General features: G+C 43.1%; 4 protein-coding genes across 4 annotated transcripts in view; all 4 read left to right on the top strand.

Annotated features, from left to right (window-relative positions):
• The first annotated feature begins 29911 nt into the window (after positions 1-29911).
• Positions 29912-50995, top strand: mogat3a (monoacylglycerol O-acyltransferase 3a). Its single transcript, XM_075451287.1, has 9 exons — positions 29912-30178; positions 35237-35415; positions 35503-35563; positions 35636-35779; positions 44458-44588; positions 47972-48015; positions 48100-48190; positions 48619-48727; positions 49496-50995. Exons 1-9 carry the CDS (start codon positions 30085-30087, stop codon positions 49648-49650), a joined length of 1008 nt encoding a protein of 335 aa, XP_075307402.1. The 5' UTR covers positions 29912-30084; the 3' UTR covers positions 49651-50995.
• A 4293-nt stretch (positions 50996-55288) lies between these two features.
• On the top strand, positions 55289-74413 carry tsc22d4 (TSC22 domain family member 4). The gene is made up of 5 exons (XM_075451143.1): positions 55289-55621; positions 61345-62022; positions 62807-62940; positions 69928-69979; positions 70122-74413. Exons 2-5 carry the CDS (start codon positions 61369-61371, stop codon positions 70266-70268), a joined length of 987 nt encoding a protein of 328 aa, XP_075307258.1. The 5' UTR covers positions 55289-55621; positions 61345-61368; the 3' UTR covers positions 70269-74413.
• A 4304-nt stretch (positions 74414-78717) lies between these two features.
• On the top strand, positions 78718-126127 carry LOC142368982 (phosphatidylinositol 4,5-bisphosphate 3-kinase catalytic subunit alpha isoform). The gene is made up of 28 exons (XM_075451201.1): positions 78718-78961; positions 84184-84427; positions 85706-85809; positions 85885-86047; positions 87549-87758; positions 89309-89376; positions 89576-89704; positions 91176-91229; positions 91322-91431; positions 92144-92285; positions 93397-93482; positions 95308-95413; positions 95498-95650; positions 95735-95866; positions 97464-97588; positions 100165-100246; positions 101589-101753; positions 102002-102105; positions 102190-102289; positions 103021-103092; positions 103179-103285; positions 117509-117630; positions 117725-117803; positions 118808-118978; positions 119785-119902; positions 120962-121113; positions 122574-122722; positions 124954-126127. Exons 2-28 carry the CDS (start codon positions 84343-84345, stop codon positions 125076-125078), a joined length of 3213 nt encoding a protein of 1070 aa, XP_075307316.1. The 5' UTR covers positions 78718-78961; positions 84184-84342; the 3' UTR covers positions 125079-126127.
• Positions 126128-131581: 5454 nt separating this feature from the next.
• The window catches only part of LOC142369429 (retinal guanylyl cyclase 2-like), a 31890-nt gene continuing 19292 nt past the window's right edge, over positions 131582-144179 (top strand). The window contains exons 1-6 of the mRNA XM_075451790.1: positions 131582-131602; positions 131688-131934; positions 133518-133748; positions 141783-141938; positions 142296-142438; positions 142724-142879. Of these exons, the coding sequence (XP_075307905.1) occupies positions 131582-131602; positions 131688-131934; positions 133518-133748; positions 141783-141938; positions 142296-142438; positions 142724-142879 (954 nt within the window). The remainder of the gene's footprint in view (positions 131603-131687; positions 131935-133517; positions 133749-141782; positions 141939-142295; positions 142439-142723; positions 142880-144179) is intronic.

Here is a 144179-nt window from a genome sequence, read left to right as displayed (position 1 = left end):
AGTCCAGAGTTACTCCTAGGTTAGTCCAGGGTTAGTCCAGAATTACTCCAAGGTTAGTCCAGGGTTAGTCCAGAGTTAGTCCAGAGTTACTCCAAGGTTAGTCCAAGGTTAGTCCAGGGTTAGTCCAGAGTTAGTCCAGGGTTACTCCAATGTTAGTTCAGGGTTAGTCCAGGGTTAGTCCAGAGTTACTCCAAGGTTAGTCAAGAGTTACTCCAAGGTTAGTCCAGAGTTACTCCAAGGTTAGTCCAGAGTTAGTCCAGAGTTACTCCAAGGTTAGTCCAAGGTTAGTCCAGGGTTAGTCCAGAGTTACTCCAATGTTAGTTCAGGGTTAGTCCAGGGTTAGTCCAGAGTTACTCCAAGGTTAGTCAAGAGTTACTCCAAGATTAGTCAAGAGTTACTCCAAGGTTAGTCCAGAGTTAGTCAAGAGTTACTCCAAGGTTAGTCCAAGGATAGTCCAGGGTTAGTCCAGAGTTACTCCCAGGTTAGTCCAGGGTTAGTCCAGAGTTAGTCCAGAGTTACTCCAAGGTTAGTCCAAGGATAGTCCAGGGTTAGTCCAGAGTTACTCCCAGGTTAGTCCAGGGTTAGTCCAGAGTTAGTCCAGAGTTACTCCAAGGTTAGTCCAAGGATAGTCCAGGGTTAGTCCAGAGTTACTCCCAGGTTAGTCCAGGGTTAGTCCAGAGTTAGTCCAGAGTTACTCCAAGGTTAGTCCAGAGTTAGTCCAGAGTTAGTCCAATGTTAGTCCAGAGTTAGTCCTCCTGGTGGGACTCTTCTTCACTTTGCTGTCCTGCAGAAAGAGTTCTTACTACAAATGTAAGGAGCTCCTCCCCCTAAATTCTGTCCACCTGGGACCAGAGCCCCGCCCATCCTGTGACTTACCTGCTGGTCCTTCCCTTCCGTGACCGAAGAGGATCCTAAAGAGGATTTCCCAGTTCATCTCAGCAGTGACGCTGCTCCTGATCCAGTTCCCCCGAGACCTGCAATCCAGGTGCAGGCCAGGTGTGGCCCCACCCTGTTAGAGTCCAGAATTACCCCAAGGTTAGTCCAGGGTTAGTCCAGAGTTAGTCCAGACTTACTCCAAGGTTAGTCCAAGGTTAGTCCAGAGTTAGTCCAGGGTTACTACAATGTTAGTTCAGGGTTAGTCCAGGGTTAGTCCAGAGTTACTCCAAGGTTAGTCCAGGGTTAGTCCGGAGTTAGTCCAATATTAGTCCAGAGTTACTCCAAGGTTAGTCCAGAGTTACTCCAAGGTTATTCCAGGGTTAGTCCAGAGTAAGTCCGGAGTTAGTCCAATGTTAGTCCAGAGTTAGTCCAGAGTAAGTCCAGAGTTAGTCCAGGGTTAGTCTAGAGTTAGTCCAGAGTTAGTCCAAGGTTAGTCCAGGGTTAGTCCAGGGTTAGTCCAGAGTTAGTCCAGAGTTGGTCCAGAGTTAGTCCAAGGTTAGTCCAGGGTTAGTCCAGAGTTAGTCCAGAGTTAGTCCAGAGTTAGTCCAGAGTAAGTCCAGAGTTAGTCCAGGGTTAGTCCAGAGTTAGTCCAGAGTTAGTCCAAGGTTAGTCCAGGGTTACTCCAGGGTTAGTCCAGAGTTACTCCAAGGTTAGTCCAGGGTTAGTCCAGAGTTAGTCCAGAGTAAGTCCAGAGTTAGTCCAGGGTTAGTCCAGAGTTAGTCCAGAGTTAGTCCAAGGTTAGTCCAGGGTTAGTCCAGAGTTACTCCAAGGTTAGTCCAGGGTTAGTCCAGAGTTAGTCCAGAGTTTGTCCAGGGTTAGTCCAGAGTTAGTCCAGAGTTTGTCCAGAGTTAGTTCAATGTTAGTCCAGGGTTAGTGCAGAGTTACTCCAAGGTTAGTGCAGAGTTACTCCAAGGTTAGTCCAGAGTTAGTCCAATGTTAGTCCAGAGTTAGTCCAGAGTTACTCCAAGGTTAGTGCAGAGTTACTCCAAGGTTATTCCAGGGTTAGTCCAGAGTAAGTCCAGAGTTAGTCCAATGTTAGTCCAGAGTTAGTCCAGAGTAAGTCCAGAGTTAGTCCAGGGTTAGTCCAGAGTTAGTCCAGAGTTATTCCAAGGTTAGTCCAGGGTTAGTCCAGAGTTAGTCCAGAGTTTGTCCAGGGTTAGTCCAGAGTTAGTCCAGAGTTTGTCCAGAGTTAGTTCAATGTTAGTCCAGGGTTAGTGCAGAGTTACTCAAAGGTTAGTCCAGGGTTAGTCCAGAGTTAGTCCAGAGTTACTCCAAGGTTAGTCCAGGGTTAGTCCAGAGTTAGTCCAGAGATACTCCAAGGTTAGTCCAGGGTTAATCTAGAGTTAGTGCAGAGTTACTCCAAGGTTAGTCAAGAGTTACTCCAAGGTTAGTGCAGAGTTACTCCAAGGTTAGTCCAATGTTAGTCCAATGTTAGTGCAGAGTTAGTCCAGAGTTAGTCCGGAGTTACTCCAAGGTTAGTGCAGAGTTAGTCCGGAGTCAGTCCAATGTTAGTCCAGAGTTAGTCCAATGTTAGTCCAATGTTAGTCAAGAGTTAGTCCAGAGTTACTCCAAGGTTAGTCCAATGTTAGTCCAGAGTCAGTCCAGGGTTACTCCAATGTTAGTCCAGAGTTAGTCCAGAGTTAGTCCAAGGTTAGTGCAGAATTACTCCAAGGTTAGTCCAGAGTTAGTCCAATGTTAGTCCAATGTAAGTCAAGAGTTAGTCCAGAGTTACTCCAAAGTTAGTGCAGAGTTAGTCATAAGAGCCAGGCCAATAGGAGCCAGACCCATAGGGGCCAGGCCCATATGAGCCAGGCCCATAAGAGCCAGGCCCATAAGACCCAGGCCCATAAGAGCCAGGCCCATAGGAGCCAAGCCCATAGGAGCCAGGCCCATAGGAGCCAGGCCCATAGGGGCCAGACCCATAGGAGCCAGTCCCAGAGGGGCCAGGCCCATAGGAGCCAGGCCCATAGGAGCCAGGCCCATAGGAGCCAGGCCCATAGGAGCCAGGCCCATAGGAGCCAGGCCCATAGGGGCCAGACCCATAGGAGCCAGGCCCATAAGAGCCAGGCCCATAAGAGCCAGGTCCATAAGAGCCAGGCCCATAGGAGCCAGGCCCATAGGGGCCAGGCTCACAGGAGCCAGGCCCATAAGAGCCAGGCCCATAAGAGCCAGGCCCATAGGGTCCAGGCCCATAGGGGCCAGGCTCATAGGAGCCAGGCCCATAGGAGCCAGGCCCATAGGAGCCAGTTAGTACAGAGTTACTCCAAGGTTAGTGCAGAGTTACTCCTAGGTTAATCCAGAGTTAGTCCAATGTTAGTCAAGAGTTAGTCCAGAGTTACTCCAAGGTTAGTGCAGAGTTAGTCCGGAATTAGGCCAATGTTAGTCCAATGTTAGTTTCAGAGTTAGTCCAGGGTTACTCCAATGTTAGTCCAGAGTTAGTCCAGAGTTACTCCAAGGTTAGTGCAGAATTACTCCAAGGTTAGTCCAGAGTTAGTCCAATGTTAGTCCAATGTTAGTCCAGAGTTAGTCCAGGGTTACTCCAATGTTAGTCCAGAGTTACTCCAGAGTTACTCCAAGGTTAGTGCATAGTTAGTCCGGAGTTAGTCCAATGTTAGTCCAGAGTTAGTCCAGAGTTACTCCAAGGTTAGTGCAGAATTACTCCAAGGTTAGTCCAGAGTTAGTCCAATGTTAGTCCAATGTTAGTCCAGAGTTAGTCCAGGGTTACTCCAATGTTAGTCCAGAGTTACTCCAGAGTTACTCCAAGGTTAGTGCATAGTTAGTCCGGAGTTAGTCCAATGTTAGTCCAGAGTTAGTCCAGAGTTACTCCAAGGTTAGTGCAGAGTTACTCCAAGGTTAGTCCAGAGTTAGTCCAGGGTTAGTCCAATGTTAGTCCAGAGTTAGTCCAATGTTAGTCCAGAGTTAGTCCAGAGTTACTCCAAGGTTAGTCCAGGGTTAGTCCAGAGTTACTCCAAGGTTAGTCCAGAGTTAGTCCAGGGTTAGTCCAGGGTTAGTCCAGAGTTACTCCAAGGTTAGTCCAGAGTTAGTCCAGGGTTAGTCCAGGGTTAGTCCAGAGTTACTCCAAGGTTAGTCCTGGGTTAGTCCAGAGTTACTCCAGAGTTGTCTTCAGCTTTCGTAATTACCATTTTAACGGCAAAAGACGAACAGCACAGTGCAAGACATGCGGCATCAACATCTCAGACAGCCAGACGACTTTGAACTTTGTTCGTTATTAGAAGATCCATTCGGACCAGTGAGTGTTTGTCAAATGAGCTAATATTATCCTGTTAGCCTAGTCGGTAGTTCGCTAACGTTAGCTTGATATGATACGGGGTGGACAGGTTGGACACATTGCCCAATGATGTATACTGACAGTTACTTATATCTTTGTGTTTTCGCTTCATTAAGATCAGATTCTGCAGGTAAAATTGTAATAATAAGGTGACTTGACTTGACTTGCCGAAGAAAAAATTACTTGAGACTTGAAAGCTAAGACTTGAGACTTACTTAGAACTTGACAGCTAAGACTTGAGACTTACTTGAGACTTGAAAGCTAAGACTTGGGACTTACTTGAGACTTGAAAGCTAAGACTTGGGACTTACTTGAGACTTGAAAGCTAAGACTTGAGACTTACTTGAGACTTGAAAGCTAAGACTTGGGACTTACTTGGGACTTGAAAGCTAAGACTTGAGACATACTTGGGACTTGAAAGCTAAGACTTGAGACTTACTTGAGACTTGAAAGCTAAGACTTGAGACTTACTTGAGACTTGAAAGCTAAGACTTAGAGTTACTTGAGACTTGAAAGCTAAGACTTGGGACTTACTCGAGACTTGAAAGCTAAGACTTGGGACTTACTTGAGACTTGAAAGCTAAGACTTGGGACTTACTTGAGACTTGAAAGCTAAGACTTGAGACATACTTGGGATTTGAAAGCTAAGACTTGAGACTTACTTGAGACTTGAAAGCTAAGACTTGAGACTTACTTGAGACTTGGTCCCATCTCTGCTACCAGTGCTTTACATAAAAGCGTCCAAATAAAAAAGTTTAAAACTTTGGAAGGAAAGGTAGATGAGGTAGGCAGGAAGGTAGATGAGGTAGGCAGGAAGGTAGATGAGGTAGATGAGGTAGGCAGGAAGGTAGATGAGGTAGGCAGGAAGGTAGATGAGGTAGATGAGGTAGGCAGGAAGGTAGATGAGGTAGATGAGGTAGGCAGGAAGGTAGATGAGGTAGATGAGGTAGGCAGGAAGGTAGATGAGGTAGGCAGGAAGGTAGATGAGGTAGGCAGGAAGGTAGATGAGGTAGGCAGGAAGGTAGATGAGGTAGGCAGGAAGGTAGATGAGGTAGATGAGGTAGGCAGGAAGGTAGATGAGGTAGGCAGGAAGGTAGATTAGATTAGATTAGGTAAAAAGGAAGGTTGGTAGATAGGCAGGTGACATTCATAATCCCTAACCCTTTGGCAGCGTGACTTCAGGCTGAGGAGAAACCCTTCCCTTGAACAGTTTCCTGTGTGTATGTGTTTGAGAGGACTGTAACCATGGTGATGTTCATTAGAATAAACAAGCTTTTTACTTCTTTTTTTTGTCTTCTTCGTTATTATGTCTCGAATGCTGTTTATTTTGGCGTCATCAGTTCCAACCTCATGCTGGTTATCAAACGATGCTTTATAATGTAATACCACTGATGGCTGCTCCAACAAAACAGGATTAAACAGCAAACATTTCATTTAGAACATGAGCTCATCGCACTTTTACATTTTAAACAGGATTAAACAGCAAACATTTAGAACATGAGCTCATCGCACTTTTACATTTTAAACAGGATTAAACAGAAAACATTTAATTTAGAACATGAGCTTATTACACTTTTTCATTTTAAACAGGATTAAACAGCAAACATTTCATTTAGAACATGAGCTCATCACACTTTTACATTTTAAACAGGATTAAACAGAAAACATTTAATTTAGAACATGAGTTTATTACACTTTTACATTTTAAACAGGATTAAACAGCAAACATTTCATTTAGAACATGAGCTCATTACACTTTTACATTTTAAACAGGATTAAACAGAAAACATTTAATTTAGAACATGAGTTTATTACACTTTTACATTTTAAACAGGATTAAACAGAAAACATTTCATTTAGAACATGAGCTCATTACACTTTTACATTGGTTTATTTTTACGCCGATCTGTTGGAACATCATGAGGATCTCATCAGCTGTGAGCACCCTCCGTCAGTCTGAGGGAAAACTTTGCTGTCAGATGCTGAAATAAACAACTTATAATAACTTTATTTCTACAGCTTCTTTTTTTTTCAAAATTTTTTTGGGGGCTTTTTATGCCTTTATTATAGGAGTGAAGAGAGACAGGAAGCAAGTGGCAGAGAGAGGGAAATAACACGCAGCAAAGGGCTGTCCGATGCGGGATTTGAACCGGGGCCAGCTGCACAAGGACTATAGCCTCTGTACATGTGCATGGAGCGTCTGCTCAGCCCACAACCCAACAGACTGCCCCTCTACAGCTTCTTTTAAGGAGCTGACACGGTGGGGAGAGGAAACTGTGAGCCAAACAGTTTCAAGTTAAAGAAGAGGCAAGAAACAAACAGAATGAAAGTTTAAATGATCAAAAACAATATAAATACATAAAGGACAAGGTTACATGAAATCTAATGTATCAAAAGGTGATTTAAAAGAAGTCCCCGACTCTGAGCCTTTTTTCCTCAGGCAAGTCGGTCCAAAGCCTCGGTCGCCCAGCCTCCACTTTGAAACTCCCTGAGGTTCTAAGGCTTGGACGGGGTTCACATGGGGTCAGCATTTCTGAAAAATAGCTGGGGGCCAGGCCCATAGGGGCCAGACCCATAGGAGCCAGGCCCAGAGGGGCCAGGCCCATAGGGGCAAGGCCCATAAGAGCCAGGCCCATAGGAGCCAGGCCCATAGGGGCCAGACCCATAGGAGCCAGGCCCAGAGGGGCCAGGCCCATAGGAGCCAGGCCCATAGGAGCCAGGCCCATAGGTGTCAGGCCCATAGGGGCCAGACCCATAAGAGCCAGGCCCATAGGTGCCAGGCCCATAAGAGCCAGGCCCATAGGTGTCAGGCCCATAGGAGCCAGGCCCAGAGGGGCCAGGCCCATAGGAGCCAGACCCATAAGAGCCAGGCCCATAGGGGCCAGGCCCATAGGAGCCAGGCCCATAAGAGCCAGGCCCATAGGAGCCAGACCCATAAGAGCCAGGCCCATAGGAGCCAGGCCCATAGGAGCCAGGTCCATAGGAGCCAGGTCCAGAGGGGCCAGGCCCATAGGAGCCAGACCCATAAGAGCCAGGCCCATAGGAGTCAGGCCCATAGGAGCCAGGCCCATAAGAGCCAGGCCCATAGGAGTCAGGCCCATAGGAGCCAGGCCCATAAGAGCCAGGCCCATAGGAGTCAGGCCCATAGGAGCCAGGCCCATAGGAGCCAGGCCCATAAGAGCCAGGCCCATAGGAGTCAGGCCCATAGGAGCCAGGCCCATAAGAGCCAGGCCCATAGGGGCCAGGCCCATAGGAGCCAGGCCCATAGGGGCCAGGCCCATAGGAGCCAGGCCCATAAGAGCCAGGCCCATAGGAGCCAGACCCATAAGAGCCAGGCCCATAGGAGCCAGACCCATAGGAGCCAGGCCCATAGGAGCCAGGCCCATAGGAGCCAGGTCCATAGGAGCCAGGTCCATAGGAGCCAGGTCCATAGGAGCCAGAACCATTATCTCTGATCATAACTGATTAATCTGTGATAATCACTTATTGATCTCTGATCATCACTGATTGATCTCTGATCATAACTGATTGATCTCTGATTGATCATCTCTGATTGATCTCTGATCATCTCTGAATGATCTCTGATCATAACTGATTGATCTCTGATCATCTCTGATCATAACTGATCGATCTCTGATCATAACTGATTGATCTCTGATCATAACTGATTGATATCTGATCATCTCTGATCATCTCTGATCATCTCTGATTGATCACTGATCATCACTGATTGATCTCTGATCATCTCTGATTGATCATCTCTGATTGATCATCTCTGATTGATCACTGATCATCACTGATTGATCTCTGATCATCTCTGATTGATCATCTCTGATTGATCATCTCTGATTGATCACTGATCATCACTGATTGATCTCTGATCATCTCTGATTGATCATCTCTGATTGATCATCTCTGATTGATCTCTGAACATAACTGATCATCTCTGATCATCTCTGTTTGATCATCTCTGATTGATCACTGATCATCACAGATTGATCTCTGATCATCTCTGATTGATCATCTCTGATTGATCATCTCTGATTGATCACTGATCATCACTGATTGATCTCTGATCATCTCTGATCATCACTGATTAATCACTGATCATAACTGATTGATCTCTGATTGATCATCTCTGATTGATAACTGATCATAACTGATTTATCTCCGATCATCTCTGATATTTTCTGATTGATAACTTATTGATGTCTGATCATCACTGATTGATCCCTGATCATCTCTGATCTTCTCTGATTGATCACTTATTCATCACTGATTGAGATCTGATTGATCATCTCTGACTGATCATCTCTGATTGATCTCTGATCATAACTGATTGATATCTGATCATCTCTGATTGATCTCTGATCATAACTGATTGATCTCTGATCATAACTGATTGATATCTGATCATCACTGATTGATCTCTGATCATAACTGATTGATCTCTGATTATCACTGATTGGTCTCTGATCATCTCTGATTGATCTCTGATCATAACTGATTGATATCTGATCATCTCTGATTGATCTCTGATCATAACTGATTGATCTCTGATCATAACTGATTGATCACTGATCATAACTGATTGATATCTGATCATCACTGATTGATATCTGATCATCACTGATTGATCTCTGATCATAACTGATTGATAACTGATCATAACTGATTGATATCTGATCATCACTGATTGATCTCTGATCATAACTGATTGATTTCTTATCATAACTGATTGATCTCTGATCATAACTGATTGATATCTGATCATCTCTGATTGATCTCTGATCATAACTGATTGATCTCTGATCATAACTGATTGATATCTGATCATCACTGATTGATCTCTGATCATAACTGATTGATCTCTGATTATCACTGATTGGTCTCTGATCATCTCTGATTGATCTCTGATCATAACTGATTGATCTCTGATCATAACTGATTGATCACTGATCATAACTGATTGATATCTGATCATCACTGATTGATATCTGATCATCACTGATTGATCTCTGATCATAACTGATTGATCACTGATCATAACTGATTGATATCTGATCATCACTGATTGATCTCTGATCATAACTGATTGATTTCTTATCGTAACTGATTGATCTCTGATCATAACTGATTGATATCTGATCATAACTGATTGATCACTGATCATAACTGATTGATCTCTGATCATAACTGATTGATCACTGATCATAACTGATTGATCTCTGATCATAACTGATTGATCACTGATCATCTCTGATTGATCTCTGATCATAACTGATTGATCACTGATCATAACTGATTGATCTCTGATCATAACTGATTGATCACTGATCATAACTGATTGATCTCTGATCATAACTGATTGATCACTGATCATCTCTGATTGATCTCTGATCATAACTGATTGATCTCTGATCATCACTGATTGATCACTGATCATCACTGATTGATCTCTGATCATCACTGATTGATATCTGATCATAACTGATTGATCACTGATCATCTCTGATTGATCTCTGATCATAACTGATCATCTCTGATTAATCTCTGATCATAACTGATCATCTCTGATTGATCTCTGATCATAACTGATCATCTCTGATCATAACTGATTGATCTCTGATCATACCTGATTGATATCTGATCATCTCTGATTGATCTCTGATCATAACTGATCGATCTCTGATCATAACTGATTGATCTCTGATCATAACTGATTGATCTCTGATCATACCTGATTGATATCTGATCATCTCTGATTGATCTCTGATCATAACTGATCATCTCTGATCATCACTGATTGATCTCTGATCATCTCTGATTGATCATCTCTGATTGATCACTGATCATCACTGATTGATCTCTGATCACAACTGATTTATCTCCGATCATCTCTGATATTTTCTGATTGATCACTTATTCATCACTGATTGATCTCTGATTGATCATCTCTGACTGATCTCTGATCATAACTGATTGATCTCTGATCATAACTGATTGATGACTGATCATAACTGATTGATTTCTTATCATAACTGATTGATATCTGATCATAACTGATTGATATCTGATCATAACTGATTGATCTCTGATCATAACTGATTGATATCTGATCATCTCTGATTGATATCTGATCATAACTGATTGATCTCTGATCATCTCTGATTGATCTCTGATTATCACTGATTGATCTCTGATCATAACTGATTGATTTCTGATCATAACTGATTGATCTCTGATCATAACTGATTGATCTCTGATCATAACTGATTGATCTCTGATCATCACTGATTGATATCTGATCATAACTGATTGATATCTGATCATAACTGATTGATATCTGATCATAACTGATTGATCTCTGATCATAACTGATTGATATCTGATCATCTCTGATTGATATCTGATCATAACTGATTGATCTCTGATCATCTCTGATTGATCTCTGATTATCACTGATTGATCTCTGATCATAACTGATTGATTTCTGATCATAACTGATTGATCTCTGATCATAACTGATTGATCTCTGATCATAACTGATTGATCTCTGATCATCACTGATTGATATCTGATCATAACTGATTGATCTCTGATTATCACTGATTGATCTCTGATCATAACTGATTGATCTCTGATTATCACTGATTGATCTCTGATCATAACTGATTGATCTCTGATCATAACTGATTGATATCTGATCATCTCTGATCATCTCTGATCATCTCTGATTGATCACTGATCATCACTGATTGATCTCTGATCATCTCTGATTGATCATCTCTGATTGATCATCTCTGATTGATCACTGATCATCACTGATTGATCTCTGATCATCTCTGATTGATCATCTCTGATTGATCATCTCTGATTGATCTCTGAACATAACTGATCATCTCTGATCATCTCTGTTTGATCATCTCTGATTGATCACTGATCATCACAGATTGATCTCTGATCATCTCTGATTGATCATCTCTGATTGATCATCTCTGATTGATCACTGATCATCACTGATTGATCTCTGATCATCTCTGATCATCACTGATTAATCACTGATCATAACTGATTGATCTCTGATTGATCATCTCTGATTGATAACTGATCATAACTGATTTATCTCCGATCATCTCTGATATTTTCTGATTGATCACTTATTGATGTCTGATCATCACTGATTGATCCCTGATCATCTCTGATCTTCTCTGATTGATCACTTATTCATCACTGATTGAGATCTGATTGATCATCTCTGACTGATCATCTCTGATTGATCTCTGATCATAACTGATTGATCTCTGATTATCACTGATTGGTCTCTGATCATCTCTGATTGATCTCTGATCATAACTGATTGATATCTGATCATCTCTGATTGATCTCTGATCATAACTGATTGATCTCTGATCATAACTGATTGATATCTGATCATCACTGATTGATCTCTGATCATAACTGATTGATCTCTGATTATCACTGATTGGTCTCTGATCATCTCTGATTGATCTCTGATCATAACTGATTGATATCTGATCATCTCTGATTGATCTCTGATCATAACTGATTGATCTCTGATCATAACTGATTGATCACTGATCATAACTGATTGATATCTGATCATCACTGATTGATATCTGATCATCACTGATTGATCTCTGATCATAACTGATTGATCACTGATCATAACTGATTGATATCTGATCATCACTGATTGATCTCTGATCATAACTGATTGATTTCTTATCATAACTGATTGATCTCTGATCATAACTGATTGATTACTGATCATCTCTGATTGATCTCTGATCATAACTGATTGATCACTGATCATAACTGATTGATCTCTGATCATAACTGATTGATCACTGATCATAACTGATTGATCTCTGATCATAACTGATTGATCACTGATCATCTCTGATTGATCTCTGATCATAACTGATTGATATCTGATCATCACTGATTGATCACTGATCATCACTGATTGATCTCTGATCATCACTGATTGATATCTGATCATAACTGATTGATCACTGATCATCTCTGATTGATCTCTGATCATAACTGATCATCTCTGATTGATCTCTGATCATAACTGATCATCTCTGATTGATCTCTGATCATAACTGATCATCTCTGATCATAACTGATTGATCTCTGATCATACCTGATTGATATCTGATCATCTCTGATTGATCTCTGATCATAACTGATCGATCTCTGATCATAACTGATTGATCTCTGATCATAACTGATTGATCTCTGATCATACCTGATTGATATCTGATCATCTCTGATTGATCTCTGATCATAACTGATCATCTCTGATCATCACTGATTGATCTCTGATCATCTCTGATTGATCTCTGATCATAACTGATTGATCTCTGATCATACCTGATTGATATCTGATCATCTCTGATTGATCTCTGATCATAACTGATCATCTCTGATCATCACTGATTGATCTCTGATCATCTCTGATTAATCACTGATCACAACTGATTTATCTCCGATCATCTCTGATATTTTCTGATTGATCACTTATTCATCACTGATTGATCTCTGATTGATCATCTCTGACTGATCTCTGATCATAACTGATTGATCTCTGATCATAACTGATTGATGACTGATCATAACTGATTGATTTCTTATCATAACTGATTGATATCTGATCATAACTGATTGATATCTGATCATCACTGATTGATATCTGATCATAACTGATTGATATCTGATCATAACTGATTGATCTCTGATCATAACTGATTGATCTCTGATCATCACTGATTGATATCTGATCATAACTGATTGATATCTGATCATAACTTATTGATCTCTGATCATAACTGATTGATATCTGATCATCTCTGATTGATATCTGATCATAACTGATTGATTTCTGATCATAACTGATTGATCTCTGATCATAACTGATTGATCTCTGATCATAACTGATTGATCTCTGATCATCACTGATTGATATCTGATCATAACTGATTGATCTCTGATTATCACTGATTGATCTCTGATCATAACTGATTGATCTCTGATTATCACTGATTGATCTCTGATCATAACTGATTGATCTCTGATCATAACTGATTGATATCTGATCATCTCTGATCATCTCTGATCATCTCTGATCATCTCTGATTGATCACTGATCATCACTGATTGATCTCTGATCATCTCTGATTGATCATCTCTGATTGATCATCTCTGATTGATCACTGATCATCACTGATTGATCTCTGATCATCTCTGATTGATCATGTCTGATTGATCATCTCTGATTGATCTCTGAACATAACTGATCATCTCTGATCATCTCTGTTTGATCATCTCTGATTGATCACTGATCATCACAGATTGATCTCTGATCATCTCTGATTGATCATCTCTGATTGATCATCTCTGATTGATCACTGATCATCACTGATTGATCTCTGATCATCTCTGATCATCACTGATTAATCACTGATCATAACTGATTGATCTCTGATTGATCATCTCTGATTGATAACTGATCATAACTGATTTATCTCCGATCATCTCTGATATTTTCTGATTGATCACTTATTGATGTCTGATCATAACTGATTGATCCCTGATCATCTCTGATCTTCTCTGATTGATCACTTATTCATCACTGATTGAGATCTGATTGATCATCTCTGACTGATCATCTCTGATTGATCTCTGATCATAACTGATTGATCTCTGATTATCACTGATTGGTCTCTGATCATCTCTGATTGATCTCTGATCATAACTGATTGATATCTGATCATCTCTGATTGATCTCTGATCATAACTGATTGATCTCTGATCATAACTGATTGATATCTGATCATCACTGATTGATCTCTGATCATAACTGATTGATCTCTGATTATCACTGATTGGTCTCTGATCATCTCTGATTGATCTCTGATCATAACTGATTGATATCTGATCATCTCTGATTGATCTCTGATCATAACTGATTGATCTCTGATCATAACTGATTGATCACTGATCATAACTGATTGATATCTGATCATCACTGATTGATCTCTGATCATAACTGATTGATTTCTTATCATAACTGATTGATCTCTGATCATAACTGATTGATCACTGATCATCTCTGATTGATCTCTGATCATAACTGATTGATCACTGATCATAACTGATTGATCTCTGATCATAACTGATTGATCACTGATCATCTCTGATTGATCTCTGATCATAACTGATTGATATCTGATCATCACTGATTGATCACTGATCATCACTGATTGATCTCTGATCATCACTGATTGATATCTGATCATAACTGATTGATCACTGATCATCTCTGATTGATCTCTGATCATAACTGATCATCTCTGATTGATCTCTGATCATAACTGATCATCTCTGATCATAACTGATTGATCTCTGATCATACCTGATTGATATCTGATCATCTCTGATTGATCTCTGATCATAACTGATCGATCTCTGATCATAACTGATTGATCTCTGATCATAACTGATTGATCTCTGATCATACCTGATTGATATCTGATCATCTCTGATTGATCTCTGATCATAACTGATCATCTCTGATCATCACTGATTGATCTCTGATCATCTCTGATTGATCATCTCTGATTGATCACTGATCATCACTGATTGATCTCTGATCATCTCTGATCATCACTGATTAATCTCTGATCACAACTGATTTATCTCCGATCATCTCTGATATTTTCTGATTGATCACTTATTCATCACTGATTGATCTCTGATTGATCATCTCTGACTGATCTCTGATCATAACTGATTGATCTCTGATCATAACTGATTGATGACTGATCATAACTGATTGATTTCTTATCATAACTGATTGATATCTGATCATAACTGATTGATATCTGATCATAACTGATTGATCTCTGATCATAACTGATTGATATCTGATCATCTCTGATTGATATCTGATCATAACTGATTGATCTCTGATCATCTCTGATTGATCTCTGATTATCACTGATTGATCTCTGATCATAACTGATTGATTTCTGATCATAACTGATTGATCTCTGATCATAACTGATTGATCTCTGATCATAACTGATTGATCTCTGATCATCACTGATTGATATCTGATCATAACTGATTGATCTCTGATTATCACTGATTGATCTCTGATCATAACTGATTGATCTCTGATTATCACTGATTGATCTCTGATCATAACTGATTGATCTCTGATCATAACTGATTGATCACTGATCATCTCTGATTGATCTCTGATCATAACTGATCGATCTCTTATCATCACTAATTGGTCTCTGATCATCTCTGATTGATCTCTGATCATCTCTGATCATAACTGATTGATCACTGATCATAACTGATTGATCTCTGATCATCTCTGATTGATCTCTGATCATCTCTGATCATAACTGATTGATCACTGATCATAACTGATTGATCTCTGATCATCTCTGATCATAACTGATTGATCTCTGATCATCACTGATTGATCTCTGATCATCACTGATTGATCTCTGATCATAACTGATTGATCTCTGATCATCACTGATTGATCTCTGATCATAACTGATTGATCTCTGATCATAACTGATTGATCTCTGATCATCACTGATTGATCTCTGATCATCTCTGATCATAACTGATTGATCTCTGATCATCACTGATTGATCTCTGATCATCTCTGATTGATCTCTGAACATCTCTGATCATAACTGATTTATCACTGATCATAACTGATTGATCTCTGATCATAACTGATTGATCTCTGATCATAACTGATTGATCTCTGATCATAACTGATTGATCACTGATCATAACTGATTGATCTCTGATCATCACTGATTGATCTCTGATCATCTCTGATAATAACTGATTGATCACTGATCATAACTGATTGATCTCTGATCATAACTGATTGATTTCTGATCATAACTGATTGATCACTGATCATAACTGATTGATCACTGATCATAACTGATTGATCTCTGATCATCTCTGATTGATCATCTCTGATTGATCATCTCTGATTGATCACTGATCATCACTGATTGATCTCTGATCATCTCTGATCATCACTGATTAATCACTGATCATAACTGATTGATCTCTGATTGATCATCTCTGATTGATAACTGATCATAACTGATTTATCTCCGATCATCTCTGATATTTTCTGATTGATCACTTATTGATGTCTGATCATCACTGATTGATCCCTGATCATCTCTGATCTTCTCTGATTGATCACTTATTCATCACTGATTGAGATCTGATTGATCATCTCTGACTGATCATCTCTGATTGATCTCTGATCATAACTGATTGATCTCTGATTATCACTGATTGGTCTCTGATCATCTCTGATTGATCTCTGATCATAACTGATTGATATCTGATCATCTCTGATTGATCTCTGATCATAACTGATTGATCTCTGATCATAACTGATTGATATCTGATCATCACTGATTGATCTCTGATCATAACTGATTGATCTCTGATTATCACTGATTGGTCTCTGATCATCTCTGATTGATCTCTGATCATAACTGATTGATATCTGATCATCTCTGATTGATCTCTGATCATAACTGATTGATCTCTGATCATAACTGATTGATCACTGATCATAACTGATTGATATCTGATCATCACTGATTGATATCTGATCATCACTGATTGATCTCTGATCATAACTGATTGATCACTGATCATAACTGATTGATATCTGATCATCACTGATTGATCTCTGATCATAACTGATTGATTTCTTATCATAACTGATTGATCTCTGATCATAACTGATTGATTACTGATCATCTCTGATTGATCTCTGATCATAACTGATTGATCACTGATCATAACTGATTGATCTCTGATCATAACTGATTGATCACTGATCATAACTGATTGATCTCTGATCATAACTGATTGATCACTGATCATCTCTGATTGATCTCTGATCATAACTGATTGATATCTGATCATCACTGATTGATCACTGATCATCACTGATTGATCTCTGATCATCACTGATTGATATCTGATCATAACTGATTGATCACTGATCATCTCTGATTGATCTCTGATCATAACTGATCATCTCTGATTGATCTCTGATCATAACTGATCATCTCTGATTGATCTCTGATCATAACTGATCATCTCTGATCATAACTGATTGATCTCTGATCATACCTGATTGATATCTGATCATCTCTGATTGATCTCTGATCATAACTGATCGATCTCTGATCATAACTGATTGATCTCTGATCATAACTGATTGATCTCTGATCATACCTGATTGATATCTGATCATCTCTGATTGATCTCTGATCATAACTGATCATCTCTGATCATCACTGATTGATCTCTGATCATCTCTGATTGATCTCTGATCATAACTGATTGATCTCTGATCATACCTGATTGATATCTGATCATCTCTGATTGATCTCTGATCATAACTGATCATCTCTGATCATCACTGATTGATCTCTGATCATCTCTGATTAATCACTGATCACAACTGATTTATCTCCGATCATCTCTGATATTTTCTGATTGATCACTTATTCATCACTGATTGATCTCTGATTGATCATCTCTGACTGATCTCTGATCATAACTGATTGATCTCTGATCATAACTGATTGATGACTGATCATAACTGATTGATTTCTTATCATAACTGATTGATATCTGATCATAACTGATTGATATCTGATCATCACTGATTGATATCTGATCATAACTGATTGATATCTGATCATAACTGATTGATCTCTGATCATAACTGATTGATCTCTGATCATCACTGATTGATATCTGATCATAACTGATTGATATCTGATCATAACTTATTGATCTCTGATCATAACTGATTGATATCTGATCATCTCTGATTGATATCTGATCATAACTGATTGATTTCTGATCATAACTGATTGATCTCTGATCATAACTGATTGATCTCTGATCATAACTGATTGATCTCTGATCATCACTGATTGATATCTGATCATAACTGATTGATCTCTGATTATCACTGATTGATCTCTGATCATAACTGATTGATCTCTGATTATCACTGATTGATCTCTGATCATAACTGATTGATCTCTGATCATAACTGATTGATATCTGATCATCTCTGATCATCTCTGATCATCTCTGATCATCTCTGATTGATCACTGATCATCACTGATTGATCTCTGATCATCTCTGATTGATCATCTCTGATTGATCATCTCTGATTGATCACTGATCATCACTGATTGATCTCTGATCATCTCTGATTGATCATGTCTGATTGATCATCTCTGATTGATCTCTGAACATAACTGATCATCTCTGATCATCTCTGTTTGATCATCTCTGATTGATCACTGATCATCACAGATTGATCTCTGATCATCTCTGATTGATCATCTCTGATTGATCATCTCTGATTGATCACTGATCATCACTGATTGATCTCTGATCATCTCTGATCATCACTGATTAATCACTGATCATAACTGATTGATCTCTGATTGATCATCTCTGATTGATAACTGATCATAACTGATTTATCTCCGATCATCTCTGATATTTTCTGATTGATCACTTATTGATGTCTGATCATAACTGATTGATCCCTGATCATCTCTGATCTTCTCTGATTGATCACTTATTCATCACTGATTGAGATCTGATTGATCATCTCTGACTGATCATCTCTGATTGATCTCTGATCATAACTGATTGATCTCTGATTATCACTGATTGGTCTCTGATCATCTCTGATTGATCTCTGATCATAACTGATTGATATCTGATCATCTCTGATTGATCTCTGATCATAACTGATTGATCTCTGATCATAACTGATTGATATCTGATCATCACTGATTGATCTCTGATCATAACTGATTGATCTCTGATTATCACTGATTGGTCTCTGATCATCTCTGATTGATCTCTGATCATAACTGATTGATATCTGATCATCTCTGATTGATCTCTGATCATAACTGATTGATCTCTGATCATAACTGATTGATCACTGATCATAACTGATTGATATCTGATCATCACTGATTGATCTCTGATCATAACTGATTGATTTCTTATCATAACTGATTGATCTCTGATCATAACTGATTGATCACTGATCATCTCTGATTGATCTCTGATCATAACTGATTGATCACTGATCATAACTGATTGATCTCTGATCATAACTGATTGATCACTGATCATCTCTGATTGATCTCTGATCATAACTGATTGATATCTGATCATCACTGATTGATCACTGATCATCACTGATTGATCTCTGATCATCACTGATTGATATCTGATCATAACTGATTGATCACTGATCATCTCTGATTGATCTCTGATCATAACTGATCATCTCTGATTGATCTCTGATCATAACTGATCATCTCTGATCATAACTGATTGATCTCTGATCATACCTGATTGATATCTGATCATCTCTGATTGATCTCTGATCATAACTGATCGATCTCTGATCATAACTGATTGATCTCTGATCATAACTGATTGATCTCTGATCATACCTGATTGATATCTGATCATCTCTGATTGATCTCTGATCATAACTGATCATCTCTGATCATCACTGATTGATCTCTGATCATCTCTGATTGATCATCTCTGATTGATCACTGATCATCACTGATTGATCTCTGATCATCTCTGATCATCACTGATTAATCTCTGATCACAACTGATTTATCTCCGATCATCTCTGATATTTTCTGATTGATCACTTATTCATCACTGATTGATCTCTGATTGATCATCTCTGACTGATCTCTGATCATAACTGATTGATCTCTGATCATAACTGATTGATGACTGATCATAACTGATTGATTTCTTATCATAACTGATTGATATCTGATCATAACTGATTGATATCTGATCATAACTGATTGATCTCTGATCATAACTGATTGATATCTGATCATCTCTGATTGATATCTGATCATAACTGATTGATCTCTGATCATCTCTGATTGATCTCTGATTATCACTGATTGATCTCTGATCATAACTGATTGATTTCTGATCATAACTGATTGATCTCTGATCATAACTGATTGATCTCTGATCATAACTGATTGATCTCTGATCATCACTGATTGATATCTGATCATAACTGATTGATCTCTGATTATCACTGATTGATCTCTGATCATAACTGATTGATCTCTGATTATCACTGATTGATCTCTGATCATAACTGATTGATCTCTGATCATAACTGATTGATCACTGATCATCTCTGATTGATCTCTGATCATAACTGATCGATCTCTTATCATCACTAATTGGTCTCTGATCATCTCTGATTGATCTCTGATCATCTCTGATCATAACTGATTGATCACTGATCATAACTGATTGATCTCTGATCATCTCTGATTGATCTCTGATCATCTCTGATCATAACTGATTGATCACTGATCATAACTGATTGATCTCTGATCATCTCTGATCATAACTGATTGATCTCTGATCATCACTGATTGATCTCTGATCATCACTGATTGATCTCTGATCATAACTGATTGATCTCTGATCATCACTGATTGATCTCTGATCATAACTGATTGATCTCTGATCATAACTGATTGATCTCTGATCATCACTGATTGATCTCTGATCATCTCTGATCATAACTGATTGATCTCTGATCATCACTGATTGATCTCTGATCATCTCTGATTGATCTCTGAACATCTCTGATCATAACTGATTTATCACTGATCATAACTGATTGATCTCTGATCATAACTGATTGATCTCTGATCATAACTGATTGATCTCTGATCATAACTGATTGATCACTGATCATAACTGATTGATCTCTGATCATCACTGATTGATCTCTGATCATCTCTGATAATAACTGATTGATCACTGATCATAACTGATTGATCTCTGATCATAACTGATTGATTTCTGATCATAACTGATTGATCACTGATCATAACTGATTGATCACTGATCATAACTGATTGATATCTGATCATCATTGATTGATCACTGATCATAACTGATTGATCACTGATCATCTCTGATTGATCTCTGATCATAACTGATTGATCTCTGATCATAACTGATTGATATCTGATCATAACTGATTGATATCTGATTATCACTGATTGATATCTGATCATCACTGATTGATCTCTGATCATAACTGATTGATATCTGATCATAACTGATTGATATCTGATCATCACTGATTGATATCTGATCATCACTGATTGATATCTGATCATAACTGATTGATATCTGATCATAACTGATTGATCTCTGATCATCACTGATTGATATCTGATCATCACTGATTGATCACTGATCATAACTGATTGATATCTGATCATAACTGATTGATTTCTGATCATAACTGATTGATCTCTGATCATAACTGATTGATATCTGATCATAACTGATTTATATCTGATCATCACTGATTGATCTCTGATCATAACTGATTGATCACTGATCATAACTGATTGATCTCTGATCATAACTGATTGATCACTGATCATAACTGATTGATATCTGATCATAACTGATTGATCACTGATCATAACTGATTGATCTCTGATCATAACTGATTGATCACTGATCATAACTGATTGATATCTGATTGATCCCTGATCATCTCTGATTGCTCACTGATCATCACTGATTGATCTCTGATCATAACTGATTGATATCTGATCATCACTGATTGATCACTGATCATAACTTATTGATCTCTGATCATAACTGATTGATCTCTGATCATCACTGATTGATATCTGATCATAACTGATTGATCTCTGATCATCACTGATTGATATCTGATCATCATTGATTGATCACTGATCATAACTGATTGATCACTGATCATCTCTGATTGATATCTGATCATAACTGATTGATCACTGATCATAACTGATTGATCTCTGATCATAACTGATTGATCTCTGATCATAACTGATTGATATCTGATCATCACTGATTGATCACTGATCATAACTGATTGATCACTGATCATAACTGATTGATCACTGATCATCTCTGATTGATTTCTGATCATAACTGATTGATATCTGATTGATCTCTGATCATAACTGATTGATATCTGATCATAACTGATTGATCACTGATCATAACTGATTGATCACTGATCATCTCTGATTGATTTCTGATCATAACTGATTGATATCTGATTGATATCTGATCATCTCTGATTGATTTCTGATCATAACTGATTGATCTCTGATCATAACTGATTGATATCTGATCATAACTGATTGATCACTGATCATAACTGATTGATATCTGATCATCATTGATTGATCACTGATCATAACTGATTGATCACTGATCATCTCTGATTGATATCTGATCATAACTGATTGATCACTGATCATAACTGATTGATCTCTGATCATAACTGATTGATCTCTGATCATAACTGATTGATCTCTGATCATAACTGATTGATATCTGATCATCACTGATTGATATCTGATCATCACTGATTGATCACTGATCATAACTGATTGATCACTGATCATAACTGATTGATCACTGATCATAACTGATTGATATCTGATCATCATTGATTGATCACTGATCATAACTGATTGATCACTGATCATCTCTGATTGATATCTGATCATAACTGATTGATCACTGATCATAACTGATTGATCTCTGATCATAACTGATTGATCTCTGATCATAACTGATTGATCTCTGATCATAACTGATTGATATCTGATCATCACTGATTGATATCTGATCATCACTGATTGATCACTGATCATAACTGATTGATCACTGATCATAACTGATTGATCACTGATCATAACTGATTGATCACTGATCATAACTGATTGATCACTGATCATCTCTGATTGCTCACTGATCATCACTGATTGATCTCTGATCATAACTGATTGATATCTGATTATCACTGATTGATCACTGATCATAACTGATTGATCTCTGATCATAACTGATTGATCTCTGATCATAACTGATTGATCTCTGATCATAACTGATGGATATCTGATCATAACAGATTGATATCTGATCATCACTGATTGATCACTGATCATAACTGATTGATCTCTGATCATAACTGATTGATCTCTGATCATCACTGATTGATATCTGATCATAACTGATTGATCTCTGATCATAACTTATTGATCACTGATCATAACTGATTGATATCTGATCATCACTGATTGATCACTAATCATAACTGATTGATATCTGATTGATCCCTGATCATCTCTGATTGATCTCTGATCATAACTTATTGATCACTGATCATAACTGATTGATATCTGATCATAACTGATTGATATCTGATCATCACTGATTGATCTCTGATCATAACTGATTGATATCTGATCATCACTGATTGATCACTGATCATAACAGATTGATATCTGATCATAACTGATTGATATCTGATCATAACTGATTGATATCTGATCATAACTGATTGATATCTGATCATAACTGATTGATCTCTGATCATAACTGATTGATATCTGATCATCTCTGATTGATATCTGATCATAACTGATTGATCTCTGATCATCTCTGATTGATCTCTGATTATCACTGATTGATCTCTGATCATAACTGATTGATTTCTGATCATAACTGATTGATTTCTGATCATAACTGATTGATCACTGATCATAACTGATTGATCTCTGATTATCACTGATTGATCACTGATCATAACTGATTGATCTCTGATCATAACTGATTGATCTCTGATCATAACTGATTGATCTCTGATCATCACTGATTGATATCTGATCATAACTGATTGATCTCTGATTATCACTGATTGATCTCTGATCATAACTGATTGATCTCTGATTATCACTGATTGATCTCTGATCATAACTGATTGATCTCTGATCATAACTGATTGATCACTGATCATCTCTGATTGATCTCTGATCATAACTGATCGATCTCTTATCATCACTAATTGGTCTCTGATCATCTCTGATTGATCTCTGATCATCTCTGATCATAACTGATTGATCACTGATCATAACTGATTGATCTCTGATCATCTCTGATTGATCTCTGATCATCTCTGATCATAACTGATTGATCACTGATCATAACTGATTGATCTCTGATCATCTCTGATCATAACTGATTGATCTCTGATCATCACTGATTGATCTCTGATCATCACTGATTGATCTCTGATCATAACTGATTGATCTCTGATCATCACTGATTGATCTCTGATCATAACTGATTGATCTCTGATCATAACTGATTGATCTCTGATCATCACTGATTGATCTCTGATCATCTCTGATCATAACTGATTGATCTCTGATCATCACTGATTGATCTCTGATCATCTCTGATTGATCTCTGAACATCTCTGATCATAACTGATTGATCTCTGATCATAACTGATTGATCACTGATCATAACTGATTGATCTCTGATCATCACTGATTGATCTCTGATCATCTCTGATCATAACTGATTGATCACTGATCATAACTGATTGATCTCTGATCATAACTGATTGATTTCTGATCATAACTGATTGATCACTGATCATAACTGATTGATCACTGATCATAACTGATTGATATCTGATCATCATTGATTGATCACTGATCATAACTGATTGATCACTGATCATCTCTGATTGATCTCTGATCATAACTGATTGATCTCTGATCATAACTGATTGATATCTGATCATAACTGATTGATATCTGATTATCACTGATTGATATCTGATCATCACTGATTGATCTCTGATCATAACTGATTGATATCTGATCATAACTGATTGATATCTGATCATCACTGATTGATATCTGATCATCACTGATTGATATCTGATCATAACTGATTGATATCTGATCATCACTGATTGATCACTGATCATAACTGATTGATATCTGATCATAACTGATTGATTTCTGATCATAACTGATTGATCTCTGATCATAACTGATTGATATCTGATCATAACTGATTTATATCTGATCATCACTGATTGATCTCTGATCATAACTGATTGATCACTGATCATAACTGATTGATCTCTGATCATAACTGATTGATCACTGATCATAACTGATTGATATCTGATCATAACTGATTGATCACTGATCATAACTGATTGATCTCTGATCATAACTGATTGATCACTGATCATAACTGATTGATATCTGATTGATCCCTGATCATCTCTGATTGCTCACTGATCATCACTGATTGATCTCTGATCATAACTGATTGATATCTGATCATCACTGATTGATCACTGATCATAACTTATTGATCTCTGATCATAACTGATTGATCTCTGATCATCACTGATTGATATCTGATCATAACTGATTGATCTCTGATCATCACTTATTGATCACTGATCATAACTGATTGATATCTGATCATCATTGATTGATCACTGATCATAACTGATTGATCACTGATCATCTCTGATTGATATCTGATCATAACTGATTGATCACTGATCATAACTGATTGATCTCTGATCATAACTGATTGATCTCTGATCATAACTGATTGATATCTGATCATCACTGATTGATCACTGATCATAACTGATTGATCACTGATCATAACTGATTGATCACTGATCATCTCTGATTGATTTCTGATCATAACTGATTGATATCTGATTGATCTCTGATCATAACTGATTGATATCTGATCATAACTGATTGATCACTGATCATAACTGATTGATCACTGATCATAACTGATTGATCACTGATCATCTCTGATTGATTTCTGATCATAACTGATTGATATCTGATTGATATCTGATCATCTCTGATTGATTTCTGATCATAACTGATTGATCTCTGATCATAACTGATTGATATCTGATCATAACTGATTGATCACTGATCATAACTGATTGATATCTGATCATCATTGATTGATCACTGATCATAACTGATTGATCACTGATCATCTCTGATTGATATCTGATCATAACTGATTGATCACTGATCATAACTGATTGATCTCTGATCATAACTGATTGATCTCTGATCATAACTGATTGATCTCTGATCATAACTGATTGATATCTGATCATCACTGATTGATATCTGATCATCACTGATTGATCACTGATCATAACTGATTGATCACTGATCATAACTGATTGATCACTGATCATAACTGATTGATCACTGATCATAACTGATTGATATCTGATTGATCCCTGATCATCTCTGATTGCTCACTGATCATCACTGATTGATCTCTGATCATAACTGATTGATATCTGATTATCACTGATTGATCACTGATCATAACTGATTGATCTCTGATCATAACTGATTGATCTCTGATCATAACTGATTGATCTCTGATCATAACTGATTGATATCTGATCATAACAGATTGATATCTGATCATCACTGATTGATCACTGATCATAACTGATTGATCTCTGATCATAACTGATTGATCTCTGATCATCACTGATTGATATCTGATCATAACTGATTGATCTCTGATCATAACTTATTGATCACTGATCATAACTGATTGATATCTGATCATCACTGATTGATCACTAATCATAACTGATTGATATCTGATTGATCCCTGATCATCTCTGATTGATCTCTGATCATAACTTATTGATCACTGATCATAACTGATTGATATCTGATCATAACTGATTGATATCTGATCATCACTGATTGATCACTGATCATAACAGATTGATATCTGATCATAACTGATTGATATCTGATCATCACTGATTGATATCTGATCATAACAGATTGATCTCTGATCATAACTGATTGATCTCTGATCATAACAGATTGATATCTGATTGATCTCTGATCATCTCTGATTGATCACTGATCATAACTGATTGATATCTGATCATCACTGATTGATATCTGATCATCACTGATTGATCACTGATCATAACTGATTGATCTCTGATCATCACTGATTGATATCTGATCATAACTGATTGATCTCTGATCATAACAGATTGATCTCTGATCATAACTGATTGATCTCTGATCATAACAGATTGATATCTGATTGATCTCTGATCATCTCTGATTGATCACTGATCATAACTGATTGATATCTGATCATCACTGATTGATATCTGATCATAACTGATTGATATCTGATCATCACTGATTGATCTCTGATCATAACTTATTGATCACTGATCATAACTGATTGATATCTGATCATAACTGATTGATATCTGATCATCACTGATTGATCACTGATCATAACAGATTGATATCTGATCATAACTGATTGATATCTGATCATCACTGATTGATATCTGATCATAACATATTGATCTCTGATCATAACTGATTGATCTCTGATCATAACAGATTGATATCTGATTGATCTCTGATCATCTCTGATTGATCACTGATCATAACTGATTGATATCTGATCATCACTGATTGATATCTGATCATCACTGATTGATCACTGATCATAACTGATTGATCTCTGATCATCTCTGATTGATCTCTGATCATAACTGATTGATATCTGATCATCACTGATTGATATCTGATCATCACTGATTGATCTCTGATCATCACTGATTGATATCTGATCATCACTGATTGATCTCTGATCATCACTGATTGATATCTGATCATCACTGATTGATCTCTGATCATCACTGATTGATATCTGATCATCACTGATTGATCACTGATCATAACTGATTGATATCTGATTGATCTCTGATCATCACTGATTGATATCTGATCATCTCTGATTGATCACTGATCATAACTGATTGATATCTGATTGATCTCTGATCATCACTGATTGATATCTGATCATCACTGATTGATCACTGATCATAACTGATTGATATCTGATTATCACTGATTGATATCTGATCATCTCTGATTGATCTCTGATCATAACTGATTGATATCTGATTATCACTGATTGATCACTGATCATAACTGATTGATATCTGATTGATCTCTGATCATCACTGATTGATATCTGATCATCACTGATTGATCACTGATCATAACTGATTGATATCTGATTGATCTCTGATCATCACTGATTGATCTCTGATCATCTCTGATTGATCACTGATCATAACTGATTGATATCTGATTATCACTGATTGATCACTGATCATAACTGATTGATATCTGATTGATCTCTGATCATCACTGATTGATATCTGATCATCACTGATTGATCACTGATCATAACTGATTGATATCTGATTGATCTCTGATCATCACTGATTGATATCTGATCATCTCTGATTGATCTCTGATCATAACTGATTGATATCTGATCATCACTGATTGATCTCTGATCATAACTGATTGATATCTGATTGATCTCTGATCATCACTGATTGATATCTGATCATCTCTGATTGATCTCTGATCATAACTGATTGATATCTGATCATCACTGATTGATCACTGATCATAACTGATTGATCTCTGATCATAACTGATTGATCTCTGATCATAACTGATTGATATCTGATCATCACTGATTGATCACTGATCATAACAGATTGATCTCTGATCATAACTGATTGATATCTGATCATCACTGATTGATCACTGATCATAACTGATTGATCTCTGATCATAACTGATTGATATCTGATCATCACTGATTGATCACTGATCATAACAGATTGATCTCTGATCATCACTGATTGATCTCTGATCATCTCTGATTGATCTCTGATCATAACTGATTGATATCTGATCATCACTGATTGATCACTGATCATAACTGATTGATATCTGATCATCACTGATTGATATCTGATCATCTCTGATTGATCTCTGATCATAACTGATTGATATCTGATCATCACTGATTGATCACTGATCATAACTGTTTGATATCTGATTGATCTCTGATCATCACTGATTGATCTCTAATCATAACTGATTGATCTCTGATCATCACTGATTGATATCTGATCATAACTGATCATCTCTGATTGATATCTGATCATAACTGATTGATCTCTGATCATCTCTGATTGATCTCTGATCATAACTGATTGATCACTGATCATAACTGATTGATATCTGATCATAACAGATTGATCACTGATCATAACTGATTGATCACTGATCATAACTGATTGATCTCTGATCATAACTGATTGATATCTGATCATAACAGATTGATCTCTGATCATCTCTGATTGATCACTGATCATAACTGATTGATCACTGATCATAACTGATTGATATCTGATCATAACAGATTGATCTCTGATCATCACTGATTGATCTCTGATCATCACTGATTGATATCTGATCATAACTGATCATCTCTGATTGATCTCTGAACATCTCTGATTGATCTCTTATCATCACTTATTGATCACTTATTGATCTCTGATCACAGAAACAGTCTAATTCAGAACCAACTTCAACATTTCAACAAGAACTCCTCTGAGGTGCATGCGCAAGACTCGGAGCACTCCCCCGCTACGTTTCATCATCGGCTGTGATTGGCCAAGAAGAACCCACCCAGGACGAGGTCCTCTACGCATGCGCAGAGGCGGGGGAGCGTGTTGAGAAGTTTGGAAAGTTTAGTCAGTGAGTGGAAAGAGAGGGTTGTGTTGGTTAGGAAGGAGCAGCGGTGCTTCCAAGGACAGAGGACCGACCGGAGCCCCCACTGACCGGGAGCACGCTGCGCCTCAAGCCGAGCAAGGAGCGTGGCCGCCAGCATGAGGATCCAGTTCGCCCCGCTGAACATCCCGCTGCGGAGGAGGCTGCAGACCGCTGCCGTGGTGCAGTGGGTCTTCTCCTTCCTGGCTCTGGGTAACATGCACGTGTCTGCCAGCTGCTCGTCCTGATCAGATCTATCGATCATTAGTCCTGAGGGTCTGTGTGTAAATCAGTGTAGATCTGACCCACTTCAGCTTCAGTGCTGGGGTTAGAAAGGTTTCACAGTTTCAGTGGAGAGAAGACCAAACTCTGTGAGGGAATCAGTGTGCAGAGCAGAGGGTGTTTAACATGTTCACTTTAAAAAAATAAATCATGTTCACTTTCATTACTGCAGGAAGAAGAACTCACAGAACCATTCAAATAAATCCAATCAAGGTTATCTGTAGCACACAACAGTTCAAAGTGCTTCACATAAAATAAAAGCATTGCAGCAGGGAGTGCAAGAAGCAGGGCTCTCAAGCTTTCAAGTTTGCTTGGAGTGAGATTCGGGCGGGGCAGGGGCCGGGCCGTGTGCGCGGAGGGGGGGGGGGGTTCTTTGGTTGTTTGTTTTTTTTTTTGGGGGGGGGGGGGGGGGCTGGTCCCTTGCAGTATTCCATCACCATAAACTAGCTAAAGAACAATTGTTTTATTTATACCAAAATCACAAATCTTCACTTTTACACTAAATTCTGCTATATTTTAAAATAAATTGTTTTAGGTATGCAAAGTCTTAACAAACAACTTTTTTTATGAGTGTTGTAGCCTAAGTGTTTGTGGCAGATTTTGATGCTTGATGACTGATATTGGGGGCTCCCATTTAAAGCACTGTGGCTTAAAGTCAGCCATTTTCAGTCATGATGGATGACAGAGTTCCATTCAGAGCCAACGTGTTCCTGGTCTTGGTTTTATTGAGCCCCACCATGGAAAAAACCCTCTCTGCATCAGCATTTCAGTGTGGCAGAACTAATACCAGTTTGGCAATTGTAGATGGCCTTATTGGGAATCTGTTCATACCAGTCACCTTTGAAAAGAATTAACCACGGAAGCCTAATTACACTCCTACATATTTTTCATTTTTCATTAAGTTGCTCATGTCAAAGGGTGTGTGCTGAATATTTAGGCCTACTACTCCAACGAACACTTTAATCGGCAGGTATTGGTCTTTTACAAGGAGTAGGAAAACTATAGTAACTAATAAAAGATTAAAATAAATGAAGATATGACCTGCTGAAGATCCTGACGGTTCTCTTCCACCTCCAGCTCGTCTACAACTTCTGCACGCATTCAGAGCATAATAGGCTATGTCCGCTGTGCATTCATGGGACGCGTGCTTGCAGCTTAAAGCTATTTGAGACCTCACCCGGCAACAAGAAATTCTGTTTTCTGATTGGCTGAGAAATTCTATTTTGTGATTTTCCGATGGGTTGCTAAATCAAGACGGCTATACCAGAGCTATAGTTCTGAGCTGTAGAGCGCACAGTAACCTGCCATTGACTCGTTCATAGTATCGGCCATTAGAATTTCTGTGCGACGAAGTTGATTATTTCTCAGCGTGAGAAATGGCATGTGTGGCGTGTGAGCGTGTGAACTTGTTGAAAAGCGTGTGTCTCACGGTCATTGCGTGAGACTTGAGAGCCCTGGCAAGAAGCATTAAAAATACTTAAAAGAATATAAAGAGAAACAAATAAAATAATTTAAATGAATTTAAAAACCAGCAACAGTCCAGATAACTTCAAAGATAGCGTGCAGATTTCATGCATAGACACATGAGAAAAGAAATGTCTTTAACCTGGATTTAAAAATGTCTCCATTGGGTGAAAGTTTAATCTCCACTGGCAGTTTGTTCCACTTGTTTGCAGCATAACAGCTAAATGCTGCTTCTCCATGTTTAGTCTGGACTCTGGACTGGACCAGCTGACCTGAGTCCTTGGATCTAAGAGCTCTGCTGGCTTTATATTCTCTGAACAGATCACAGATTGTAAACCATCAGCAGGCTTTTAAAATCTATCCTGTGACTGACTGGAAGCCAGAGTAAAGATTTTAAAGCTGCTGTGATGTGTTCAGATCTCTTAGTCCGGGTTAAAACTCCAGCAGCAGCGTTCTGGATGAGCTGCAGATGTTTAATGCTCTTTGTGGGAAGTCCAGTTAAAAGAGCGTTACAGTGATGGAGTCTACTGGAGATGAATGCATGGATGAGTTTCTCCTGGAAACCTTTAATTCTGTTGATGTTTCTGAGGTGGTAAAAAGCTGCCTTGGTGACAGCTTTGATGTGGCTGCTGAAAGTCAGATCTGAGTCTATCAACACTCCGAGGTTACCGACTCGCTCAGTGATTGTAAGGTCCCGAGTCTCAAGATATTTACCAACGCTGACCCTCTTCTCTTTGCTCCCAAACAGAATGATCTCAGTTTTGTCTTCATTTGTATTCAGTCGTCTGGTGACAGAGACACATAAAGTTGTGTATCGTCTGCATAACTGTGATAATTGATGTTAAAGTTCTGCAATATCTGACCCAAAGGGAGCATATACAAGTTAAACAGAAGAGGTCCAAGAATTGACCCCTGGGGGACTCCACAAGTCATGGCCACTCGCTCAGATTCAGGTCCGGCTGCACCTATCAGAACCTGGTGTGTGGAACCTGCCAATCAAACCTCAGAGCTCTGTGTGGAGGTTAGGGTTAGGGTAGTTAGCTCTGGTAGTTAGCGGTTATAGAACACAAACAAATGGTAGTTAGCTCTCACCTGTTATAGAACACAAACAGATAGTAGTTAGCTCTCACCTGTCAGTGGTTATAGAGCACAAACAGATGGTAGTTAGCTCTCACCTGTCAGCGATTATAGAACACAAACAGATGGTAGTTAGCTCTCACCTGTCAGCAGTTATAGAACACAAACAGATGGTAGTTAGCTCTCACCTGTTATAGAGCACAAACAGATGGTAGTTAGCTCTCACCTGTTATAGAACACAAACAGATAGTAGTTAGCTCTCACCTGTCAGTGGTTATAGAGCACAAACAGATGGGAGTTAGCTCTCACCTGTCAGTGGTTATAGAGCACAAACAGATGGGAGTTAGCTCTCACCTGTCAGCGGTTATAGAACACAAACAAATGGTAGTTAGCTCTCGCCTGTTATAGAACACAAACAGATGGTAGTTAGTTCTCACCTGTCAGTGGTTATAGAACACAAACGGATGGTAGTTAGCTCTCGCCTGTCAGCGGTTATAGAACACAAACAGATGGTAGTTAGCTCTCACCTGTCAGTGGTTATAGAACACAAACGGATGGTAGTTAGCTCTCGCCTGTCAGCGGTTATAGAACACAAACAGATGGTAGTTAGCTCTCACCTGTCAGCGGTTATAGAACACAAACAGATGGTAGTTAGCTCTCACCTGTCAGCGGTTATAGAACACAAACGGATGGGAGTTAGCTCTCACCTGTCAGTGGTTATAGAACACAAACAGATGGTAGTTAGCTCTCACCTGTCAGCGGTTATAGAACACAAACAGATGGTAGTTAGCTCTCACCTGTCAGCGGTTATAGAACACAAACGGATGGTAGTTAGCTCTCGCCTGTCAGCGGTTATAGAACACAAACGGATGGTAGTTAGCTCTCGCCTGTCAGCGGTTATAGAACACAAACGGATGGTAGTTAGCTCTCGCCTGTCAGCGGTTATAGAACACAAACGGATGGTAGTTAGCTCTCGCCTGTCAGCGGTTATAGAACACAAACGGATGGTAGTTAGCTCTCGCCTGTCAGCGGTTATAGAACACAAACGGATGGTAGTTAGCTCTCGCCTGTCAGCGGTTATAGAACACAAACAGATGGTAGTTAGCTCTCACCTGTCAGCGGTTATAGAACACAAACGGATGGTAGTTATCTCTCACCTGTCAGCGGTTATAGAACACAAACGGATGGGAGTTAGCTCTCACCTGTCAGCGGTTATAGAGCACAAACGGATGGGAGTTAGCTCTCACCTGTCAGTGGTTATAGAACACAAACAGATGGTAGTTAGCTCTCACCTGTCAGTGGTTATAGAACACAAACGGATGGTAGTTAGCTCTCGCCTGTCAGCGGTTATAGAACACAAACAGATGGTAGTTAGCTCTCACCTGTCAGCGGTTATAGAACACAAACGGATGGTAGTTATCTCTCACCTGTCAGCGGTTATAGAACACAAACGGATGGGAGTTAGCTCTCACCTGTCAGTGGTTATAGAGCACAAACAGATGGGAGTTAGCTCTCACCTGTCAGTGGTTATAGAACACAAACAGATGGTAGTTAGCTCTCACCTGTCAGTGGTTATAGAACACAAACGGATGGTAGTTAGCTCTCGCCTGTCAGCGGTTATAGAACACAAACAGATGGTAGTTAGCTCTCACCTGTCAGTGGTTATAGAACACAAACGGATGGTAGTTAGCTCTCACCTGTCAGCGGTTATAGAACACAAACAGGTGGTAGTTAGCTCTCACCTGTCAGCGGTTATAGAACACAAACAGATGGTAGTTAGCTTCGCCTGTCAGCGGTTATAGAACTAAAACAGATGGCAGTTAGCTCTCGCCTGTCAGCGGTTATAGAACACAAACAGATGGTAGTTAGCTCTAACCTGTCAGCGGTTGTAGAACACAAACAGATAGTAGTTAGCTCTCACCTGTTATAGAACACAAACAGATGGTAGTTAGCTTCGCCTGTCAGCGGTTATAGGGCACAAACAGATGGTAGTTAGCTCTAACCTCTAAGCGGTTATAGAACACAAACAGATGGTAGTTAGCTTCGCCTGTCAGCGGTTATAGAACACAAACAGATGGTAGTTAGCTCTCACCTGTCAGCGGTTATAGAACACAAACAGATGGTAGTTAGCTCTCACCTGTCAGCGGTTATAGAACACAAACAGATGGTAGTTAGCTCTCGCCTGTCAGCGGTTATAGAACACAAACAGATGGTAGTTAGCTCTCGCCTGTCAGCGGTTATAGAACTAAAACGGATGGTAGTTAGCTCTCACCTGTCAGCGGTTATAGAACACAAACAGATGGTAGTTAGCTCTCGCCTGTCAGCGGTTATAGAACACAAACAGATGGTAGTTAGCTCTCACCTGTCAGTGGTTATAGAACACAAACAGATTGTAATTGGCCGAAGGCCTCACTTGTCTACATGTGACCCTCCACCTGTCTCTCGCAGCTCAGTGCTGTTTGGCTGCCTTCGTCCTCCTGGCTCTCTCTGATTGGTGGATTGTGACCCTCTTCTATGCTGGTTGGCTGTGGCTGGATTGGGACACTCCCACCAGCGGGGGTCGGAGGTCACAGTGGGTCAGGAGCTGGGCCGTCTGGGAGTATTTCAGGGACTACTTTCCCCTGACGGTGAGTGGGTTTATTGTTATTGATCAGAGCTCTGATACTGTTTATTGATTATGGATTACTGCTCATTGTGACTGATTGTGTTTGTAGCTGGTTAAAACCGCCGAACTGGATCCCAAAAAGAACTACATCTTTGGATTCCACCCACATGGTGAGAGACACAGCTGTGTACTTTCACCTGTCCGTCAGGTGTGCCGCCTCTGCTGACCTGTCCGTCTCTCAGGTGTTCTGGTGGCAGGCGGCTTTGGGAACTTCTGCACGGAGGCCACAGGTTTCTCTCGTCTGTTTCCAGGTCTGACGTCTCACTTGCTCATGCTGCCGTTCTGGTTCAGAGTCCCCTTCTTCAGAGACTACATCATGTATGGAGGTACACACCTGTTTACATTTTATGTGACTAATTACCACCTTAATGTGTTGAACACGTTACCTGCTGCACTGACAACTTTAAAAGAAGTACAACTGGTAAAGAAGCTCATGAAATCCTCACTGCTGAGAGTTAAAGGGTTATCCGACTCAGCAGAGCTCGGACTCTTAGTCAGACTGGCTACAGCGCTGAAGCTAAACCTGGGATTGTTCTTATTCTCTTCTATCAATGATGAATAATAAGCAGCTCTAGCTTTACGAAGGGCTTTCTTAGACTTTATTAAACTATCTTTCCAGAGTAACTGAGACTCTTCTTGTCAGTTCTGAGTGTGGCCGGACACGGATGCGGACTCCAAAGGTGTAAAAAGCAAAACTTGGTTTATTTACGAAACAGGGTTTAACAAAAGGCTGAGCCGGATAACAACACTAAACTGTGGTATCAAAGACATGAACAATGATTCTATAAACGTAGGTGTTTTTCCAGACTCCTGGAAGGATTCTATTATTACACCAATCCTTAAGTCTGGAGACCCTACACTGACTGGAAACTATAGACCGATCAGTATACTCCCCTCAATATCCAAGATAGCGGAGAAACTGGTTGCAGAACAAATCATATATCATTTAAACACAAGTCCATATATGTTAAACAACCTCCAATTTGGCTTTAGAAAACACCACTCTACAGAGACAGCTGTCTGCTACTTCTTGGAAACCATAAAATCCAGGCTTGATACAGGTGGGGTTGTTGGAGCTGTGTTCCTTGACCTGAGTAAAGCGTTTGACACAGTCAACCACAAGTTTCTAATAACCAAGTTGACTCATTTTAATTTCTCTGAGAAATCCCTAAAATGGATGGAATCATATCTTTCATCAAGACTTCAATGTGTCAGAGTTCAAAACACGAAATCTATGCCCCGTGAGAATAACCTAGGAGTACCCCAAGGTTCAATACTAGGACCTCTTTTATTTAGTCTATTCATAAATGACTTGGCGAGTTACTGCCCGTCAACAGTGACCTGCCAACTGTATGCGGATGATGCTGTGCTTTATGTACACACTAAAGACAAGGCGCAAGCTGCAAAACAACTTACTGCTGTTATGAGTAATGTGTGCAATTGGTTAGAGAGCTCTCACCTGTACTTAAATGTGTCCAAGACTGTTTCAATGTATTTCTCCAAAAGGCTAAATAGACCTGACACAGACCCTAATATTTTTGTGAGAGAGAAAAAGCTTGAAGTAGTTCAAGAGTTTAAATACCTAGGTGTGACTTTGGACTCACAACTGAGTTTTAAGCAGCACACAAAAAAAACTGTCAACAAAATGAAATTTAACTTGTCCAACTTTAGATATATAAGAAACAATCTTACTTTTGAAGCAGCTAGGCTATACTTTGATGCAATGATCATGTCTCACATGATCTATTGTATAACTAGTTGGGCCTCAGCTTGTAAGACAACTCTAAAGTCCCTTGAGTCAACAAATAAACAAGCTATAAAAGTTTTAGATAGAAAACCTAAAATGTATCATCACTGTCAGATTTAAAAAAAACTTGATTTGCTGGATGTGGAAAACACTGTGAAATACACTGACTCTATTTTAGCTTTTAAAATCCTTCATGGTCTAGCTCCACCACCTTTACAGGAATATATTAAAAGGAACATAAACAGCACAACTAGAGCAGGCTCCAGAGGTAATTGCACTGTTCCCTTTAGGAGAAGTGCTTTTGGCCAAGCAATTTTTTCCTACAGTGCAACCAATACCTGGAACTCTATACCAAGTGCAAAACGTGACCTATCTACTCTCACCTCTTTTTCCAAACATCTTAAAAAATGGCTTCTGGAAAATCAAAGCTGTTGTTACTAGCTGGGATATTTTTTTAATTTGTCCACTGCTGCTGATCTGTTGTCTGTTATTATCTATTATGTCTATTATAATGTTTTTACTTTGTTTTGTTTTGTTGTATTTACTATGTACTATTGTGTCTATTATAATGTTTTACTCTGTTTTGTTTTATTATTATTTTTATTTAAAAAAAAAATAATAATAATAATGTTTAGGGACCATCTTACCTGTCAGGGACTAAGGATGGAAATTAGCCTTTGGCTATAATCCTGTATATTTACATTTTTATTTTTTTTAAAAATGTTCATCAATATACTTTGTCCCTTTGTGAAATAAAAATAAACATTAACAAAAAAACAAAAAAAAACAAAAACAAGACTGGGAAAAGAAAAATAAAAGAGTTGACATGAAAAACACTTATCTGAAGGCGTGGCGTGGCGTGGCGTGGCGTGGCGTGGCGTGGCGTGGCGTGGCGTGACTTGGCTTGAAGGGAATGGAGAGATCGGGGAAAGAAATCCCAAACTGAAAGGGGAGCCTGGAAACTTAATAGTGAACCGAGAGTGATTGGTGAATGAGTGCAGCTGGGGACAATGAACAGGTGACATGAGTGAAACTAATGACCAGAACATGGGGACTGAGGGGAAAAACAAGACTAAAAACAAAGACATGACACAACCTAAAACATGATAAAACATAGAACTAAAGACATGGGAAAACCCCCATGGACGTGAGTTGGACTGCATTGTTATACGCGGTACAACATGCAGTGAAATGACCTTTGACCGCCGTCCACAAAATACAAACTATAAAATACAAAATATAAACTAGGTAGCAAAGTACCATTATGGAAAGTTAAAGTAAAATGAAAAATTCCTAAATTAGAATAGTAGAATATCAAATAAAATATATAAAATATATAAGCAAGATTAAAGTACAAAATAAGATTAAAAATATATACATATAGAATAAAATAGAGTGCAAAATAAAGTAAAGTAAAGTGAATATATGTATGTGCACTGGTTAAAGTCCGAGAGATGTGCAAAAAATGCAGTTGGTTGTTTGAATGTTTAAAAAAGGCAAAAAAATGCAGTCCGGTTGTGTGTGTGAGTGAGGTGGTGGACTAGTCTCTGTTCTCATACAGGGCTCGGACAGCTTGTGGGAAAAAGCTCCTCCTCATTCTCTCTGTGTTCGCCTTCAGGGTGCGAAAGCGTTTCCCAGAGCGTAGCAAGGAGAAGAGTCTATTGTCGGGGTAACTGAGGTCCTTCACGATCTTCCTGGCTCTGGTCCAGCACCGCTTACTGTAGATAGTCTGGAGGTCAGGAAGCTCGGTCTGGGTGATACGTTCAGCCGATCGTACCGCTCTCTGGAGAGCCTGCCTGTCCTGCTTGGTGCTGTTCCCGAACCAGGTTGTGATGTTCCCCGTGAGGATGCTTTCGATGGTGCAGGAGTAGAAGTTCTGCAGCACCTTGGAGGGCAGTCTGAAGTCCCTTAGACGTCTGAGGTGGTAGAGACGCTGACGGGCCTTCTTTGCGGCTGCGTTGATGTGGCAGGTCCATGAAAGGTCCTGTGAGATGTGGACTCCAAGGTACTTGAAACTCTCTACTCTGTCCACTGCCGTACCGTTGATGAGAACAGGGTGGTAGCTCCTCTTCTGCTATTTCACATGAAAAAAGCGTTTTTTTTCATTTGAAGAGGTTTTTGAACTAATTTCAAGATCACTTTTAACTCAAAAGTCCCAAATATCACATTTTATTTCAAGAAATCTTGACAAGCCGATTTTCACTAGTTCCATTGGCAGATTTTTTTGCTTATTTCAAGCAAAAACGTCTTTTATTTGTTGTTTTTCTTACTTATTTTTGGAGGGGCATTTTTTTCCAGTGTGACAGTACGTCTGCTGGGCTGCAGTTGCCATGGTGACAGAGACACATAAAGTTGTGTATTTTCTGCATAACTGTGATAACTGATGTTAAAGTTCTGTAATATCTGACCCAAAGGGAGCATATACAAGTTAAACAGAAGAGGTCCAAGAATTGACCCCTGGGGGACTCCACAAGTCATGGCCACTCGCTCAGATTCATAGCTACCAATAGTAACAAAATAACTCCGGCCTTCTAAGTAGGACCTGAACCAGTTAAGGACCGCTCCAGAAAGTCCAACCCAGTTTTCCAGCCTGTGCAACAGGATTCTGTGATCTACAGTATCAAACGCAGCGCTGAGGTCCAACAGAACCAGGACTGAAACATTACCAGAATCAGTATTCAACCTGATGTCGTTTAACACTTTGACCAGAGCTGTTTCAGTGCTGTGATGACGCCTGAAGCCTGATTGAAAGTTATCAAGACTTCCACTTTCATTCAGAAAGTCGTTGAGCTGGTTAAATACAACTTTCTCAATAATCTTGGATATAAAAGAGAGATTAGAGACAGGTCTGTAGTTGTTCATCATAGAGGCATCTAGAGTTCTCTTCTTTAGGAGTGGCTTAATGGCAGCTGTCTTTAGTGACTTGGGAAAAATGCCTGATGCCAGTGAGCTGTTAACTATTCGTAGGAGATGACTTTCTACTGAGGTAAAAACAGTTTTTAAAAAGTCGGATGGTATTATGTCCAGAGTGCAAGTTGTTGTTTTCAGATGCCGAACTGTTTCCTCTAGGATTTTTAAATCTACAATATTAAATTGTATTTATAGGTTTTAGACACAGATTAGTTGAATGTTTTGTCTAATTGTTTTGATTTTTTGGCTAAAAAAGTTGGCAAATTCGTTGCATTTCTCAGTGGAGAGGAGGTCTGGGTTTGACATATGGTGTCAGTAATAGAAATCTTCTTTGGTTTAGTCCTTTATTCAGCCTTACGCTGTATGAATAGGTCAGAGTTAGGATTACTATTTCTAATTACTGTATATTTCCTGTCTTTGCTTCAGATTTACAGCCCAAACTGCGCCAAATTTCAACAAACAAAGACACAGTCCAATTCAAGTCATTTACTATCCAGTTCATTGTAATAATAATAATAATAATAATAAATTAGTTTGTTGTAATTTGGCGCTTTATAGATCATCCCTGGAAAAGGATGATGGAATTAACTCTTTAAATCTGGTGACGGCATCCTCTCATAGACACCTTCTATGTGTACATTTCTTGTGAACACTGAGGAAATCCAACAGTCTGATAGAGAATTAAAGATCATATTTATTCATGTCCAACATCTTCCTCTGAGTCAGGAAGCTGCTGCAGGACCTATAAAAGCCCTCAGCTCCTCAGCGTTCATGAACTCTGCTCCACTTTGTGTTGACAGACCACCGCACGGACTAACTGGACCTTGTGACCCGTATTTAATCAGAGCTTCTGTGGCAGGGTTCAGGTCTGGACTCAGTAAACTCTCAGTAAACTCTGGGCTGCAGGTCAGAGCAGGAGGAGGCTCAGAGGGCCTCTGCCATTGGCCGTCTGAACATGTTGTGGGCTGGGTCGCTCCCTTATTGATCGGGTTCCTGTTTCCCCTCAGAGTGAGCACTCTGTCAGTGACAAATAAAGATAATAAAGATGTTATCCTGAGACTCTTTCATCAGACGGGGGGGGGCTCTATCATTTGTAGAGATGGGACCAAGTCACACATGTGCAAGTCTTAGCTTTCAAGTCTCAAGTAAGTCCCAAGTCTTAGCTTTCAAGTCTCAAGTAAGTCTCAAGTCTTAGCTTTCAAGTCTCAAGTAAGTCCCAAGTAATTTTTTCTTGGGCAAGTCAAGTCACCTTATTATTGCAATTTTACCTGCAGAATCTGATCTTAATAAAGTGAAAACACAAAGATATAAGTAACTGTCAGTAAACATCATTGGCCAATGTGTCCAACCTGTCCACCCCGTATCATATCAAGCTAACGTTAGCTAACTCTCTCCAATAAACACTAAGCTATGTAGAGAGGGCATGACTGATTGACAGGGTAGGGATCCAATCATGACGCCATTCTCAGCCTGCGGTCCTACCGGGTAATCCATATTATTTTTTTAAATTAATTAATTAATTTTAAATTCAAACTGAAAACATGAACTGAATAACTCTCAAGTCATTCAAGTCATCGTGTCTCAAGTCAAGTGAAGTGCCGAGTCTTTAACTTCCAAGTCCGAGTCGAGTCTCAAGTCTTTTATTTTTTGTCAAGTCAAGTCACAAGTCATCAAAACAGCGACTCGAGTCGACTCGAGTCCAAGTCACAGTGACTTGAGTCCCCATCTCTGGTCATTGGTAACCAGAGATACCAGAACCTTTTCAGAAGGAAGTGTTCCACAAGTGATGCGTTTCCTATTGGCCTTAATTAGAGATCTGACTGGTACCAAGAACAGAAGCATCTATGTTACAGAACCTGTGCACATCATCTAAGTATACATCAGGCTGTTCCTCAGGTTATTTCAGGTTATTCAGCCTTTTCCATGCAGCCAGTAACACGAGCCTGAGCTGTTATCTCCTGTGAGACGGTATCTGAAGTATGGAATCTAAAGGGACTGTAGTTTGAACCTCCTCTAAAGTCTGATGGAGACACTTCCAGTAAGATGTGGACGATGACTCTGGTGAATATGTTGTTCTTGTTCTGCTCGACCTAACCGCTGCTTTCCATACAGTGGACCACAATATTTTACCATCTCGTTTACAGACCCAACTTGGTTTTAGTGGTACAGCATTAAAATGGTTTAGGTCTTATTTGTCAGACAGAACCATGTCTGTAAACTTAGCTGGTTCTGAATCTTCCACTGCTCCTCTACTTTATGGGGTTCCACAGGGCTCAATCCTCGGTCCCCTGCTTTTTACTTCCTTTGGGTTCAATACTCAGAAAGCATGGGATCTCCTTTCATTGTTATGCTGACGACAGTCAAATATACATGCCACTAAAAAAAGGAGCCTCATCGATTGAGCCCCTACTTCTATGTCTTGAAGACATTAAAGCCTGGATGGCTTTAAATTTCCTAAACTTTATTGACAAGAAAACAGAAGTGATGATGTTTTGTCCCAGCAGCCTCTGGGAAACATCCCTTATTGATCTGGGCCCCTTGACGTCTTATTTTGAAGCACACAATTTCTAATTTGGGTTTTAAAATAGACAGTGATCTTAAATTAGATGGCCAGGTTGGAGCAGTGGTCAAGTCCTGTTTCTGTCATCTCAGGCAGCTGGCAAGGATTAAGCAAATTCTTTTAAGACAAGATTTTGAAACAGTAATTCATGCCTTCATCACAGCTCGGCTGGATTACTGTAACACTCTTTACTTTGGAGTTAACTCTTACTTCTGTTATCGTGTTTTATCGTTTCTGTTGTCTTTTCCATATTTTGCATGTTTATTGACTTTCGTCTTGTTTTAAAGTGCTTTAGAAATAAAGAAGTAGTAGTAGTAGTAGTAGTAGTAGTAGTAGTAAGAGACCGATACTGGGCCGCCGCCGCCGCCTCCAGTAGTCTGAATTAGAGGTGCTTTGGTTGAGTTTATTAGAATAACGTACCAGCTTCTTCCAACTGAACTCCCTCCAGCTCAGAGAGCCAGTGGTTTTCTTCTGCTTGGCAGATATCCATCAATCCTCCTGGGAGATAACTTCCTTACTCCCACTTTACCATTTTTCCTGCATATGCAGTGACTCAGTCATTTCTGTGTGAGAAGTAATTATATATCAGGAGGAAGGGCAGCCGCCTGCCAACCCAAAGGTCAGTGGTTCAGCTCCAGGCCACATGTCAAAGTGTGGGACAGCGCACTGAACGTTGCCTAAAGATGCGTCCATCAGTGTATGAATGTGTTGTTTCACAACGAAAAGTACTGTGAAGCGCGCTGTGAATGTGACCTATGGTGTGAAAGCACTTTGATGGACTTCAGTCATTCAATGGACTTCAGCCATTTAATGGACTACAGTCATTCAATGGACTACAGTCATTTAATGGACTACAGTCATTCAATGGACTACAGTCATTTAATGGACTACAGCCATTCAATGGACTACAGTCATTTAATGGACTACAGTCATTCAATTGACTACAGTCATTTAATGGACTACAGTCATTCAATGGACTACAGTCATTCAATTGACTACAGTCATTCAATGGACTACAGTCATTCAATGGACTACAGTCATTCAATTGACTACAGTCATTTAATGGACTACAGTCATTCAATTGACTACAGTCATTTAATGGACTACAGTCATTCAATGGACTACAGTCATTCAATGGACTACAGTCATTCAATGGACTACAGTCATTTAATGGACTACAGTCATTCAATGGACTACAGTCATTCAATGGACTACAGTCATTCAATGGACTACAGTCATTCAATGGACTACAGTCATTTTATGGACTACAGTCATTCAATAGACTACAGTCATTTAATGGACTCAGATTCAGTCAAAGGTTTTTCTAATTTAGCTTCTTTTTCTGTAAGTTGCACAGCTCTGCAGACGTATCAGTTTAAGTTGTGCTATCACTCTGACAACAAGGTGGACTCATCATTAAACTGTGATAAAGAGGACAGGAAGAGGTGAGGAAGGCCTCAGAGTGTCTTCATGCCTTCCTGTTTCATCAGCCTCACACCCTTAAACACTCAGAACAGCAATCCTTTCATGTTTAAAAGCTTCCGCTCTGTGTGGCCTCAGATCCAAGGCAGATATCTCTAACATCGCCCACGTCTGCTGGTCTTTGTCTTAGAAGATGTTTCTTCCTCTGAGGAGGTTTTTCTGTCATTTTGGTCCTTCAAGATCAGAAGAAAGTTTTCACTTTAAATTTAGGATGTAATTTAGTGCCTGAAAGTTTACATATTAAGTGGATTCCCTGTAAGAATGGCCTCTGGTTCTGAGAAACTGACACTTTCACCTGTCTGCAGGCCTGGTGTCCAGCTCTAAGTCCAGTCTGTCCTACTTGGTCAGTCGTCCTGAAGGAGGAAACGTGGCTGTGGTCGCAGTGGGCGGAGCTTCAGAGGCTCTGGATGCTCGGCCTGGAACTCTAACCCTGCAGGTACATTTTCTGTGTGACTGTTCCTGAGGTCAGCTGGCAGTCAGAGCAAAGAGGAACTCCTCTGAGGCATCAGAGTCCCCCTCAAAGAGGAAATCCTCTAAGGCATCAGAGTCCCCCTCAAAGAGGAACTCCTCTGAGGCATCAGAGTCCCCCTCAAAGAGGAACTCCTCTGAGGCATCAGAGTCTCCCTCAAAGAGGAACTCCTCTGAGGTATCAGAGTCCCCCTCAAAGAGGAACTCCTCTGAGGTATCAGAGTCCCCCTCAAAGAGGAACTCCTCTGAGGCATCAGAGTCCCCCTCAAAGAGGAACTCCTCTAAGGCATCAGAGTCCCCCTCAAAGAGGAACTCCTCTGAGGCATCAGAGTCTCCCTCAAAGAGGAACTCCTCTGAGGCATCAGAGTCCCCCTCAAAGATGAACTCCTCTGAGGCATCAGAGTCCCCCTCAAAGAGGAACTCCTCTGAGGCATCAGAGTCCCCCTCAAAGAGGAACTCCTCTGAGGTATCAGAGTCCCCCTCAAAGAGGAACTCCTCTGAGGTATCAGAGTCCCCCTCAAAGAGGAACTCCTCTGAGGTATCAGAGTCCCCCTCAAAGAGGAACTCCTCTGAGGCATCAGAGTCCCCCTCAAAGGTGCCTCAGAGGAACTCCTCTGAGGCATCAGAGTCCCCCTCAAAGGTGCCTCAGAGGAACTCCTCTGAGGAATCAGAGTCCCCCTCAAAGAGGAACTCCTCTGAGGCATCAGGGTCCCCCTCAAAGGTGCCTCAGAGGAACTCCTCTGAACTCCTCTGAGGCATCAGAGTCCCCATCAAAGAGGAACTCCTCTGAGGCATCAGAGTCCCCCTCAAAAAGGAACTCCTCTGAGGCATCAGGGTCCCCCTCAAAGGTGCCTCAGAGGAACTCCTCTGAGGAATCAGAGTCCCCCTCAAAGAGGAACTCCTCTGAGGTATCAGAGTCCCCCTCAAAGAGGAACTCCTCTGAGGCATCAGAGTCCCCCTCAAAGAGGAACTCCTCTGAGGCATCAGAGTCCCCCTCAAAGAGGAACTCCTCTGAGGTATCAGAGTCCCCCTCAAAGAGGAACTCCTCTGAGGCATCAGAGTCCCCCTCAAAGAGGAACTCCTCTGAGGTATCAGAGTCCCCCTCAAAGAGGAACTCCTCTGAGGCATCAGAGTCCCCCTCAAAGAAGAACTCCTGTGAGGTATCAGAGTCCCCCTCAAAGAGGAATTCCTCTGAGGCATCAGGGTCCCCCTCAAAGGTGCCTCAGAGGAACTCCTCTGAGGAATCAGAGTCCCCCTCAAAGAGGAACTCCTCTGAGGCATCAGAGTCCCCCTCAAAGAGGAACTCCTCTGAGGCATCAGAGTCCCCCTCAAAGAGGAACTCCTCTGAGGTATCAGAGTCCCCCTCAAAGAGGAACTCCTCTGAGGCATCAGAGTCCCCCTCAAAGAGGAACTCCTCTGAGGCATCAGAGTCCCCCTCAAAGAGGAATTCCTCTGAGGCATCAGAGTCCCCCTCAAAGAGGAACTCCTCTGAGGCATCAGGGTCCCCCTCAAAGGTGCCTCAGAGGAACTCCTCTGAGGAATCAGAGTCCTCCTAAAAGAGGAACTCCTCTGAGGTATCAGAGTCCCCCTCAAAGAGGAACTCCTCTGAGGCATCAGAGTCCCCCTCAAAGAGGAACTCCTCTGAGGAATCAGAGTCCTCCTAAAAGAGGAACTCCTCTGAGGCATCAGAGTCCCCCTCAAAGAGGAACTCCTCTGAGGCATCAGAGTCCCCCTCAAAGAGGAATTCCTATGAGTCATCAGAGTCCCCCTCAAAGAGGAACTCCTCTGAGGCATCAGGGTCCCCCTCAAAGAGGAACTACTCTGAGGCATCAGAGTCCCCCTCAAAGAGGAACTCCTCTGAGGCATCAGAGTCTCCCTCAAAGAGGAACTCCTCTGAGGCATCAGAGTCTCCCTCAAAGAGGAACTCCTCTGAGGCATCAGAGTCCCCCTCAAAGATGAACTCTTCTGAGGCATCAGAGTCCCCCTCAAAGAGGAACTCCTCTGAGGCATCAGAGTCTCCCTCAAAGAGGAACTCCTCTGAGGCATCAGAGTCCCCCTCAAAGATGAACTCTTCTGAGGCATCAGAGTCCCCCTCAAAGAGGAACTCCTCTGAGGCATCAGAGTCCCCCTCAAAGAGGAACTCCTCTGAGGCATCAGAGTCTCCCTCAAAGAGGAACTCCTCTGAGGCATCAGAGTCTCCCTCAAAGAGGAACTCCTCTGAGGCATCAGAGTCCCCCTCAAAGATGAACTCCTCTGAGGCATCAGAGTCCCCCTCAAAGAGGAACTCCTCTGAGGCATCAGAGTCTCCCTCAAAGAGGAACTCCTCTGAGGCATCAGAGTCCCCCTCAAAGATGAACTCTTCTGAGGCATCAGAGTCCCCCTCAAAGAGGAACTCCTCTGAGGCATCAGAGTCCCCCTCAAAGAGGAACTCCTCTGAGGCATCAGAGTCTCCCTCAAAGAGGAACTCCTCTGAGGCATCAGAGTCTCCCTCAAAGAGGAACTCCTCTGAGGCATCAGAGTCCCCCTCAAAGAGGAACTCCTCTGAGGCATCAGAGTCTCCCTCAAAGAGGAACTCCTCTGAGGCATCAGAGTCTCCCTCAAAGAGGAACTCCTCTGAGGCATCAGAGTCCCCCTCAAAGAGGAACTACTCTGAGGCATCAGAGTCCCCCTCAAAGAGGAACTCCTCTGAGGCATCAGAGTCTCCCTCAAAGAGGAACTCCTCTGAGGCATCAGAGTCCCCCTCAAAGAGGAACTCCTCTGAGGCATCAGAGTCTCCCTCAAAGAGGAACTCCTCTGAGGCGTCAGAGTCCCCTTCAAAGAGGAACTCCTCTGAGGCATCAGAGTCCCCCTCAAAGAGGAACTCCTCTGAGGCATCAGAGTCCCCTTCAAAGAGGAACTCCTCTGAGGCATCAGAGTCCCCCTCAAAGAGGAACTCCTCAGAGGCATCAGAGTCCCCCTTAAAGAGGAACTCCTCTGAGTTATCAGAGTCCCCCTCAAAGAGGAACTACTCTGAGGCATCAGAGTCCCCCTCAAAGAGGAACTCCTCTGAGGCATCAGAGTCTCCCTCAAAGAGGAACTCCTCTGAGGCATCAGAGTCCCCCTCAAAGAGGAACTCCTCTGAGGCATCAGAGTCTCCCTCAAAGAGGAACTCCTCTGAGGCATCAGAGTCCCCCTCAAAGAGGAACTCCTCTGAGGCATCAGAGTCTCCCTCAAAGAGGAACTCCTCTGAGGCATCAGAGTCCCCCTCAAAGAGGAACTCGCCGGGTGGTCGACACCACGGAGGAAACTCTGACAGACACTGAAGCTTTACTCATCTCTGTGTGTTTATTTATCATTATGTTTGTTTTTCAGGTCAAAAACAGGAAAGGCTTCATCAAGCTGGCTCTGAAACACGGGTGGGTGGAGCTTACTGAGAGGGCGGAGCTTCTGTGTTTGGTTGGTTGGTCTGTGACTGTGTTGATGCAGATGTGTGTGTGCAGGGCTCAGCTGGTTCCGGTCTTTTCCTTTGGAGAGAACGAGCTCTTCGATCAGATGGAGAACCCAACCGGCTCCCCTCTGAGGAGGCTGCAGGTCAGAGGTTACTCAGAGGTCACACAGAGGTCACACACAGAGGTCACACACAGGTCACACACAGGTCACACACAGAGGTCACACACACAGGTCGCACACAGAGGTCGCACACAGAGGTCACACTGAGGTAACACACAGAGATCACTCAGAGGTCACACACAGGTCACACACAAAGGTCACACACACAGGTCGCACACAGAGGTCACACACAGAGGTCACACTGAGGTAACACACAGAGGTCACACAGAGGTAACACACAGAGGTCACACAGAGGTCACACACAGAGGTCACACACAGAGGTCACACACACAGGTCGCACACAGAGGTCACACACACAGGTCGCACATGAAGGAAAGCATCAACCTGTGTGTAGAGTTCCACTCAGAAAATGGCCGCCTGAGCGGACGGATGTGCTTCTGTGTCCACAGAACCGGCTGCAAAGCATCATGGGAATAGCGATGCCTCTGTTCCACGCCAGAGGAGTTTTTCAGTACAGCTTCGGCCTGATCCCGTACAGAAAGCCCATCCACACTGTTGGTGAGTCACTTACCGGGGGACCAGCCAGGAACTGGTCCCAGACCTAATCTGATTCCAGCCAGGAACTGGTCCCAGACCTAATCTGATTCCAGCCAGGAACTGGTCCCAGACCTAATGTGATTCCAGCCAGGAACTGGTCCCAGACCTAATCTGATTCCAGCCAGGAACTGGTCCCAGACCTAATCTGATTCCAGCCAGGAACTGGTCCCAGACATAATCTGATTCCAGCCAGGAACTGGTCCCAGACCTAATCTGATTCCAGCCAGGAACTGGTCCCAGACCTAATGTGATTCCAGCCAGGAACTGGTCCCAGACCTAATCTGATTCCAGCCAGGAACTGGTCCCAGACCTAATCTGATTCCAGCCAGGAACTGGTCCCAGACATAATCTGATTCCAGCCAGGAACTGGTCCCAGACCTAATCTGATTCCAGCCAGGAACTGGTCCCAGACCTAATCTGATTCCAGCCAGGAACTGGTCCCAGACCTAATCTGATTCCAGCCAGGAACTGGTCCCAGACCTAATCTGATTCCAGCCAGGAACTGGTCCCAGACCTAATCTGATTCCAGCCAGGAACTGGTCCCAGACCTAATCTGATTCCAGCCAGGAACTGGTCCCAGACTGTTCCCTCCTCCATATTTATTCTTCCATATTTCTTCCATGTTCCCTTCTATACATTCTCTCCTCCATGTTGCCTCCATCTTCCATTCTCCATGTTCCCTCATTCATGCTCTTTCCACCCCCACCTCCCCCCTCCCTCTCTCCCCAGTGGGGAGGCCCATCCCGGTGACCCAGACCTCCAGCCCCCGCTCAGAGGACATCGAGGCTCTCCACAGAGTTTACCTCCAGAGTCTGACGGAGCTGTTTGAGCAGCACAAAGACGCCTACGGCCTGGACCAGAACCAGCACCTCACCTTCATCTGAGCCCACCAAAGACACCTACGGCCTTGACCAGAACCAGCACCTCACCTTCATCTGAACCCACCAAAGACGCCTACGGCCTGGACCAGAACCAGCACCTCACCTTCATCTGAGCCCACCAAAGACGCCTACGGCCTGGACCAGAACCAGCACCTCACCTTCATCTGAACCACCAAAGACGCCTACGGCCTGGACCAGAACCAGCACCTCACCTTCATCTGAGCCCACCAAAGACGCCTACGGCCTGGACCAGAACCAGCACCTCACCTTCATCTGAGCCCACCAAAGACGCCTACGGCCTGGACCAGAACCAGCACCTCACCTTCATCTGAGCCCACCAAAGACGCCTACGGCCTGGACCAGAACCAGCACCTCACCTTCATCTGAGCCCACCAAAGACGCCTACGGCCTGGACCAGAACCAGCACCTCACCTTCATCTGAACCCACCAAAGACCTGCATCATGGACCAGAACCAGCACCTCACCTTCATCTGAACCCACCAAAGACGCCTACGGCCTGGACCAGAACCAGCACCTCACCTTCATCTGAGCCCACCAAAGACGCCTACGGCCTGGACCAGAACCAGCACCTCACCTTCATCTGAACCACCAAAGACGCCTACGGCCTTGACCAGAACCAGCTCCTCACCTTCATCTGAACCACCAAAGACGCCTACGGCCTTGACCAGAACCAGCACCTCACCTTCATCTGAACCCACCAAAGACACCTACGGCCTGGACCAGAACCAGCTCCTCACCTTCATCTGAACCCACCAAAGACGCCTACGGCCTGGACCAGAACCAGCACCTCACCTTCATCTGAGCTCACCAAAGACGCCTACGGCCTGGACCAGAACCAGCACCTCACCTTCATCTGAACCACCAAAGACGCCTACGGCCTGGACCAGAACCAGCACCTCACCTTCATCTGAGCCCACCAAAGACGCCTACGGCCTGGACCAGAACCAGCACCTCACCTTCATCTGAGCCCACCAAAGACGCCTACGGCCTGGACCAGAACCAGCTCCTCACCTTCATCTGAACCCACCAAAGACCCTCCCAGTGCCTTTATCATGTGACCTGCATCATGTGACCAAGCGGTCCGATGGTCAGTTTAGATGTAATCTGAGGCTCATAACAGAAACGAGGTTTTATGACAGAGCAGAGCAAAGTGTGTCGGATCTGTTGGAGCTGATGAGCTCCCGGGTGGAGGGACTGACCTGGAATGACCTGGAATGTTCCTGGAATGTTACTGTGGATCAGAACGTCTTCACACGAGGAGAGTTCTTCTGAGTCCAGCAGATTCACTGATTATTGTCTTTGTGATAATTAAACATGTAATAAAACATTCTTTGTGTCTGAGAACTTCAGTACTCACACATCCTGGAAAACCTGGAAAATGGTTGACCAATTTCCCAGCCATGGAAAACCTGGAAAATGGTTGACCAATTTCCCATCCTGGAAAACCTGGGAAATGGGAAAAAAAAAGTCAAATGACCTTTAAATTCTTACGTTATCCTGAGTGAATGTAAAGGTGTAAGTAGCTTAGTGCGCGATGTGACGCTACCAGCCAACTGAACCTCATCTTTTTCTCAGAGGTAAGATGGGGCAAGGCTGTTTATGGCTTTAAAGAAACAAATACTAAAATCTTAAACTCTAAAATGAACTAGAAGCCAGTGAAGAATTTTAACTTTAGCTTGGAGACGAAGCTGAAATAAGCTTCCTCTGACAACAGAGTCAATCTGAGCCCAGCTGTGCTGGCACGGAGGAGAATAAAATATATCCAGCCTTCTCATTATTCAGGTGTAAGAACATTTTCATAAAGCTTTATCTCATTCAGGCAGCTCAGCAAAGAGCTAGATGTCACACTTTTTCTGGGTTTAACGGGCAGGTACATCGGTACATCATCAGCGTAACGGTGAAGTGACAGCAGGACGAGGCCAAGAATGGAGCCTTGCTGTACAAAGTATCACCAACCATAACACAGAAGCGCTCAAACCTTGGAAAGGAAGGGTTCTAGAGGGCAGACGTGATGAAAAAGCATCACCAACCATAACAGAGAAGCTCTAAAACCTTGGAAAGGAAGGGTTCTAGAGGGCAGACGTGATGAAAAAGCATCACCAACCATAACAGAGAAGCTCTAAAACCTTGGAAAGGAAGGGTTCTAGAGGGCAGACGTGATGAAAAAGCATCACCAACCATAACACAGAAGCTCTCAAACCTTGGAAAGGAAGGGTTCTAGAGGGCAGACGTGATGAAAAAGCATCACCAACCATAACAGAGAAGCTCTAAAACCTTGGAAAGGAAGGGTTCTAGAGGGCAGACGTGATGAAAAAGCATCACCAACCATAACAGAGAAGCTCTAAAACCTTGGAAAGGAAGGGTTCTAGAGGGCAAACCAAGAACAACATCCAAAGGAAAGTTTGTGTGTTTGATCTGTCGCAGCAGCTCAATAAGAAAAGGTAGAGAAGCTAGCTTAAACTCCTCAAACACAGCTGGATGTGTGGGAGCAACCGGTCGGTTAGAACCAACGTTTGGTCTGAGCGATGTCACTTTATTAAGAAAGTAATGAAGAGTGATACACAGATTTAAAACTAGCCAAATAACATGCTGGGTGAGTGGCTGTTGAAGGAAACGATTGAAGACAGAAATTAATATTTTACATCTTTCACAACCTTTGGGTTTTTCATGAATGAAAATAACCAAACTCTCAGAATCCAATTTTATATGGATTAATGGATCCATACGTGGTCCACCAGAGAAGTTACCAAACCGTCATGATCTAAGCAATTCTACCATGGAGCCACAGCACCACCTAGAGGACCTGATGAGGAACCTCTGAGTTATAATCACCCTGTTCCTAAATGCCCCAGTAACCAAAAAACTTCATAACAAAGACGAATGAGCTGTGTGTTTCTTCCATTTTAATGCCTACAAAATGACATTCAGTTGAATTAAAATATGCACGTAATCACCAAACTCCGATCTGGTGCCGATTTGTTTTACTCACTTTAATTAGAAATAGCGTCATGGCAACAAACATTCTTTCAATTAGATCAGTGTTATGTTACACTTGTGTACGTGCTTATTTTAATACGTTATTGCCGTGCCTGTGTTATATGCATTTAACATACGGTTTAGGTTTAGGCCCTAAATGCATCTGTGATATGTTCAGAGAATATAAACCCAGCAGAGCTCTTAGATCCAAGGACTCAGGTCAGCTGGTCCAGTCCAGAGTCCAGACTAAACATGGAGAAGCAGCATTTAGCTGTTATGCTGCAAACAAGTGGAACAAACTGCCAGAGGAGATTAAACTTTCTCCAAATGGAGACATTTTTAAATCCAGGTTAAAAACATTTCTGTTCTCATGTGTCTATGCATGAAATCTGCACGATATCTTTGAACTTATCTGGACTGTTGCTGGTTTTTAATCATTTAAATGATTTTATTTGTTTCTCTTTATATTCTTTTAATCATTTAAATGATTTTATTTGTTTCTCTTTATATTCTTTTAATCATTTAAATTATTTTATTTGTTTCTCTTTATATTCTTTTAATCATTTAAATTATTTTATTTGTTTATCTTTATATTCTTTTAATCATTTAAATTATTTTATTTGTTTATCTTTATATTCTTTTAATCATTTAAATGATTTTATTTATTTATCTTTATATTCTTTTATGCATTTTTAATGCTTCTTCCACTCCCTGCAGCAACGCTTTTATTTTATGTGAAGCACTTTGAATTGTTTGTACATGAAATGTGCTATATAAATACATTTGATTTGGTTTGGTTTGATAATATCACCGCTATTAGAGGAGAGCAACACCCTGCTCTACAGATGGAAGATCTGATGATGACCCCATCTGCCTGCCAGCTAACCAGGACGGCAGAGCAGTCAGAGATGCAATAATCACTTTAGGGTTTAAGTCACCATCATCACCACAGCAGTCAAATAAAGACATAATACACATTTCATTTGGTCTTCTTTATTTCCTACAAATACAAGAGCTAGTTCAGTTAATGTTCTGATAGTTAACATAATTAACATAATTCACCTGTGACCATGCACCCACCTTTAACTTGTGCTCCAGTACTTCAGTTTCCACATCTGCCTCATCTGGCGGTCCAAGTAAAACATTTCTTTATCAGTTTTTTGTATTTTTTTCAGCAGGAGAATTCTGTAAACCTCTTTTACCGTCAACTGGAGATACATAAGGACGACATTTAATGATACAGTTGCACATGGATTCCACAGAATGAAGCTCTGGTGTTTACTGAACATCCGTCTCTCTGTGTCGGTCTCTGCAGGGGAAGCTGAGGGAAGCTGAGGGAAGCTGAGGGACCCTCCTGCTGCTGCCCAGCCATTACCTGTTAAAAAGATTTAGTGTAGGCCAAATGTCATATTCCACCAGAATGTTAAGAAATGGGAAGAAAACTATCAGTATAGATAGATAGATAGATAGATAGATAGATGGATAGATAGATAGATAGATAGATAGATAGATAGATAGATAGATAGATAGATGGATGGATGGATGGATGGATGGATGGATGGATGGATGGATGGATGGATGGATAGATAGATAGATAGATAGATAGATAGATGGATGGATGGATGGATGGATGGATGGATGGATGGATGGATGGATGGATGGATGGATGGATGGATAGATAGATAGATAGATAGATAGATAGATAGATAGATAGATAGATAGACAGACAGACAGACAGACAGGCAGACAGATAGATAGATAAATAGATGGATGGATGGATGGATGGATGGATGGATGGATAGATAGATAGATAGATGGATGGATGGATGGATGGATGGATGGATAGATAGATAGATAGATAGATAGATAGATAGATAGATAGATAGATAAATGGATGGATGGATGGATGGATGGATGGATGGATGGATGGATGGATGGATGGATGGATGGATGGATGGATGGACGGACGGACGGACGGACGGACGGACGGACGGACGGACGGACGGACAGACAGACAGACAGACAGACAGACAGACAGACAGACAGACAGATAGATAGATAGATAGATAGATAGATAGATAGATAGATAGATAGATAGATAGATAGATAGATAGATAAGTACTTTATTTATCCCAATTTGGGAAATTGTTGTGTTGCAGAAGCGTACAGTAAAAGATATGTAAACAATTAAAGTGAAAACAAGCAAATAGAATAGAATAAAATAAAATAAAAATAAAATAAAAATAGTGAATAAACATTAGGTTTATTCACTATTTTTATTGCGGTTTATTTTATTTTATTTCATTTATATAATGTATAATGAAGATGTTACCTCATTAGACCTTTCTGGATCCCCCTCTTCCTCATTGAAGATAATTGATGAGCCCTGAACTCTCTCTTCTTCTTCTTTCTTATTGCCTATATGTTGATATGAGCGCGTGTATGTTGAGAATTCGCGTTTTGTATTGATATGTAGATTGTTGTTGTTGTAACATTGTGGTTTTCAATAAAGAAAAGAAAAAATAAATAAAAAAGTTGGTGTTTTCTTCACGTGCACTAAATAGAATTTCTTCACGCGCAATAAATATCACTGCGCAGGCGCCTCCCGTCGTCGCCCGTGCACGCGCTTTGGTCCCGTCTCGCGCTGTTAACTCTCAGAGATCAGAGCCAGAGACAGGAAGCCAGAGGAGTTTCCTGCGCGAGCTCCGAGTCCGTGAAGCGGCGCGCGGGATGACAGATGGAGAAGAGGAGGAAGGAGTGACGGAGGAGGAGGAGAGCTGGAGCTTAACTCCGTAGAAGAACTTTCTCCAAACTTTTACCTCCTAAAACTCTGCCGCTGTCTGGCCGTGATGCGCATGCGCGATGCATGCTTTTTTTTCCCTCTCGAGCCTCACATAATGGACCGATTGTGTCGCCGGATTCTGCGGTGACGTCACTGATCGGGACCAACCGCAGCAAAATCCCTCCGCACGTGAAGGTAAGTGTTTACCGCGGTGACGTCACACACCGCCATGATTTACTTTTTTAAAATAACTTAGAACAATGAGTACAAAGTGCTTTTACTGTGTAAGTACTTTGTGCAGTCAGAGTACTGCAGTACTACTCAGTGTGGTGCAGCACTGTGGTATAATAGTATATAATAATATATAGCACTGGAGTATTCAGTGAGGGTAAAATCCCTGAACCTAACCTCTGATCAGCTGATTATCGCTCATCAGACAAACTGAACTTTGTGTAAACTTTATGAACAAAGTTATGTTGAACAAAGACCCTCAGACAGGAAGTGGATCACCACAGATAAATAATGTCAAACAGAGAGACTTTAAAATGGGCCTGTGATGTCATCAGTGTGATCTGAACCAATCACAAGGCAGCGCCTGCAGCTCGCCATTATCAGACGTGCGAGAACATGTTGTTGTGAACATGTTGTGAACATGTTGTGAACATGTAGCCTGCAGAACCTGAACTGTGTTGAGCAACAGGACGTGGAGTTAGGCAACCATCTGCAGAGAAACAGGAAGCACAGAAGAAGAGAGTCAGAAACAAGAAGCACAGAAGAAGAGAGTCAGAAACAGGAAGCACAGAAGAAGAGAGTCAGAAACAGGAAGCACAGAAGAAGAGAGTCAGAAACCAGTTAGCACAGAAGAAGAGAGTCAGAAACAGGAAGCACAGAAGAAGAGAGTCAGAAACAGGAAGCACAGAAGAAGAGAGTCAGAAACAGGAAGCACAGAAGAAGAGAGTCAGAAACAGGAAGCACAGAAGAAGAGAGTCAGAAACCAGTTAGCAGATGACACTACTGTTTTCTTAAAAAATGATAAGCAGGTTCCAACTGTAATTGAGAGAATTAAATCCTTTTCAGAGGCTTCAGGACTACTGCTTAATTTAAAAAAATGTGAACTTATAGCCATTCATGACGCTTCCCTAAAAGAAATATCTAGCATTCCAATTAAATCTGAAGTTAAATACTTGGGAGCTATTATAACCAAAAATCAAGAATCAACCTTAACTATTGAAAACAAGATTAAAGAAGGTAAATCCAAGCTCAACTCATGGCTCCAGCGAGACCTATCTATGTTAGGACGAATCTATTTATCAAAAATGGAAAGTTTGTCAAGATTAATCTATTCAACCTGCAACACTGCTGTCCCTTAATGAAAACTATTAACCAAATGAAGCTGAACTTTATCTGGAGGAACAGGCCGCACTACCTACGGAAGGGTCATACGGTCAAAGACATCAGATGGTGGTCTGAAAGTAACTGACTTTGAATGTCTTAACGGAACCCTTAAAATTAATTGGTTAAAATCCTGGATTAAAAATTCTCAATCATTTTGGTATTGTGTCCCAAATTATATATTTAACAAAATAGGTGGTCTAAAACTTGTACTTCTAGCTGATTTCAATATGCATAAACTGCCCATCAAACTGTGAGAGTTCCATAAACAAGTGTTACTTCACTGGAAGATGCTCTACGTACATAACTACTCACCGCACTCATCTATCATATGGAATAACAGATTCATTCTACATCGCAATAAATCCTTATTTTACAAAGATTGGATGGAGAAGAATATTTGGTCTATTATACACTTAATGGATCCTAATGGTTGCATGTTAAACTACGAACAATTTTCTGCAAAATATCAATTCTTTCCCCCAAAAGCTGAATTTACCAGATTATATAATCCTTACCAAAACAACTTACTAACCAGTTTAAAAATATAATAACATATCATCCCATATCCCCACAATTACCCCATCTGTCTATTAATGGAATATCATTCACTGACCCAAAATTCAATAATCACACAATTACAAGCTGTCTAAACGAAACTTTATTCCCTGGAAAAGAAATAAAAATAACATTCTTTGCAAATTTGGGGAAAAATCTATTGAAAGGTTAAGAACTCTTTATTTAAAGCTCCCCATACAACCCAAAGCTAAAGAAACACACTTTAAAATTTTAAATGCAATTTATCCCTCAAAAGAACTACTAAGAAATCGCTTTAATATTGGTGATAATAAATGCCCATTCTGTGAGAGTGATGTAGAAACCATAGACCATATCTTTTATGAATGCAACCAAACCAGAACATTTTGGAATTGCTTAGAAAAATGGATCAAATCAAAAATTTCACTTCCTGAATCTATCTCTAGAGATATGGTAACCTTTGGAGTGTTATTGGAAAACAAAACTATAGAACTCTGTTGTAACCTTATTTTCTGTTTGGCAAATTTTTTTATTCATAAACAAAGAGTGCTAAGATCATCCCCAGTCTTTAACATATTTTTATCTGAATTTCAATTATATTTAAAATCTCTGAAATGTATTGAATCATACGAAGTCCTGATGGAATTTTTGATTGAATTGCCCACCAATGTATGTCAATCCTAATATACGAATCCCCTTGCTGTACATTTTATTTCTTTATTTATTTTTTCTTATCAACAATACCTTAATCCCTCTTTGAAATACTATGCCTCTACTATGTTATCTACAAGTTATATTGTTGTAATTGCCTTACTTGTTTGTATTTTCTTGTTTGTGTTTACCTTGTTTAAATAAAGTTAAAAAAAAAAAAAGAAGAGAGTCAGACAGACAGGAAGCACAGAAGAAGAGAGTCAGACAGGCTGTGTTCGAAAACGCCTACTACATACTACATACTACATACTACATACTGCATACTGCATACTACATACTACATACTACATACTGCATACTACATACTACATACTGCATACTACATACTGCATACTGCATACTACATACTGCATACTACATACTGCATACTGCATACTACATACTGCATACTGCATACTGCATACTACATACTACATACTACATACTTCATACTACATACTGCATACTGCATACTACATACTGCATACTGCATACTGCATACTACATACTACATACTACATACTACATACTGCATACTACATACTGCATACTGCATACTACATACTACATACTACATACTGCATACTACATACTACATACTACATACTTCATACTACATACTGCATACTGCATACTACATACTGCATACTGCATACTGCATACTGCATACTACATACTACATACTGCATACTGCATACTGCATACTACATACTGCATACTGCATACTACATACTGCATACTACATACTGCATACTGCATACTACATACTGCATACTGCATACTGCATACTGCATACTACATACTGCATACTTCATACTACATACTACATACTACATACTACATACTACATACTACATACTGCATACTACATACTGCATACTACATACTACATACTACATACTGCATACTACATACTACATACTGCATACTACATACTGCATACTACATACTACATACTACATACTTCATACTACATACTGCATACTACATACTGCATACTACATACTACATACTACATACTACATACTACATACTACATACTACATGCTGCATACTACATACTGCATACTACATACTGCATACTACATACTTCATACTACATACTGCATACTACATACTACATACTACATACTACATACTTCATACTACATACTACATACTACATACTACATGCTGCATACTACATACTGCATACTACATACTACATACTACATACTGCATACTGCATACTGCATACTACATACTACATACTGCATACTGCATACTGCATACTGCATACTACATACTACATACTACATACTGCATACTGCATACTACATACTGCATACTGCATACTACATACTACATACTACATACTGCATACTACATACTGCATACTACATACTACATACTGCATACTGCATACTGCATACTACATACTGCATACTACATACTGCATACTGCATACTACATACTACATACTGCATACTACATACTGCATACTACATACTGCATACTGCATACTACATACTGCATACTGCATACTACATACTACATACTACATACTACATACTGCATACTCATCGATCAGACAGTATGCAGAGCGTTTACCCACAATGCATTTCGCTCCTGCCCGAGCCGAAATCAGCCGGCCTGAAGCTGATTTCTCTTAAGCTCTAAACTCTGTAAACTTTAGCAACATTTGAAACATTTTCAGGAGAGAAAGTAGTCGTTTAGATCCCCAACGTGTTGAAAACCTGACAAAATACCGGCTGTTTACAATTTTGTTCCCACGAATTCGGCGCTACTAAAGCTAGCCGCAGTGAGCAACGCACTTCCTGTTATTTTCACAAAATAAAATACCCGTTGCCTTTTATCATAGGGAAAGCCATTACCATACAATTGGTGCTTTTGTTTTGAAACAGGAAGTGAACCTACCCTCGTTGTAGCTAGCTTGAAACTGTGTTTTGGGGGCGGTCTGTGGCGTAGTGAGTTAAGCAGCCGCCCCATGTACAGAGTAGAGTATGGCAACCCGACCGAAGCCCGACGGGCCCGGTCGGAACCCGACGGGCCGGGCCGGACTCGGACAAAAAATTAGAATGTCTTATCGGACTTGGGTCGGGCTTGAAAGCAAGCAGACATGGTGAAAATGATAAACAGCCAGAGGACAGGTTTCAGTTCATTGCAAACGTCAGTTTTTGTGATAAATATAAATAATTGAATATGCATAAATGAAAATGTTGGTAGGCTATTCGTGCCTCATGCCGTGCAGCGTGCATCTGTGTGCATCTGTGGTCTGTGCATGCTCGGTGCGCACGCACGCATATCGAACATTTGAACAACTTTACATTAAACACGTGCGATCAGTGCAGCCGAGCTCAGTTGGCTGGAAGCGCTATGGAGGACATTAAAAGAAAAATAGCTTCTGGAGAACTGAAGAGTGCTTGTGCATTTGTTATGGTGCACCGCCATTAATGTGTATGTTTTATAATGGATTATGGTGCGCTGTCACCAATGTGTATTTACTGATTAGGGTGCGCCGTCTTGCGTTGGTCACTGGTCTCGGGCTTCCGGTGGGAAGCGGGAATATTTTAATTAATCTTGGGCTCGGGTCGGATTTGAGAACTTTTCTGTTGGTTGAGGGCCGGGCTCGGACAGAAAAATCCGGCCCGAGCCAGGCTCTAGTACAGAGGCTACAGTCCTCGCTGCAGCGGGCCCCGGTTCGACTCCCGCACCGAGCGGCCCTGTGCTGCGTGTCTTTCCCCTCTCTCTGCCCCCTGCTTCCTGTCTCTCTCAAACTGTCCTAACATTAAAGGCATAAAAAGCCCCCCCCAAAAAAAAGAAACTGCCATTTTGACAGGAAGTGACGATCGGCGACGTCACGTGACGTTGCATCTTGGGTAGTTTGTGTATGAGTAGTAACCTCATGATGCATACCCAACATTTTGGAGAATCTAGTATGCATCCGGGAACTTAAAAAAAGTTAAAGTTAGTATGAGTATTTGGAGTAGTAGGCGGTTTCAAACACAGCCACAGACAGGAGTTTGTTCTCAGGCCTTTTGGGGATGTTGCTGTGCAAACTGTTATTTGAGGACCGTGACTGTTTGAGGACAAACATCAGCTGGGGCTGTAAATGTCAGTCACACCTGAGCTCAGGTGGGTCAGCAGGTACAACAACGGGTCCTCACCTCGCTGACACCACACCTGAGATTCCTGCTGCGCTTCATTTACAGCTGTTTTAGTTTGCAGCTGTTTTAGTTTGCAGTTTCAGTCACCACGTAAAGTGCGTTAACCATCTTTTTCTTTCTCTTCTGTTTCAGTGAAGCTGCTCTCTCCCTGTGAAAATGAGTGGGGGTAAGAAGAGGAGTGGCTTTCAGATCACCAGCGTCACCTCGGATTTAAACAAAAGTCCCACCGGCCAATCGCCTTCCATCGCTGTTTGGACCAGCCAATCAGAAGCCCCCTCCCTCAGCCCTCAGGGAAGCTCCTCCCAGCCGACCACACCTTTTCAGAAGAGGAAACATGTCTGCCCTGAGGCTCTCGGGCTCGGAGCCGGCTGCTCCTCCAGGTTCAGGGTGGTGAGGCTGCCTGGGGGGGGCGCTGGTGGGCGTGGGGAGTCCTATCAGCGTGGACGATGGACCTGTTTGGAGTTCATGGAGCAACAGCAAGGGGTGGGGCTCAGACGGGTGATGAACAGCATGAGACATGCACACTCACTAGAGTCCCTGGAGATGATTGGCCAGGACAGAGAGGGAGGCGGGGTCCACTCCCAGGACAACGCCCACCTATTGGTTTACCCACTGAGAGACATGGAGGTTATGGGGCTTGTTCCCCGTAGTGGGCCGCCCTCACCAACGCATCATGAGCCAATCAATATCCAGCTCCCTGAAAGGAGGGAGCCAGTCAGAGCACAAGGTTTAGACTCCGCTCCTCCACCTCCTTCACCCCGCCTACGAAACCTGCCGCCGTTACAGCTGGACGTAGATGCAACAGGACGAGTAGGACCGACACTCAAGCTAACACACACAAACGCATGCTAAAGCTAACACGCACAAACGCATTCCAAAGCTAACACACACAAACGCATGCTAAAGCTAACACACACAAACGCATGCTAAAGTTAACATGCACAAATGTACACCAAAGCTAACACACACAAACGCATGCTAAAGCTAACATGCACAAATGTACACCAAAGCTAACACGCACAAACATACGATAAAATAATACACATAAACACATTAAAGCTAACCTTCACAAACACGCTAAATCTAATCTTCACAAACAAGCTAAAGCTAACCTTCACAAACACGCTAAAGCTAACTTCACAAACAAGCTAAACCTAACCTTCACAAACAAGCTGAAGCTAACCTTCACAAACAAGCTAAAGCTAAACTTCACAAACACGCTAAAGCTAACCTTCAAAAACAAGCTAAAGCTAACCTTCACAAACACGCTAAAGTTAACACGCAGGAACACACGCCTAAACTGTTACGCACAAACACATTAAAGCTAACATGCGCCTCCACACATTAACACTGACACACACTTTTTTTTTTTTTTTTCAAGAAATTGTATACAATGTCAGAGGAAAAGTAACATGAAAAATCCCCTCCCCCCACCCAAAATAAACAGCAAAGCTGACTGTAGAACTGTGATATGACACACATATTTCTATCAGAGGAACTGTTCTGATGTCAGAATGTTTAATTCAAGTTTAACATGTCTGCTGGTTTGATTGTTTCCTCACCTGTCTGACTCGTGATAAACTCTGTGTTTCAGTCTATCCTGAGGCTGGCCCAGTCTGTGCCCTGCTCCCCCGTCTCTGGACTGAACCATCCCACTTTGACCCCCATCCAGACGCCCTCAGCCTTCAGTCTGGACCAAGCTATGTTTATCCTGCCGGAGGACGCCAGGTAACTTTGTCATCTACCTACATTATATGGCAAAAAGTAATTGTTCCCCCTTCAGTCCTTACCTGTGTTCCCCCCTTCAGTCCTTACCTGTGTTCCCCCTTCAGTCCTTACCTGTGTTCCCCCTTCAGTCCTTACCTGTGTTCCCCCTTCAGTCCTTACCTGTGTTCCCCCTTCAGTCCTTACCTGTGTTCCCCCTTCAGTCCTTACCTATGTTCCCCCTTCAGTCCTTACCTGTGTTTCCCCTTCAGTCCTTACCTGTGTTCCCCCTTCAGTCCTTACCTATGTTCCCCCTTCAGTCCTTACCTGTGTTTCCCCTTCAGTCCTTACCTATGTTCCCCCTTCAGTCCTTACCTGTGTTCCCCCTTCAGTCCTTACCTGTGTTCCCCCTTCAGTCCTTACCTGTGTTCCCCCCTTCAGTCCCTATCTGTGTCCCCCCTTCAGTCCCTACCTGTGTTCCCCCTTCAGTCCTTACCTGTGTTCCACCTTCAGTCCTTACCTGTGTTCCCTCCTTCAGTCCTTACCTTTGTTCCCCCCTTCAGTCATTACCTGTGTTCCCCCCTTCAGTCTTTACCTGTGTTCCCCCTTCAGTCCTTACCTGTGTTCCCCCTTCAGTCCTTACCTGTGTTCCCCCTTCAGTCCTTACCTGTGTTCCCCCTTCAGTCCTTACCTGTGTTTCCCCCTTCAGTGCTTACCTGTGTTTCCCCTTCAGTCCTTACCTTTGTTCCCCCCTTCAGTCCTTACCTGTGTTCCCCCTTCAGTCCTTACCTGTGTTTCCCCTTCAGTCCTTACCTGTGTTCCCCCTTCAGTCCTTACCTGTGTTCCCTCTTCAGTCCCTACCTGTGTTCCCCCCTTCAGTCCTTACCTGTGTTCCCCCCTTCAGTCCTTACCTGTGTTCCCCCTTCAGTCCTTACCTGTGTTCCCCCTTCAGTCCTTACCTGTGTTCCCCCCTTCAGTCCTTACCTGTGTTCCCCCCTTCAGTCCTTACCTGTGTTCCCCCTTCAGTCCTTACCTGTGTTCCCCCTTCAGTCCTTACCTGTGTTCCCCCCTTCAGTCCTTACCTGTGTTCCCCCTTCAGTCCTTACCTGTGTTCCCCCTTCAGTCCTTACCTGTGTTCCCCCTTCAGTCCTTACCTGTGGTTCCCCTTTAGACCTTACCTGTGTTCCCCCTTCAGTCCTTACCTGTGTTCCCCCTTCAGTCCTTACCTGTGTTCCCCCTTCAGTCCTTACCTGTGTTCCCCCTTCAGTCCTTACCTGTGTTCCCCCCTTCAGTCTTTACCTGTGTTCCCCCCTTCAGTCCTTACCTGTGTTCCCCCTTCAGTCCTTACCTGTGTTCCCCCTTCAGTCCTTACCTGTGTTCCCCCCTTCAGTCCTTACCTGTGTTCCCCCTTCAGTCCTTACCTGTGTTCCCCCTTCAGTCCTTACCTGTGTTCCCCCTTCAGTCCTTACCTGTGTTCCCCCCTTATGTCCTTACCTGTGTTCCCCCCTTCAGTCCTTACCTGTGTTCCCTCTTCAGTCCTTACCTGTGTCCCCCCTTCAGTCCTTACCTGTGTTCCCCCTTCAGTCCTTACCTGTGGTTCCCCTTTAGACCTTACCTCTGTTCCCCCTTCAGTCCTTACCTGTGTTCCCCCCTTCAGTCCTTACCTGTGTTCCCCCTTCAGTCCTTACCTGTGTTTCCCCTTCAGACCTTACCTGTGTTCCCCCTTCAGTCCTTACCTGTGTTCCCCCTTCAGTCCTTACCTGTGTTCCTCCTTCAGTCCTTACCTGTGTTCCCCCCTTCAGTCATTACCTGTGTTCCCCCCTTCAGTCTTTACCTGTGTTCCCCCTTCAGTCCTTACCTGTGTTCCTCCTTCAGTCCTTACCTGTGTTCCCCCCTTCAGTCATTACCTGTGTTCCCCCCTTCAGTCTTTACCTGTGTTCCCCCTTCAGTCCTTACCTGTGTTCCTCCTTCAGTCCTTACCTGTGTTCCCCCCTTCAGTCATTACCTGTGTTTCCCCTTCAGTCCTTACCTGTGTTCCCCCCTTCAGTCTTTACCTGTGTTCCCCCTTCAGTCCTTACCTGTGTTCCTCCTTCAGTCCTTACCTGTGTTCCCCCCTTCAGTCATTACCTGTGTTCCCCCCTTCAGTCTTTACCTGTGTTCCCCCTTCAGTCCTTACCTGTGTTCCCCCTTCAGTCCTTACCTGTTTTCCCCCTTCAGTCCTTACCTGTGTTCCCCCTTCAGTCCTTACCTGTGTTTCCCCCTTCAGTGCTTACCTGTGTTTCCCCTTCAGTCCTTACCTTTGTTCCCCCCTTCAGTCCTTACCTGTGTTCCCCCTTCAGTCCTTACCTGTGTTTCCCCTTCAGTCCTTACTTGTGTTCCCCCCTTCAGTCCTTACCTGTGTTCCCCCCTTCAGTCCTTACCTGTGTTCCCCCCTTCAGTCCTTACCTGTGTTTCCCCTTCAGTCCTTACCTGTGTTCCCCCTTCAGTCCTTACCTGTGTTCCCTCTTCAGTCCCTACCTGTGTTCCCCCCTTCAGTCCTTACCTGTGTTCCCCCTTCAGTCCTTACCTGTGTTCCCCCCTTATGTCCTTACCTGTGTTCCCCCTTCAGTCCTTACCTGTGTTCCCCCTTCAGTCCTTACCTGTGTTCCCCCCTTATGTCCTTACCTGTGTTCCCCCCTTCAGTCCTTACCTGTGTTCCCTCTTCAGTCCTTACCTGTGTCCCCCCTTCAGTCCTTACCTCTGTTCCCCCTTCAGTCCTTACCTGTGTTCCCCCCTTCAGTCCTTACCTGTGTTCCCCCTTCAGTCCTTACCTGTGTTTCCCCTTCAGACCTTACCTGTGTTCCCCCTTCAGTCCTTACCTGTGTTCCCCCTTCAGTCCTTACCTTTGTTCCCCCCTTATGTCCTTACCTGTGTTTCCCCTTCAGTCCTTACCTGTGTTCCTCCTTCAGTCCTTACCTGTGTTCCCCCTTCAGTCCTTACCTGTGTTCCCCCTTCAGTCCTTACCTGTGTTCCTCCTTCAGTCCTTACCTGTGTTCCCCCTTCAGTCCTTACCTGTGTTCCCCCTTCAGTCCTTACCTGTGTTCCCCCTTCAGTCCTTAACTGTGTCCCCCCTTCAGCCCTTACCTGTGTTCCCCCTTCAGTCCTTACCTGTGTTCCCCCTTCAGTCCTTACCTGTGTTCCCCCTTCAGTCCTTACCTGTGTTCCTCCTTCAGTCCTTACCTGTGTTCCCCCTTCAGTCCTTACCTGTGTTCCCCCTTCAGTCCTTACCTGTGTTCCCCCTTCAGTCCTTAACTGTGTTCCCCCTTCAGTCCTTACCTGTGTCCCCCCTTCAGTCCTTAACTGTGTTCCCCCTTCAGACCTTAAGGCTGAGTTATACTTCTTTTTACTGCCCTTGCGCTTTCTTCTTGCGTTTATGTAAATGGCTCGAGACGTTTATACTTCATTTAGCTTTGCCGGCGCTTGCGTGTGCTGCATGGCGATTCACCGCCAGGACAGTAGGTGGAGTAGCGGGTTTTTTCAATGACAAGCCTACTATGATGAAAGGAAATTCACCGCCAGGACCTCTTCGAGTGATTCATGCTTCTTCTTCTTGTAAACAGCCGGTATTTTGTCAGATTTTCAACACCTTGGCGGTCTAAACGACTACTTTCTCGCCTGAAAATGTTTCAAATGTTGCTAAAGTTCTATATTTACAGAGTTTATAGCTTAAGGGAAATCAGCTTTTCAGGCCGGCTGATTTCGGCTCGAACAGGAGTGAAGTGCACTGTGTGTAAATGCTCTGCATACTGTCTGATCGATGAGTATGCCGTTTTCAAGTAGTAGGCTTGCGTCTTTTCTTGCGTAAAGTTTAGAAAAATGAGGTGACACACGCAAGCTCGCAATGGGGGGCTTGCAACCGCGCAAGGGCTTGCGTTTCTCCTTGCGTCTTGCTTTGCGTCTTGCGTTACCGACTATAAACCAGGCTTTACCTGTGTTCCCCCTTCAGACCTTACCTGTGTTCCCCCTTCAGTCCTTACCTGTGTTCCTCCCTTCAGCCCTTACCTGTGTTCCCCCTTCAGTCCTTACCTGTGTTCCCCCTTCAGTCCTTACCTGTGTTCCTCCTTCAGTCCTTACCTGTGTTCCCCCTTCAGTCCTTACATGTGTTCCCCCCTTCAGTCCTTACCTGTGTTCCCCCTTCAGTCCTTAACTGTGTTCCCCCTTCAGTCCTTACCTGTGTCCCCCCTTCAGTCCTTACCTGTGTCCCCCCTTCAGTCCTTACCTGTGTTCCTCCTTCAGTCCTTACCTGTGTCCCCCCTTCAGTCCTTACCTGTGTTCCTCCTTCAGTCCTTACCTGTGTCCCCCCTTCAGTCCTTACCTGTGTCCCCCCTTCAGTCCTTACCCCCTTCAGGGTCTTCCTGTGTGTAAATGTTTGTAACTGTGGACGAAGGTGAAGCCGGTGTCCCAGAACAGATCCGACCATTTTCTCTGCTCTCTAACCCCTCCTTGAATGACAGCTGAACAAAGTGCCTCAGTTCTTCAGTCTGACTGAATCAATGAGCCTCTGTCTCTTAGTGGGTGGGAGCAGAATGTTCTGCAGCGCTCCTATTGGCTTACACACTGAGTGGGTGGGAGCAGAATGCTCTGCAGCGCTCCTATTGGCTTACACACTGAGTGGGTGGGAGCTGGAATTGGGCACCAGCCCATTAGAAAGCAGAGATTAAGAGTGTTGAAGACGTGTCCACAGGAGGACCTTATGTCTCGGAGACACAGTTTCAGTTTGATGTCTGGACAACCTGACGGCCGGTCTTGATTTGACTGGAGCCAGAAGCAGCCACACAGTTGGGTTGTTGGGGAGGGGGGGGCGATATTTTAAAGGAGTAGAAGAGGAGATGTGGACATAAACGTAGAAGAAGAATAAGGACGTTACCGGGGGGACGATATTTTAAAGGAGTAGAAGAAGAGATGTGGACACAAACGTAGAAGAAGAAGAAGAATAAGGACGTTACCGGGGACGACACAGGATCTGGATCTGAAAGATTCTGGAAACTGTAACCAGAGAGGCATCACCTGTGGTTTTCTGATTGGAATAAGACTGCTGATGATGAAGTGCGATTGATCAGTATGCTCTTGCTTTTTGTAGCTGAGCTCTGATTGGACAGACCTGCGTGACAGAGGGATGTGATTGGCCGAAGAAGTTTAACATGAAGAAAAACCTCACAGGGCAACAGGAGACCTCTTCTCCGGTCTCTGCCCCTCGGCCTCAGCGGCGTCCTCCTTCCACCCCACCCCTCCCTCTCAGGATTCTGAAGCTTGTTGCTAAGCAACCAGAGACACCTGTTGTTTTGCGGGATCAGAGAAAGTTCAAAGGTCGCAGCACAGCTGTCAGGGAGTCCTGGCCAGGTGCCATGACAACAACCCTTGACTTCATACCAGTGTCGTCTTGTAAGTGTCTGATATCCCTCTCCAGAGATCAGCCAGTAACTGATGCCCCCCAGAGACCCATCCACCAACCACATCCTGGCACCATCCCATCAGCAGTAACCGATGCCCACCAACCACACCCTGGCACCATCCCATCAGCAGTAACCGATGCCCCCCACAGACCCACCCACCAACCACATCCTGGCACCATCCCATCAGCAGTAACCGATGCCCCCCACAGACCCACCCACCAACCACACCCTGGCACCATCCCATCAGCAGTAACCGATGCCCCCCACAGACCCACCCACCAACCACATCCTGGCACCATCCCATCAGCAGTAACCGATGCCCCCCACAGACCCACCCACCAACCACATCCTGGCACCATCCCATCAGCAGTAACCGATGCCCACCAACCACACCCTGGCACCATCCCATCAGCAGTAACCGATGCCCCCCACAGACCCACCCACCAACCACACCCTGGCACCATCCCATCAGCCCTGCCCCCTTCTGGGGCCCAGAACCCTGCCACCTCTCCCCTTTACTGGGCAGCCCCTGCCAGAGCTCCGCTTTCTGGTTGGGGTTCCATTGCTACCATGAAGTCCCTGCTTCTGACCTGCCAAAGGTAACCGTGGCAACTAGATCCAACCAAAAGGTGGACGGATATGATCGGGTTTTGTTGATCATTTATCATTCAAGACAGAGACGGTTTATCTTGACTGTTTTATGCCTGACTCTCACCTGTCTGACTCTCACCTGTCTGACTCTCACCTGTCTGACTCTCACCTGTCTGTCTCTCACCTGTCTGACTCTCACCTGTCTGACTCTCACCTGTCTGTCTCTCACCTGTCTGTCTCTCACCTGTCTGACTCTCACCTGTCTGACTCTCACCTGTCTGTCTCTCACCTGTCTGACTCTCACCTGTCTGTCTCTCACCCGTCTGTCTCTCACCTGTCTGACTCTCACCTGTCTGTCTCTCACCTGTCTGACTCTCACCTGTCTGTCTCTCACCCGTCTGTCTCTCACCTGTCTGACTCTCACCTGTCTGACTCTCACCTGTCTGTCTCTCACCTGTCTGACTCTCATCAGTCTGTCTCTCACCTGTCTGTCTCTCACCTGTCTGACTCTCACCTGTCTGTCTCTCACCTGTCTGACTCTCACCTGTCTGTCTCTCACCTGTCTGACTCTCACCTGTCTGTCTCTCACCCGTCTGTCTCTCACCCGTCTGTCTCTCACCTGTCTGACTCTCACCTGTCTGACTCTCACCAGTCTGTCTCTCACCTGTCTGTCTCTCACCTGTCTGACTCTCACCTGTCTGTCTCTCACCTGTCTGACTCTCACCTGTCTGTCTCTCACCTGTCTGACTCTCATCAGTCTGTCTCTCACCTGTCTGTCTCTCACCTGTCTGACTCTCACCTGTCTGTCTCTCACCTGTCTGACTCTCACCTGTCTGTCTCTCACCTGTCTGACTCTCACCAGTCTGTCTCTCACCTGTCTGACTCTCACCTGTCTGTCTCTCACCTGTCTGACTCTCACCTGTCTATCTTTCACCTGTCTGTCTCTCACCTGTCTGACTCTCACCTGTCTGACTCTGTGTCTCTCCAGTGTTTCCAGTAACAGTCTTCTGGCCATCGACAGTAAGATAGAGCAGGCCATGGTGAGTCTGACTGTTTGCACATAATTTCAAAGCTTTGTTACCTTCCACAGTGTCTGATGTTTTATTGAGAATTCAAACTTTCAATAACTGGAACTATCCTTTGACAGTTGTTAATAAATTGTCCCCACCTGTCTACCTTCAGGACCTGGTGAAGAGTCACCTGATGCTGGCAGTGAGGGAGGAGGTGGTGCTTCTGAGGGAACAAATCAGAGAACTGCAGGAGAGGAACCAGCAGCTGGAGAAGGAGAACCACGTACTGAGAGGGCTGACGCACAACGTCACAACATGACATTCTACGGCTACACGCTCAACGGTTACACGCTCAATGGTTACATGCCAAATGGCTACATGACATGACTCTCAATGGCTACACGCTCAATGGTTACACTCCCAACGACTATACAAAACAACGCTTAATGGCTAAACGCTCAATGGCTACACGCTCAATGGCTACACACCCAACGGCTACACGCTCAACCACTGTACGACACGACGCTCAATGGTTACACGCTCAATGGCTACACGCACAATGGCTACACGCTCAATGGTTACACGCTCAATGGCTACACACCCAACGGCTACACGCTCAACCACTGTACGACACGACGCTCAATGGTTACACGCACAATGGCTAAACGCTCAATGGCTAAACGCTCAATGGCTAAACGCTCAATGGCTACACGCTCAATGGCTACACACCCAACGGCTACACGCTCAACCACTGTACGACACGACGCTCAATGGTTACACGCTCAATGGCTACACGCACAATGGCTACACGCTCAATGGTTACACGCTCAATGGCTACACGCTCAATGGCTACACGCTCAATGGCTACACCCCCAACGACTATACGACACGACGTCAGAAGCCTTAAAAGAAGCCAGAGGGACAGCTAAGTCATCAGTGCTCATCCTGCTCAACCTATCGGCTGTGTTTGACACAGTCAACCACAGAATCCTTCCATCACAGGGAGAGCACACTCCTGCTATGAATCGTACCTCACTGGTCAGTCATTCAAAGTATCCTGGCTTGGTCACACTTCTGCAGCGCACCACCTCGCCACAGGTGTCCCCCAAGGCTCAGTACTGGGACCTCTTCTCTTTGCCATATACACCACCTCACTGGGCCAGATAATCCCATCACATGGCTTCTCATACCAAAGTTATGCTGACGATACCCAGCTCTGTCTGTCATTCCCACCTGACGACCACACGGTCTCAGCACCAATCTCAGACTGTCTGACATATCGACATGGATGAAAGCCCATCACCTCCAACTTAACCTCTCTAAAACTGAACTTCTCTAAAACCGAACTGGTCGTCTTTACAGCCAAACCAACACTGGAAAAAATCTAAATCTTACCAAGTATATTTTTTTCATTGAATATCTCATTACACTTAATATAAGTCACAACTGCCTAACAAGTACTATTTCAGAAAGATGGAGGGACTTGTTTTAATACAATACATCTTGAATATCTTATTAAGTGAAAAAGTCTTGAAAACATCTTGTTTTGAGTCATATTTCACAGGAAACAAGCTTTTTTTTTTACATTTGAAGAAGTTTTTAAACTAATTTCAAGATCACTTTTAACTCAAAAGTCCTAAATATCACATTTTGTTTCAAGAAATCTTGACAAGCCGATTTTCACTAGTTCTATTGGCAGATTTTTTTGCTTATTTCAAGCAAAAACGTCTTGTATATGTTCTTTTTTTACTTATTTTTGGAGGGGCATTTTTTCCAGTGAACCATACACCACAGCATCTGCATCCAAACTGATGCAGCTACCATCAAAGGTAGCTAGAAACTTGGGTGTCATGATTGATGACCAACCAACCTTTAAAGATCATGTTGCCTCTGCATGTTGTTCCTTCTAAGCTGCTCGCACATTCTCAGCGCACAAGAAAATCTATACAGCGCATAAAATCAAATTCACCATAAACGTATTAATTAATATCTAATATTAGACCTAATCTAATTAATTAGGCCAATAATGTGTTTTTCTGTACCATTTTTCAATGTAACGCAGTGAGTGACAGGTTTTCAGCCAATGATACGGTTTATTTATGCTATGCAGCCAATCAGAGCATTGATAGTGCTTTCATGTGTGCCCTGCCCATAGGCGCCGTGCAGGTTAGCTAGCTAACAACAGTGCAGGTTAGTTAGCTAAGAACAGTGCGGTGGAAGTTAAGAGTTAAGGCAGCGCCACATCCACTCACCAAGCCAAAGTAAAACAGAAATGCGGTTCTTTTAGGATGGAATGACTGTGTGAGTATGTGCAAATAGAAGAACAAGCAGTGAAACTGGGTGAGATATTTTCTTTTTCGAGTGAGAAAGGTCGACTCTGCAAAACATGCAGCGAAGCCAAAGCACCAAGTGAGCTTTAGGCGGGAAAAATGTGCACTGAATGGAAGTTGGACTACCTCAAGAGGAGGAGACTCAAGATGGGACCGGGGATTGGTACATTATCGGCAAAAAGGCCGAGAGAAAAGGAACAAGCTCTCACACAAAACAAAATCTGACCCCCGAGCGAGTTAAAGTTGTCATTGACAATATTTTACTTGCCAACAAAATGAACGCATCAATGCTGTCAGTTCAAGAAATCCACAATCACAAGGCAAAGTATGTAAGAATACCAGAAAGCTGGCTAAGCAAAAACTATGCCTCTGAATTTGTGAACTCAATCACTGAGACTATGTGCGGTGTTAAAATGCACCCCGGCATCCCCTGATGGTACATATCAGTACACATATTGCTAGTCACATATATTAAATACAGGGATAAAACTGTGTTTGGCATCGCCCAGCTGACAGCAGGCACTGCTCAGGATACTGTGCAGGCAATAACTCAGTTTTACTCCAAACATGGACCGGACATGCAGAGAATTGTGACGCTGACCTCCGATGGCGCCTCAGTTATGCTAGGAAAACAAAACAGAGTCGTTAAAGCGCCAAATCCGCTTGTGTTAAAAGTAAACTAATGAAAACTGCTGCTGTGATTTGATTCTTTTAATAAGCCATGTAACTCGCTATGATCCAAAGTTTTGAACAGGTGTGATACAGGTGTGTGGCCACAGCGTGCACACATCCTCAGTGTGCTCGGGGAGCTCGTTTGTATGCCCAGAAACATGAAACATCAGAGGGAACATCCTACCTAACCCAACACCCCACCCTGCTCCCGGTGCAGGCCGTGCTCATATCCGACTCGGGACAATCCAGACTCTTTCCATGTGTCGTTCCACGATGGTGGAATGACCCACTGAGCGCTACCAGAACTGTCTTATCTTCAAGAAACTCTGGCAGACACAGCTGTTCAGAGAGCATCTCCTACCCTGCACTAACCCTATACTTCCCTCTATGCACTCTATGGCTGTGTTCGAAACCGCTTACTACATACTACATACTACATACTGCATACTACATACTGCATACTGTATACTGCATACTACATACTGCATACTGCATACTGTATACTGCATACTACATACTGCATACTACATACTGCATACTACATACTCATCGATCAGACAGTATGCAGAGCGTTTACCCACAATGCATTTCGCTCCTGTCGGAGCCGAAATCAGCCGGCCTGAAGCTGATTTCTCTTAAGCTCTAAACTCAGTAAACTTTAGCAACATTTGAAACATTTTCAGGAGAGAAAGTAGTCGTTTAGATCCCCAACGTGTTGAAAATCTGACAAAATACCGGCTATTTACAATTTTGTTCCCACGAATTTGGCGCTACTAAAGCTAGCCGCAGTGAGCTAACGCACTTCCTGTTATTTTCACAAAATAAAATACCCGTTGCCTTTTATCATAGGGAAAGCCATTACCATACAATTGGTGCTTTTGTTTTGAAAACAGGAAGTGAACCTACCCTCGTTGTAGCTAGCTTGAAACTGTGTTTTGACAGGAAATGACGATCTGCGACTTCACGTTACGTTGCATCTTGGGTAGTTTGAGTATGATTAGTAACCTCATGATGCATACCCAACATTTCAGAGAATCTAGTATGCATCCGGGAACTTAAAAAAGTTAAAGTCAGTAGGAGTAGTGGGAGTAGTATGAGAAGTATGCAGTTTCGAACACAGCCTATCTCTACCCTGGTTTCCTTCTTTGTAGCTTATTGTTAGCTTTGATGCTAGCTGCATTGTTATACCCTCATTTGTAAGTCGCTTTGGATAAAAGCTTCTGCCAAACGCATAAACGGCTACACGACATGACGCTCTGGGCTACAAACTCAATGGCTACACATGACACTGAACATCTACACAACATCTGCACAATGTGTACACGCCATAAGAGGTAACTCACCTGACTTCCACCTGAGACGGTTGTCATAGTTTTGGACTTGACAAAAAGAAAAAGACAATTTCCTGCGGCTGTGATGATGGTGAAGATGAAATGTAATAAATTAATGATGTCTAACTACACAGCAGACTCCGTTTGTTTGTTTTGGGTTCCACTATCAAACACACACACACTACTTTATGTCACTTATTAGATAGTTTTTGATTACATACTTATATATATATATATATTTATATGTATTATATGATTATATTTAGCTGCAGTTGGAAACGTTTCTCATGTTGGTCAGAGCCTTAGGCTCAGGTTGAGAGAAAGCGCAATATAAATAAAGTTGGATTGGATTGGACTGATTTATGGCATTGAGAGTTTAAAAAGAGAAAAAACAAAACATTTAACAGTTTTTCCTCATAACCCTGTCTTATCTGAACATTTTCTGATAACCTTTGAGTTTACATTACTTGACTATACAGTTTCTGAGAAGAAATTTACATATAGAAGGTGTCTATCAGAGGATGCTGTAACCAGATTTAAAGAATTAATTCCATCATCCTTTTCTTCACTGCCATGTGCAGATATGACAGAGGACGACTACCTAAACTTTACTCCAGCAGCACTTGACTCTCCTGTTGACAGCACTATAGTTTCAATGCGTACAGCACTGGACAATGTTGCCCCTCTGAAAAGGAAGGTAATCAGTCAGAAGAGGCTGGCTCCTTGGTATAATTCACAGCTGCGTGCTTTAAAGCAGACTGCAAGGAAGCTGGAGAGACAGTGGCGTTCCTCTAATTTAGAAGAGTCTCAGTGGGAGCAGGTCGTTTAGGCCATTGGCGTTTAGGCCGCAGTCGTTTAGGCCCCCCTGCAGTCGTTTAGGCCAACAGAGGAGTTGTTTAGGGCACAGGGAGCAGTCGTTTAGGTCACAGGGAGCAGTCGTTTAGGCCAACAGAGGAGTCGATTAGGCCACAGGGAGCAGTCGTTTAGGCCAGGCTACCTGAGCAGCTGAAATCTTTATTATTGTACATTCGTTATTATAAGATATAAGTCAGCTCTACTGGTCTGTCTGGGTAGCCTACAATGATGATTTCATGAGCTTCTTCATCAATAAAACTGTTTCTATCAGAGAGAAGATTGATGGAGTCCTTCCCACTATTATCAGTGATGTATCATCAAGTACAGCAGCTTTAGAAGTATCTTTAGAACCTGATTTATCCCCTTAACGCCTATTGTCGCATATATGCTACAAACCGTTTGACTCAATCAACCAGCTGAGGAAGCATCTTTATTCCCCCAATGCCGGTTAGTCCATATTCACTACGGAGCTAGGAACCATCGACAAGCACTTGTAAAAAAAAAAAAAGGGTGAATAAAAACGTTGTGTTTTCACTGTTATATTACTGTGTTGTTGTTATCTTATTATTGACCATTATGCCTGTTGTCGCAAACATACCAAAATTTCTATTCATTTTTTGTGCAAAAGTGAAATTAATAATCTCAGCATTATTTACCATCTACTTAAAGGCTAAAACACACACAAAACATTTTTTTATATACAGCTATATAAATTCAGGCGTTAAGGGGTTAGACAGCTTCTGTCCAGTTGATCTCTCTGAACTAACAACAGCAATAGTCTCTTCTAAACCATCAACTTGTGTTTTAGACCCAATCCCAACCAGACTGTTCAAGGAGGTTTTCCCATTAATTGACACTTCCATTTTGGATTTGATCAATCTGTCTTTGTTGACAGGATATAAAAAAGTATTTAGTCAGCAACCAATTGTGCAAGTTCTTCCACTTAAAAAGATGGGAGAGGCCTGTAGTTTCCATCATGGGTTAACTTCAACTATGAGAGACACAATGGGGGAAAGAATCCAGGAAACCACATTGTAGGATTTTAGATGAATTAAATGGTAAAATAAGTATTTGGTCACCTACAAACAAGCAAGATGTCTGGCTCTCACAGACCTGTAACATGGTCTGTAACCTCTTCTTTAAGAGGCTCCTCTGTCCTCCACTCGTTACCTGAACTAATGACACCTGTTTGAACTCGTTATCAGTATGAAAGACACCTGTCAACAGCCTCAAACAGTCACAACCCAAACTCCACTGTGGCCAAGACCAAAGAGCTGTCCAAGGACTGTCACCAGGCTGGAGACAATCAACTGTGGGAGCAATTATTAGAAAATGGAAGACATACACGACCATAGTGTATGAGGCAACCCCGGGCACCTCTGTGAGTATTCATAAATTTGTAAATCATTTTTATTGACTGATATTTTGGTTGTGAACATTTTGCTTATATGATAATTCCAATAAATAAAAATATAAATTTGTTCTCTTCCAGCAAAGATACTGGCCAGATGTCCCATTGAGAGGTTGTTTCTGTAGCTAACCCTAACCCACAGTGGATCAGTTTGGTCTATAAAACCCTTAACAGAGTATATTCTATGAAAGAATTTATTAAATGTATGTATATATAAAAGAGTATTTGACTTATTTGACTAACTTATGCTGCAATATGTACAATACAGTCATACAATAACTGAATTGCACTGTAACTTTTTACTTTTTTACTTTTTACTTTAACTTTTACTATGTTTATTCTCTTGTATATTATTTAGATATCTTTTTATATTTTTTGTGTATACAAAGCCAAGAGCTCCTGAACTAATTTTCATTGTGCCTGCATAGTGACAATAAAGATTCTTGATTCTTGATATGTAGCCCTGTTGGAAAGACAGTACTGGAAGGGTAAATTAACATTAATTCATGAATAATTTAATTTGTTCGACAGACGGTGATCCAGATGTGTCTGTTGGCTCAGTTCTTTTTAACTCCAGGTCATATCAGGATCTAGGACCCTGATCAGTCCTAGTTCCTTACGCACTTATTGTTTCCTCCACCACTGGCACCCTCTATATTTTCATTACCCCCTACCCGAACCAGGGTTTGAATCCCATTCCTGCTTTTCTTACCTCTTTTATTTCTTCCCCTACCTGAACCAGGGTTTGCATCCCCACCCCGCTGTGACTGGTGTGCAGTTGGTGAGAGGCTGAGGTATCTGACTTATCGCACTTACTCTAGCACTAGTTTTGCTCTTAGCTGTTTGGTATTGGAAGGAAATGCACTTATGATTTCTTGTGACCTGAAGTTCTTTTGCCTACCGATGTTGAACGCACTTATTGTAAGTCGCTTTGGTTAAAAGCGTCTGCAAAATGACCGTGATGTAATGTAATGTAATGTTTTTGGCCAAACAGAAGATTTTTCAAAAGATAAATTAATGTCTCAGGGACCGCACGTGTTTCCCTTCTTTGGGATTAAGGAAACCGTAAAATTCTTCTTCAGGAGTCATCAAAGAACGGAATCACGTGGGAAAATACATTTCAGTTATTCCAACTGAAACATCTGGTTGGCTACACGTGGGATGCTGTCAGCACCGATCTGTTCTCAGAGCTGCTTTAGGAAGAAGAGGTCTCACTCTGTTTTCCACCAATGTGTTTTAACCCTTTGTGTGGTCTTAACATTGTGTTTACTCCCCTTTGTCCTCTTTTGTATGATGAAACCACCTGCTATTTATCTATTCAACTCAATTTAATACATTTTTTATCATGTATTTTTTGTTACACAATACAAAAAGACAATCACCAGTTTTCATGATTACACTTTTTTTTTTTTTTTACCACAAACCAACTGTCAGTTGTACCAACAGTTTTCTCGTTTTCTCAGTTTTCTTTGACATAATAAAGGTTTATTATTGCTATTATATAAATGTGAAGTAATTACTTCTGAATTAATTATATTGAAAAAACAGTTTAAAAAAAGTTAACAAAACAGTTCAAAAACAGTTCAAAAACAGTTAAAAAAACTGTTTAAAAAACAGTTAAAAAAACAGTAAAATAAAAACAGTGAACTTTTTTCTGGTGTTTAAATGTTTTTATAATTCACGGGTCAAAAATGACCCATAAGACAATCTTTGTACCCTAGTGGTGCACAGCCCACATGGAAACATAAACAATAATAAAGTATGACTTTTTCTAATGATGGGGTCCCTTTAGGAAAAGTCATAACATTTCATAACAGTTGGAAAAAGATAGTTTATGGTATTTTTTTCTACGGCTAAACATGATGGTGGCTCACTTTTGACCTGCAAGACAACAGGAGGGTTAACCTGACTTTAAACAGGATCAGCTGTTTCTGAGGCTGCTGTCCCTTTAAGAGGAGAGGATGAGCCCCCCCTCCCATCCATTCTCCCCCCATCCTCCCCCTCCCAAACAGGATCAGCTGTTTCTGAAGCTGCTGGCCCTTTAAGAGGAGAGGATGTGCCCCCCCTTCCCATCCGTTCTCCTCCATCCTCCCCCTCCCAAACAGGATCAGCTGTTTCTAAGCCTGCTGGCCCTTTAAGAGGAGAGGATGAGCCCCCCCTTCCCATCCTCCTCTTCCCAAACACATTGTTCTGCGCCCCCCCACCGCTGCTGCTCACAGACCGGCAGCAGCGCCGGGTGTCGGATCGTATCTGTGCAGAGCGGCTGCTGGTGGACACACCGGTGCTAACGCTAACCCAGGCAGCCATTCCAGGGGACAAAGACGGGAGGACGGAGGACCGACTGGGACAAAGACGGGAGGACGGAGGACCGGCTGGGACAGAGACGGGAGGACGGAGGACCAGCAGAGCTCAGGTGAGCCACGAACCGACAGAAAACAAAGAGTTTCCCGTCTGTCCTACTTCATCCCGCTGCTGTTGTCATGGCAACCATCCTATAGTCTGAGCTCATGAGGAGAGGAATCGGGGGGAGGGGATGGAGGAGGGGGATCTGTGTTTAGCTTCCTGTTTACCTGCCTGCTGCAAACAGGCAGAATATCTGAAGACCTAACCCTAACCCTGAAGACCTGACCCTTACCCTGAAGACCTTACCCTAACCCTGAAGACCTTACCCTAACACTGAAAACCTTACCCTAACCCTGAAGACCTGACCCTAACCCTGAAGACCTTACCCTAACCCTGAAGACCTTACCCTAACACTGAAAACCTTACCCTAACCCTGAAAACCTAACCCTAACCCTGAAGACCTAACCCTAACCCTGAAGACCTGACCCTTACCCTGAAGACCTTACCCTAACCCTGAAGACCTTACCCTAACACTGAAAACCTTACCCTAACCCTGAAAACCTAACCCTAACCCTGAAGACCTAACCCTAACCCTGAAGACCTGACCCTTACCCTGAAGACCTTACCCTAACCCTGAAGACCTTACCCTAACACTGAAAACCTTACCCTAACCCTGAAAACCTAACCCTAACCCTGAAGACCTAACCCTAACCCTGAAGACCTGACCCTTACCCTGAAGACCTTACCCTAACCCTGAAGACCTGACCCTTACCCTGAAGACCTGACCCTAACCCTGAAGACCTAACCCTAACCCTGAAGACCTGACCCTAACCCTGAAGACCTTACCCTAACCCTGAAGACCTTACCCTAACCCTGAAAACCTGACCCTAACCCTGAAGACCTTACCCCAACCCTGAAAACCTGACCCTAACCCTGAAGACCTTACCCTAACCCTGAAAACCTGACCCTAATCCTGAAGACCTAACCCTAACCCTGAAGACCTGACCCTGATCCTGAAGACCTAACCCTGACCCTAACCCTGAAAACCTAACCCTGACCCTAACCCTGACCCAGAAGACCTTACCCTGAAGACCTTACCCTAACCCTAACCCTGAAGACCTAACCCTGACCCTAACCCTGACCCAGAAGATCTGACCCAGAAGACCTTACCCTGAAGACCTTACCCTAACCCTAACCCTGAAGACCTAGCCCTGACCCAGAAGACCTGACCCAGAAGACCTAACCCTGAAGACCTAACCCTGAAGACCTAACCCTGAAGACCTAACCCTGACCCTAACCCTGACCAAGAAGACCTTACCCTAACCCTAACCCTGAAGACCTAACCCTGACCCAGAAGACCTTACCCTGAAGACCTAACCCTAACCCTGAAGACCTAACCCTGACCCTAACCCTGACCCAGAAGACCTTAACCTGAAGACCCAACCCTAACCCTGAAGACCTAATAACCCTGACCCTAACCCTGAAGACCTAACCCTAACCCTGAATACATTACCCTAACCCTGAAGATCTAACCCTGACCCTAACCCTGAAGACCTAACCCTAACCCTTACCCTAACCCTAACCCTGAAGACCTAACCCTAACCCTAGCCCTGACCCTAAGTCTGGCCCTAACCCTAACCAGGGGGGCCCTAGCCCTGACCCTAAGTCTGGCCCTGACCCTAACCAGGGGGGCCCTAGCCCTAGCCCTGACCCTAAGCCTGACCCTAACCCTAATCAGGGGGCCCTAACCCTAACTATCTTTATTTATTTATTTATTACCCACCCTCTGGCACCACTTACAGTGGTGCCCTTTATTGATAAAATAATTCTTTATTTGCCTCCTTGGGAGAACTGTTGTGTCCCCATCAGGGGTTGGGACGTCAAGTTGCAGGAACTGTGATGGACTGTGCACCTAATTATGTCGCCTTCGGCGTCAGAGTTACCTTTTTCTCTTCCTAACCTTGACCCTGAAGACCTAACCCTAACCCTGACCATGAAGACCTTACCCTGAAGACCTAACCCTAACCCTGACCCTAACCCTGAAGACCTAACCCTGACCCTGACCATGAAGACCTTACCCTGAAGACCTTACCCTGAAGACCTAACCCTAACCCTGACCATGAAGACCTTACCCTGAAGACCTTACCCTGAAGACCTAACCCTGACCCTGATCCTAACCCTGAAGACTTAACCCTGACCCTGAAGACCTAACCCTAACCCTGAAGACCTAACCCTGACCCTAACCCTGACCCAGAAGACCTTAACCTGAAGACCCAACCCTAACCCTGAAGACCTAATAACCCTGACCCTAACCCTGAAGACCTAACCCTAACCCTGAATACATTACCCTAACCCTGAAGATCTAACCCTGACCCTAACCCTGAAGACCTAACCCTAACCCTTACCCTAACCCTAACCCTGAAGACCTAACCCTAACCCTAGCCCTGACCCTAAGTCTGGCCCTAACCCTAACCAGGGGGGCCCTAGCCCTGACCCTAAGTCTGGCCCTGACCCTAACCAGGGGGGCCCTAGCCCTAGCCCTGACCCTAAGCCTGACCCTAACCCTAATCAGGGGGCCCTAACCCTAACTATCTTTATTTATTTATTTATTACCCACCCTCTGGCACCACTTACAGTGGTGCCCTTTATTGATAAAATAATTCTTTATTTGCCTCCTTGGGAGAACTGTTGTGTCCCCATCAGGGGTTGGGACGTCAAGTTGCAGGAACTGTGATGGACTGTGCACCTAATTATGTCGCCTTCGGCGTCAGAGTTACCTTTTTCTCTTCCTAACCTTGACCCTGAAGACCTAACCCTAACCCTGACCATGAAGACCTTACCCTGAAGACCTAACCCTAACCCTGACCCTAACCCTGAAGACCTAACCCTGACCCTGACCATGAAGACCTTACCCTGAAGACCTTACCCTGAAGACCTAACCCTAACCCTGACCATGAAGACCTTACCCTGAAGACCTTACCCTGAAGACCTAACCCTGACCCTGATCCTAACCCTGAAGACTTAACCCTGACCCTGAAGACCTAACCCTAACCCAACCCTGACCCAGATGACCTAACCCTAACCCTAACCAGTAAGGAAATTCCTGACAGACCCGTTAATCAGTTCACTGATGAATTAACTCCCCCTCTGACGTCATAACGTTTTGTTTTTAACGTTAAAATGTTTGTTTTAAACACAGAAACAGAAGATTCATCGACATTATGAAGTAAATCTCCTGTTTGTTTCTGACATTTTTTAATTGAAAGACTTTGATCTTAAAAAACTCTAATTTGTTCCTGATAGTTTTCCAGCAAACTGAGTCTGTAAACCAATAACAAGAGTCCAGCTGTTTCCTTTTAGTTTCACCCCGACTCCAATTTAACTCAAACAGCTTTTTAACAGCGTTTTAATAATCTCAGAGTTTGGTGTTTGAACACAGTGAACTTCTCCTTTAAGTCAGCTGGTCAACAGGAAGACGGCTTCCTCACGCGTGCGCGCACACACATGCGCACACACATGCGCACACACATGCGCGCACACATGCGCTTTTGTCTGCCCACGTGTGTCCTACTTTTCTTTGTTTGACAGCTTCATCAGAAAAACAAAGACTGAGACGATTAGACACGAGCAGATTAGGAGGAAAAACACGAATGAATACGAACAAAACAAACACAAATAATCACAAACTGGAGGAAATTCTAATTAAATCACATTAAATATGATCTATAAAGTGCCAAATTACAACAAACTAATTTATTATTATTATTATTATTATTACAATGTACTGGATAGTAAATGACTTGAATTGGACTGTATCTTTGTTTGTTGTAATTTGGCGCAGCGTGGGCTGTAAATCTGAAGCAAAGACAGCAAATATACAGTAATTAGAAATAGTAATCCGAACTCTGACCTATTCATACAGCATAAGGCTGAATAAAGGACTAAACCAAAGAAGATTTCTATTACTGACACCATATGTGAAGGTGAGAATAATGAGAGAAACCATCAAGTGGAACACTTTTATTTTGTAAAAGTCTGTTGCTCACAGGCTTTTATTTTGTAAAAGTCTGTTGCTCACAGGCTTTTATTCTGTAAAAGTCTGTTGCTCACAGGCTTTCATTCTGTAAAAGTCTGTTGCTCACAGGCTTTCATTCTGTAAAAGTCTGTTGCTGTCTGCTGTGGAACCGGAAAAGAAAGTAATCGGTGGATCCACCAAACATGGAGAAGGGTACGGAACTTTTACTCGGCCATTTTCATTTTAAAGTTCCAGACTTTTTAGACTTCCAGACGGCGGAGTCGACAGAACCAAAGTTATCTGTAAACACAGCCAAGTTTAATTGTCTTCTCAGCGTAGTAGTTCCAGTCTAAAATATCACTTAAAGGCAAAACACACAACTGATAGCAGCAAGTCATTCAAGGAAACAGACAGTGGAGCGAGGCTTCTACATACAAACTACAGAAAGATGCTGATGTTAAAAGTGTGTTTGCACAACAAATGTTATGGCACTTTCATTCATATGGCAGCACATTTAAAATAAAACTAAATGCTAAAGGCTATACACTATTTTTGGATGAATTTTTGGATTTTGCGTACAAATGAGATTAATCGTGATTAATCAGGGAAATCATGTGATTAATCAGGGAAATCATGCGATTAATCAGGGAAATCATGCGATTGATCAGGGAAATCATGTGATTAATCAGGGATATCATGCGATTACTTGCGTTTAATCAGGGGAATCATGCGATTAATCGCGATTAGTCAGGGGAATCATGTGATTAATTGTGATTAATCAGGGGAATCATGCGATTAATCGCGATTAATCAGGGAAATCATGCAATCAATTCCGATTGATCAGGGAAATCATGCGATTAATCGCGATTAATCAGGAAAATCATGAGATTAATCAGGGGAATCATGCGATCAATCGCGATTAATCAGGGAAATCATGACATTAATTAGAGTTTAATCGCTGTCCAGCCCTAGCTGTAACACATGAGACAGAAAGTTCTCATGATTACTGTCACCAGGCCGGGTTTGTATGGTTTCATAGCAAGTTTATTCGTAAAACTTTCCTGCTATTTAGGTAATGTTAGCTTTGATGTTAGCATTAGCTTTGATGTTAGCATCTGTATGTCGCTTTGGATGAAAGCGTCTGCCAAACAACACACCTGTGGAGATTCTACATTTGGTGACGTTGGTCAGTGACGACACTGAAAATAACTTCTTTGTTCTTCTGTCTGTTAAATACAGATTCAAACGGATTACTTTGGACTTTTTTTGGGTTTCAGAAACCTTGAAACTCTGGTGGGTTTATCTGGTGTACCTGATGAACAATGAAGGGAACAGCTAAAACACCTGGAATCCTCAGGTGGATCACAGATAAACGGGAAGTCCACATCTCCAGGTAGCCCCTTGCTGAGCTGGGACGGCTTGGATAGGTGGTTACCATGGCACCCAGGCCATCTTCAGGGGAACTATGGGGGCTCCATTTGATGCCCCCCCGGATTTCGGTGGACTGCTGCCTCCCTAATGGTGAGATTAATTTTTTATTTTTTTTTACCCTTGTCCTGTCCAGCATTATGGCAGCAGAATTTTAATCTGAATACCATTTATGCTAAACACATTTGCTATGCCAAGGGAAGATTTATGAATGTAAAGCTCCCCTTGACGCCCATCAACTCCTCATTTTTATTTATTTATTTTTGTTACAATAAGTAACATGATATGATAATAGTGCCAAACCGGACCGGGGGACAGAGAGAGAGGGAAAGCGAAGAAGACAAAAAAAGAACAGAAACATGAAGAGACAAACATAAAAAACAATGAAAAATCCGACAACCAGCTGCTACACCTGTAAAAACAAAACTGAAGACAATTCACGGCTTTTGTGGGGAATCCAACCTTAGAGCCACCAGGAGCACCTGTAAGCAGACAAGCAGAGAACAAACACACAAACAAACAAACAAAAAACACAAGCAGCAGCAATCTCATATAATACACAGGTGACCTTAAACCACAGGACAGGTGAGATTAATTTCTGTTGTTGTTTATATATCTGCTGTGTGTGTTATTGTTTATATATCTACTGTGTGTGTTATTGTTTATATATCTGCTGTGTGTGTTATTGTTTATATGTCTGCTGGGTGTGTTGTTGTTTATATATCTGCTGTGTGTGTTATTGTTTATATGTCTGCTGTGTGTGTTATTGTTTATATGTCTGCTGGGTGTGTTATTGTTTATATATCTGCTGTGTGTGTCATTGTTTATATGTCTGCTGGGTGTGTTGTTGTTTATATATCTGCTGTGTGTGTTATTGTTTATATATCTGCTGTGTGTGTTATTGTTTATATGTCTGCTGTGTGTGTTGTTGTTCATATAAATATTGTGTGTTATTGTTTATATATCTGCTTTGTGTGTTATTGTTTAAATATATCTGCTATGTGTGTTGCTGTTTATATATCTGCTGTGTGTGTGTTATTTTTTTATATATCTGCTGTGTGTGTGTTATTGTTTATATATCTTCTGTGTGTGTTGTTGTTTATATAAATATTGTGTGTTATTGTTTACATATCTGCTGTGTGTGTGTTATTGTTTATATATCTTCTGTGTGTGTTGTTGTTCATATAAATATTGTGTGTTATTGTTTATATATCTTCTGTGTGTGTTGTTGTTCATATAAATATTGTGTGTTATTGTTTATATATCTGCTGTGTGTGTTATTGGTGATATATCTGCTGTGTGTGTTGTTGTTTATATATCTGCTGTGCGTGTGTTACTGTGTGTGATATCATGTGTGTACATGTGTTTCAGGAATGATGGTGAGTCTGGAGTGCCTCAGAGAAACTCCCCTCAGCAGCATCAAGCAGCAGCTCTTCAGCGAAGCCAGGAAGTACCCACTCTATCACCTGCTGCAGGTACGCCCGCTCTCAGGTGTGACCGACTGATTCTGCCTAAACCTTAACTCTAACCCCTGCTCTCTGATTGGCCAGGAGGAGTCATGCTACATCTTTGTTGGTGTGACCCAGGAGGCAGAGAGGGAGGAGTTTTACGACGAAACCAGGCGTCTGTGCGACCTGCGACTGTTTCACCCGATACTGAAGGTCATCGAGCCCCTAGGCAACCGTGAGGAGAAGATCCTGAACCGGGAAATTGGTAGGACTCGCCCCCTCCCCGGTCATAGGTTACTGCCAAACTGCACCTAACGCTGTCCCCCAGTCATAGGTTACTGACAAACTGTCCCTAACGCTGTCCCCCAGTCATAGGTTACTGACAAACTGTCACTAACGCTGTCCCCCAGTCATAGGTTACTACCAAACTGTCACTACATCTGTCCCCCAGTCATAAGTTACTGCCAAACTGTCACTATATCTGTCCCCCAGTCATAAGTTACTGCCAAACTGTCACTAACACTGTCCCCCAGTCATAGGTTACTGCCAAACTGCACCTAACGCTGTCCCCCAGTCATAGGTTACTGCCAAACTGTCACTAACGCTGTCCCCCAGTCATAAGTTACTGCCAAACTGTCACTAACGCTGTCCCCCAGTCATAGGTTACTGCCAAACTGTCACTAACGCTGTCCCCCAGTCATAGGTTACTACCAAACTGTCACTATATCTGTCCCCCAGTCATAAGTTACTGCCAAACTGTCCCTAACGCTGTCCCCCAGTCATAGGTTACTGCCAAACTGTCCCTAACGCTGTCCCCCAGTCATAGGTTACTGCCAAACTGTCACTAACGCTGTCCCCCAGTCATAGGTTACTGCCAAACTGTCACTAACGCTGTCCCCCAGTCATAGGTTACTGCCAAACTGTCACTAACGCTGTCCCCCAGTCATAGGTTACTGCCAAACTGTCACTAACGCTGTCCCCCAGTCATAGGTTACTACCAAACTGTCACTATATCTGTCCCCCAGTCATAAGTTACTGCCAAACTGTCCCTAACGCTGTCCCCCAGTCATAGGTTACTGCCAAACTGTCCCTAACGCTGTCCCCCAGTCATAGGTTACTGCCAAACTGTCCCTAACGCTGTCCCCCAGTCATAGGTTACTACCAAACTGTCACTATATCTGTCCCCCAGTCATAGGTTACTGCCAAACTGTCACTAACGCTGTCCCCCAGTCATAGGTTACTGCCAAACTGTCCCTAACGCTGTCCCCCAGTCATAGGTTACTGCCAAACTGTCCCTAACGCTGTCCCCCAGTCATAGGTTACTGCCAAACTGTCCCTAACGCTGTCCCCCAGTCATAGGTTACTGCCAAACTGTCCCTAACGCTGTCCCCCAGTCATAGGTTACTGCCAAACTGTCACTAACGCTGTCCCCCAGTCATAGGTTACTGCCAAACTGTCCCTAACGCTGTCCCCCAGTCATAGGTTACTGCCAAACTGTCACTATATCTGTCCCCCAGTCATAGGTTACTGCCAAACTGTCACTAACGCTGTCCCCCAGTCATAGGTTACTACCAAACTGTCATTATATCTGTTCCCCAGTCATAGGTTAGTGCCAAACTGTCACTAACACTGTCCCCCAGTCATAGGTTACTGCCAAACTGTCACTAACGCTGTCCCCCAGTCATAGGTTACTGCCAAACTGTCACTAATACTGTCCCCCAGTCATAGGTTTCTGCCAAACTGTCCCTAACGCTGTCCCCCTGCAGGGTTCGCCATTGGGATGCCAGTCTGCGAGTTCGAGATGATCAAGGACCCTGAGATCCAGGACTTCCGTCGCTCCATACTGAGCGTGTGCAAAGAGGCCATGGAGGAGAGGGAGGGGGGTGGGGCCCACAGTCAGGCCCTCTACGTTTACCCCCCCAACGTGGAATCCAGCCCCCACCTGCCCCAGCACATTTACAGCAAGCTGGACAAAGGTGCTAACCAACCTCTTCTCTGTACCTGTCTCACTCCTTTTTAAGGTTCACTCTCCACTTTCCGAGTTCAATCCATCCATCCATTTTCTTTACCCACTTAATCCCACTCGGGGTGGCAGAGGTGGCCAGAGCTGTGCTCGGCAGGGTGCATTACACCCAGGCAAATCAGACAACCACCTAGGAACAATTTAGAGTCACCAATTAACCTGACATGTATGTTTTTTTGGACAGTGGGAGGAAGCCAGAGTACCCAGAGAGAACCCACATATCCACGGGGAGAACATGCAAACTCCACACAGAAAGGCCCCAGCCAGGAATCGAACCTGGAACCCTGCGCTAACCACAGCGTAGATCTGAATTCCCTTTAAATTTTATTCATATATCGCCAAATTTCATCTCAAGACACTTTCCAGATACAATTCAATCTAAGCCAATCACAATCATGTTCATTAAATCCAAAATAGTGTAATTCATACGAAGCCATTTTTGTTAATAAAGTAGCCTAGCTAAGGAAACCAATAATTGGACATGAGTGCAACGGGACAGTGGTCATTGAAGCAGGAGTGAGATGGTGATGGCTTTTGGGCAACCGCTTGGCTCAGTGATGTGTTGGAGATACCCGGGAAGATATCTGTGAACACCTCAGTAAAGTCTCTCAGAACAGGACCTAGAACTTTGTCAGGACCCGAGTCCTTTTGGGTTAGGGTCAGGTTTAACTTAACCTAAGGCTAACAATGATTGTTCTGGTGACTGTGACATAGGCTGTGTCCTCCCACCCTCAGACTTTTGGGTCATCTGGGATCCGCCCCTTGAGTGGGGGGGCTCTGTCACGCTCACGGGACTCTGCCCATGTTTTAAGTTTTATGTTTTAGATTATGTTTTGGTTTTCAGTTGAGTCTTGTCATCGTTTTCCCCCTCACTCTGGTCATTAGTTAATTCACATCATTAGTTTATTCACATCATTAGTTCATTCACGTCATTAGTTTATTCACTACACCTGTTAGTCATTATCCCCAGCTGCAACCTGCCTCCAATCACTCCCAGGTCCCTATTTAGTTGTCAGTCTCCCCTGTCCTTTTGTGATATCCTTTTGTTACCTACGTTCCTTCCCATGTTACCCATGTACTCCGTCATCCATGGTCCTTATCAAAGAAAGCTAAGTATTTAGTAATTCCTTGGTCCTTATCAAAGAAAGCCCAGTATTTATGAATTCCATGGTCCTTATCAAAGAAAGCTCAGTATTTATTAATTCCATGGTCCTTATCAAAGAAAGCTCAGTATTTATTAATTCCATGGTCCTTATCAAAGAAAGCTCAGTATTTATTAATTCCATGGTCCTTATCAAAGAAAGCTCAGTATTTATTAATTCCATGGTCCTTATCAAAGAAAGCTCCGTATTTATTAATTCCATGGTCCTTATCAAAGAAAGCTCAGTATTTATTAATTCCATGGTCCTTATCAAAGAAAGCTCAGTATTTATTAATTCCATGTCAAGTTCTTTGTTTGTTTTTTTCAGTTTTATTTTTACCCCTCTCTCTCTCTGTCTGCAGGGCGGCTGATCGTGACCATCTGGGTAATCGTGTCTCCCTCTAACTCCAAACAGAAGTACACCTTGAAGGTGAGTTCCTGTCCACCCAGCAGACTTGGACTGTCCACAGGTGTTCTGACTCACCTGGTTAGTTTCCAGTAGCTCCTGTTCTCACCAGGGTAGGGCAGTTCCAGCCCTTGTAGGGTAGTTTGTGTCCTGTGAGGACGGTCAGAGCCTCGGCCTGAACCCAACAGCAGCTGGACTAACCAGCGTGTGTGTGTGTGTCCAGGTGAGTCACGACAGTTTACCTGAGCAGCTGATCGCTGAGTCCATCAGGAAGAAGAGCCGCTCCATGCACCTGTCCCCCCAGCAGCTCCGCCTCTGTGTGCAGGAGTACCAGGGCCAGTACATCCTCAAGGTACACCTGTACACCTGTCTGTACACCTGTCTGTACACCTGTCTGTCTGTTCACCTGTCTGTTCACCTGTCTGTTCACCTGTCGTACACCTGTCTGTCTGTTCACCTGTCGTACACCTGTCTGTCTGTACACCTGTCTGTACACCTGTCTGTCTGTTTGCTACACCTGTCTGTCTGTTCACCTGTCTGCTCACCTGTCTGTACACCTGTCTGTCTGTTCACCTGTCGTACACCTGTCTGTCTGTACACCTGTCTGTTCACCTGTCTGTACACCTGTCTGTACCCCTGTCTGTTCACCTGTCTGTTCACCTGTCTGTACCCCTGTCTGTACACCTGTCTGTACACCTGTCTGTACCCCTGTCTGTTCACCTGTCTGTTCACCTGTCTGTACCCCTGTCTGTACACCTGTCTGTACACCTGTCTGTACACCTGTCTGTACCCCTGTCTGTTCACCTGTCTGTTCACCTGTCTGTACCCCTGTCTGTACACCTGTCTGTACACCTGTCTGTACACCTGTCTGTACACCTGTCTGTTCACCTGTCTGTACCCCTGTCTGTACCCCTGTCTGTACCCCTGTCTGTACCCCTGTCTGTACACCTGTCTGTACCCCTGTCTGTACACCTGTCTGTACCCCTGTCTGTTCACCTGTCTGTACCCCTGTCTGTACCCCTGTCTGTACCCCTGTCTGTACACCTGTCTGTACCCCTGTCTGTACACCTGTCTGTACACCTGTCTGTACCCCTGTCTGTACCCCTGTCTGTACCCCTGTCTGTACCCCTGTCTGTACACCTGTCTGTACCCCTGTCTGTACACCTGTCTGTACCCCTGTCTGTTCACCTGTCTGTACCCCTGTCTGTACCCCTGTCTGTACCCCTGTCTGTACACCTGTCTGTACCCCTGTCTGTACACCTGTCTGTACACCTGTCTGTCTGTTCACCTGTCGTACACCTGTCTGTCTGTACACCTGTCTGTTCACCTGTCTGTTCACCTGTCTGTACCCCTGTCTGTACCCCTGTCTGTACCCCTGTCTGTACACTTGTCTGTTCTCCTGTTTGTCTGTACACCTGTCTGTACACCTGTCTGTCTGTTCACCTGTCTGCTCACCTGTCTGTACACCTGTCTGTCTGTTCACCTGTCGTACACCTGTCTGTCTGTACACCTGTCTGTTCACCTGTCTGTTCACCTGTCGTACACCTGTCTGTCTGTACACCTGTCTGTTCACCTGTCTGTTCACCTGTCTGTACCCCTGTCTGTACCCCTGTCTGTACCCCTGTCTGTACACCTGTCTGTACACCTGTCTGTACACCTGTCTGTACACCTGTTTGTCTGTACACCTGTCTGTTCACCTGTCTGTACATCTGTTTGTCTGTACACCTGTCTGTACCCCCTGCCTGTACACCTGTCTGCTTCACCTGTCTGCTTCACCTGTCTGCTCCACCTGTCTGCTTCACCTGTGTCTTTCTCTCCCTCAGGTGTGCGGTTGTGATGAGTACCTGTTGGAGAACTTTCCTCTCAGTCAGTACAAGGTAACCATAAAGCTCTACTCTTCAGAACCTGTATCTCCGCTCCACCTGTCTGATTACCCCCCCACCTGTCTGATTGCCCCACCTGTCTGCAGTACATCCGCTCCTGCATCATCGTGGGCCGCCTGCCTCACCTGATGCTGGTGTCCAAAGAGAGTCTGTTCTCTCAGCTTCCGGCCTCCGGCTTCGTCACGCCGTCCTACAGGTGAGGTGCCATTCCACAGCCATTAGGGTGGAGCTAAAGCTGTGTTAGGGTGGAGCTAAAGCTATGTTAGGGCGGAGCTAAAGCTATGTTAGGGTGGAGCTAAAACTATGTTAGGGTGGAGCTAAAGCTATGTTAGGGTGGAACTAAAGCTATGTTAGGGCGGAGCTAAAGCTATGTTAGGGTGGAGCTAAAGCTATGTTAGGGCGGAGCTAAAGCTATGTTAGGGTGGAGCTAAAGCTATGTTAGGGCGGAGCTAAACTATATTAGGGCGGAGCTAAAGCCATGTTGGGGCGGAGCTAAAGCTGTGCTGCAGGTGTCCAGGTGACGGGTGGTGTAAGGTGACACACCACAGCCATTAGGGTGGAGCTAAAGCTATGTTAGGGCGGAGCTAAAGCTATGTTAGGGTGGAGCTAAAGCTATGTTAGGGTGGAGCTAAAGCTATGTTAGGGCGGAGCTAAAGCTATGCTGCAGGTGTCCAGGTGACGGGTGGTGTAAGATGACACATTACATTACACTTAGCTGACGCTTTTTATCCAAAGCGACTTACATCTATTTAGATACAGGGTATTGGTTACAGGCCCTGGAGCAATGTGGGGTTAGGTGCCTTGCTCAAGGGCACTTCAGCCATGAATGGAGGTGTAGGGAGAGGTAACACACCACAGCCATTAGGGTGGAGCTATTCTCCAGGTGACGGGTGGTGTTTTTGTTCCAGCCGGAGGACTCCTCAGCCGTCCCCCTGTCCAGGTGGAGCAGACGGTGCTCCTCCTCGTTCTCTGTGGGCGTTCAACACTTTGCTGAGGGTCCGACTGCTCTGCGCCACCTACGTCAACGTGAACATCCGGGACATCGACAAGGTCTGTTACCTCCATCTGTGTCCTCCATCTGTGTCCTCCACCTGTTTCCTCCACCGTTTGTCTTCACTCTGTCTTCTCGGGTGTTTTCCATCTTTGTCTCATCTTCTCGTCAAATCAGTTACAATCCAAGTCGTGTTTACACAGGGTTTTGGTGATTATGTGAGGTTGAGTTTTACATTTTAAGGAAGTCATGTTAGTGGTGTTTTGTCTGAATTGGACTAATTTGGAATTTAATTAATTGGATTTGATCAGATTATAAATGATCACAATAAATTTAATTCTAATTAGCTTAAATTGGACTGTATCTTTAATGTGCCCTTAGATCAATTAAAAATTAAAAAGTAAAAGTGAGTTGAATCATATTATTTTGTTTGGTTCCAATGGTTTTAGATGTTCTTTATCATCTTTATGATGGTTGAGTATTGGGTGTTTTTTTTTTTTTAGCTTTGAGGAGGTTGTTTATTTATTTATTTATTTATTTTTTGTCTGCCTTTGTAGTAGCTTGTATTGGTTTTGTGTGTAATTTTTTAATCTTCATGAGTTTTTGTTGGTTTTGTGGTGTTTTTTTTATTTTTTTGGTGGTTCTGTCTTAGTTTTGTTGTGTATGTGACGTTATTTTATGGCCTTGTGGTGTTTGTGTATTGGTTTTGTGTTTTTGTGGGTTTTTTTCATCTTTTTGTGGTATTCGTTTCTTTTGGTTCTATAGTTTTTTTTTAATCTCTGTGGTCTTTGTGTATTGGTTTTATTTTTCTGTGTTCCTTTTTAGTTACTCTATCGTTGGTTTCTGTTTCTGTGGGTTTTTTTTTTTGCCCTCGAAGTTGATTATTTTTTTTTTAGTTTGTGTTCAATGGTCGAAGGCTTTGGACGCCTACATCAACAGTTCTGACTTTGCTGCCCTGAACAGTATAATTTCACAAAAAGAGGCGGTGTAGTTTTATATTAAATTTTTCCAAAATTTAATATATTTCCAAATACTAATGTTGAATAAAATCTTGAATAGAATCTACTGTAAAATTCTATAATATAATATGATGCGATATGCCACCACAGGCAGTGATCACCTGCTATTATTAGAGCTGTAACTTCCTTTCATTTGTGTTTCTGTGTGCAGATCTATGTGAGGACGGGCATCTATCATGGAGGAGAGCCCCTCTGTGACAATGTTAACACCCAGAGAGTTCCCTGCTCCAACCCCAGGTAAAAAAAACTACAGCATCACCTGTGGAAGTCGTGCGTTACCGCTCTGCAGGTGGAATAAACACAGCGAACACACACATGACATTACTTTTATTCTGCAGAAGCTTTTATCCAAAGCGACTTACAATCAGTGTGTTCCACATCGGTAGGCAAAAGAACTTCAGGTCACAAGAAATCATAAGTGTATATCCTTCCAAAACCAAAAAGCTAAGAGCAGAACTAGTGCAGAGTAAGTGCAGTAAGTTAGGTACCGAGACAAATGGGAAGACACTTTAGGAAACAAAGACAGTTCAGGAAATAAACATCTGCAGCTCATCCAGAACGCTGCTGCTGGAGTTTTAACCCGGACTAAGAGATCTGAACACATCACAGCAGCTTTAAAATCTTTACACTGGCTTCCAGTCAGTCACAGAGTAGATTTTAAAAGCCTGCTGATGGTTTACAAATCCCAGAACGGTTTAGGCCCAAAATACATCTGTGAACTGTTCAGAGAATATAAAGCCAGCAGAGCTCTTAGATCCAAGGACTCAGGTCAGCTGGTCCAGTCCAGAGTCCAGACTAAACATGGAGAAGCAGCATTTAGCTGTTATGCTGCAAACAAGTGGAACAAACTGCCAGTGGAGATTAAACTTTCACCAAATGGAGACATTTTTAAATCCAGGTTAAAGACATTTCTGTTCTCATGTGTCTATGCATGAAATATCTTTTAACTTATCTAGACTGTTGCTGGTTTTTAAATTCATTTAAATGATTTTATTTGTTTCTCTTTATATTCTTTTATGTATTTTTAATGCTTCTTCCACTCCCTGCTGCAATGCTTTTATTTTATGTGAAGCACTTTGAATTGTTTGTACATGAAATGTGCTATACAAATAAATTTGATTTAATTTGATTTGAAACAAAGACAATTTAGGAAACAAAGGCAGTTTAGGAAACAAAGACAGTTTAGGGAACAAAGACAGTTTAGGAAACAAAGACAGTTTATTAAACAAAGGCAGTTTAGGAAACAAAGACAGTTTAGGGAACAAAGACAGTTTAGGAAACAAAGACAGTTTATTAAACAAAGGCAGTTTAGGAAACAAAGGCAGTTTAGGAAACAAAGACAGTTTATTAAACAAAGGCAGTTTAGGAAACAAAGACAGTTTAGGGAACAAAGACAGTTTAGGAAACAAAGACAGTTTATTAAACAAAGGCAGTTTAGGAAACAAAGGCAGTTTAGGAAACAAAGACAGTTTAGGAAACAAAGACAGTTTATTAAACAAAGGCAGTTTAGGGAACAAAGACAGTTTATTAAACAAAGGCAGTTTAGGGAACAAAGACAGTTTAGGAAACAAAGACAGTTTAGGAAACAAAGGCAGTTTAGGAAACAAAGATAGTTTAGGAAACAAAGATAGTTTATTAAACAAAGGCAGTTTAGGGAACAAAGACAGTTTAGGGAACAAAGACAGTTTAGGAAACAAAGACAGTTTAGGAAACAAAGGCAGTTTAGGGAACAAAGACAGTTTAGGAAACAAAGACAGTTTAGGAAACAAAGACAGTTTAGGAAACAAAGATAGTTTAGGAAACAAAGATAGTTTTGGAAACAAATCAGTGCGTAAGGAGCTGGGAGTAAACAGGTGATGTCCTCAGAGGGCGGATCTGGGTAGTGTTTCCTGCAGAGATGGTTTGCAGCCTGCGGCCAAAGATGGGCAGCGACTCAGCTGTCCTGACATCAGTTGGAGATCATTCCACCATCGGGGGGCCAGAACAGGGCAGGGACCGCTGACCGGCCGCCTAGAGGCCGCAGTTAAAACACCTGCCTGACTCATGCGTTACCTTTCTGCAGGTGGAATGAGTGGCTGACTTACGACATCTACCTGGCGGATCTTCCTCGCTCAGCCAGACTCTGTCTGTCCATTTGTTCTGTGAAGGGAAGGAAAGGAGCTAAGGAGGTAGGACAGCAAGGACACGGCCGGAAACCGTAAAGTTATTGGCGAGTTGATGTCTGACCCTCCGTCCTGTTCACCTGTCCACAGGAGCACTGTCCTCTGGCTTGGGGGAACGTCAACCTCTTTGACTACAAGGACATCCTGGTCTCTGGTAAAGTGGCCCTGGGACTCTGGCCTGTCCCCCATGGACTTGAGGACCTGCTCAATCCCATCGGAGTTGCCGGAGCAAACCCCAACAAGGTGCCTCTGTGTGTCTGCTGAAGTTTCTTTATTGGCTGTTGATCAATGACTGATGGATGTGATCGGCGGTGCTGTGGTCTTCAGGAGACTCCGTGTGTGGAGCTGGAGTTCACCTGGTTCAACCAGACGGTGGTGTTTCCTGACGAGCAGCAGATCGAGGAGCATGCCAACTGGACCATCAGCAGAGAGCTGGGCTACAACTACTGCCCCGGCCTGGTAACCTCTCATGTTCCTCAGATGTGAGGAACATGTGCCTCTCATGTTCCTCTCATGTTCCTCACATGTTCTGATTTAGGTTCCGATGTAGGTTCCGATTTATGTTCTGATGTAGGCTCTGATGTAGGCTCTGATGTAGGTTCTGATGTAGGTTCTGATTTAGGTTCTGATTTAGGCTCTGATGTAGGTTCTGATGTAGGTTCTTATGTAGGTTCTGATGTGGGTTCTGATGTAGGCTCTGATGTGGGTTCTGATGTAGGTTCTTATGTAGGTTCTGATGTGGGTTCTGATGTAGGTTCCGATGTAGGTTCCGATTTAGGTTCTGATTTAGGTTCTGATTTAGGTTCTGATGTAGGTTCTGATGTAGGTTCTGATGTGGGTTCTGATGTAGGTTCTGATGTAGGCTCTGATGTAGGCTCTGATGTGGGTTCTGATGTGGGTTCTGATGTGGGTTCTGATTTAGGTTCTGATGTAGGCTCCGATTTAGGTTCTGATGTGGGTTCTGATGTGGGTTCTGATGTAGGTTCTGATGTAGGCTCTGATGTAGGTTCTGATGTAGGTTCTGATGTGGGTTCTGATTTAGGTTCTGATGTAGGTTCTGATGTGGGTTCTGATTTAGGTTCTGATTTAGGTTCTGATGTGGGTTCTGATGTAGGTTCTGATGTAGGCTCTGATGTGGGTTCTGATGTGGGTTCTGATTTAGGTTCTGATGTAGGTTCTGATGTAGGCTCTGATGTGGGTTCTGATGTAGGTTCTGATGTAGGCTCTGATGTGGGTTCTGATGTAGGTTCTGATGTAGGCTCTGATGTAGGTTCTGATGTGGGTTCTGATTTAGGTTCTGATGTAGGTTCTGATGTGGGTTCTGATTTAGGTTCTGATTTAGGTTCTGATGTAGGCTCTGATGTGGGTTCTGATGTAGGTTCTGATGTAGGCTCTGATGTGGGTTCTGATGTGGGTTCTGATGTAGGTTCTGATGTAGGCTCTGATGTAGGCTCTGATGTGGGTTCTGATGTGGGTTCTGATGTGGGTTCTGATTTAGGTTCTGATGTAGGCTCCGATTTAGGTTCTGATGTGGGTTCTGATGTGGGTTCTGATGTAGGTTCTGATGTAGGCTCTGATGTAGGTTCTGATGTAGGTTCTGATGTGGGTTCTGATGTGGGTTCTGATGTAGGTTCTGATGTAGGCTCTGATGTGGGTTCTGATGTGGGTTCTGATGTGGGTTCTGATGTGGGTTCTGATGTAGGTTCTGATGTAGGCTCTGATGTAGGCTCTGATGTGGGTTCTGATGTGGGTTCTGATGTGGGTTCTGATTTAGGTTCTGATGTGGGTTCTGATGTAGGTTCTGATGTGGGTTCTGATGTAGGTTCTGATGTAGGCTCTGATGTAGGCTCTGATGTGGGTTCTGATGTGGGTTCTGATGTGGGTTCTGATTTAGGTTCTGATGTGGGTTCTGATGTAGGTTCTGATGTGGGTTCTGATGTGGGTTCTGATGTAGGCTCTGATGTAGGTTCTCATGTAGGTTCTGATGTAGGCTCTGATGTGGGTTCTGATGTGGGTTCGGATGTGGGTTCTGATTTAGGTTTTCTCTCCCCCTCAGAGCAGTCGCCTGGCCTGCGACAGCAGTGTTTCAGCCACGGATGCAGAGCAGCTTCACTCTCTTTGCTCCAGAGATCCTCTGTACGAGATGTCGGAGCAGGAGAAGGACTTCCTCTGGAGACACAGGTGAGGGTGGGGCTTACAGGTGAGACACAGGTGAGGGTGGGGCTTACAGGTGAATTAAAGGTGAGGGTGGGGCTTACAGGTGAGACACAGGTGAGGGTGGGGCTTACAGACGAGACACAGGTGAGGGTGGGGCTTACAGGTGAATTACAGGTGAGGGTGGGGCTTACAGGTGACACACAGGTGAGGGTGGGGCTTACAAACACAGGTGAGGGTGGGACTTACAGGTGAGGGTGGGGCTTACAGACGAGACACAGGTGAGGGTGGGGCTTACAGGTGAGACACAGGTGAGGGTGGGGCTTACAGGTGAGACACAGGTGAGGGTGGGGCTTACAGACGAGACACAGGTGAGGGTGGGGCTTACAGGTGAGACACAGGTGAGGGTGGGGCTTACAGGTGAGACACAGGTGAGGGTGGGGCTTACAGGTGAATTAAAGGTGAGGGTGGGGCTTACAGGTGAGACACAGGTGAGGGTGGGGCTTACAAACACAGGTGAGGGTGGGACTTACAGGTGAGGGTGGGGCTTACAGACGAGACACAGGTGAGGGTGGGGCTTACAGGTGAGACACAGGTGAGGGTGGGGCTTACAGGTGAGACACAGGTGAGGGTGGGGCTTACAGACGAGACACAGGTGAGGGTGGGGCTTACAGGTGAGACACAGGTGAGGGTGGGGCTTACAGGTGAAACACAGGTGAGGGTGGGGCTTACAGACGAGACACAGGTGAGGGTGGGACTTACAGGTGAGACACAGGTGAGGGTGGGACTTACAGGTGAGACACAGGTGAGGGTGGGGCTTACAGGTGAATTACAGGTGAGGGTGGGGCTTACAGGTGAGACATAGGTGAGGGTGGGGCTTACAGGTGAATTACAGGTGAGGGTGGAGCTTACAGGTGAGAAACAGGTGAGGGTGGGGCTTACAGGTGAAACACAGGTGAGGGTGGGACTTACAGGTGAATTACAGGTGAGGGTGGGACTTACAGGTGAGAAACAGGTGAGGGTGGGGCTTACAGGTGAAACACAGGTGAGGGTGGGGCTTACAGGTGAGAAACAGGTGAGGGTGGGGCTTACAGGTGAATTACAGGTGAGGGTGGGGCTTACAGGTGAAACACAGGTGAGGGTGGGACTTACAGGTGAGAAACAGGTGAGGGTAGGGCTTACAGGTGAATTACAGGTGAGGGTGGGACTTACAGGTGAATTACAGGTGAGGGTGGGGCTTACAGGTGAGACACAGGTGAGGGTGGGACTTACAGGAGAGAAACAGGTGAGGGTAGGGCTTACAGGTGAATTACAGGTGAGGGTGGGGCTTACAGGTGAGAAACAGGTGAGGGTGGGGCTTACAGGTGAAACACAGGTGAGGGTGGGGCTTACAGGTGAGAAACAGGTGAGGGTGGGGCTTACAGGTGAATTACAGGTGAGGGTGGGACTTACAGGTGAATTACAGGTGAGGGTGGGGCTTACAGGTGAAACAGAGGTGAGGGTGGGGCTTACAGGTGAATTACAGGTGAGGGTGGGGCTTACAGGTGAATTACAGGTGAGGGTGGGGCTTACAGGTGAAACACATGTGAGGGTGAGGCTTACAGGTGAATTACAGGTGAGGGTGGGGCTTACAGGTGAATTACAGGTGAGGGTGGGGCTTACAGGTGAATTACAGGTGAGGGTGGGGCTTACAGGTGAGAAACAGGTGAGGGTGGGGCTTACAGGTGAATTACAGGTGAGGGTGGGGCTTACAGGTGAAACACAGGTGAGGGTGGGGCTTACAGGTGAATTACAGGTGAGGGTGGGGCTTACAGGTGAATTACAGGTGAGGGTGGGGCTTACAGGTGAATTACAGGTGAGGGTGGGGCTTACAGGTGAAACACAGGTGAGGGTGGGACTTACAGGTGAGAAACAGGTGAGGGTGGGGCTTACAGGTGAGACACAGGTGAGGGTGGGGCGTACAGGTGAATTACAGGTGAGGGTGGGGCTTACAGGTGAAACACAGGTGAGGGTGGGACTTACAGGTGAATTACAGGTGAGGGTGGGGCTTACAGGTGAAACACAGGTGAGGGTGGGGCTTACAGGTGAATTACAGGTGAGGGTGGGGCTTACAGGTGAGACACAGGTGAGGGTGGGGCTTACAGGTGAAACACAGGTGAGGGTGGGGCTTACAGGTGAATTACAGGTGAGGGTGGGGCTTACAGGTGAATTACAGGTGAGGGTGGGGCTTACAGGTGAATTACAGGTGAGGGTGGGGCTTACAGGTGAAACACAGGTGAGGGTGGGACTTACAGGTGAGAAACAGGTGAGGGTGGGGCTTACAGGTGAGACACAGGTGAGGGTGGGGCTTACAGGTGAATTACAGGTGAGGGTGGGGCTTACAGGTGAAACACTGTTCAGAACACTGAGAGACGTTCTGACAGTGATGAACCGTCTGTTATTAGATAAAAGTCAGAGGAAACTAAAGACTTTTTCTTTCTGTCCCAAATGTTTCTGATCTTTGGTCATTTTTACCTGTGATTGTTAGCTGTCTGCCTTAACCTCTGATTATTATAACACCTGTCCTTACCTTTTTCTCTCCTCCTCTCTGTCTCCAACTGCAGACATTACTGTGTGAACATCCCAGAGTCTCTGCCTAAGCTGCTTCTTTCTGTCAAATGGAACTCCAGAGATGAAGTTTCACAGGTGCACAGTCATTATCTGAGGAACTAACTAACCCTGACCTACTAACTCATTAACTAACTCACGAACTAACCCTAACCTAATAACTCACTAACTAAAGAACTATCTAACCCCTAACCTACTAACTCAATGACTAAAGAAAAAAACTAACCCTTACATACTAACTCAATAACTAAAGAACCAACTATCCCTAACCTACTAACTCAATAACTAAAGAACAAACCAACCCCAACATACTAACTCAATAACTAAAGAACAAAAACCAACCCTAACCTACTAACTCACTATCTAAGGTACTAACTATCCCTAACTTACTAACTCGCTAAGGAACTAACTATCCCTAACCTACTAACTGTCTAACTAAAGAACGAACCAACCCCAACATACTAACTCAATAACTAAAGAACAAAAACCAACCCTAACCTACTGACTCACTATCTAAGGAACTCACTATCCCTAACTTACCAACTCACTAAGGAACTAACTATCCCTAACCTTCTAACTGAATAACTAAAGAACGAACTAACCCCAACCTACTAACTCAATAACTAAAGAATGAACCAACCCTAACCTACTAACTCACTATCTAAGGAACTAACTATCCCTAACCTACTAACTCACTATCTAAGGAACTAACTATCCCTAACCTACTAACTCAATAACTAAAGAACTATCCCTAACCTACTAACTCAATAACCAAAGAAATAACTATCCCTAACCTAGTAACTCAATAACTAAAGAACAAACCAACCCTAACATACTAACTTAATAACTAAAGAACTAACTATCCCATACCTACTAACTCAATAACCAAAGAACTATCCGTAACCCAGGGTTTGACCTCTGCCCCCCACCCCCAGATGTACTGTCTGCTGAACGAACTATCCCTAACCTACTAACTCAATAACCAAAGAACTATCCCTAACCTACTCACTCAATAACCAAAGAACTATCCCTAACATACTAACTCAATAACCAAAGAACTATCCCTAACCTACTAACTCAATAACCAAATAACTATCCCTAACCTACTAACTCACTAACTAAAGAACGAACCAACCCCAACATACTAACTCAATAACCAAAGAACTATCCCTAACCTACTAACTCACTAACTAAAGAACGAACCAACCCTAACATACTAACTCAATAACTAAAGAACTAACTATCCCTAACCTACTAACTCACTAACTAAAGAACGAACCAACCCTAACATACTAACTCAATAACTAAAGAACTAACTATCCCTAACCTACTAACTCAATAACCGAATAGCTATCCCTAACCTACCAACTCAATAACTAAAGCACTATCCCTAACCCAGGGTTTGACCTATCACCCCCAGATGTACTGCCTGCTGAGGGAGTGGCCTCTGATGCAGCCAGAGTCGGCACTGGAGCTGCTGGATTGTAACTTTCCCGACCCGATGGTGCGGGACTTCGCTCTGCGCTGTCTGGTTCAGGGTCTGACGGACGACAAGCTGTCCCAGTACCTGCTGCAGCTCGTACAGGTGCGTTCATACCTGCTAACTATTCTAACCTATTCTAACCTAACCTAACCTATTCAAACCTAACCTAAACCTAACCTAACCCTAACCTAACCCTAACCGAACCTAACCTAACCAAACCTAACCCAACCCTAACCTAACTTATTATAACCTAACCTATTGTAACCTAACCCTAACCTATTGTAACCTATTCTAACCTAACCTTCTTTCAACCTCCTGTAATCCAATGTGTCCGATCTGTGTGTCAGCAGGTGTTAAAGTATGAAATGTACCTGGACAATCCCCTGGCCCGGTTCCTCATAAAGAAAGCTCTGACCAATCAGAGGATAGGACACTTCTTCTTCTGGCACCTGAAGTCAGTGAGATCTTCCTGTTGTTTTCCCTCTCCTGCACACCCGCCTGTATGTTTGTGTCTGATCAGCCAGGAATGTTTTCACAGGTCAGAGATGCACAATAAGACGGTTTCCAGAAGGTTTGGTCTGCTGCTGGAGGCTTTCTGCAGAGCCTGTGGAATGTACTTAAAACATCTGAACAGACAGGTGAGTTCTTCTTCAATGTATTTCTGCATGTCTGCCATCTAATGCTCAAACTCAACTTCAAACAACTGTTTAACAGTTAAACACATAACAACCAAGGATTAAAGATGGGAATAACAACTCTAAGACTCCCATGAAAGCAGTTAGAGTCTAAGTAAAAGCAAGAAATCAAAAATTAAAACAAAAGGGTTCAAACAAAGCAAAGGCTCACAAGCAGGTGATTGATTTAAAAAGCTCTGAAGGCTCTGCCTCCTATTCTGATCCTAAACACTGAAGGCTTTGCTTCCTATTCTGATCCTAAAAACTGAAGGCTCTGCTTCCTGTTCTGATCCTAAAAACTGAAGGCTCTGCTTCCTATAATGATCCTAAAAACTGAAGGCTCTGCTTCCTGTTCTGATCCTAAAAACTGAAGGCTCTGCTTCCTGTTCTGATCCTAAAAACTGAAGGCTCGGCTTCCTGTTCTGATCCTAAAAACTGAAGGCTCTGCTTCCTGTTCTGATCCTAAAAACTGAAGGCTCTGCTTCCTGTTCTGATCCTAAAAACTGAAGGCTCTGCTTCCTGTTCTGATCCTAAAAACTGAAGGCTCTGCTTCCTGTTCTGATCCTAAAAACTGAAGGCTCTGCTTCCTGTTCTGATCCTAAAAACTGAAGGCTTTGCTTCCTATTCTGATCCTAAAAACTGAAGGCTCTGCTTCCTGTTCTGATCCTAAAAACTGAAGGCTCTGCTTCCTGTAGGTGGAGGCCATGGATAAACTGGTGAATCTCACCGACACGCTGAAGCAGGAGAAGAAAGACGAGACGCAGAAGGTAAAACTCAAATCTCTCCACGTATCTCCACTCTGTTCTCTGATTGGCTGATGGTGACGTTTTGCCGTGCTCTGATTGGCCGTCAGACGCAGATGAAGTTCCTGGTTGAGCACATGTCTCGTCCAGATTACATGGAAGCTCTGCAGGGATTCGTCTCTCCTCTGAACCCCGTCCACCAGCTGGGAAACCTCAGGTATGCGTCTCTGTTGTTGGGCAGAAAGAACCTGAAGCCTGTTGAAGAAGTTTGTGAAGAAGGCAAGGCAAGGCAAGGCAATTTTATTTATAGAGCACAGTTCATACACAGGGCAATTCAAAGTGGTTTACAGCTACATAAAATCACAAGAAGGCAATAAAACCATTAAAAAGGAATAAAAAAAATAATAATAAAAGAAAGAAATTAAAAAAGAAAGAAATTTAAAACCCATCAAAAATAATCATTAAGTAATTAAAAAGTGAAGAGTGCAGATAAAATACTTTCAGGTGTCATATGCACAGCTAAATAGAACTGTTTTCAGCCTGGATTTAAACATTGTCAGAGTTGAGGCCTGTCTCACATCTTCTGGAAGACTGTTCCAGATGTTAGGGGCATAAAACTGAAACGCAGCCTCACCTTGTTTAGTCCTGACTCTGGGCACCAGCAGGAGACCCCTCCCTGAGGCAGGAGACCCCTCCCTGAGGCAGGAGACCCCTCCCTGGGGCAGGAGACCCCTCCCTGAGGCAGGAGACCCCTCCCTGAGGCAGGAGACCCCTCCCTGAAGCAGCAGACCCCTCCCTGAGGCAGGAGACCCCTCCCTGGGGCAGGAGACCCCTCCCTGGGGCAGGAGACCCCTCCCTGAGGCAGGAGACCCCTCCCTGAGGTTCTCAGAGCCCGAGTTGGTTCATATGGCTCTAACATGTCAGAGATGTACTTTGGCGCTTGACCGTGAAGAGACTTGTACACAAGCAGAGCTGTTTTAAAGTCTATTCTCTGAGCGACAGGAAGCCAGTGCAGAGACCTGAGCACTGGACTAATATGGTCGTATTTCCTGGTTCTGGTCAGGACTCGAGCAGCAGCGTTCTGGATGTACTGCAGCTGTCTTACAGCCCGTTTAGAGCCCAGTGAGCAGGCCGTTACAGCAGTCTAACCTGCTGGAGACAAACGCATGGATCAGTCTCTCTAAGTCTGCTTTAGACACTATTCCTTTGATTCTGGCAATGTTTTTTAAGATGGTAAAAAGCTGCTGATGTTACTGATTTAATGTGGCTGTTAAAGTTCAGGTCTGAGTCCAATGTTACCCCGAGATTTCTAACTTGATAGTTAGGTTTTAGAGAGAGAGTCTCAAGGTGACTGATAACACTTTCTCTTTGTTTCTGTGGGCCACAGACAATGATTTCAGTTTTGTCTGAGTTTAGCTGGAGGAAATTGTTTTGCATCCACACACTGATCTGTTCGATGCAGCGACACAGTGCATCTACAGGCCCGTGTTCTCCTGCCGTCAGTGACACGTAGATCTGAGTGTCATCTGCATAATTGTGGTAGGACACATTAACCACCTGCTGACCACCTGCTGGTGGTGGTCGGAGGGGCCGATGGCGCCGGTGCATGGCAGCCTCGCCATGGCGGCTGCCCTGTCAGTGTGCCCCAGGGCAGCTATGGCTACAATCCAGTTGTCTGCCACCATCAGCATAGCACTTTGAGATTCCGTATGAAATGAAAAAGTGCTTTACAAATGTAATTGATTATTATTATTGTTATTATTAAAGCTGCGTATTAGCTGGCCTAGTGGAAGCATGTACAGATTGAAAAATACGGGTCCCAGGATTGACCCCTGGGGAACCCCACAGGTCATGGCCATAGAATGCAACAAGCTGGTTGGCTGATCCATCTCTGATGTCAAAGTTGTGGTTAGGCTCAGAACCAGTTGAGCTGATGTGGGTTCAGAGTGTTGTAATCAGTATCTTTGGTCTTTAGGCTGGAAAAGTGCAGAATGGAACCACAGTAATCAGTATCTCGTGTCTTTAGGCTGGAACAGTGCAGGATGGAACCACAGTAATCAGTATCTTGTGTCTGTAGGCTGGAACAGTGCAGGATGGAACCACAGTAATCAGTATCTTGTGTCTGTAGGCTGGAACAGTGCAGAATGGAACCACAGTAATCAGTATCTTGTGTCTTTAGGCTGGAATAGTGCAGGATGGAACCACAGTAATCAGTATCTTGTGTCTTTAGGCTGGAACAGTGCAGGATGGAACCACAGTAATCAGTATCTTGTGTCTGTAGGCTGGAACAGTGCAGGATGGAACCACAGTAATCAGTATCTTGTGTCTTTAGGCTGGAACCACAGTAATCAGTATCTTGTGTCTTTAGGCTGGAACAGTGCAGGATGGAACCACAGTAATCAGTATCTTGTGTCTTTAGGCTGGAACAGTGCAGGATGGAACCACAGTAATCAGTATCTTGTGTCTTTAGGCTGGAACAGTGCAGGATGGAACCACAGTAATCAGTATCTTGTGTCTGTAGGCTGGAACAGTGCAGGATGGAACCACAGTAATCAGTATCTTGTGTCTTTAGGCTGGAACCACAGTAATCAGTATCTTGTGTCTTTAGGCTGGAACAGTGCAGGATGGAACCACAGTAATCAGTATCTTGTGTCTTTAGGCTGGAACAGTGCAGGATGGAACCACAGTAATCAGTATCTTGTGTCTTTAGGATGGAACCACAGTAATCAGTATCTTGTGTCTGTAGGCTGGAACAGTGCAGAATGGAACCACAGTAATCAGTATCTTGTGTCTGTAGGCTGGAACAGTGCAGAATGGAACCACAGTAATCAGTATCTTGTGTCTGTAGGCTGGAACAGTGCAGGATGGAACCACAGTAATCAGTATCTTGTGTCTGTAGGCTGGAACAGTGCAGAATGGAACCACAGTAATCAGTATCTTGTGTCTTCAGGCTGGAACAGTGCAGAATGGAACCACAGTAATCAGTATCTTGTGTCTGTAGGCTGGAACAGTGCAGGATGGAACCACAGTAATCAGTATCTTGTGTCTGTAGGCTGGAACAGTGCAGGATGGAACCACAGTAATCAGTATCTTGTGTCTGTAGGCTGGAACAGTGCAGAATGGAACCACAGTAATCAGTATCTTGTGTCTGTAGGCTGGAACCACAGTAATCAGTATCTTGTGTCTTTAGGCTGGAACAGTGCAGAATGGAACCACAGTAATCAGTATCTTGTGTCTTTAGGCTGGAACAGTGCAGGAAGGAACCACAGTAATCAGTATCTTGTGTCTTTAGGATGGAACCACAGTAATCAGTATCTTGTGTCTTTAGGCTGGAACAGTGCAGGAAGGAACCACAGTAATCAGTATCTTGTGTCTTTAGGATGGAACCACAGTAATCAGTATCTTGTGTCTTTAGGATGGAACCACAGTAATCAGTATCTTTGGTCTTTAGGCTGGAACAGTGCAGGAAGGAACCACAGTAATCAGTATCTTGTGTCTTTAGGATGGAACCACAGTAATCAGTATCTTTGGTCTTTAGGCTGGAACAGTGCAGGATGGAACCACAGTAATCAGTATCTTGTGTCTTTAGGCTGGAACAGTGCAGGATGGAACCACAGTAATCAGTATCTTGTGTCTTTAGGCTGGAACAGTGCAGAATGGAACCACAGTAATCAGTATCTTGTGTCTTTAGGCTGGAACAGTGCAGGATGGAACCACAGTAATCAGTATCTTGTGTCTTTAGGCTGGAACAGTGCAGAATGGAACCACAGTAATCAGTATCTTGTGTCTGTAGGCTGGAACAGTGCAGGATGGAACCACAGTAATCAGTATCTTGTGTCTGTAGGATGGAACCACAGTAATCAGTATCTTGTGTCTTTAGGCTGGAACAGTGCAGGATGGAACCACAGTAATCAGTATCTTGTGTCTGTAGGATGGAATAGTGCAGGATGGAACCACAGTAATCAGTATCTTGTGTCTGTAGGATGGAACAGTGCAGGATGGAACCACAGTAATCAGTATCTTGTGTCTTCAGGCTGGAACAGTGCAGGATGGAACCACAGTAATCAGTATCTTGTGTCTTCAGGCTGGAACAGTGCAGGATGGAACCACAGTAATCAGTATCTTTGGTCTTTAGGCTGGAACAGTGCAGAATGGAACCACAGTAATCAGTATCTTGTGTCTGTAGGCTGGAACAGTGCAGGATGGAACCACAGTAATCAGTATCTTGTGTCTTTAGGCTGGAACAGTGCAGGATGGAACCACAGTAATCAGTATCTTGTGTCTTTAGGCTGGAACAGTGCAGAATGGAACCACAGTAATCAGTATCTTGTGTCTTCAGGCTGGAACAGTGCAGAATGGAACCACAGTAATCAGTATCTTGTGTCTTTAGGATGGAACCACAGTAATCAGTATCTTTGGTCTTTAGGCTGGAACAGTGCAGAATGGAACCACAGTAATCAGTATCTTGTGTCTGTAGGCTGGAACAGTGCAGGATGGAACCACAGTAATCAGTATCTTGTGTCTGTAGGCTGGAACAGTGCAGGATGGAACCACAGTAATCAGTATCTTGTGTCTGTAGGCTGGAACAGTGCAGGATGGAACCACAGTAATCAGTATCTTGTGTCTTTAGGCTGGAACAGTGCAGGATGGAACCACAGTAATCAGTATCTTGTGTCTTCAGGCTGGAACAGTGCAGAATGGAACCACAGTAATCAGTATCTTGTGTCTTTAGGCTGGAACAGTGCAGGATGGAACCACAGTAATCAGTATCTTGTGTCTGTAGGCTGGAACAGTGCAGGATGGAACCACAGTAATCAGTATCTTGTGTCTTTAGGATGGAACCACAGTAATCAGTATCTTGTGTCTTTAGGCTGGAACAGTGCAGAATGGAACCACAGTAATCAGTATCTTGTGTCTGTAGGCTGGAAAAGTGCAGGATGGAACCACAGTAATCAGTATCTTGTGTCTGTAGGCTGGAACAGTGCAGAATGGATCCACAGTAATCAGTATCTTGTGTCTGTAGGCTGGAACAGTGCAGAATGGAACCACAGTAATCAGTATCTTGTGTCTGTAGGCTGGAACAGTGCAGGATGGAACCACAGTAATCAGTATCTTGTGTCTTTAGGCTGGAACAGTGCAGGATGGAACCACAGTAATCAGTATCTTTGGTCTTTAGGATGGAACCACAGTAATCAGTATCTTGTGTCTGTAGGCTGGAACAGTGCAGGATGGAACCACAGTAATCAGTATCTTGTGTCTGTAGGCTGGAACAGTGCAGAATGGAACCACAGTAATCAGTATCTTGTGTCTGTAGGATGGAACAGTGCAGAATGGAACCACAGTAATCAGTATCTTGTGTCTTTAGGCTGGAACAGTGCAGGATGGAACCACAGTAATCAGTATCTTGTGTCTGTAGGCTGGAACAGTGCAGAATGGAACCACAGTAATCAGTATCTTGTGTCTGTAGGCTGGAACAGTGCAGAATGGAACCACAGTAATCAGTATCTTGTGTCTTTAGGCTGGAACAGTGCAGAATGGAACCACAGTAATCAGTATCTTGTGTCTTTAGGCTGGAACAGTGCAGGATGGAACCACAGTAATCAGTATCTTGTGTCTGTAGGCTGGAACAGTGCAGGATGGAACCACAGTAATCAGTATCTTGTGTCTTTAGGATGGAACCACAGTAATCAGTATCTTGTGTCTGTAGGCTGGAACAGTGCAGAATGGAACCACAGTAATCAGTATCTTGTGTCTGTAGGCTGGAACAGTGCAGGATGGAACCACAGTAATCAGTATCTTGTGTCTGTAGGCTGGAACAGTGCAGAATGGATCCACAGTAATCAGTATCTTGTGTCTGTAGGCTGGAACAGTGCAGAATGGAACCACAGTAATCAGTATCTTGTGTCTGTAGGCTGGAACAGTGCAGAATGGAACCACAGTAATCAGTATCTTGTGTCTGTAGGCTGGAACAGTGCAGGATGGAACCACAGTAATCAGTATCTTGTGTCTTTAGGCTGGAACAGTGCAGGATGGAACCACAGTAATCAGTATCTTTGGTCTTTAGGATGGAACCACAGTAATCAGTATCTTGTGTCTGTAGGCTGGAACAGTGCAGGATGGAACCACAGTAATCAGTATCTTGTGTCTGTAGGCTGGAACAGTGCAGAATGGAACCACAGTAATCAGTATCTTGTGTCTTTATGCTGGAACAGTGCAGGATGGAACCACAGTAATCAGTATCTTGTGTCTGTAGGCTGGAACAGTGCAGGATGGAACCACAGTAATCAGTATCTTGTGTCTTTAGGCTGGAACAGTGCAGGATGGAACCACAGTAATCAGTATCTTGTGTCTGTAGGCTGGAACAGTGCAGAATGGAACCACAGTAATCAGTATCTTGTGTCTGTAGGCTGGAACAGTGCAGAATGGAACCACAGTAATCAGTATCTTGTGTCTGTAGGCTGGAACAGTGCAGAATGGAACCACAGTAATCAGTATCTTGTGTCTGTAGGCTGGAACAGTGCAGGATGGAACCACAGTAATCAGTATCTTGTGTCTTTAGGCTGGAACAGTGCAGGATGGAACCACAGTAATCAGTATCTTTGGTCTTTAGGCTGGAACAGTGCAGGATGGAACCACAGTAATCAGTATCTTGTGTCTGTAGGATGGAACAGTGCAGGATGGAACCACAGTAATCAGTATCTTGTGTCTTTAGGCTGGAACAGTGCAGGATGGAACCACAGTAATCAGTATCTTGTGTCTTTAGGCTGGAACAGTGCAGGATGGAACCACAGTAATCAGTATCTTGTGTCTGTAGGATGGAACCACAGTAATCAGTATCTTGTGTCTGTAGGCTGGAACAGTGCAGAATGGAACCACAGTAATCAGTATCTTGTGTCTTTAGGATGGAACAGTGCAGAATGGAACCACAGTAATCAGTATCTCGTGTCTTTAGGATGGAACCACAGTAATCAGTATCTTGTGTCTTTAGGCTGGAACAGTGCAGAATGGAACCACAGTAATCAGTATCTCGTGTCTTTAGGATGGAACCACAGTAATCAGTATCTTGTGTCTTTAGGCTGGAACAGTGCAGGATGGAACCACAGTAATCAGTATCTTGTGTCTTTAGGCTGGAACAGTGCAGAATGGAACCACAGTAATCAGTATCTCGTGTCTTTAGGATGGAACCACAGTAATCAGTATCTTGTGTCTTTAGGCTGGAACAGTGCAGGATGGAACCACAGTAATCAGTATCTTGTGTCTGTAGGCTGGAACAGTGCAGAATGGAACCACAGTAATCAGTATCTTGTGTCTTTAGGCTGGAACAGTGCAGGATGGAACCACAGTAATCAGTATCTTGTGTCTTTAGGCTGGAACAGTGCAGAATGGAACCACAGTAATCAGTATCTTTGGTCTTTAGGCTGGAACAGTGCAGGATGGAACCACAGTAATCAGTATCTTGTGTCTTTAGGATGGAACAGTGCAGGATGGAACCACAGTAATCAGTATCTTGTGTCTTTAGGATGGAACAGTGCAGGATGGAACCACAGTAATCAGTATCTTTGGTCTTTAGGCTGGAACAGTGCAGGATGGAACCACAGTAATCAGTATCTTGTGTCTTTAGGCTGGAACAGTGCAGGATGGAACCACAGTAATCAGTATCTTTGGTCTTTAGGCTGGAACAGTGCAGGATGGAACCACAGTAATCAGTATCTTGTGTCTTTAGGATGGAACAGTGCAGGATGGAACCACAGTAATCAGTATCTTGTGTCTTTAGGCTGGAACAGTGCAGGATGGAACCACAGTAATCAGTATCTTGTGTCTTCAGGCTGGAACAGTGCAGAATGGAACCACAGTAATCAGTATCTTGTGTCTGTAGGCTGGAACAGTGCAGGATGGAACCACAGTAATCAGTATCTTGTGTCTGTAGGCTGGAACAGTGCAGGATGGAACCACAGTAATCAGTATCTTGTGTCTTTAGGATGGAACCACAGTAATCAGTATCTTTGGTCTTTAGGCTGGAACAGTGCAGAATGGAACCACAGTAATCAGTATCTTGTGTCTGTAGGCTGGAACAGTGCAGGATGGAACCACAGTAATCAGTATCTTGTGTCTTTAGGCTGGAACAGTGCAGAATGGAACCACAGTAATCAGTATCTTGTGTCTGTAGGCTGGAACAGTGCAGGATGGAACCACAGTAATCAGTATCTTGTGTCTGTAGGCTGGAACAGTGCAGGATGGAACCACAGTAATCAGTATCTTGTGTCTGTAGGCTGGAACAGTGCAGGATGGAACCACAGTAATCAGTATCTTTGGTCTTTAGGCTGGAACAGTGCAGAATGGAACCACAGTAATCAGTATCTTGTGTCTTTAGGCTGGAACAGTGCAGGATGGAACCACAGTAATCAGTATCTTGTGTCTTCAGGCTGGAACAGTGCAGGATGGAACCACAGTAATCAGTATCTTGTGTCTTTAGGATGGAACGACAGTAATCAGTATCTTTGGTCTTTAGGCTGGAACAGTGCAGAATGGAACCACAGTAATCAGTATCTTGTGTCTGTAGGCTGGAACAGTGCAGGATGGAACCACAGTAATCAGTATCTTGTGTCTTTAGGCTGGAACAGTGCAGGATGGAACCACAGTAATCAGTATCTTGTGTCTTTAGGCTGGAACAGTGCAGGATGGAACCACAGTAATCAGTATCTTGTGTCTTTAGGCTGGAACAGTTTAGAATGGAACCACAGTAATCAGTATCTTGTGTCTTTAGGCTGGAACAGTGCAGGATGGAACCACAGTAATCAGTATCTTGTGTCTTTAGGCTGGAACAGTTTAGAATGGAACCACAGTAATCAGTATCTTGTGTCTTTAGGCTGGAACAGTGCAGGATGGAACCACAGTAATCAGTATCTTGTGTCTGTAGGCTGGAACAGTGCAGGATGGAACCACAGTAATCAGTATCTTGTGTCTGTAGGATGGAACAGTGCAGAATGGAACCACAGTAATCAGTATCTTGTGTCTTTAGGCTGGAACAGTGCAGGATGGAACCACAGTAATCAGTATCTTGTGTCTGTAGGCTGGAACAGTGCAGGATGGAACCACAGTAATCAGTATCTTTGGTCTTTAGGCTGGAACAGTGCAGGATGGAACCACAGTAATCAGTATCTTGTGTCTTTAGGATGGAACCACAGTAATCAGTATCTTGTGTCTTTAGGCTGGAACAGTGCAGGATGGAACCACAGTAATCAGTATCTTGTGTCTGTAGGATGGAACCACAGTAATCAGTATCTTGTGTCTTTAGGCTGGAACAGTGCAGGATGGAACCACAGTAATCAGTATCTTGTGTCTGTAGGATGGAATAGTGCAGGATGGAACCACAGTAATCAGTATCTTGTGTCTGTAGGATGGAACAGTGCAGGATGGAACCACAGTAATCAGTATCTTGTGTCTTCAGGCTGGAACAGTGCAGGATGGAACCACAGTAATCAGTATCTTGTGTCTTCAGGCTGGAACAGTGCAGGATGGAACCACAGTAATCAGTATCTTTGGTCTTTAGGCTGGAACAGTGCAGAATGGAACCACAGTAATCAGTATCTTGTGTCTGTAGGCTGGAACAGTGCAGGATGGAACCACAGTAATCAGTATCTTGTGTCTTTAGGCTGGAACAGTGCAGGATGGAACCACAGTAATCAGTATCTTGTGTCTGTAGGCTGGAACAGTGCAGGATGGAACCACAGTAATCAGTATCTTTGGTCTTTAGGCTGGAACAGTGCAGAATGGAACCACAGTAATCAGTATCTTGTGTCTTTAGGCTGGAACAGTGCAGGATGGAACCACAGTAATCAGTATCTTGTGTCTGTAGGCTGGAACAGTGCAGGATGGAACCACAGTAATCAGTATCTTGTGTCTGTAGGCTGGAACAGTGCAGGATGGAACCACAGTAATCAGTATCTTGTGTCTGTAGGCTGGAACAGTGCAGGATGGAACCACAGTAATCAGTATCTTGTGTCTGTAGGCTGGAACAGTGCAGGATGGAACCACAGTAATCAGTATCTTGTGTCTTTAGGCTGGAACAGTGCAGGATGGAACCACAGTAATCAGTATCTTGTGTCTTCAGGCTGGAACAGTGCAGAATGGAACCACAGTAATCAGTATCTTGTGTCTTTAGGCTGGAACAGTGCAGGATGGAACCACAGTAATCAGTATCTTGTGTCTGTAGGCTGGAACAGTGCAGGATGGAACCACAGTAATCAGTATCTTGTGTCTTTAGGATGGAACCACAGTAATCAGTATCTTGTGTCTTTAGGCTGGAACAGTGCAGAATGGAACCACAGTAATCAGTATCTTGTGTCTGTAGGCTGGAACAGTGCAGGATGGAACCACAGTAATCAGTATCTTGTGTCTGTAGGCTGGAACAGTGCAGAATGGATCCACAGTAATCAGTATCTTGTGTCTGTAGGCTGGAACAGTGCAGAATGGAACCACAGTAATCAGTATCTTGTGTCTGTAGGCTGGAACAGTGCAGGATGGAACCACAGTAATCAGTATCTTGTGTCTTTAGGCTGGAACAGTGCAGGATGGAACCACAGTAATCAGTATCTTTGGTCTTTAGGATGGAACCACAGTAATCAGTATCTTGTGTCTGTAGGCTGGAACAGTGCAGGATGGAACCACAGTAATCAGTATCTTGTGTCTGTAGGCTGGAACAGTGCAGAATGGAACCACAGTAATCAGTATCTTGTGTCTGTAGGCTGGAACAGTGCAGAATGGAACCACAGTAATCAGTATCTTGTGTCTTTAGGCTGGAACAGTGCAGAATGGAACCACAGTAATCAGTATCTTGTGTCTTTAGGCTGGAACAGTGCAGGATGGAACCACAGTAATCAGTATCTTGTGTCTGTAGGCTGGAACAGTGCAGGATGGAACCACAGTAATCAGTATCTTGTGTCTTTAGGATGGAACCACAGTAATCAGTATCTTGTGTCTTTAGGCTGGAACAGTGCAGAATGGAACCACAGTAATCAGTATCTTGTGTCTGTAGGCTGGAACAGTGCAGGATGGAACCACAGTAATCAGTATCTTGTGTCTGTAGGCTGGAACAGTGCAGAATGGATCCACAGTAATCAGTATCTTGTGTCTGTAGGCTGGAACAGTGCAGAATGGAACCACAGTAATCAGTATCTTGTGTCTGTAGGCTGGAACAGTGCAGGATGGAACCACAGTAATCAGTATCTTGTGTCTTTAGGCTGGAACAGTGCAGGATGGAACCACAGTAATCAGTATCTTTGGTCTTTAGGATGGAACCACAGTAATCAGTATCTTGTGTCTGTAGGCTGGAACAGTGCAGGATGGAACCACAGTAATCAGTATCTTGTGTCTGTAGGCTGGAACAGTGCAGGATGGAACCACAGTAATCAGTATCTTGTGTCTTTAGGCTGGAACAGTGCAGGATGGAACCACAGTAATCAGTATCTTGTGTCTGTAGGCTGGAACAGTGCAGAATGGAACCACAGTAATCAGTATCTTGTGTCTGTAGGCTGGAACAGTGCAGAATGGAACCACAGTAATCAGTATCTTGTGTCTGTAGGCTGGAACAGTGCAGGATGGAACCACAGTAATCAGTATCTTGTGTCTTTAGGCTGGAACAGTGCAGGATGGAACCACAGTAATCAGTATCTTTGGTCTTTAGGCTGGAACAGTGCAGGATGGAACCACAGTAATCAGTATCTTGTGTCTGTAGGATGGAACAGTGCAGGATGGAACCACAGTAATCAGTATCTTGTGTCTTTAGGCTGGAACAGTGCAGGATGGAACCACAGTAATCAGTATCTTGTGTCTTTAGGCTGGAACAGTGCAGGATGGAACCACAGTAATCAGTATCTTGTGTCTGTAGGATGGAACCACAGTAATCAGTATCTTGTGTCTGTAGGCTGGAACAGTGCAGAATGGAACCACAGTAATCAGTATCTTGTGTCTTTAGGATGGAACAGTGCAGAATGGAACCACAGTAATCAGTATCTTGTGTCTTTAGGCTGGAACAGTGCAGAATGGAACCACAGTAATCAGTATCTCGTGTCTTTAGGATGGAACCACAGTAATCAGTATCTTGTGTCTTTAGGCTGGAACAGTGCAGGATGGAACCACAGTAATCAGTATCTTGTGTCTGTAGGCTGGAACAGTGCAGAATGGAACCACAGTAATCAGTATCTTGTGTCTTTAGGCTGGAACAGTGCAGGATGGAACCACAGTAATCAGTATCTTGTGTCTTTAGGCTGGAACAGTGCAGAATGGAACCACAGTAATCAGTATCTTTGGTCTTTAGGCTGGAACAGTGCAGGATGGAACCACAGTAATCAGTATCTTGTGTCTTTAGGCTGGAACAGTGCAGGATGGAACCACAGTAATCAGTATCTTTGGTCTTTAGGCTGGAACAGTGCAGGATGGAACCACAGTAATCAGTATCTTGTGTCTTTAGGATGGAACAGTGCAGGATGGAACCACAGTAATCAGTATCTTGTGTCTTTAGGCTGGAACAGTGCAGGATGGAACCACAGTAATCAGTATCTTGTGTCTTCAGGCTGGAACAGTGCAGAATGGAACCACAGTAATCAGTATCTTGTGTCTGTAGGCTGGAACAGTGCAGGATGGAACCACAGTAATCAGTATCTTGTGTCTGTAGGCTGGAACAGTGCAGGATGGAACCACAGTAATCAGTATCTTGTGTCTTTAGGATGGAACCACAGTAATCAGTATCTTTGGTCTTTAGGCTGGAACAGTGCAGAATGGAACCACAGTAATCAGTATCTTGTGTCTGTAGGCTGGAACAGTGCAGAATGGAACCACAGTAATCAGTATCTTGTGTCTGTAGGCTGGAACAGTGCAGGATGGAACCACAGTAATCAGTATCTTGTGTCTGTAGGCTGGAACAGTGCAGGATGGAACCACAGTAATCAGTATCTTGTGTCTGTAGGCTGGAACAGTGCAGGATGGAACCACAGTAATCAGTATCTTTGGTCTTTAGGCTGGAACAGTGCAGAATGGAACCACAGTAATCAGTATCTTGTGTCTTTAGGCTGGAACAGTGCAGGATGGAACCACAGTAATCAGTATCTTGTGTCTTCAGGCTGGAACAGTGCAGGATGGAACCACAGTAATCAGTATCTTGTGTCTTTAGGATGGAACCACAGTAATCAGTATCTTTGGTCTTTAGGCTGGAACAGTGCAGGATGGAACCACAGTAATCAGTATCTTGTGTCTTCAGGCTGGAACAGTGCAGGATGGAACCACAGTAATCAGTATCTTGTGTCTTTAGGATGGAACCACAGTAATCAGTATCTTGTGTCTTTAGGCTGGAACAGTGCAGGATGGAACCACAGTAATCAGTATCTTGTGTCTTTAGGCTGGAACAGTGCAGGATGGAACCACAGTAATCAGTATCTTGTGTCTTTAGGCTGGAACAGTTTAGAATGGAACCACAGTAATCAGTATCTTGTGTCTTTAGGCTGGAACAGTGCAGGATGGAACCACAGTAATCAGTATCTTGTGTCTGTAGGCTGGAACAGTGCAGGATGGAACCACAGTAATCAGTATCTTGTGTCTGTAGGATGGAACAGTGCAGAATGGAACCACAGTAATCAGTATCTTGTGTCTTTAGGCTGGAACAGTGCAGGATGGAACCACAGTAATCAGTATCTTGTGTCTGTAGGCTGGAACCACAGTAATCAGTATCTTGTGTCTGTAGGATGGAACCACAGTAATCAGTATCTTGTGTCTGTAGGATGGAACCACAGTAATCAGTATCTTGTGTCTGTAGGCTGGAACAGTGCAGGATGGAACCACAGTAATCAGTATCTTTGGTCTTTAGGCTGGAACAGTGCAGGATGGAACCACAGTAATCAGTATCTTGTGTCTTTAGGATGGAACCACAGTAATCAGTATCTTGTGTCTTTAGGCTGGAACAGTGCAGGATGGAACCACAGTAATCAGTATCTTGTGTCTTTAGGCTGGAACAGTGCAGAATGGAACCACAGTAATCAGTATCTTTGGTCTTTAGGCTGGAACAGTGCAGGATGGAACCACAGTAATCAGTATCTTGTGTCTTTAGGATGGAACCACAGTAATCAGTATCTTGTGTCTTTAGGCTGGAACAGTGCAGGATGGAACCACAGTAATCAGTATCTTGTGTCTTTAGGCTGGAACAGTGCAGGATGGAACCACAGTAATCAGTATCTTGTGTCTTTAGGCTGGAACAGTGCAGGATGGAACCACAGTAATCAGTATCTTGTGTCTTTAGGCTGGAACAGTGCAGGGTGGAACCACAGTAATCAGTATCTTGTGTCTTCAGGCTGGAACAGTGCAGGATGGAACCACAGTAATCAGTATCTTGTGTCTGTAGGCTGGAACAGTGCAGGATGGAACCACAGTAATCAGTATCTTGTGTCTTCAGGCTGGAACAGTGCAGGATCATGTCCTCGGCAAAGCGCCCTCTGTGGCTGAACTGGGAAAACCCCGACATCATGTCCGAGCTGCTCTTCACCAACAACGAGATCATCTTTAAGAACGGGGACGGTAACTAGCTCAGCGCTAATGTATGATAGCTAACATGCTGACCGTGTTATCTGCTCAGGAGCATTGTGGGTAATGTAGTCTGTCCTGTGTGCAGACCTGCGTCAGGACATGTTGACCCTGCAGATCATTAAGATCATGGAGAACATCTGGCAGAATCAGGGCCTGGACCTGCGGTGAGAGCCTGTGACATCATCATCATCCCCTCACATCTGTCCACAGCTGGACGTCTGTCCACAGCTGGACACCTGTCCACACCGGGACACCTGTCCACAGCTGGATATCTGTTCACAGCTGGACACCTGTCCACACCGGGACACCTGTCCACAGCTGGATATCTGTTCACAGCTGGACACCTGTCCACAGCTGGACATCTGTCCACAGCTGGACGTCTGTCCACAGCTGGACAACCTTCCATCTGTCCACAGCTGGACACCTGTCCACAGCTGGATATCTGTTCACAGCTGGACACCTGTCCACAGCTGGACATCTGTCCACAGCTGGACGTCTGTCCACAGCTGGACAACCTTCCATCTGTCCACAGCTGGACATCTGTCCACAACGGGGCACCTGTCCACAACGGGACATCTGTCCACAGTTGGACGTCTGTCCACACCGGGACACCTGTCCACAGCTGTCCACAGCTAGACATCTGTCCACAATGGGACATCTGTCCACAGTTGGACGTCTGTCCACAGCTGGGACACCTGTCCATCTGTCCACAGCTGGACATCTGTCCACAGTTGGACGTCTGTCCACACCGGGACACCTGTCCACAGCTGTCCACAGCTGGACATCTGTCCACAATGGGACATCTGTCCACAGCTGGACGTCTGTCCACAGCTGGGACACCTGTCCATCTGTCCACAGCTGGACGTCTGTCCACAGCTGGACATCTGTCCATCTGTCCACAGCTGGGAACTTAGCTGCAGCTTCTCGTACAAACGAAGCTACTTCTTGTTGTCTTTTTAGGTTTTTCAAAATAAAAGACTTTCAACAGGACATGCAACACCACATACAAGAACAAATCAAATCAGATCTAGAAACTACCGCTCTTTCAATACTATCCATACGATATCCAAACTAAATCCAAATGTGAACGATAATAATAATGATTTAAATGAATTAAATAATTAATAATGATTAAAGATACAACAACGCCTGTGCTTGTGTTTCCCAGCATGCTGCCCTACGGCTGCCTGTCCATCGGGGACTGTGTGGGTCTGATCGAGGTGGTAAAGAACAGCTTCACCATCATGCAGATTCAGTGCAAAGGAGGCCTAAAGGGGGCGCTGCAGTTCAACTCCAACACGCTGCACCACTGGATCAAAGACAAGAACCGCGGGGAGGCGTCAGTATTCAGCTTTATTTATAAAGTTCCAAATCACAACAAATGTCATCTTAAGGCGAGACACTACAGGTTAATAGGGTAATATTTAAAAATAATAGATATCACCATGAAACTTCCTCAGTTTATTACTTATACAAGTATGAAAAAAAATGTATCACAAGTTTTAGAAATTTGTATGTTTAATTATGCAAATGAGGCATTATCTCATTAAATATGCGCACATTTGCAGATATTTCCGGAAGATAGATCTGAACATATGATAAAGCCAGGTGCAAAATTCTTTTTTCATTTTGTTTACACACAAAATGAAAAGAAAATTACAGAGGGATTTCAGGATATCTGCTTTCATTTCCTAGGAAATCAAAATATGCTGCCCATAGCCTAAAAAACATCAATTTTCGCCATATTTTTTTATTATAACGTCCCATAAATCAGGCCAGGAATGATTTATCAACAAATCCTTCTGTAAATATATTCAGAATACTGCTAAGTGTATAACTGGAAAGTTTGGTGTTAGTAGGTGCTCCATAGGCTGAGATATTTATACTGGAAAAATATCAAAAACTGATTTTGAGAAAACGGCATTTAAAGATTTAAATAGGGGAATTAATTTTGGTCGATTTGGGCGAAACGTACTGCTGCGATTTAACAAAATGTGATGAAATAAACATTTTAATTCATGTTTTAAAATAACACATATTGAAGGAGTAGACTGGCCCAAAATCTAAAAATTGACCACTGCATGAAAATTCAATTCAAGCCAGGGACTAAACACCTGTCTCTCTCCTCATGTCTACCTTTCTCAGGTATGATCGAGCCATCGAACTGTTCACCAGGTCTTGTGCAGGTTATTGTGTTGCCACCTTCATCCTAGGAATCGGAGACCGACACAACTCCAACATCATGTTGAAGGAGAATGGACAGGTGAGCTCCTGGCTCCCCCTTATTTTCCCCTTCCTAATTCTTCCTCTCCTCTTTTTCATGGCCTTTTTTCTTTTTTTATAAACTTTATTAGGAACAATAAACATAACAAAAGATGTCATGCATCAAGTTGATGAAAAGAAAGAAAAAAATAAAACATTAATAACTAAAACTTGAATATGCCATAATACAAAATGTTTCAAACAAAGAAAATGCACAGATTAGAGAAATAATGCTTTCTTATCTGTACTCTCTTTTATTGATAAATGTAAAGTTTTAAATGTAAAGTTATTTCGGTGTATTTTGGCTTATGATTAATTCAATTAATTTATGTTTTATTTATATAGAGCCAAATGACAACAAATGTCATCTCAAAGAACTTCAATGATACAGTCCAATACTATGGAGCTAAATCAGTCTCAATTATCACAAATGCACAGGACAAGATTCACAAATGCACAGGACAAGATTCACAAATGCACAGGACAAGATTCACAAATGCACAGGACAAGATTCACAAATGCACAGGACAAGATTCACAAATGCTCTGGCCCCTGGAATGCATTTGACTATGGCCGCTGGTGTCTCTAATGCCACGTTTCTGACTATAGAGCTGCCAGTTACCAGGGTTTTGTCCTCAGCGGGTGTGTCGCTGAGTGGGGAAAATCTGTTAGAAGCGTGGACAGGTCGATGGTGAACAACGGGCTTGAGTTTAGAGCTGTGCCTCTTCCTGACAGTCACCCAGCCACCTTGGGTCCACACTGGCTAAAGGGACCTGGCTCGCTATCGGTTGATTTTCAACAGTGCAGAGCCGAGCTTCCAATTCAGATAACCTCGCCTCCAAAACTACAAAAAGACTACATTTGTTACATGTACCATTATCGCTAAAGGAGGCAGAGGAGTAACTAATGAACTAACTAATAAAACATTTTAATCGCTGCCCGGCCCTAGTTTTGAAGTTTATTTTTGCGAGGGCTCAGCAAAGTCAAACCTACTTGGCATCTATCTTGGAACTGCCTCTCTCGCTCCTAACTCTTCTTCTCTGCCCCCTCCCTCCTGTAGCTGTTCCACATCGACTTCGGCCACTTCCTGGACCACAAGAAGAAGAAGTTTGGCTATAAGAGGGAGCGGGTGCCCTTCGTCCTGACCCAGGACTTCCTCATCGTCATCAGTAAAGGGGTCCAGGAGTCCACCAAGACGAAAGAGTTTGAGAGGTCTCTGCTCACCTGTCTGTACACCTTTCTGCTCACCTGTCTGCTCACCTGTCTGCTCACCTGTGTCTCACCTGTCTGCTCACCTGTCTGCTCACCTGTGTCTCACCTGTCTGCTCACCTGTCTGCTCACCTGTGTCTCACCTGTCTGCTCACCTTTCTGCTCACCTGTGTCTCACCTGTGTCCCACCTGTCTGCTCACCTGTCTGCTCACCTGTGTCTCACCTGTCTGCTCACCTGTCTGCTCACCTGTGTCTCACCTGTCTGCTCACCTGTCTGCTCACCTGTCTGCTCACCTGTGTCCCACCTGTCTGCTCACCTGTGTCTCACCTGTCTGCTCACCTGTCTGCTCACCTGTGTCCCACCTGTCTGCTCACCTGTGTCCCACCTGTCTGCTCACCTGTGTCTCACCTGTCTGCTCACCTGTCTGTTCACCTGTGTCTCACCTGTCTGCTCACCTTTCTGCTCACCTGTGTCTCACCTGTCTGCTCACCTGTCTGTTCACCTGTGTCTCACCTGTCTGCTCACCTGTCTGCTCACCTGTGTCTCACCTGTCTGCTCACCTGTCTGCTCACCTGTCTGCTCACCTGTGTCTCACCTGTCTGCTCACCTGTCTGCTCACCTGTGTCTCACCTGTCTGCTCACCTGTCTGTTCACCTGTGTCTCACCTGTCTGCTCACCTGTCTGTTCACCTGTGTCTCACCTGTCTGCTCACCTTTCTGCTCACCTGTGTCTCACCTGTCTGCTCACCTGTCTGTTCACCTGTGTCTCACCTGTGTCTCACCTGTGTCTCACCTTTCTGCTCACCTTTCTGCTCACCTGTCTGCTCACCTGTGTCTCACCTGTCTCCTCACCTTTCTGCTCACCTGTGTCTCACCTGTCTGCTCACCTTTCTGCTCACCTGTGTCTCACCTGTGTCTCATCTGTCTGCTCACCTGTGTCTCACCTGTCTGCTCACCTTTCTGCTCACCTATGTCTCACCTGTGTCTCACCTGTCTGCTCACTTGTCTGCTCACCTGTGTCTCACCTGTCTCCTCACCTTTCTGCTCACCTGTGTCTCACCTGTCTGCTCACCTGTGTCTCACCTGTCTGCTCACCTGTTTCTCACCTGTGTCTCATCTGTCTGCTCACCTGTCTGCTCACCTGTGTCTCACCTGTGTCTCACCTGTCTGCTCACCTGTGTCTCACCTGTGTCTCACCTGTCTGCTCACCTGTGTCTCACCTGTGTCTCACCTGTCTGCTCACCTGTGTCTCATCTGTCTGCTCACCTGTGTCTCACCTGTGTCTCACCTGTGTCTCACCTGTGTCTCACCTGTCTGCTCACCTGTGTCTCACCTGTCTGCTCACCTGTGTCTCACCTGTGTCTCACCTGTCTGCTCACCTGTGTCTCACCTGTGTCTCATCTGTCTGCTCACCTGTGTCTCACCTGTGTCTCACCTGTTTCTCACCTGTCTGTGGTGCAGGTTCCAGGAGATGTGCTACAAAGCCTACCTGGCCATCCGGCAGCATGCCAGCCTCTTCATCAACCTGTTCTCGCTGCTGCTGGGCTGCGGGATGCCCGAACTCCAGAGCTTTGATGACATCGCCTACCTGAGGAAGACTCTGGCCCTGGGTAAGGGGGGTTCAGGGGTGGAACAGAAGCTTTCCAAAGTAAAAGTATCACATGTTAAAATGTGTCGGGGTGAGTGTTAATAAAGTTAATACCCAATACAAGCCAGAGGCGGTCCTGACTAGATTTACGCCCTGGGCGAACACTCCCCCCCCCCCCCCCCCCCCCCCCCCCCCCAAAAAAAAAGACTTCCCCGCCACCAACACAACAACACATAATATTATTTGTAATATTTTATCATATATAATCTTAAATACAAAAAGATACCACATGCAGCTTACAAAACGCCATGTCAGTGTATATTAGAAGTTATTTAATTTATTTAATTTAGCATAGAAATAGAAAAATACTTTATTCATCCCCCAATGGGGGAAATTCAAATTAGTCAAGTAGCTCAACATTTTTTAAATATTTACAATGAGAATCAGCACCTCCAAATCCGAGACCATGGTCCTCGGCCGGAAAAGGGTGGAATGCTCTCTCCAGTTCGGGAATGAGATCCTTCCCCAAGTGGAGGAGTTCAAGTATCTCGGGGTCTTGTTCACGAGTGAGGGACGAATGGAGCAGAAGATTGACAGACGGATCGGTGCGGCGTCTGCAGTGATGCGGGCTCTGCACCGGCCCGTCGTGGTGAAGAAGGAGCTGAGCCAGAAGGCGAAGCTCTCGATTTACCGGTCAATCTATGTTCCTACCCTCACCTATGGTCACGAGCTGTGGGTAGTGACCGAAAGAACGAGATCGCGAATACAAGCGGCCGAAATGAGTTTCCTCCGCAGGGTGTCTGGGCTCTCCTTTAGAGATAGGGTGAGAAGCTCGGTAATCCGGGAGGGGCTCGGAGTAGAACCGCTGCTCCTCCGCATCCAGAGGAGTCAGATGAGGTGGCTCGGGCATCTGGTTAGGATGCCTCCTGGACGCCTCCCCGGTGAGGTGTTCCGGGCCCGTCCCACTGGGAGGAGGCCCCGGGGAAGACCCAGGACACGTTGGAGAGACTATGTCTCTCGGCTGGCCTGGGAACGCCTCGGGGTCCCCCCAGAAGAGCTGGAAGAAGTGACCAGGGACAGGGACGCCTGGGTTTCTCTGCCCAAGCTGCCGCCCCCGCGACCCGATCCCCGGACAAGCTGCAGATGATTGATGGATGGATTGTATTAACAACAACAATAATCTTGGTGTCATCAGATCACAGGACATGGTTCCAACAATCCATATCCTTAGTTTGTTTGTCTCTGATGAGAGAATGATAAACAAATTTGCTTTCGATGGTGTCAAGCCTGTGTGGTGGTAAAAAGTGATTTGTACAAAGAAAAGTGCCCCATGCTTAAAGTCAAGCATAGTAGTGGGAGTGACATGGTTTGGGGCTGTATGGATGCCATCAACAGTAGGAAGCTGAATTTCACCAAAAGAAACATGCTTGTCAACATGTACTGTGACTACTGAAGCAGATCATGATACTCTCCATAGGATTTCAGTCAAATCTCACACACGTCTCTTTTAGCCTGGTGCAGACTCAAAATGTAAAATTTCAATGTAAGGCAAGGATGAAACGCACAACGATGACCTCCCTTTTAATGCCTTTTCATTTCATGACATTTCGGGCCAACACGGCCCATTCTCAGGGAGTTTAACATAGGGGTGTACTCACTTTTGCACCAGCATCATTTCACAAAAATGGACAAATATGTCATTTAAGTTATATTATATTATTCTTTTCTGTTGTAAGCTGAACAGATGTTGTATTAAACTTACTCTATGCACGTTTTGGGAATAACTTGTGTGTGTATTAAAATATTGTTCAAAATGTTACTTTTCAACGGGGGTGTACTCATTTTCACAGTGCACTGTATATATATATATATATATATATATATATATCTCATAACAGTAAAACTAATCCACAGTCAGGACTTCTTGTTGTGTTGCAAACACAAACCGGACCAGGTTGCCTTTGGGTGAAATTAGCTGCATGACATGATGCCTCAATTCTGATTCTACTTCAGCAAAACTAAAATCAAATACAGTCGTGGCTAATAGCAACATGTTAGCTAGAGGCTAACAGATAGCCTTTAGCCTACGTCCCTCAGGTCAAAACCCTCTAAAAACCCTCTAACCCTAACCCAACATAAATACTCTCTAACCCTAACCCTCTCCAACATAAATACCCTCTAACCCTAACCCTGGACTGAGGAAACAGGCGGTTTAACCTCCAAGTAGTTTCACTGTGTTTCTGTGTGTTTCAGAGAAGAGCCAGCAGGAGGCGCTGGAGTACTTCACCAAACAGATGAACGACGCTCATCACGGAGGATGGAGCACCAAGATGGACTGGATCTTCCACACCATCAGACACATGCCCAACGAACACTGACAGACAGACAGTCGTGCACATGTGTGCACGTGAATGGGTCTGACGCACATATTTATCTACACAAACATGCACCCATGTGTGTTTATTTATTGCACTACTGTGATGATGATTAATGATGACGTGGTCTTTAGTGCCGTGTCGTGTTGTTGTAGCATCTGGACTCTCAGGGTTCAAAGATCAGAGTTCAAGGGGACCAAAGGCGAGTTTAAAAAAGGTAATGATGATGTCACAAAGTCTTCCATGTGGTGCTCCAGTAAGCCTGCTAATGCCTATTAGCTCTGTTAGCTCTGCTAGCGCTGCTAGCTCTGCTAGTGCTGTTAGCAGGTCCAAACACAAGCTTTCCCAAAAGGAGTAAAACTGCTGCTGCAAACATTTGAATCAAACTTTATGGACAAACTGCTATAACTTTATAAACTTGTTATTTAAAGGAAGAGTTAAGATGAAAGCAGCTTTATTTACACCAGCAATGTGAACACTGTGGACACAAAGAGCAATAAAAACCTCCAAAAATCAATCAGGTTTTCATATTGACAATCAGGAGTTCTGAGGAACAGGAACATGGAGCCGGTTTGCTGTGGGAAGAGTCAAAGAAGAGGTTCAGATCAGATTCAAACTAACCCTTTTACTTAGTCTGTAAAAATTCCAGGTGAAAATGAGGCGAGTGTTGGAGGTGATCCTCAACTTTCTGTTAACTGCACAGAATCAGTCCACTGGTCATAGTTACTGCAACACCCAAGTTCTCTGAGCATGTGCACAGCACTCTGACCTCCAGGACGTGCACATATAGTCCAAAACTACCGCGGTGCACGGCCATCAACTGTCCTCCTGACGTGAATCTGACTCTCTGAGCGTTTGTAGCTCCTCCAACATCTGCATTCCAGCTTCACTTTGAACTGAATTCATCCCGTTTTTCTTCTGTTCACTGTCCCTCTGTAGTTTAAATAAAAATAAATAGGTTCATTAGGTTTCAATAAATCGGTTCTGAGAGTTCTTCTGCCCAGCGGATATGGAGGCAGAACATTTAGATAATTAAATTAAATTAAATTAAAGCCTGAGAGCCTGCCTCTGGACTGGCAGATCGGGGTGGTGGTCCCCCTCTTTAAAAAGGGGGACCGGAGGGTGTGTTCCAACTATAGGGGGATCACACTCCTCAGCCTCCCTGGTAAGGTCTTTTCGGGGGTACTGGAGAGGAGGATCCGCCGGATAGTCGAATCTCGGATTCAGGAGGTGCAGTGTGGTTTTCGTCCTTGCCGTGGAACAGTGGACCAGCTCTATACCCTCCGCAGGATCCTGGAGGGAGCATGGGAGTTCGCCCAACCGGTCTACATGTGTTTTGTGGACTTGGAGAAGGCGTTCGACCGTGTCCCTCGGGGACTCTTGTGGGGGGTGCTCCGGGAGTATGGAGTGCCGGACTCCTTGATATGGGCTGTTCGGTCTCTGTATGACCGGTGTCAGAGTTTGGTCCGCATTGCCGGCAGTAAGTCGAACATGTTTCCTGTGAGGGTTGGACTCCGTCAGGGCTGCCCTTTGTCACCGATTCTGTTCATAATTTTTATGGACAGAATTTCTAGGCGCAGCCAGGGCGTTGAGGGGGTCCGGTTTGGCGACCTCAGAATCGGGTCTCTGCTTTTTGCAGACGATTTGGTTCTGTTGGCGTCGTCAGGCCGTGACCTTCAGCTCTCACTGGAGCGGTTCGCAGCCGAGTGTGAAGCGGCTGGGATGACCATCAGCACCTCCAAATCTGAGACCATGGTCTTCGGCCGGAAAAGGGTGGAATGCTCTCTCCGGGTCGGGAATGAGATCCTTCCCCAAGTGGAGGAGTTCAAGTATCTCGGGGTCTTGTTCACGAGTGAGGGACGAATGGAGCAGGAGATTGACAGACGGATCGGTGCGGCGTCTGCAGTGATGCGGGCTCTGCACCGGCCCGTCGTGGTGAAGAAGGAGCTGAGCCAGAAGGCGAAGCTCTCGATTTACCGGTCAATCTATGTTCCTACCCTCACCTATGGTCACGAGCTGTGGGTAGTGACCGAAAGAACGAGATCGCGAATACAAGCGGCCGAAATGAGTTTCCTCCGCAGGGTGTCTGGGCTCTCCCTTAGAGATAGGGTGAGAAGCTCGGTCATCCGGGAGGGGCTCGGAGTAGAACCGCTGCTCCTCCGCATCGAGAGGAGTCAGATGAGGTGGCTCGGGCATCTGGTGAGAATGCCTCCTGGACGCCTCCCCGGTGAGGTGTTCCGGGCCCGTCCCACTGGGAGGAGGCCCCGGGGAAGACCCAGGACACGTTGGAGAGACTATGTTTCTCGGCTGGCCTGGGAACGCCTCGGGGTCCCCCCAGAAGAGCTGGAGGAAGTGGCCGGGGACAGGGACGTCTGGGTCTCTTTGCTCAAGCTGCTGCCCCCGCGACCCGACCCCCGGACCAGCGGAAGATAATGGATGGATGGATGGATGGATGGATAAATTAAAGCCATGATTGGTTATCTCAAGGCTGATGAATTCTGGAGCTCTGATTTTAAACCTGTCCTGAAAAATTCTGAAATGAAATTCATGCAAAGACAAAAAAATGCTTAACAGGTCAGTGAAGTACAAGTCTTTTACCATCTTTTAAGTAAATGTAGTCTAACTGGTGTAGCATGTTTTTCCATTCAAAGTTCTTGAGCTGGGAAACTTTGTTTAATTGGCTCCGTATGAATTGTTCCCATTTTGGAATTTAATAAATTGGATTTGATTGGATTATGATTGTATTACAATGAATTGGACTGTATCTTTGAAGTGCCTTGAGATGACATTTGTTGTGATTTGGAGCTTTATAAATAAAAGTGAACTGAATTGAAAAATCTGGATAATTCTTTTCTCAGTCTTTAAACGTGAAATTTCTCCTCTGGCATCAGATTTTAATGTAAAACTTTCTCTCAGATTATTTGCTGAAAATTAAAAAAATATATATATATATATCTACAGCATAAACAAACAAATATTATGACCTTTTTCTCAAACAATTTTTACAAATTTATTTTTAAACTGTTGAACTTTTAACAAAGGAACAATTTTTCCATCCAGTTTCTATTCCCTCTTAATCTAACTCAGTGAAAAGTTCACCTGGACAGAATAATAAATTGCAGCTTTCCCACCATAGTATTATGGTTTATATATATATATATATATATATATATATATATATATATATATATATATATATATATATTTATATTGTATGTATTTTAACTTTTCAATATGAACGACTTCTGAAATATCATCTGAATCGCTGAATTACAGCTGAAAATGGTTCCACTCTGAATTATGCATCGAACATTCTGGGCATCTGTAATATCAAAATAATATTAAAGGATCAGAAGCTTTACTTCAGTACAAATACAGCATCGTAAAATAGAAACGCATCATTACGATTTAACAATTTAACAATTAAAAAAAAAATTCCAAAAAAAACCTCATGTTGGTAAAATCAGGAAACTGGAGTTAAACACAACTCTGATACAGGTATCATATAGATAAATTATTTATATGAAATATACATGATGGAGGTGGAACCCAACAGGATACAACTCGTTAGGATTTATGACAACTTTTTCTCAACTGATTAATTGGTTTGTAAAAGTCAACGGAAACAAGAACTACGAGATTTTGTTAAATAATTCCTGTTTAATTTTTGGTGAATAATTTGACTTCTGTTGATAACTTGATTTAATTAGTAGAAAAATGAACAATTTCATTCATTCTTTATAAGGTTTTACAGTCTGTTACAGTGAATGAACATAATTATGTTATAAAAAATGTTCCAATTAAAGTTAAACTATCTCTATTTACACACCTTGGTATAGGATGTGCATAAAAGTTTGTTAGACTCCAGTTATGAGACTCCAGTGTTTGGTCTGAGCCCAAAGCCTGATGATTCCCTCAATCCACTCACAGTTGGTCTTCCTTCACCTGCAGGAACTCACAGTTTTAGTATTTCTAAATTATTTGGGGTAATTTGCAGTATTTCAGTAGTTCAGGAACTCACAGTTTGAACACTGGTAACTCAACATGTGGTCTCTAACCTGGTTAGTTAGCCACTGGTAACTCAACATGTGCTCTCTAACCTGGTTAGTTAGCAGCTACCTGAGTAGTTATTGTGTTGGAAAGCTGAGAAAGCTGATATGTGGCATGGATTTGCTGTAAAAGAACTCATTGATCTCTTATTGACTGTCTCTCATTGTTATTGTGAAAATAAAAGTTGTATTTGACTGGATTATTATTTCATGGTGATGAATTGGACTGTATCTTTGAGATGACATTCGTTAAAAACCTGATGATGAAGTTCGTACTTCCTGCCGATGTGACCTCGGGGATCAATAATTAATTTGCTCTCAGGTCTGTGATCCTAATCAGAATTATTGGCACATTTTGAACCAAAAGGCTTGACAGTGAAGACGGTTACAAATACATCTTTATCATTATTTACATTGTGTTTGTATGTGTTATTGTTGTTAAACAAAATAGCAAAGTGTTGAGGAGTAGAACATGAGTTAGAAAGCTCTGGAAATGTGACTATATATAAGAAAGGTTTGTAAACATCTGCTTTTAGTTTGGATTTTACAGCACAAACAGATGAAAAGTTAAATCCAAAACTAAGAAGTGAAACCAGGACTGAACGGGTCCAGTTCTGGTTTGAAACCAGGACTGAACGGGCCCAGTTCTGTTCTGAAACCAGGCCTGAACAGGTCCAGTTCTGGTCTGAAACCAGGACTGAACAGGTCCAGTTCTGGTTTGAAACCAGGACTGAACGGGCCCAGTTCTGTTCTGAAACCAGGCCTGAACAGGTCCAGTTCTGGTCTGAAACCAGGCCTGAACAGGTCCAATTCTGCTCTGAAACCTGAAGTTTCAACAGCTGCTTTCCTGTTGAAACCTCTGTTGTGTAATTCCTGTTTTTGTCCAGCAGGGGGTGCTGATGCAGCAGACTCTTTGTGTCCTTGTCTCCTCTCTGAGGCTGCTCAGGTGTGGAAGTCTGAAATCCAACTCAAAGGGATGTTATAAACTGCTGTTATTCCCACAGAGAAAATAACGTAGAAAACAGCGGAGACAGACCTGACATCCAACTAAGACTGGTTTAAATTAAGCTACAACTAGTTAACAACAGCAACAATAATAATTATACAGTATCAGTATCCAAAAATGTTGAGTTCATGCTGAAAAAGACTCGATGCTAACCTGAACCTGAAGAACGCTGTACCTGTGACTTTTACAGGAAGGTGTTTACTCCCATTTGTCCTACGGGTCAGAAATGACCCGCCCTATCAAAGCCCCAAAATAAAGCAACTTAATTGAATTTTAAATCCAAAATCTATTTTGTATGATGAAACCACCTGTTATTTATCTATTCAACTCAATTCAATACATTTTTTATCATGTAGTTTTGTTACACAATACAAAAAGACAATCACCAGTTTACAGGATTACACTTTTTTTTTTTTTACCTCAAACCAACTGTCAGTTGGACCAACAGTTTTCTTGTTTTCCCAGTTTTCTTTTACATTATAAAGGTTTTATTATTGCTATTATATAAATGTGAAGTAATTACTTCTGAATTAATTATATTGAAAGGGAAAAAACAACTTTTTTCTGGTGTTTAAATGTTTTTATAATTCACGGGTCAAAAATGACCCATAAGACAATCTTTGTACCCTAGTGGTGTACAGCCCACATGGAAACATAAACAAAAATAAAGTGTGACTTTTTCTAATGATGGGGTCCCTTTAGGAAAAGTCATAACATTTCAAGTTGGAAAAAGATAGTTTAAGGTATTTTTTTCTAAAGCTAAACACGGTGGTGGGTCACTTTTGACCTGCAAGACAACAGGAGGGTTAAAACACACAGAGTTAATTCTGGTTTGGGGTCAGAGGTCATCCTCCCATCACAGCGTCCTGATCCACTTACAGGATTACAGAAAAGCCTCTGACTGCAGCTCGCTCTTCTTCTTCTTCTTCTTCTTCTTCTGTGGATTTTCTCTCTGAGGTTTCTCTGTGTGCGATGGAGACATAAAGGTAAAGACTTTATCTGCTGTTTTTATACTTTCATGGTAAAATAAATCATTCATGGTGTTGTGAGATTAAATGTCTTTATAATGAAGATTACATTAAGGAGGCTTAATCAGGCTTAATGTCCTCATAAAGGAATCTAACTCTTCAAAGTCTGATCCACGGACATTTTAATAATAAATGTAGTCACTTTTTTTTTAATAATGGAGATACATACCAAGCTTTGTCCATCCCATTTACTGACCGACGTCAAAATTCTGTTTCCACTAAGATTTTTATTTATTAAAGTTGAAATAACTTATTTTACTTGTTTACTTTAGCTGTTTCAGGGTCCACCATCAGTGGCTCCATCTCTGATATCAGTGTTTTTTTTCATTTTAATGCCTCTAAATGCCTCTAAATGCCTCCACCCTCAGTTTCCCCCCTTTAATCTGTGATTAAGTAAATTTTCTTTAAATTTAAATATAAACGATGACGTTGCAGATGTGTTCGGTATGAGCTGTTGAAAAGAACAACTTTGTCATCATGTTGAACCTGAGAGCAGAAAATGAGTAACTTTCACATTTATCCCCTGCAGGTGCTCAGGATGGAATCCACCTGGTTGCTAGGGGCGTGTCTTTGGTTGCTATGCATTACAAACGTTCGGACGGCGACCTTCAAGCTGGCCCTGGTCGGTCCGTGGTCATGTGACCCGATGTTCTCCCGGGCGATGCCCACGGCGGCGGCTAACCTGGCGTTGTCACGGCTACGGAGCGATAGCGACCTGAGCAGAGGGTACTGGTACGATGTGAAGCTCCTCAACGAAGACTGCTCCGCCTCCAAAGGTAGGGTTAGGGTTAATAATAAGGTTATAACAATAACCCAATAAGTTAAAGTCTAAACATAATCAGTGTATTAAAACAAACCTGACAGTTAACCCTCCTGTTGTCACATTACATTGCATCTTGGGTAGTTTGAGTATGAGTAGTAACCTCATGATGCATACCCAACATTTCGGAGAATCTTGTATGCATCCGGGAACTTAAAAAAAGCCAGGGTGAAGTTCTGTTGGGGGCCTGGTTCAGTCAGGGGTCAAGGGTCAGCAGCCTAGGTTGGCATGGTAACCCCTGTCACCCAACAGAAGGCCATCAAACTCTCCTGTAATGCGTAGTGGATACATTGGAGTTTATTAACCTGTTGTCTTGCAGGTCAAAAGTGACCCACCACCGTGTTTAGCTGTAGAAAAAAATACCTTAAACTATCTTTTTCCAACTTGAAATGTTATGACTTTTCCTAAAGGGACCCCATCATTAGAAAAAGTCATGCTTTATTTTTGTTTATGTTTCCATGTGGGCTGTACACCACTAGGGTACAAAGATTGTCTTATGGGTCAATTTTGACCCGTGAATTATAAAAACATTTAAACACCAGAAAAAAGTTCACTGTTTTTTTCCCTTTCAATATAATTAATTCAGAAGTAATTACTTCACATTTATATAATAGCAATAATAACCCTTTATTATGTAAAAGAAAACTGAGAAAACAAGAAAACTGTTGGTCTAACTGACAGCTGGTTTGTGGTAAAAAAAAAAAAGTTTAATCCTGAAAACTGCTGATTGTCTTTTTGTATTGTGTAAGAAAAAATACATGATAAAAAATGTATTAAATTGAGTTGAATAGATGAATAACAGGTGGTTTCATCATACAAAATAGATTTTGGATTTAAAATTCAATTAAGTTGCTTTATTTTGGAGCTTTGATAGGGCGGGTCATTTCTGACCCGTAGGACAAAGTGGAGTAAACACAATGTTAAGACCGCACAAGGGCTAAGGGTTAGGGGTAACCCTAGGGGTCAGGGTCAGGTTTAGGGGTAACCCTAGGGGTTAGGTTTAGGGGTAACCCTAGGGGTCAGGGTCAGGTTTAGGGGTAACCCTAGGGGTTAGGGTTAGGGGTAACCCTAGGGGTTTAAACAAAGCTGACATTTAGACCTGATTATTCTATTTATTTTGGAGCTTTGATAGGGCGGGTCATTTCTGACCCGTAGGACAAAGTGGAGTAAACACAATGTTAAGACCGCACAAGGGCTAAGGGTTAGGGGTAACCCTAGGGGTTAGGGCTAGGGGTTAGGGGTAACCCTAGGGGTCAGGGTCAGGTTTAGGGGTAACCCTAGGGGTCAGGTTTAGGGGTAACCCTAGGGGTTAGGGTTAGGGGTAACCCTAGGGGTCAGGTTTAGGGGTAACCCTAGGGGTTAGGGTTAGGGGTAACCCTAGGGGTTAGGGTCAGGTTTAGGGGTAACCCTAGGGGTCAGGTTTAGGGGTAACCCTAGGGGTTAGGTTTAGGGGTAACCCTAGGGGTCAGGGTCAGGTTTAGGGGTAACCCTAGGGGTTTAAACAAAGCTGACATTTAGACCTGATTATTCTCTTTTCAGCTCTGACTGAATTTGGAGAGATGGAGGGTTACGGCCACGCCTACATCGGCCCCTTTAGCCCCGCCCTCTGCCACGCTGCCTCCCTATTGGCCCAACACTGGGAGGTGGGGCTTGCGTCTCCTGGATGTTTAGATGGCGACTGGGCAAACCTGCCACCCATCACTCCTCCCAGCAGAGTCCTGTTCACTGTGCTGCAGTTCTTCCGCTGGGCACACGTCGGCGTCATCTCAGGTGAGAGTCCAGACAGGGGGCGTGGCTTATCCAATAGGCGTGGATTATCTCAGGTGAGAGTCCAGACAGGGGGCGTGGCTTATCTCACGTGAGAGTCCAAAAAGGGGGCGTGACTGATCTCAGGTGAAAGTCCAGACAGGGGGCGTGGCTATCCAAGGGGCTTGGTTTATCCAAAGGGCGGGGTCAAATGTTTACACGTGGACGTGCCATGTTGCTTTGAGGACAATAAAGATAAAAGTTGAATGTTGCATTCATATTTTTTTCAGTAAAATTAAATAAAGCTAAAATCAAATTTCAGCTAAACTGAAACAGTGGTTCAGTTTTCAGATTTTGGGCAAGTCTACTCCTTCAATATGTGTTATTTCAAAACATAAATTTAAATGTTTATTACATCACATTTTGTTAAATGGCAGCAGTACGTTTCGCCCAAATTTACCAAAATAAATTTCCCCATTTAAATCTTTAAATGCCGTTTTCTCAAAATTTTGTATTTTTCCAGTATCAATATCTCAGCCTATGGAGCACCTACTGACACCAAACTTTCCAGTTATACACTTAGCAGTATTCTGAATATATTTACAGAATGATTTGTAGATAAATCATTCCTGGCCTGATTTATGTGACATTACAATAAAAAAATATGGCGAAAATTGATGTTTTTTAGGCTGGCTTATTCATATGTTCAGATCTAGCTTCCGGAAATATATGCAAATGTCCGCATATTTAATGAGATAATGCCTAATTTGCATAATTAAACATACAAATTTCTAAAACTTGTAATACATTTTTTTCCATACTTGTATAAGTAATCAACTGAGGAAGTTTCATGGTGATATCTATTATTTTAAAATATTACCCTATTTACCTGTAGTTTCTCGCCTTAATCACATCAATTTAATCATTTCATCCGAGGGCCAAAACTTTATGAAAGGCTTCATCTATGTCATGTTTAACATGTATATTCAGTTCAAATAATTTGTATTTATATAGCGCCAAATCACAACAAATCTCATCTCAAGAAACTTCAATGAAAAAGTCCAATTCAAGTCAATAAGAATCCAATTTATTGTAAACAAAATACAATCTGATCCAATTAATTAAATTAAAAATGAGTCCAATTCATACGTACATACAAAGCTAATTCAAAAACAATATCTAAACTAAGAAAATCAACAGATTGTACGAAACTTCTCTTTGGTCCAATCTCCCATCCTGAGGCGACTGTGGAGAGTAGTGGGACTTCAGGTATTCCTCTAAAAAGATAAATCTTTTTTTGAAAATAAAAAACTTTATTTAACTAGGAAAAGCCTCGTTGAGATTGAAAATCTCTTTTCCAAGTGTATCCTGGCCAAGACACACTTGGAATAACTGATTTAATAATCAAATTACAATTAATTATATTAAATTAAATTAAATCAAAGCACACAGTTAATAATCAAACAGACATACAACTGAGTGATGTATCACAATCAAAACCCAAAAATCAGGCAGAACATCGATAAACAGGCTTTATAGATGCATCAAGATGGCGGCGTGTACGGACCAGGGATGTATTATGATACAAAGATAATTAGATATTATACTATCTGGATACCACAAAATGGCCGCCGTTGATTTCAATGGAGTTGAAAGTTTCTGACTCCCGCGTTCTGCGGCCCATAGAGCATGCGCAGTAGAGTCACCCATGATGCTTTGGGGGCCTCCCATCATGCCCTGGGGCGATGAGGACGTGCACGTACGTACACATCACAGTGCACGTGCACAGCTGGGAAAAGATACTTTTCTGGGGCTTTTCTGGCCGTGAGAAAACTTTTTGACGGATAAAAAGTCTTAAAAAAAATATATATATAAGGCAAGGCAAGGCAATTTTATTTATAATTCATACACAGGGCAATTCAAAGTGCTTCACAGCTACATACAATCACAAGAAGGCAATAAAATCATTAAAAAGAATTAAAACATAAAATAAAGAAATTAAAAACCAATTAAAATAATCATTAATTAATTAAAAAGCAAAGAGTGCAGATCAAATACTTTCAGGTGTCATATGCACAGCTAAATAGAACTGTTTTCAGCCTGGATTTAAACATTGTCAGAGTTGAGGCCTGTCTCACATCTTCTGGAAGACTGTTCCAGATGTTAGGGGCATAAAACTGAAACGCAGCCTCACCTTGTTTAGTCCTGACTCTGGGCACCAGCAGGAGACCCCTCCCTGGGGCAGGAGACCCCTCCCTGAGGCAGGAGACCCCTCCCTGAGGCAGCAGACCCCTCCCTGGGGCAGCAGACCCCTCCCTGAGGCAGGAGACCCCTCCCTGAGGCAGGAGACCCCTCCCTGAGGCAGCAGACCCCTCCCTGGGGCAGTAGACCCCTCCCTGGGGCAGTAGACCCCTCCCTGAGGCAGGAGGCCCCTCCCTGGGGCAGGAGGCCCCTCCCTGGGGCAGGAGACCCCTCCCTGAGGTTCTCAGAGCCCGAGTTGGTTCATATGGCTCTAACATGTCAGAGATGTATTTTGGCGCTTGACCGTGAAGAGACTTGTACACAAGCAGAGCTGTTTTAAAGTCTATTCTCTGAGCGACAGGAAGCCAGTGCAGAGACCTGAGCACTGGACTAATATGGTCGTATTTCCTGGTTCTAGTCAGGACTCGAGCAGCAGCGTTCTGGATGTACTGCAGCTGTCTTACAGCCCGTTTAGAGCCCAGTGAGCAGGCCGTTACAGCAGTCTAACCTGCTGGAGACAAACGCATGGATCAGTCTCTCTAAGTCTGGTTTAGACACTATTCCTTTGATTCTGGCAATGTTTTTTAGATGGTAAAAAGCTGCTGATGTTACTGATTTAATGTGGCTGTTAAAGTTCAGGTCTGAGTCCAATATTACCCCGAGATTTCTAACTTGATAGTTAGGTTTTAGAGAGAGAGTCTCAAGGTGACTGATAACACTTTCTCTTTGTTTCTGTGGGCCACAGACAATGATTTCAGTTTTGTCTGAGTTTAGCTGGAGGAAATTGTTTTGCATCCACACACTGATCTGTTCGATGCAGCAACACAATGAATCTACAGGCCCGTGTTCTCCTGCCGTCAGTGACACGTAGATCTGAGTGTCATCTGCATAGTTGTGGTAGGACATATTATAGCTGCGTATTAGCTGGCCTAGTGGAAGCATGTACTGATTGAACAGCACGGGTCCCAGGATTGACCCCTGGGGAACCCCACAGGTCATAGCCATTTGGTCTGAGACACAGTTACCAATTTCAACAAAATATTTCCTGTCCTCCAGATAGGACTTGAACCAGTTTAAAGGACGACCAGAGATTCCCACCCAGTCTTCTAACCTCTGTAATAAGATCGCATGGTCAACTGTGTCAAAGGCAGCACTCAGGTCCAGCAGAACTAAGACTGTGACTCGCATCTGTGTTCAGGCGGATGTCATTTGTCACCTTGATCAGAGCTGTCTCAGTGCTGTGGTGGGGCCTAAAGCCTGATTGGAAAGTATCAAAAGCATTGTTAGACAGGAGAAAGTCACTAAGCTGTTGGTATACAACTTTTTCTAGGACTTTGCCTAAGAATGGCAGGTTTGATATGGGCCGGTAGTTGTTCAGTACTGTGGCATCAGACTGCTCTTCTTTAGAAGAGGCTTAATGACAGCGGTTTTTAAGGCCTTTGGAAATGTTCCAGTCTGGAGTGAGATGTTGACTAGATGAGCGAGTTGTGGTAACAAACTGCTCAGCACAGACTTTAGGAATCTAGTGGGCAACTCATCAAGGCAGCACGTTGATGAACTCAGACTGCAGATGGTCTCTTCGACTGTTTTGTCAGTAACAGGTGTGAAATGTGTCAGCTCTAGGTGTCTAGCTGGCTGCAGAGTAGTTATTTGTGTTGTGGAAATTATTGCATTTTTAATGCCTTGAACTTTGTCATTAAAGAATATTGCAAACTCATTACACTTGGATGTAGAAATGAGTTCTAAAGGCAGTGAAACTGGAGGGTTTGTTAATCTGTTTAATGCAGCAAACAGGACACGAGAGTTGTTACTGCAGTTTTTGATGATTTCAGAAAAATAACTCTCCCTTGTTCTACGCAAAGTCTGGTTGAACACACATAGCTTTTCTTTGTAAGTCTCATAATGAACCTGGAGCTTTGACTCGGCTCTCCGACACTCCCTTTTCTGTGCCCTGACCGACTCTTCTTTCCTCCATGGCGCCCTTTGCCTACTTTTAACCATTCTAACCTTGACAGGAGCAATGATATCCAAAACATTTAAGAGACTTGACGTGTAAGAGTTCAACAGATCATCAACATCAGAACACAGGGTGTTCTCAAACCTTATCATTTCCAAAAACTTGGAATTTATGAGTCTTCCCCGAACAACTGCAGACCCAGCTGGTGTTTTGGGTAAAGTAGATAGGTCGAAAAAAACACAGAAATGATCAGATAAAGCAACATCGACGACATTCACGTTTGAAATAACAACACCCCTTGAAATGAGCACATCTAGAGTGTGCCCCCTGCTGTGGGTGGGCTCAGTCACATGCTGAGTTAGACCAAACATTTCAAGGACAGCAGTGAGCTCTTTAGCTTCCTTGTTATGCGCTACGTCCACATGCACATTCAAGTCCCCTGTTATGACTAAACAGTCAAAAGCAGTGCACACAATTGAAAGTAGTTCAGTAAAATCATCAACAAAACAATTCTGTGGTGGTTTATAAATGGTGATATAAAGTATGGAAGATTGTTTTATCTCCATTTTGAATGACACATACTCAAATTATGAAAAAAACCCAAATGACAACGTGTGGGTGGGTACATTGTCCTTGAACATGGCACAAACACCCCCACCCCTCTGGTTTTCTCGTGTTTCAAACACAAAATTGAGGTGAGGTGGACTAGACTCTATCAGGACTGCATTTGCTGTGTTTTTGTTGAGCCACGTCTCAGTTAAAAACACCTCATTGACAGGAACGGCCGACCCGATTGCCTTCACCCTTCCTGGCGTGGTGATTTTTTTTTTTTGCTCTTTTTTTGTAAGTGAAATGATTGTTTAACTATTTGACTCGAAACTGAATTGAATTAAATGCATATTTTTGAGTGATATAAACACATGGAAAAGAATTTCTTAAACAGAAATCTGTCTTAAACTTAAAACTGTATAAATAAATATAAAACAATAGATAGACAATAACAAAAGTGCAAACAGACTTGTAAACTTTTAAACATATTTAAAAATAGAATTTATGAACTTAATGCACAACTCAACTCAACGCTACTTTTTCCATCTGTACTTCCTCTGAGCTCTTGCAAGGAGCTGTTTGTTTTTGAGTGCTACAGAGTAAAACTCTGAGCAAGACATTTAAAAAATTGAGGCTAACAAGGAGCTCACCTTTAATTAAGCAAGTTTACCTTACATTTTCATATAAAGAACCGTGTTATTAATTTATTCCACTGACATTTTATGGATTATTTTTGATTCTCACGATAATACGGGACAAAGTCCCTTTTCAGCTCAATACGGGACGCGTACATTTGTTTCTAAATACGGGATGATTCTGTTTTTCAAGGGACGGTTGGCAACCCTAGGTCAGCCCCAGCGGAGTAGCCTAACTACCTAACTAACCCTAACCCATAAGGACAGACAGCAAAAGCAGGACAAGCGAGAAGGCTTACGAGATTAGCTCCGAGCTAACCCATGTGGACCATCCCTGCTGAGTCTCTTTCTCACCGGCTCACGGTCACTCCACAACAACAAGATGGACGAAATATCACAGAGGATTACTTCACAGCACTTGGACCTGTATACACTATATTTCCAAAAGTATTCACACTCCCATCCAAATAATTCAATTCAGGTTTTCCAATTACTTCCATGGCTACAAGTGTATGCATTCAAGCAAACCTTTTACACCCCAACAGAGTTTACGGCTGTCCGAATCACTGCTGTTTGAATACCAACACATGCTAATGTTAGCTCATGACTGCTGACAGGTCAGGCTGCCTTACAGGAATACTTGGATGGAATTAAACAAGGGATCAGGGAAGCCAACACTACCACTTCGAGGACAACAAAGGCCCTTACGGACTATAACAGCAACACTTCACCACCCACCCATGATGCCACACTTTCTGATGCTCTGAATCAGTTATTTGTGCGATTCAACAAATCTCAGAGTAAGATCCTACTGTTAGTGTTAAGAGGGAGGTACACATGCATCACTACCAGTTACGCTGTGTACATCTCCGACTTGGTCCATCACTGTTGATGAGAAAGCATTGTTTGCTAGCATCTGCTGCTAACTTACAGCTACATGCTAACCTATTTCCATCTGGGATCAATAGAGGAACTATCTGTATCTGTATATGGAGCTGGAGAGTTTTTGGTCTGACTGGAGGAACAGCTTCATTATGTTTGTGTTTCTGCATTGAATTACACAGCAGATGCCCAGCTGTTGATGACAGCTAACATACGTAAACACAGCGTAACAGCATGACAGCTAACATACGTAAACAAGGCGTAACAGCACAACAGCTAACATACGTAAACACAGCGTAACAGCATGACAGCTAACATACGTAAACAAGGCGTAACAGCACAACAGCTAACATACGTAAACACGGCGTAACAGCATCACAGCTAACATACGCAATCACGGCATAACAGCATCACAGCTAACATACGTAAACACGGCGCAACGGCATCACAGCTAACATACGTAAATACGGGTTAACAGCATGACAGCTAACATACGTAAACACGGCGTAACAGCATCACAGCTAACATACGCAATCACGGCATAACAGCATCACAGCTAACATACGTAAACACGGCGCAACGGCATCACAGCTAACATACGTAAACACGGGTTAACAGCATGACAGCTAACATACGTAAACACGGCGTAACAGCATGACAGCTAACTAGCTTTGGGTTGGGTTTATAAACTCTGGTGTTGGGTTAGGGTTGGGTTGGGTTTATAAACTCTGGGGTTGGGTTAGGGTTGGGTTTATAAACTCTGGGGTTGGGTTGGGTTTATAAACTCTGGGGTTGGGTTAGGGTTGGGTTTATAAACTCTGGGGTTGGGTTGTGTTTATAAACTCTGGGGTTAGGGTTAGGGTTAGGTTTATAAACTCTGGGTTGGATTAGGGTTGGGTTTATAAACTCTGGGGTTGGATTAGGGTTGGGTTTATAAACTCTGGTGTTGGGTTAGGGTTGGGTTTATAAACTCTGGGGTTGGATTAGGGTTGGGTTTATAAACTCTGGGGTTGGATTAGGGTTGGGTTTATAAACTCTGGGGTTGGATTAGGGTTGGGTTTATAAACTCTGGGGTTACGTTAGGGTTGGGTTGGGTTAGGGTTGGGTTGGGTTTATAAACTCTGGGGTTGGGTTAGGGTTGGGTTGGGTTTATAAACTCTGGGGTTGGGTAAGAGTTCGGTTGGGTTTATAAACCCTGGGGTTGGGTTAGGGTTGGGTTGGGTTTATAAACTCTGGAGTCGGGTTTATAAACTCTGGGGTTGGGTTTATAAACTCTGTGGTTTGGTTGGGTTTATAAACTCTGGGGTTGGGTTGGGTTTATAAACTCTGGGGTTGTGTTAGGGTTGGGTTGGGTTTATAAACTCTGGGGTTGTGTTAGGGTTGGGTTGGGTTTATAAACTCTGGGGTTGGGTTTATAAACTCTGTGGTTTGGTTGGGTTTATAAACTCTGTGGTTGGGTTAGGGTTGGGTTGGGTTTATAAACTCTGGGGTGGTGCTTTAAAAATGGTGTGAGGGGTGCTTTGGTACTGATGGAGGATCTGACAAATGAAGGAGAAATCAGGGTCCAGACGCCCTTCCCATCCTTTTAACTCCTCCATATTTATGTCAGAAAATCCTCTTCTTCATCTCCCTTTCAGATGTGGGTAAATGTGGGCGGGCTGTCAGACGGTCCATATTCAAGGTGGACTGAACATGAAGATGTGTTTTATCAGATATTTTCCAGATTAAATTAACTTTTTGCTTTCTATAAGAGGCCACCCTGAAGCTCGAGTCTGTCTGTTTTCTGATCATCAGCTCCGACTGATTTGTGGGAGAGCACCGGACAGGAAGTGGCCTCTGCGCTCCGGGCTATGGGCCTGCCGATTGGTCCTGTTGTTACCATGGAGAGGAAGAGCAAGCGTGCGGCTCGGGAGGCGCTGAGCAGGATCAGAGAGGTCGACAAGGTTAAAGGTCAAAGCTGAGAGTTTCATAATTTCAAAAACAAAAATGATCACTGTGATATGGTGAATGTTTGAACTCATTAAGCTTTATTTTTATAAATAAAAACAAACTCCACATGTTCACTGGTGGTCAACAGAAGCCTATGAACAGGCATTGGTTCTGGAGCCCCATGGGAGGATATTCTGGTCCTGGTTGGAAGGATTAGAATGGAGTCCAAACCCTGATATCAGAATAGATAATTAATCAGTTATTATAATGTTAATAACTGATGACTGATGATCTCTAACCAGCTGGGATGCCAACCCGCTGTTTCCATCTGCCATTTATCATCTGGTTCACATTTTGAATAATTAATTTCTTTTTCAGTGGTCATAATGTGCATGAGTTCTGTCCTTATTGGTGGAGAGCATCAGGAAGAGCTCCTATTGGCTGCTCTGGACATGGGGATGGTTTCCAGTGGTTACGTGTTCATTCCCTATGATGCCCTGCTTTACGCCATGCCTTACCAGGTAAAGCATCCCTTCTGTACCAGACTGAATGAAAGATAACTCATAAAGACCTCATCTTTTTACATAACCTAAAATGTTGCTCCATCTGTAACCTGAACCCTAAAAACACGTTGTAAAACAGACATTGTTCTTCTCTGTCGTAGCATGCAACCTGCATTAAATAATGAAATAAAAATGCTCTGATCTCGTATTTCCTGTTTTAATCTGTTTCAAACGGGATGTTCGGACCTGAAACTCTCCTCCCTGATTGATTGAAGTTACTTCCTCCTTTCCTTTCTCAACCAGGACATAAATTTCCACCATCTGACAAACAGCACGCAGCTTCGCTACGCCTACAGCGCCGTCCTGACCGTTACCATGGCGTCTGACCAGAGCTTTTACGAAGCTTTTCGTCAGGCCCAGATCAACCGAGAGATTCGCTCTGCCATCTCTGCCACAGAGGTGAACAAAAAAGCAAAAGGAAAATACAAATACACACCATTACAGCATTAAGACCACCGACCACATTAGTCCAGATTCCATTAAATTGGGTTGAATCAGCAGCATGTGGGAAAAACTGGGACAAAACTTCTCTAACCAATAAAAAACTGAGACAAAACTTCTCCAACCAATAATAAACTGGGACAAAACTTCTCCATCCAATAAAAAACTGGGACAAAACTTCTCCAACACATAAATAACTGTGACAAAACTTCTCCAACCAATAAAAAACTGAGACAAAACTTCTCCTACCAATAAAAAACTGGGACAAAACTTCTCCATCCAATAAAAAACTGGGACAAAACTTCTCCATCCAATAAAAAACTGGGACAAAACTTCTCCAACACATAAATAACTGTGACAAAACTTCTCCAACACATAAATAACTGACAAAACTTCTCCAACCAATAAAAAACTGGGACAAAACTTCTCCAACCAATAAAAAACTGGGACAAAACTTCTCCAACCAATAAAAAACTGGGACAAAACTTCTCCATCCAATAAAAAACTGGGACAAAACTTCTCCTACCAATAAAAAACTGGGACAAAACTTCTCCTACCAATAAAAAACTGGGACAAAACTTCTCCATCCAATAAAAAACTGGGACAAAACTTCTCCATCCAATAAAAAACTGGGACAAAACTTCTCCAACACATAAATAACTGTGACAAAACTTCTCCAACACATAAATAACTGTGACAAAACTTCTCCAACCAATAAAAAACTGGGACAAAACTTCTCCATCCAATAAAAAACTGGGACAAAACTTCTCCAACACATAAATAACTGTGACAAATCTTCTCCATCCAATAAAAAACTGGGACAAAACTTCTCCAACCAATAAAAAACTGTGACAAAACTTCTCCAACCAATAAATAACTGTGACAAATCTTCTCCATCCAATAAAAAACTGGGACAAAACTTCTCCAACCAATAAAAAACTGTGACAAAACTTCTCCAACCAATAAATAACTGTGACAAATCTTCTCCATCCAATAAAAAACTGGGACAAAACTTCTCCAACCAATAAAAAACTGGGACAAAACTTCTCCAACCAATAAATAACTGGGACAAATCTTCTCCATCCAATAAAAACTGGGACAAAACTTCTCCATCCAATAAAAAACTGGGACAAAACTTCTCCAACCAATAAATAACTGGGACAAATCTTCTCCAACCAATAAAAAACTGGGACAAAACTTCTCCAACCAATAAAAAACTGGGACAAAACTTCTCCAACCAATAAAAAACTGGGACAAA

Source organism: Odontesthes bonariensis, chromosome 19, assembly GCF_027942865.1.
Source record: "Odontesthes bonariensis isolate fOdoBon6 chromosome 19, fOdoBon6.hap1, whole genome shotgun sequence".
NCBI classification, from domain to species: domain Eukaryota; kingdom Metazoa; phylum Chordata; class Actinopteri; order Atheriniformes; family Atherinopsidae; genus Odontesthes; species Odontesthes bonariensis.
The sequence above is the reverse complement of the archived record's forward strand: the minus strand, read 5'-3'. Positions and strand labels throughout refer to the sequence as shown.

What these genes read in the sequence shown, in the direction of transcription:
- mogat3a (XM_075451287.1), top strand. Translation starts at nt 30,085, where the DNA reads ATGAGGATCCAGTTCGCCCCGCTGAACATCCCGCTGCGGAGGAGGCTG. An exon ending in CTGGAACTCTAACCCTGCAG is followed by an intron (nt 44,589 to 47,971) that starts GTACATTTTCTG and finishes TTTGTTTTTCAG; the next exon opens with GTCAAAAACAGGAAAGGCTT. An exon ending in AAAGCCCATCCACACTGTTG is followed by an intron (nt 48,728 to 49,495) that starts GTGAGTCACTTA and finishes CTCTCTCCCCAG; the next exon opens with TGGGGAGGCCCATCCCGGTG.
- tsc22d4 (XM_075451143.1), top strand. Translation starts at nt 61,369, where the DNA reads ATGAGTGGGGGTAAGAAGAGGAGTGGCTTTCAGATCACCAGCGTCACC. An exon ending in ACGTAGATGCAACAGGACGA is followed by an intron (nt 62,023 to 62,806) that starts GTAGGACCGACA and finishes TCTGTGTTTCAG; the next exon opens with TCTATCCTGAGGCTGGCCCA. An exon ending in GTAAGATAGAGCAGGCCATG is followed by an intron (nt 69,980 to 70,121) that starts GTGAGTCTGACT and finishes GTCTACCTTCAG; the next exon opens with GACCTGGTGAAGAGTCACCT.
- LOC142368982 (XM_075451201.1), top strand. Translation starts at nt 84,343, where the DNA reads ATGGCACCCAGGCCATCTTCAGGGGAACTATGGGGGCTCCATTTGATG. An exon ending in TTCGTCACGCCGTCCTACAG is followed by an intron (nt 91,432 to 92,143) that starts GTGAGGTGCCAT and finishes TTTTTGTTCCAG; the next exon opens with CCGGAGGACTCCTCAGCCGT. An exon ending in GACAAGAACCGCGGGGAGGC is followed by an intron (nt 118,979 to 119,784) that starts GTCAGTATTCAG and finishes TACCTTTCTCAG; the next exon opens with GTATGATCGAGCCATCGAAC.